This window comes from Nyctereutes procyonoides, unplaced genomic scaffold (assembly GCF_905146905.1).
Source record: "Nyctereutes procyonoides isolate TBG_1078 unplaced genomic scaffold, NYPRO_anot_genome, whole genome shotgun sequence".
NCBI classification, from domain to species: Eukaryota; Metazoa; Chordata; class Mammalia; order Carnivora; family Canidae; genus Nyctereutes; species Nyctereutes procyonoides.
Window position 1 is genome coordinate 91,138,532 of NW_026575125.1, and position 144,179 is coordinate 91,282,710.

The following is a 144,179-nucleotide window of genomic DNA, read 5'->3' on the forward strand; positions in this document are numbered from 1 at the left end:
AAAAATTACCCATTTGAAAGAGGAAAAGATAGTTTTCAATTTCCCAAGACACAGCTGGCATTGTGCATGCAAACAAGTCAAGGGAACAGAATCTACGACCTTTCTGATGAGGAACTCCGGAAAGGATGGAATCATTCTAAGGCCTAACATTAGTGGTGAGAAAATGGTCTTTCCAAGGGGCCAATTAGTGGCTTGGTAGCCTGAAGTATTTCACAGAATGTCAGAGCTCAAGGAAGCTGAGGAAAGGTAGTTAGGCCTGCCTTGAAGAATTGTGCAAAGTAGGTTAGCAGCATTGCTTCCATTTTTGTGAAAGAGAATGCCTTTCTAATTTTAGAGTCTTTTAAGAGGTGGGTAGGCTTTTGTGTGAGGGGAAGCTTTCTCAGTGCTCATTTCGAGAGGTGCCTGTGAAATCACTTTATATCCTGTTTGGAAAAGGAAGACAATGTGGTAGAAATGAAAAATGAGTTTGTGTAAAAAGTTATCTTTCCCAGAAGAGACGGCAGAAATAGTGCTCCACAGCCATACTTATTACTTTATTCCCTGAGTTACAGAGATGTGTGTTATCAGTTCTATGCAGGTATTGGGTTCCTTTAACTGTAACGTGTCTCCTAAAGTTATACAGTAGGAAGTATTTATTTAGCAGATCATTCCAGAAGGGACAAAGGCTTTCTTTTAACTCCTGGAGAGTTGGGTATTCCCCAGCTTCTCAATATAGTTTATTTGGTAAATTCCAATTTTCAGAGCATTAAAATGTAGTTTATAAAATGACCTTTAATTTTTCAACCCATTTTTTCCTCTGGTAAACCAGCGAATATTTCAAATGCAAATGTCCTCATAAAGAAAAGAAGGGTTCCCCCAAGGACCCTTCCCCTAAAGGACCTGTGGTCTCTTTATAGGAAATTATGTGTAGCTTTAAGTAACTGAGGTTGAATTTTGTCCCAAGAAGCCACTTTTGAAACTTTGTTTTAACTGAAGAATTTTCACTTATTTTTAAATTAAGAATTCTTTTTTTTAAGATTTTATTTATTTATTCATGGGAGACACACAGAGAGAGAGAGAGAGAGAGAGGCAGAGACCTAGGCAGAGGGAGAAGCAGGCTCCATGCAGGGAGCCCGATGTGGGACTCGATCCCAGGACTCTGGGATCATGCCGAGTCAAAGGCAGACGCTGAACTACTGAGACACCCAGGCGTCCCTAAAATTAAGAATTCTATCTATAAAGATGAAGGCTTAGAGAAATCTGGTATCTAAGATTGTAAAATTGCCAAGTGGTCTGGTTGTCAAGTCCAAGGAGGCTAGGATTAGATATATTGGTAATTAAAGGTGGTCTTTTGGGACGCCTGGGTGGCTCAGTGGTTGAGCATCTGCCTTAGATTTAGGGAGTGATCCCAGAGTCCTGGGATTGAGTCCTGCTTCTCGTGGGGGACCTCCTTCTCTCTCTGTCTATGCCTCTGCCTCTCTCTCTCTCTGTGTCTCTCATGAATAAATAAAACCTTTTAAAAAAATAAAGGTGGTCTTTTCAGGACCAAAGGCAGTGAGATTCTCCTGAATGGGGAGTATGCTTTAGACTTCCATTACCTCCAGAGAGAGTGCAAATATAAGGAGGAAATGGAATGAATGATCCTTTATTTTTATTTTTATTTTTAAGGATTTTTAAATGTATTTCTGAGAGAGAGAACAAACAGAGGTAGAGGCAGAAGGAGAGGGAAAAGCTCCCACTGAGTAGGGAGCCTGACGAGGCTCAATCCCGGGACCCTGAGATCATGACCTGAGCCAAAGGCAGACACTTAACCAACTAAACCACCCAGGTGCCCCTGAATGAACTATCCTAATGAGTATTTAACTTCTGTAGTCTGATTTAATCCTCAGAAACTGCTATGGAGAGTCCCTATTTTATAGAGGAAATAATAAGGTCAGATAGAAATTTGTCAATGGGCCTAAGACCGCATGGCTAAATGCAAATTTAGATTTAAGTCCAAATCTATGAGACTCTCAAACCTGTGCTCATTTTACTGTACCTCTATAGGTTCAAAGAGACCTTAGGTGAAGTCTTAGTAGATGGAGTTATTAAGAGAAACCAAGGATATCAAAGCTTTCTTTAACAGTTCATTTTTAAAAAAGATTTTATTTATTTATTCATGAGAGAACGAGAGAGAGGCAGAGACAGAAGCAGGCTCCCTGCGAGGAGCCCGATGAGGGATTCGATCCCGGATCCCAGGATCATGCCCTGAGCCAAAGGCAGACAATGAACCGCTGAGCCACCCAGGCATCCCCCCTTAACATTTCGACCAAGGACAACTAGACCCTCTTACCTTGAGGTTCAAACATGGAGTTTAAATAGATGATAAAGCTGAAGTTGCATTTATGCCAAGCTCCCCTGTAAGCCAGTTAGCCGCAGCCGACTTTATGTTAGACACACTTCCAAAGGCCCAGTCGGCTAATTTTAGAGTGATAGATTTTAAATCATCACGATCTTTGAGACATGTGTAACCTATAAGAACTCTTTGTTCATTTGTTCATCTGGGGGTTGTGATAGGCATGTAGGTAAGAGTCCTGTCCTGTACAGGTCAGTGCATTGTAGGGACGTATATAGGACAGAATTGCCATTTATTAGTATTGGCCATGCTGCTTCTAGATTCAATAATATTTGTGCCCATTGATATTTGGCTTGAGTGGAATTCTGCAATTCAATAAGTCATTTCTCTATAGATATTTTCCTTTTTGTTCATCTTTTCATGACAGTATGGATCTTGTTTGTTTTGTGTGCTGCAGTAACACTAACTCCTAGAACAGGTGCTCTGCATAGAAGAGGCCAGTAAATGTTTGTTCAGTGAACATAAACACTGCAGGCCTACAGTGATTCTTGTCAGTCTGTTTCCCTGCTCGGTTCTTTTGCTTGTTCACCACACAAGTTATTTTTTCTTCTCTACTTCACTCTCTTGAACCTCCAATTGTTGTGGTAAAACATGCCATCTCCTACATTGCAGAAAAAATAGAAGGCATCAGATGGGAATTTCCTCAACCTCTCTCTCCAACGCACGAACTTTTATTCACTTTCCTCTTTTCTTATTTCTCTACTGTTTTAATAGAAGTGTCCATTTCCTAAGACCAAGTCCTCCAATTTTTGTTTTGTATCCCCTCATTTCCTGTCATTTCAGGGACTTCTGCTATAGTCATTAAGATAATGATATACCTTCTGTAACAGATAAATCTGGAAAGCTTATTGGATTAATAAAATATATTTATGTCTCATTCAGGGCAAGTCCAGTGGGCAACATGGGGTGGGAGTGAACGTTGCTGTGTTCCTTGTCGGCTCGGACTAATGTAGGCTCTTTCCTCTTCAGCCTGTGGTATCCAGTGTTTGCCTGGGTGTAGAGATGGCCAGCCAGCAGATGAGGGAAGGGAGAGAAGATAATGCTTGAAAGCTTGTATGGGTCAGATCTGGAAATGGACCAGAACCCAGACACATGGCCACTTTTAACCATACAAGAGTCTGAGAAGTGAATTCTTTTTGCTTGCCCAACAAGAAAGGAAATGGCAAACACTGAGCTAGTCTCTCTCATCCTATTTTGTTTTATTTGCTGTGCTTTTACCTTCACCTTCTAGATTGGCTCATTCCATCAGATTTTGAAAGCATGATTAAGTTTCTTCCAATTTTTTTAAAAAAACAACAACACTTTCCTTGCATCCCCCTATGTATTCCTTTCCTAGGGCTGTTGTAACGAAGTACCACAAACCTGGTGGCTTACAACAGAAATTGATTCTCTCGCTCTTCGGGAGGATGGAACTCTGAAATCAGGATGTTGACACGGCCATGCTCCTTCTGAAACTCTATTCAAGCGAGAATTTTTTGCCTCCTCCTAGTTTCTGGTCATGGCCGTTTTTGTCCTTGGCATCTGATCTCTCCTTTCTCATGGCATTCTACCTGTGTGTGTCTTTTTTCACATGGCATTCTCTTTTTCTTATAAGGACACCTATCATTTTGGATTAAGGCCTTACCCTACTCCATGACCTATTCTTTTTTTTTTTTTTAAGATTTATTTATTTATTTATTTATTTATTTATGATAGACACCCCCCCCCCCCCACACACACACACAGAGGCAGAGACACAGGAGGAGGGAGAAGCAGGCTCCATGCTGGGAGCCCGATGTGAGACTCGATCCTGGGACTCCAGGATCAGGCCCTGGGCCAAAGGTAGGCGCTAAACCGCTGAGCCACCCAGGGATCCCCTCCATGACCTATTCTTAACTAATTATATCTGCAGTGACTCTTTCCAAGTAAGGTCACCTTTTGAGGTACTCAGGAGTAGGACTTCCCCAATATCTTTTTGGGGAACACAAGTCAACCTACAACACCATCTTTAATTGCCCTGTATAATTCCCTTCTTTTCCCTACAAGCGTAGTTATCATCTGTCACCATACAAAGTTATTACAATATTATTGTAATATGTAATTTTGTATATTATAATATATAATGAGGTTACTTCATTCTTCTTCCCTTAATTCCACACTTGGTGAATGATTTCTCGGTACTCACTGTCTATACTTTTCAGTCCTCAATACACTTAAATAAACTGTTAGTGTCAACACTTATCAAAATGTACTTTTCCTATCTCCCTTGTACAATGTCCAGTGGGTACTTTTCTCTCTCTTTTTAAAATTATATTTGGGGGATCCTTGGGTGGTTCAGCAGTTTAGCGCCTGCCTTCGGCCCAGGGCGTGATCCTGGAGTCCCAGGATCGAGTCCCTCGTCAGGCTCCCTGCATGGAGCCTGCTCCTCCCTCTGCCTATATCTCTGCCTTGCTCTCTCTGTCTCTCATGAATAAATAAATAAATAAATCTTTAAAAAAATAAAATGATATTTATTTTAGAGAGAGAGCAAGCAAGCACTCAGTGGGGGGAAGGGCAGAGAGCTCGACAGAGAGAGAGAGAGAGAGAGAGAGAATCTCAAGCAGACTCTGCTGAGCGTGGAGGCCCAATATGGAGCTTGACTTCACGACGCGTGAGAATATGACCTCTGCTGAAATCACTAGTTGGATGCTTAACCGACTGAGCCACCCAGGTGCCCCTACTTGCCCCTACTTTGTCTTGTCTTCCTAGTCACATTTCACATTGCTGGCCACTCCCTTCTCAAATCTCTTTTCCCAGGACTTTGGTGAAACATCTTGTCTATTTCTGGGAACTCTGTCCTTGTTGTTGCTTCTTCTGTCCATCTCATAAATGTAGGTGTTTTGGGGGTTCCATTGTAGACCCCCTTCTCACTCCACATAATTTCTCAATCTCATCGGTCCTGATGGCTTAAATTACTCTGTATATACAGATGATTTTGAAATCTCTGTCTTCAGCTCTTACCTCTTCCCTGAGTGCCGTACTCATCTTAAGGACCTCCCCAGTAGCTTACCTTGGACAGTGTAAGGCACCTCAAAGCTGAAATCATCTTCTTTCCACAACACCTAATCTCTCTTATTTTTAGTATTGTAGGTATTTCAATCTAATTGAATTTATTTTGATTTAAGGAATGGGGCTAGGGCTGCAGCCTTTCTCATATTTCAAATAACTAGCCACTTGATGCAAACAATTTACTGAATAATTCCTTCTTACCAACTTGGAGTGCCACTTTTATCTGAAACAATTTCTATATTTTGTTTAGATCTATTTTTCTGTTTAGTCTCTTTCAGTGATCTATGTGTCTAGTTTTTCTTATTAGCAAATAGTTTTTTTTATTAGCAAATAGTTTTAATTATTGAACTATATATTATGTTTTAACAGATGATGACCTTGCTCTTGAACTTTTGACATATCTCCCCTTTATTCATTCAGTTTCTCATTATCAGTAGAAACTTCTTTCCCTGTATGATTTTCATGAGTGCCACAAGTGCCCCCAGTTTTTCTACTTACTGTGATTCTAGTACTTTCCTGGACACTGGGGTGTGATTTCCAATGGGAATTTTGGACGAAGGAAAGAGTGGCTTCTGCCAAAGCCTCGGTTTTTTCAGCCTAATCAATTAGAAGTGCTCTGTGGCTGCTACTCTGGAGAGGATAGAAATTTGTAATTATCATATTACCAGCTCTGTAATCCAGCATATTGCATTTCTGTCTTTTACCCTTAGAAATTTCTAAGAGTATCAGCAACCCAATTTTACCCTTTGTTCCTAAGAAGGAGAGTACAGAGACTATTGTAATTTGACTGGGAGCCCTAGGGAATAGGTAGTGTGTGTAGTGTCACCACAGAGTATTCCTTTCAAATTTCCTATATAATTTACTTCCGTGGCTGATCATCTGTTGGGATTTCTTGTATATTTCCTGTCTTTTATTTATTTTAGAGAGAGAATGCACATGAGCAGAGTGGGGGGGGGGTGCCTAGGGAATCTTTTTTTTTAGTTTAAAGTTTATTTATTTATTTATTTATTTATTTATTTATTTATTTATTTATTTATGGGGGGGTGCAGAGACATAGGCAGAAGGAGAAGCAGGCTTCCTGTGGGGAGCCCAATGCAGGACTCGATCCCAGGACCCCAGGATCATGCCCTGAGTCGAAGGCAGACACTCAACTACTGAGCCACCCAGGTGTCCTGGAGAGGAGAATCTTAAGCAGGCTCTATGCAGTGTGGAGCCCGATGAGGGGCTCCATCCCAGGATGCAGGATCTCATGACCTGAGCTGAAAACAAAAATCAGATGCACAACCGACTGAGCCATCAAGGTGTCCCTTTCCTGTCGTTTTAAGAGAACTTAAACTAAAATCTTTAAAAATATTTTTAAGTATGTCTAGGGTGGAACACTTTTATTTTTCTATTAACAGAAAGCAAACTGATCTTTTTGGCCCCAGTCATTGCACCCTTCCAGTCATGCTCTTCACTATAGCCAGTGTGATTTGACTCCCTTGTCTCCATCTCCAACGTATGGCCCTTGTATACAGCTACCTATGTGACATCTTCTGGATGCTTCCAAATAAAACTCCTAATCCTTTCTCTGAAACCTACCTTCCTTCCAGAATTTCTTCTTTTGGAAAATGATCACCCACGTCCAGAAAGGCACTAATCAGTTTCAGTCATTTCCTTGACGATTGTAACAGCCTCCTAACTGGCCTTTTTGCTTCTACCTCAGTTCTTCTCCAAACTATTCTCTACCCAGCAGTTGAAAGAGCTACAGAAAACACAAATCTTATCACACCAAATTCGTGCTTACATCTCTTTAGTGGCTTCACATTGCTTTTGGAATATAAATCATTTGTAAATATAAATCATTTGAACATGCCCTGAAAAACCTGACTAGTCTGTCTACCTCTATACTTCCTCTCCTTTTTCTTCTTTCCCATGTCTTGTCCACTGACAGTCATGGAAACTTTGCCGTCTAGATATATTCTGAACATATCTATGTATCTCTGTCCCTAGTGCCAGCATTTTTCTAGCGCCTCCATTTCAAGCATTTTTTTCTTTACCTCATGTTCATTTTTTGGGTGACCAACTGGTTTCCTGATCCTGCCCTTATCTTCTTACAATGCAAATGCACACTCCTGTCACAGTAATCATTTATCTATATCATCTATATTTATATCTATCTCACAATCTTTTAAACATAGATATGTTCGTGTCACTGCTCTGTGTTTTTCATTCCATTCATCTAGAACGTAAAACAACCATCTTTTTAGTAGAGCACATAGGGAGCTCTATGATCTGGCTTTTATCCCTATAATTTTCAGCCATGCCCCAGTGTTCATTTGCCTTGTGTTGTAGCTTTAACAACAATTATAGGGCAGCCTGGATGCCTGGGATCGAGTCCCACATCGGGCTCCCTGCATGGAGCCTGCTTCTCCCTCTGCCTGTGTCTCTGCCTCTCTCTCTCTCTCTGTGCTTCTCGTTAATAAATAAATACAATCTTAAAAAAAAACAATTATAACAATAATAATAATCCCCAATAGTAATAGCAGTTATCAGTTTTTAACCATATTTAATGCACCAGCTCTTTAAATATCTCTAATTCTGAAAATACTCTATTTAGGTATAATAGAACCACCGCTCTAGGTTTAGTATTAATTGGAATGCTGATGCTGGCTTTTGGTTTGAAATAAAAATATTCTTTATAATGTTAAGTGATTATCCTTCTATTTGCAGTTTACTAAGATTTTATGAGGAACACAACTTGGAATTCAATAAATATCTTTTGATATCCGTTAAGAGGGTTATATAGAAACTTTTTCATTGCTGTATTAATGTGGGATATATTATGATTGTAGATTGCTGATATTAAAGGAATTTGAGGAATTAATCTTGCTTGTGTCATAAGATTTTAATCTTAATATACTGCTATATTTGATTGACTAGTATTTTAGTTAGCATTTTTAGATCTATTCATAACTGAGATGGGTCAATACCTTATATATGTATGAGTGTGCATGGACATGTGTATGAATGTTGTCTTTATCATTTTGGATATAAGAGTTGTGCTACCCTCATGAAATAAATTGGTAAACTTAAAATTGCTTGTTATATATCTGTGTCTCCTATTGGACTGTAAGCTCCATGAGGTAAAGAACCATGTAGAGATAATCCTAGCACAGTGCATGTACATTAAAATCAATATATAATTATTTGCTGAATGTTTGAAGAAATACTCATGTTCTAGGTGGGGGAGCTGAGGATCAGAGTGTTGAATCAACTTGCCCTGGGCCATACAGTTAGTAAATGGCAGAGCTGATCCTGGGAATATATAAGTTGAATCTAATGGCCTAGACTTGGAGAAGGAAAGAAGGTAGCATGCATGGGCTGGAAACTTGACTTTGTGGTTAGAATTTTGTTTTATTTATTTTATTATTTTTTTGTGGTTAGAATTTTTAAAATGGCAAATCAAATCATCCAGTAACTATCTTGCCTTGTTTTGGTTCAGACTTATGCCTCCAGAGTCTGTGCAACTTCTGCTTTATCATGCTGCCTCTCAAACTACTTGGAGTTCCTCATATATGCAGGGTGACTGCATAATATATTGTCCAAACTGGGACATTTTTGAAAATGAAAAATGCTGCTATTTATAATTCTGCCTGGGTAACAGAAGTAAATTGGGACTATGTTGGGTACTAGGCTGAATGGTTTTCCTACCCATACATAACATGATATGTTATGGCTCTTGTATCCATTTCTTTGCCCTTGTTCCCTGCCTGAAATATTTCCTTCTTTGTCTAGCTTACTCTTACTAATCTTTCAAGTGCTTCCTGCTTTTTGAAGCCTTCCTGCGCAGTCTCTTCCTTTCCCCTTAGACTCAATCAAGTGTTCTAACGTGTCTTTAGCACTTTGTGATTATTCCATTCTAGGATTTATCATACTCTCACTCTCTCTCTTTTTAAAAGATTTTATTTATTTATTCATGAGAGACACAGAGAGAGGTAGAGACATAGGCAGAGGGAGAAGCAGGCTCCCCATGGGGAGCCTGATGCAGGACTTGATCCCAGGACCCAGGGATCACGACCTTAGCCAAAGGCAGATGCTCAACCACTGAGCTACCCAGGCACCCTATCATACTCTCTTATAACTGTGTGTTTAGTGTTTCATCTTCCTGATAGACTATGAGCTCCCTGAGGGTAGGGACCATGTCTTTTCTTCTGGTGCCTGGCAGTGCTTGGCATGTTGTAAGCACTCAGTAAATATTTGTTGAATATGTGAATGCATAAATATATGCAAGGACTAGCAAAATAAAAATTTTTCCCCACATCAGAGAACTGTTATCTTTTGTCAAGGGAATAGAACATGGAATATGTTCATGCTTGACACTTGACATACATGAGTCAGCTCTCTCCCCTGTCAGTCGTTTAGGGAACATTAGGGCAGGAACAGATGGCTTCACTGTGCAGTGAGGTGTGCTAAATGAGAGCCAAACTATACAACTTCCCCTGGTGTGCCACACTGCTTTGAATGCCACCATCACAGCCATTCCTTTGGGATGAATACTGTCGCCAAATGGCCACTCCTAAAATCATACATAGATTATCTGAGAGAAGTCGCTCTCTAAAGATCACTTTTCCCTCTACCCACTTGGATTTTGCTGGGAATGGGATATATAGTATATGGAATGGGTAAATTCGGGTTGCAATGAGGGAGGTGTGGTGGGTAGATTTTTCCTTGTCTGTAATTATTTATCTGTCCATGTGTCTGACGTCTGTCTCCCACACTGTGCTGTGAGCTCCATGAAGGCAAAGATCTGTCTCTTTTGGTTTACTCAGTACCCACTGTAGCTCCTGATTTATAATAGGTATTCAATAGTATTTGTTGACTAAATGATTCTATGCTCATATTTACTTTGTACATATTTATGGGCCTTGTATCATTGAACATCATTTGTTTATTAACATGTTGGCAGACCTTGGTTTTCATCCTCATTAGAACCGAGGTACATTAAACCTCCAGGGTTCAACCTGCACAGCCTAGCCCAGTATCAAAACTGGCCACTGCGGGTTCTGTATCGCCAATTGGAGCTCTAATTTGTTTTGATTCCCAAGTCTGGTAATGAGAGGGCCTAGAGAGAGGGCACACAGGCCACACCTGAGAACATCTGGGTGCTTAAGGAGTCTCTGCTTTCCTGCTAACTTCTGAGTTTCAGATAACGCTGATAGGTTCTTGCCAGTTTCCCTTCTCCACCATCATGGGATTGGATTGTGCTTCTTGTATTCTGAGATTCTAGTTTAAAAAAAAAAAAAAGATGCCTCGTTATACCAGAAATACTCCTTGTGATACAATCAGATGGGTCAGTTTATGCTTAGCTGACTCATTCTTGCCTTTGTAGCTGTTTATGCCGATCTTTGCCTGGATTACCTTCTGTCTATGTATGTAACTCTTCATCTTTCTCGATTTTCTCCTTTTTCTCTTTTTTTTCTCCTCCGCCTCCTCTTTCTCTTTCCATTTTTTTCCTCCAACTCCTCTTCCGAATAATGACAAAACACCAAGGAAAATAAAAACGGTGGCTTGCACTTAATGATTACTTAAAAGAATTGTCACATAGTCCCTATACATACTAAATAGAAGTTACCTGAGTGCTCTCTCTTTTGAGAAAATTTTTTCTTTTATAATCTTATGCATATGGAGTGTGTAGAACAATAGTTTAAGACCCAAAATAGCTCTCAGATACTGGATAAATGATTTCCAACCATTAACAGGAAAGAATCATCCAGAAAAATGAAGAAAAATTTGTGCAGTGAAGGGGAACATACAAATAATACGTCACTGGTATGCATAGGGACTTGTGGCCACCCTATATAATGTGACCTGAACTGTGCTATTTTATTTAATCTTCATTATTTTTTTAAAAGATTTTATTTATTTATTTATTTATTTATTTATTTATTTATTTATTTATGACAGACACAGAGAGAGAGGCAGGGACATAGACAGAGGGAGAAGCGGGCTCCCTGTGGGGAGCCTGATGTGGGACTCAATCCCAGGACCCCGAGATCACGACCTGAGCCGAGCCGGCAGGGGCTCGACCAGGCGTCCTTAATCTTCATTATAGTGATTAATCCTCACAACTACCCAATTGGAAAGATGGCATTATCTTTTTCTAAAGCAGATGGTGACACTGAAATTCAGAAAGGTTAAATAACTAGCTCAAAGTTAAGTAGCTAAGGAATAGTGGAGTTGGGATTTGAACTCATGTCAGTATTATTCCAAAGACCAATTCACATTCTGCCTTCTAGTTCTCAAGATCCAGCTCATTAAAGTCCACTTTGAGAACTCTAGCTCTGTAAGTTGGTTAACAACCTGTACTCATAATCACAGTCTTAACTATCAAATCTAGAACTTGAATATACACTCTCAAAAGTTATCCTTTGTTTCATGTGAATAAGCTTGATTTTTACCTCTAGACTTAATTGTCTTTTGCATACAATGCTGAGCATATAATAGGTACATTGGACATACAATTCACCTTGAAGAAGAGGGTAAGTGAAGCTGTGGTTCTGAAAATAGAGATTCCAGGAACAAGGAGTCTTTGTTACTTAAAGTCCAAACAACTGGATAAGTCCTAAAACCAATCCAATTAAATGTTGGGAATTGGTTTGTTTGGGAAGAATTAGGGTGAAACACTGCAAGAAGGTAATTTGGTTGACATATTTTTCTTCATCAATTGACCAGTTGATGTTTTAGCGCCATCTTAGACACAAGACACAGTGTTTTGACTATGTTGGTTGAATCCTCCAGTTAGTAACCAATCATAAGATAGATGAGACAATATCTAGATAATTAAAGTTGGCTTTATAGAGGAGCCACATTCTACAAGTTGATCCTGTGAAGTAGATGTTGATGCAAACCCTCTCTTTGCTCTTTAACTTTGGTTATTGTTTCAGATATGCTTTGTCTTTGACTGACAATGATGTATAAGATACTAGTTTTAGGGGATATAGCCCTAAAATGTATAAAAGGCATAAGATATTTAGCTTTAGCCACTAGCCTGGGTGGCTCAGTAGGTTAAATATTTGCCTTCTGCTCAGGTCATGATCCCAGTGTCCTGGGATTGGGCCCCATGTCAGGCTCCACGAGCCTGCTTCTCCCTCTCCCCACCCCCTGCTTCTCCTCATCTTCTGCTTCTCCCCACCCCCTGCGCATGCTCTCTCTCACTTTCTGTCTCTCTCAGATAAGATTTTATTTATCTTAAAAAACAAAAAAGATGTTAGCTTTTTCTCTGACTCCCTTCCCTGTCAATTACAGTTGACTTCTTTAAGGAGCTAACTCCACAAAATATTGTAGTGAGGGAATAACTACTTGCATTTTGAAATCATTGACAAGATTTCTTTTTTTTTTTTTTTTTTTAAGATTTTACTTATTTATTCATGACACACACACACACACACACACACACAGGCAGAGACACAGGCAGAGGGAGAAGCAGGCTCCATGCTGGGAGCCCGACGTGGGACTCCCACATCTCCAGGATTAGGCCCTGGCCTGGAGGCGGCGCTAAACCGCTGAGCCACCTGGGCTGCTCTCATTGACAAGATTTCTATGTACAGTTTGCCTTAAATTTTTTTCTTCAAATTTTTTTTTTTTAATTTTTATTTATGATAGTCACACACAGAGAGAGAGAGGCAGAGACACAGGCAGAGGGAGAAGCAGGCTCCATGCACCGGGAGCCCGATGTGGGATTCGATCCCAGGTCTCCAGGATCGCGCCCTGGGCCAAAGGCAGGCGCCAAACCGCTGCGCCACCCAGGGATCCCTCTTCAAATTTTTAAGTAGGATTAAATGTATAAAATTTTCCCATATATATATATAAATATGTCTATATTTATAATCAAGTCTATTCTATGAAGGAAGCTATAGTTAATCAGTCACCCATAAGTATATTGAGTTCTGGTATTGAAAGGATCCTTTGGGATGCCTGGGTGGTTCAGCAGTTGAGCCTTTGGCTCAGGGCATGATCCCGGACCCGGGATTGAGTCCCACATTAGGTTCCCTGCAGGGAGCCTGCTTCTCTCTCTGCCTATGTCTCTGCCTCTCTCTCTCATGAATAAACAAATAAATCTTAAAAAAAAAAAAAAGAAAGGATCCTTTGGTAAAGGCTTTTTGAAATGAAATTATCGTCTGTTACTCGTTGGCATTTGTCCCTTGGAGTTTTACTTCATTGAGTTTTCAATAAAGTGGTGATTGCCTATATGCAGGTTTTTTCAACCTTGATTTTATTAATAGTTTGGACCAGATAATTCTTTGTGGTAGAGGTCTGTTTTGGATGGGAGGATTCATTGTAGGATGTTTAGCGTTGTCCCTGGGCTCTACCCCCTAGAAGCCAGTAGCATCCTCTCACCCCCTTTTTTGGTGACAAAAATGTTTCCAGAGATTGCTAAATGTCCCTGAGATAAAATAGTCCCTGGTTGAAAACTACTATACTATACAGATCTTGAATATTAGGAAATACTTATATATTAGAATAATTATAGCAGTACTTCTATAACACTTATTTGTCGCCAGTGTTTTGTATATATAACTTATTTAATCCTTATAGTTCTGTAAAGGAGATTCTATTATTATCCCATTTAACTTTTTTTTTTTTTATTAAGTACATTCCAGGCCCAGTGTGGAGCCCAATGCAGGGCTTGAACTCATGACCCTGGGATTTGAGACTTGAGTTTATATCTAGAGATGGACGGTTAACTGACTGAGTCACCCAGGTGCCCCATTTTCCCACTTTAGAGATAGGGTAATGGAAGCACAGAGTGGTTAAGTAGTTAAAGATAGTTAGTTGTAGTGCCTGAATTTGAATTCAGGGTGAGTGGCATCAGCATCTAACCTCTGAAACACTGGACTATCTTTACAATGGAGTTGCAAGATAACATAATTTTTTTCTGGAGAAACAATATTTGTGCTCTTTCCTAGTTATCCACATTGCCCATCCAGAGGGACGTTGTGTGTGGTCAGTTGTGGGCCTGCCACTGTGAGGGACTTCAGATAAAGGCTAAAGTAGCATAGTTAAAATTTTTTTGATATTTTATTTTTATAATGATTTTATTTCTAAGTAATCTCTACATCCACTGTGGGGCTTGAATTCACAACCCTGAGATCAAGAGTCTCATTCTCTACTGACTGAGCCAGCCAGGCACCCCTATAGTTAGAAAGATGAAAAAAAAAATTTAAATCAACTTTTAAAAAAAAATTTATTTGACTAATTTCTATACCTAACCTGGGACTCAAACTCATGACCCTGAGATCAAGAGTTGCATGTTCTTCCTACTGAGCCAGACACATACCCCTCTACTTGTTTTTTATAGCAAACATTTGTAGGTCTATGCTTTTGCTCACTAACTACTTTTGGTTGAGTCAATGAAAATGCTACTATTTGATATCAAGACTGAGTATGGCATATGTACAAGCAGGGCTCATCTTATGCTGACTCTAGAGTTAAACACTGCTGGTAGGATTGTATTCTGTAGTTTTATGAAAAATGATGAAATTTTAGCTGATCTTTGTGGACTCAGTTTGCTCAGAACTTTACTACCCAGCCTGAAGATGAGGGTAGTTCGAAAATTCCAATGTATTCTTGGTGGGCAGTTATACAAAATTTTCAGATGGGAACTTTGGGTAGTATGTGGATTAAGGAGCTGCTGAAAACATAACCCAGTGTCTCCTTGGGTGATTAACAGGTGACATTAAAACACTATTATTTGATCTTTTGCTTTTACTTTGGGCCTGATTATTCTTTTACTAGTAGGTGGTACCAGACCCTTGATCAGTCTTAGCCTAAAGGAGAGTACATAGCTGGAAAGCCTGTTTTAGGTAAGACAGTTCTATATTTTAATTCATTACATTTCTTTGTTCCTTCACCATTTTTTTTTAGTATATGTGCTGCTGAAGTGAGCACTGTTCCTTCAGCATTTTTTAAAAAAGATTATTTATTTGAGAGAGAGTGAGCAAGAGGGAGACCACTAGTAGGAGTGGGGAAGGGCAGAGGGAGAGGGAGAAGCAGACTCCCTGCTGAGCAAGGAGTCCAATGCTGTGGCTTGATCCCAGGACCCTGGGATCTTGACCTGAGCCAAAGGCCAACCCTTAACCGACTCATCCACCCAGGCACCGCTAGGGGAAGGTCTCACTCACCATTTATTAAGAGTCATGATAGTATATTTTTTAAACACTGCTGACTGAAATCAGATTCTACCTATGACACCTACTAGTTGTATGATCTGGGACAAATTAATATTTTCAAGCCTAGTTTCTCCTTTGTAAAATTGAGATAATGTGAATAATATTTACTTCAACACGATTGCTAGGAGTATTAAATCAAATGATGTACATAAAGTACTTCACCGACACTTAGCTAATAGTATATATGCAGTAAGTGTTAGCTATTACTAGTATCATGTACGTATCATGTCATGTGTCTGTCTACTAGGGAGAGGAAACAAGAATATAGATAGCAACAACATGAGGCTGAACGTCCTATGTCATGAAGGGAGGAAAGATAAAATCCTCTGGTAACTTCAGAAGAGTGTAAGAGTCCTGGATGAAGAAACAAGGAAGGAATCATGGAGGAAGTAACAGCCAAGCTGAGCCTTGAGGGAAGGATAGAATTAAGGCATGCAGTTGTGAGAACATTATTTCTAGAGTTGGCTATAAATACCTACTGAGACTGGACTGCAAGTGATGAGTCATCCTTTTCTTCTTCTTAATCCAAGCAATGTGCAGTAAGGAAATCCACAGTGGTAGCAGATTCTTACCCACTAGTGTTCCATCCCCTTCATTTTCTATGGAGCACATCGAAGGGCAGTCTTATTTTCTGCTGCAGCACTAGAGGCACTAAGTTCAAGGTCATGTAGTCAGCCTTAAATTAGACTCAGGTGCATGAATTCTCTTAGTAATCAAGCACCACGTACATTCTTATTAGGCATTTCTCTCACCTAATCTTGTGTGGTGCTCTGAAGGTACAGAAGTAGTATGCCCTTGAAGAAACTGGTCACAATGGGGAATATGACATAAATACACTAAATAGTATTATAAAATAATGTAGACTCTAATATTCAGGTATGGGGTGTGGACTCCTTATCTAAAATAGGTTCTGAAAAAAAAAGATTAGTGGAGCCTGGGATGATATTGGAGAAAGCTTCATGGCATAGGAATTTGAGTTTTGGATTGATGTAGGCGAGGGGAGAGGAGAGCATTTGAGATGGGGAAATTTATTTAGCAGTGCTGGTAGTTCATGAATGAATGAAGAAAATACCTTCTAATTCATGTTTTAAAATTTCAGTGATGCCTGCATCTCTTCAACTGAGTGATACTTGCAGAAAGCTGTGTTTGGATCTTTCCTGCTGTAATGCCACCACTCCAGGTGGTTTATAAACCATGCATGTATGTGGGGCACTTTCTCAGACTCCTGCTCTTGCTGATGCTTTCCACCATCCAGAAACTATGCATATGTGAGCTAAACAAATGTCATAGCATTGACAGGAATAATCCCCATTTCTAGGCATTTTGAGGAACTGAATAATTTTGGCTCATTTCAAAAAGGGGTCTTTCAAAGTCAGCACATTCTCCTGACAGTCTCCCTTCCTTCCCTTCACCGTGTGAACCCCACTGATTTCTTAGGAAGATGCACTCGTTGTCATGGTAAAAACTACGCTAATTGGGTTCCTCTAGTTGATGCTCTGTCAGGCTCACTGCCCTACTGAGGATTTGGAATAGAGCACTTAACTTTTTACTTCTCAAAGAACAAGTTCCCAGCAAGTCAACTGGCTCAGCAGAAAATGGAAGGTATTTGAAGTGTCCAATATATTATCCAAATATTTCACCCTTCATGGGGCCAGACATGCACAGTTTCACTTTCATTTGGTATCTTCTTTCCACAGAGAGTGCTGATGGAAACTCAGCTGGAGATTTTTAACTGTGTTAAGTGGATTTGGGGCATTTGTAAAGAATGAAAGCATGTGGGCAGACCATTAATTTGAGAAAGGAGACCTGAGTCCAGGGCACGGTTGGTCCGAAGCAAAAGGAAGTAGTCCTCTTTTGTGGTTGTCTCTCCCTGTTTTCCCCATGGCTACAAGGAGTAGGAAGGAAAAAGGAAGGCAAGCAAGCCTAGGACCTCCCCCACAAATTGTGATCTTAACTTCAGACCATTCCTGATAACCCTTCACTTTTGGGGTATTTTGTTTGCTTGGGAGCCCATCGAAAAATCGGAACTGTGGTTTTCATGGCTCTGAATGATTTAACATATTACTTATATAATTTACCATTTGAGATTGTCCTCAATGACCACTGGGATAGATATTTTGGCATTCCTTATATGACATCAGGTAAACAGTTGCCATCATCTACATATTGGTTTAATTTTCCTAGACTTTCTTGGTAATATCGACTCATTGAGAAATTCTGAGTCTATTCTGTAGCTCTGTGCTTCAGGTTGGTGTGTTTTTTTTTTTTTTTTTACTCATGAGACACACACACACACACACACACACACAGTCAGAAACATAGGCAGAGGGAGAAGCAGGCTCCACGCAGGGAGCCTGATGCAGGACTTGATCTCAGGTCTCCAGGATCAGGCCCTGGGCTGAAGGCAGCACTAAACCGCTGAGCCGCTGAGCCACCTGGGCTACCCATGTGCGTCAGTTTTTGAGGCTGGTTTCTGTTGACTTTGGAGGAGCAAGCACATGCCTAAGTTGTAGGAGATCCTAGGTTCCCCTAGATCTTTTTGTCTTTTTACTGTCTCTTGTAATACTTTTAGTGATGTTGTAAACTCATCTGAAGACTCTTCATTCCATCTCTTTGAATCCTCTTAACTGTCACTGGTCCTCTCTACCTCAGCGTAATGGGTGTGGGAGAAGGTTTTGGGCACTGGCCACCTGAGGGAAAAAAAGGAATGGAGGAAACACTAGGGAAAAAAAGTGCCCCTTGGGTGTTTGAGGCTAGGAAAACAACTTGTCTTTTCAACAATTTTGCCTTAGGCTGGTAGTGGGGATAATAATGATCATTATCATCATCAGCAAGTGGTGCTCAATTAAGTGCCTAATTGGGCATGATGCTGTACTTAGAGAACTTCACAGACCTATCCATTTCTGCATTGTGCCTGAGACAAACACACCGTTATAGAGACTGTGTTATTCAATGGTAATATGAGGTCAGTTGATGCTAAATGTGGGGTCTGCATCACACATGAGCTAAAGATCAGTTCATTTTTGAGGAATGAGGGGCAGTGAGATTAAAAGTATGAAGGCAAATGGAACCTGAATATTGTCTTTACTTCTTACCAGGTATGAAGAAATGTTTAGGTTCTCTTTTCCTGCTTCAGAAAGTAACATCACAGATTCTTTTTGTTCGCACTATCAGCGATCATTGTCTATTCTGGGAAATGGGGATGAAATAGGAGAGGGATGGATGGGGACTCACCCCAAAATGTTCTCTGGAAGATGGTTTTGGATGACTTTATAGAGTAGAAATATATGCTAAGATTTGAGTTCTTACTAAGTTCAGGTGCTGTGTTAAGTACCCTATATCGGTTATGTCAACCCTGCTAACACCACTACCTAGACTGAAGAACTAGAGGACCAGAGAGTGTAAAGAAGTTGCCCTAAATCACACACCTATACAGATTATCCCTCCCAACACACCCATTTTGTACTCAGTTTATGTGGTAGTTTTGTTTCTTATCATGGGCACTGTTTCTCTGCAAAAGGTGGGTACAGTGAGCTGAGGATTCTGCTTAATTAGATTCTGGTTGATTGAGGTTTGGCTCTTTTTTTTTTAAGACTTTATTTATTCATGAGAGACACAGAGAAAGGCAGAGACACAGGCAGAGGGAGAAGCAGGCTCCCTGTGGGGAGCCCAATGAGGGACTTGATCCCAGGACCCCAGGATCACAGCCTGAGCTGAAGGCAGGCGCTTAACCGCTGAGCCACCCAGGTGTCCCGAGGTTTGGCTCTGTCATACAAGTTTGCAGATGATTCAGCTCAGGCAAAGAATTAGCCCTTTACTGTCCACCAAATAATTACATCTCATGGTTTTTCTAGAGATTGAGGGGTCTAATATTTATGCACCACAGAAATCTGATATATCAAAGGAGCGGCCTGAGTTAAATAGCTCAAAGGGCCTGGAACTCTGTTGAATTCAAGCTGTTCTTATAATTCCATTATTATTAAATCCCTTCCTTCCCAACAACCCACAAGCTGCCCAGCCAGAAGGGCTTGTTTACACAGGGTTCCTTTATTTTAAAGGGAAAAAGAGCTTTGCAGCTCATAGGGTGGAGGTGAAGCCTGCCTGTGCTGTAGTTCCTACAGATGCCCTTACATGTTTCCATAGAAACAGAATTGTTGCTTGAACTAAAAATTCTTAGACTTGTTTTGAACTTAGATTTGTTTGAAACTTGTACTAACTATCAAAATTGGGAGAGAGATTCCTGGCTTTCCATTCTACTGGCAAATAGTGGAATCTATGTGCTCGGAGGGGAAAAAAGGCCCAAGGACTCTTTATTTTTTTATTTATTTTATTTTTATTTATTTATGATAGGCACACAGTGAGAGAGAGAGGCAGAGACATAGGCAGAGGGAGAAGCAGGCTCCATGCACCGGGAGCCCGATGTGGGATTCGATCCCGGGTCTCCAGGATTACGCCCTGGGCCAAAGGCAGGCGCTAAACCACTGTACCACCCAGGGATCCCCCAAGGACTCTTTAGAGTCCAATTTGCATGAACCCTTAATATCAGTGGAGAGAGAGACACCCAGTGTGTGACTCCCCTTCCAGGTCTTTTCCAACTCAATCTTTCCATTTAGCTCAGCCATCTTGCCACAGGCTATAGGGTCATGTTGGAGGCAAAAATGTAGTTAAAGGGGCTCCTGGAGGACTCAGTCGGTGAGGTGTCTGACTCTTGGTTTCGGATCAAGTCATGATCTCAGGGTCATGGGATCGAGATCCACGTTGGTTTCCCTGTGCTCAGCGCAGAGTCTACTTGTCCCTCTCTCTCTCCTCACCACCCATCTCTGCTCGGGCTGTCTCAAATAAATAAAATCTTAAAAATTTTTTTATTTTTATATATTTTTAAAGATTTTATTTATTCATGAGAGACACACACACAGAGAGAGAGAGAGAGAGAGAGAGAGAGAGAGAGAGACAGAGAGACAGAGAGACAGAGATACAGGCAGAGGGAGAAGCAGGCTCCATGCAGGGAGCCCCATGTGGGACTGAATCCCAGGACTCCAGGATCATGCCCTGGGCCAAAGGCAGGCACTAAACTGCTGAGCCACCCAGGGATCCCCTAAATAAAATCTTAAAAAAAAAAAAAAAAAAAAGAGTGTAGTTAAGAGCATGGGCTCTAGATTCAGGCTAATTTGGTTTTTTGACTTTTGGTCCCACTACATTGCACCTTATGTGAGCTTGGGCAAGTAATGGAAGCCCTCTGATCCTCAGATCTTCATCTGTAAAATGAAGGATAGGGACGCCTGGGTGGCTCAGCGGTTGAGCGTCTGCCTTCGGCCCAGGGCATGATCCTGGAGACCCAGGATTGAGTCCAGGATCGGGCTCCCTGCATGGAGCCTGCTTCTCCCTCTGCCTGTGTCTCTGCCTCTCTCTCTCTCTCTGTGTCTCACATGAATAAATAAATAAAATCTTTAAAAAAAAATGGAGGATAAAACTGATACCTGCACAGTAGAAATAATGTGAAGGCATAGTGCCTGAAACATGGTAAACATTCAATAAATGGTAGGTTTTGGATAAGTTACTTGTCCTCCCCTGAAACCTCGCCAATCTTTCTTAATCCATCATACCTTTGAAGACCTTTTCTTGAACACCTCTCATGTCGCCTGCTTTGATGTCACATTACTTGGCACTTTTAAAAAAATTGCCTGGATTTCTTTCTTTCTTTCTTTCTTTCTTTCTTTCTTTCTTTCTTTCTTTCTTTCTTTCTTTCTTTCTTTCTTTCTTTCTTCCTTCCTTCCTTCCTTCCTTCCTTCCTTCCTTCCTTCCTTCCTTCTCTTTCTTTCTTTCTTTCTTTCTTTCTTTCTTTCTTTCTTTCTTTCTTTCTTTCTTTCTTTCCTTTCTTTCTTTCTTCTTTTTTGTTTAAAAGATTTTATTTCTTTATTTGAGAGAGCAAGCAAGCCAGTGAGCAGGAGCCAGAGAGAGGGGCGGAGAGAAGCAGACTCCCAATTTGGCAGGAAGCCCTACACGGGGAGGGGTGTATGACCTGGGTTGGAGGCAGATGCTTAACTGACTGAGCCACCCAGGCGCCCCTGCTTAGCACTTTTGAGGTGGTTACCAGGTGAGTTCTAGTTTTTTTTTATGGTGTGGCTCTCAATCAGCTAGATTGTAATCACCTGAGGGCACAAGTGGGCTTTTGCCTGACACAAAGCTGGGTACCCAGGAAATACTAATTAAATACTCATGGGGGGGTGCCAGGGTGGCTCAGTCGGTTAAGCGCCTGTCTTCTGCTCAGGTTCTGATCTCAGAGTCCTGCTTTTGAGCCCTGCATTGGGTTCCCTTCTCAGTGGAGAGCTTGCTTCTCCCTCTCTTTCTGCCTGTTGCTCCCCCTGCTTATGCTCTCTCTTTCTCTCTGTTGAATAAATAAAATCTTTAAAATAAAACTAGTGGGAGTAAAGACCGGGCTTTGGGCTTCAGCAACTTATCCATAGATCGTTTGGAATTGACTTTTTATCTTCACTGGAGTCCAGGTAACCACTCTGCTTCATAGCTTTTGCTGTTCCCACTACTAATACAATCCTGGTAAAATATATCTAGTGTCCCCAATGTAATAGATTCCATCTCTAAGGACTGATGAAGATGAAAGAATGTTCTTAAACAAACCTAATGTTTCTCTGCGTGTAGCGGCCCTGTGCCGATGGCTCATTTTATTTGGGATAACACTGTATTAAGTTTGGTCAGTCTCAAGGAAAGCTACTGGGGCTTCTTACTGGATGTGAACTGGCAATGCCTCCAGCCAAGCAGAGCTGACCTAGGCTAAGATCAAGTTCACTTTAAGATTCTCTTATCAATCACCATTGGGTGGTGGTATCGCTCAGACTGAAGTTAACCTTCAGCCCGGGCTACTTTTCTCAGATATTTTGCAGTTAAAAGTCATATATCAGTTATGAGGCAGTGCTCAGGTTAAATGGTGAGTGGCTCGTAGGTAGCCTGTTGGGGCAAAAAGGGACACAGTAAGGCATAATTAAGGGAAAAATCAAATCATTATCAGGGCTTTGCAAGATACAGGGGGAAATGAAAATAGAGTTTCTTTGATAAACGAACAAAGAGCTTGATTTGCCTCACTTCTCAACTTTTCTGTTACTCTAGTCAAATAGTGGAGGTTATTCAAACTTGAATTATTTTTGACACACTGAATGAAGGAGGAATCCAAGGAGGGTCTTTGGGAGATTTTCAAGGAAGAGCAGCATCCTAGGGAGTGGGTAATTTTGTTGTTCCCCTCTTTAGCTCTCCCTGTCACTTTGGTTGGCATCTAGATGCCAACTTCGTTGAATATTTTCCATGAAGAAAGATACCTTATTGGGAAGTTCTCCCTCCAGCCTGCAGAGCCACCTGCATTTCTACCAAGGACCAAGGACCAAGGGCAGGCTCGAGACCCTGGTTTGAAGACAGAGGAGAGGAGAGGAAGAAGGGAGATGAAGAGGAGAGAGGCGGATGGGCCAGTATCTGAGCTTAAACTGAGCCAGTCTTGTTTATTGTGTTTGCTCCCACTGGTCCTGCCTCTCTTTAATCCATTCTTCACACAGCCACCACTGATTTTCCTAAGCATGAATCTGATTGTCTCATTCCTTTTCTTAAAATCCTTCAGTGTTGCCTGTTAAGCTGAACATCAAGCTCAAGCTCCCTGACATGAGGTACAAGGTGCTTCACAATCTGATTCTTACCACCATCTCTCTCACCTCTACCTACTTTCTGTGTCACACTCAATGCTACAGTAATATTGAATGGCCCTCAGATCTTTCTGCCTCTCCTCCCCTGCCACACTCTTATACACACAAGAGGCTGCCCCATGTCCTTGCCTATACACATCCTTCTGCATGGGACACAGTTTCCTCCTTTCTTTTTTTTTTTTTCTTTTTTAAAAAAGATTTTATTTATTTATTCACGAGAGAGAGAGAGAGAGAGAGAGAGAGAGAGAGAGGGGCAGAGGGAGAAGCAGGCTCCATGCAGGGAGCCGGATGTGGTACTCAATCCTGGGACTCCAGGATCACGCCCTGGGGCAAAGGCAGGCCCTAAACTGCTGAGCCACCTGGGCTGCCCCAGTTTCCTCCTTTCTTTGCTAATTCCTGTTCCTACTTCCAAGACACAGCTCAGATAATCACCTCCTCTAAGAAGCATTTGCCAAACCCTTCCTGTGGGTTTATGTTTCTGCTCTGAGTTCCATGGCTCCTGTGTATACTTCTGTCTTAGCACTTAGTCCATTATATTGAAATTACTTGGGGGTGCCTGAGTGGCTCAGTTGGTTACGTATCTGCTTTCTGCTCAGGTCATGATTCCGGGGTCCTGGGATTGAGCCCTGCATCGGGCTCTCTGTTCAACGGGGAACCTGCTTCTCCCTCTCCGTCTGCTGCTTCCCTGCTCGTGCTCTCTCTGTCAAATAAATAAATAAACCCTTTAAAAATAAAGAAATTATTTATTTACGTGTCTGTCTTCCCCACTAGACCAAGAGCTTCTTGGAAAATGGAACTAAAGGCATTCAGTATTTCAGATGGCGGTGAGCGATACAGAGAGGGCCAAGGCAGTGGTCTTATGTACCCGTCCGAGGTAGCCATGGTTCAGGCTTCCTTCCTGTTCAGCAGATGCCTGCTTTCTCACTGGCTTAAATACTTGTGAAAAACTGTCCACGCAATTATCCATTGGACTCCTGGCTATGGATATGAAATGTTGAAGTGTTGGCAATTTAAATGGGTATTTTTCATGCCTTCCCTTTAGGGAACAATGGAATTTCAGGTCGTAAGGCGGGCTGATGTAGAGATACTTGCCTTAGCCTGTGGACCACATAGTGTAGGTAGCTATCCCTTTCCCCCAGGTTTAGGGTCAACCCTCAATTCAGTGAACTCTGATCACCATAGTGATCTGTGAATACTCAATTTGTCTTTCAGAAGAACAAAATATGGGCATCTTGATTCTGGGGCTCTAGCTAGAGTGTGAGGTCCTTGAGGAGAAAGACTGTCCTCAACTTGTGTGGGCTTCCTCAGAGGGCTCTAATACGGGAGAGGCTCTGAGAGGCTTCTGGCCAATCCTGCTGATTTACTTACGTGGGTTTCCTCTTTTTGCATTATGCCTAAATCAGCATGGAGGCAACGCTTTGATAAGTTCAACCAAGATTGGTTGTCTTGTGCTTCAAATCCCAGGGTGCTATCTTTACTAAGTCTTAAATAGGAGCTAGTGCAAGAGAAGTTGAAGGGTAGATGGATGGACCATCAAACTTGGCTGCTCTCATCACATTATCATTTCTCAGAAATTTTAAATGATTCTTACCAAACAATTAAAAAAAATGAAGGAATCCTATCTTATAGTATCTGTAGGAACATGCGCTTTAAGTAGCAAGATCCAGTCTGTCCTTATTGGAGAAATGCCAGTTCTACTGATGGAAAAGACTTCTCAGACCATCTGTCAGTTATAGCAGTCTGTGTTTAACCCCTTCTGTACCAGCAGAAAAGAATTCAGGACTCTAGTAAGTCTCTCTGCATTGGGTGTCATGGGGGATAAGACATGGCACTTGACTTCAAGGAGCTCAAAAATGAAGAGAGGCAAGAGCTAGAGGATTATGTATAAAGTAGGCCGAATGTACTAAGTGCAATAAGAAGTTGCCAAATGTGGTGGAGGCACTTGTGAGAGGGTGATTACTTTTGGCTAGGGGCTGGGGATATTTCGATGGAGGCATCTGAAGGTGGGGAGAAAGGGCAGGAATCGTGGGCAATGTGCTAGGAGGACTTGCAGGTTGAATCACAATTGAGGTGTAAAAGTCCAGCATAGGTCTGTACAATGGGGATAGTCTGGTAATATAGGAATAGAGGATGTGGAAATGGAAGTAGATGGCTTGGGGATAAGATGAAGGAGTCGTTTGACTGTCAGTTAAGAGGTTGGCATTTTATTCTGTAGACAATGGGTTGTCAGTGGCAGGTTTTATAGTCATCGACACCTTGTTCAGAGCTGTGTGCAAGGATTATTTGGGCAGCTTAGGAAGTATGGGTTAAGTACTGAGCTAGTTTCTCTAACCTCACGGGATTCACGGTTTCTGCTAATCAAGATGTGTGTGCTACATTAGATTTTAGAGACTTAGGACGATATTTTTATTTTATTAGTTGTTACTAGATTGATAGCCCTGAGGTCACTGCTCAGGGTAAGACAGCTAGCCTAGGTGGCATGGGTGGGTACATTTTTCTGTTGGACATTGGACCTATTTGAACTTGATAGATTTTGAGTTAAACCTGGGACAAGTCAGTTTGATACCCTTTTTTATTTTGTGAGTGTGTATGTGTGTGTGTTGTTTTGATTTTTTTTCCCCCAGTTTTTTGACTCAGTTTTTTTGTATCCCATGCAATAGAACAGCTGGAGGTTCGGGGTGGTGGTGAGGAGGATGTGGGATCACATGAAATATCTGTATTTTTATTCTCCTGAGTTCCTTCTGGCCTGGTGCAATTACGTTATGGGGTATGTTTCTGGTTGGAGTAGCCCTAGTGTTTATCAAAGAGTGGCTTTCTTTGACCAACCTGTAATAGAATTCACCAAAGGAGGAATCTGGTTAAAAATGCAGGTGTAGGGCCCTGCCCTAGATTGCCTGAATCAGAGACCAGGTATCTACTTGTTGAATCAGCTCCCTAGGTGCTTCGGGTGAATGCTCAGGCTTGAGGACTACTCAAATAAGTAAAGATTAAAAAAGCTAAGGAATTGAGTTTTGAATTTAAAAGGGAGGTCATAAGGTGGCACAAAGGTAGATCAAGGCTATTAAAAGGAGTTTTGAAAAGTCTAGAAAACTTGGCCTTTTGGATTTTTTCTTTTAGTTTGTCAAGCTCGGAATTTTTGGGTTGAAGAAGAGTAACTTTGGTAGAAGGATCTTCCTAATTCTGGAATGGTCTTTCTTCTTTGTCCCGGTACGAATCTGATCATTCTCAAGGCTCCCCTCTCATATATGTTTCAGGACCTTTGCAGTCAGTGAAGACTTTCTTGGTTTTCAGAGTTTGCCTTCCTTTTCTGGTTGTTCCTTCCTTTTCCCTTTTAGCCGTGGGGCCTTTTGTGTGTCAGCTTGCCCTTGAATTGGTGATGACTTTGCCCTTGAATTTGGATTTGAGATTTACCTGCTTCATGCCTGTAGATGTTGTGTCCCCAACTAGTCTCTAAAGTCCCTAGGGCAGAGGCTGCAGGTTATTCTTCTTTACATACCACTCCTCTAGCATCTGACGCAATGCTTGTCATCCAGTAGGAGCATGATAAATGCTTGCAGGGTGAATGGAACGATTTCAGAGGACATGATGTAGCTTTGCTTGAGAAACACAAATGCCAAAGCTATGTTGAGGAATGAAGGGGAAAGTGAACCTAAAACACACGCTCATATTCACTAAAATAGTCAAGTCCTTAAAAATGAAGTGTGCAAAGTTCTCCGTCTTCTCGGTAGCTTTTAGAGAATTGCAGCAAGTCCAAATTCTTTATTTTCATTTATGAGAAACCCATTTCCATAACTCGCCTTCCATTTCCAACACTTTCTTTCAATTCCAACTCTGACTCAGGCTTGCTTTATTTCTGGCAGCATGTTGTCTTTAACTGGGGAGTGAAAAGAACTTGGAACAATGACTTTCAAACTTCCCTAGTCCCTGGATAATAGTCCTTCCTAAGTGCTGAGGGATGATAGCTGGTGCAAGCGCTGATTACATCATCCGTTTTACTGGCCCTGCCATGGGATCTTCTTTCCTCCTTTTGGGGTTTGATGACTGACCCTGTTTGATTTCATTTGTCAAAGTGCATCTGATCCGTCTCCCCCTTCCCCCTCTGCGTTCCTGTGAAACCACAGCTTCCTTGATTCTAGAGTGTGGGGGACTAGGGGTGGGTGGGAGTTGATGCCTGCTTGGGCTTTTTAAGTACCAGCAGCAACATTATTTCTATATTTTTTGTTCTGCCACTGAAAATGCCTCAGCCCACACATAACTAGTTCTCGTTCTCTTCTGGTTCCCCCCACCCACAGCATCCTCCCGCTCCCCCTCAGATGCCTGCCCCCCTTCTCCGTGGCTACTTTCCTTCACAGTTCCAGAATGGTTTCATTCATCACTGTCACAGTTCCTGTCGATGGTAAACTATTCCATCTTATCTGCGGCCACCAGTAAATGAGTTTGCATTTAATATTTTAAAGAGTTTTCTTTGTTTCTGACATTTCCCCGCCCACTGATACTTGCACTTAAGTGGCTTGCTGTCACCTTTTTCTCTGCCAGTTGGTTGTCAGGAACCATTCTCCCCCAGAAAATGCGAGAGGATCATCCTGTCACTCAGGAAATCTGTCTCATTTTCATCTGACATTGGTTACAAGTGCTTGCTTTCTTCCTTGGTTGAGGAAGGCAGACTTAAGAAGAGGAGAAACAACCGAAGAATTTGGCAGAGGAGGCTCACAGTTGCCAATGATCGAGCTGGACGCTGGGAAATTTTGGATTTGAGTTCCTGCCTTGGGCTGACCTGCTGTCAGTTCTGTGCGAATTACTTACTCTATCCTTGTCCTCTTCTGTCCTCTGGGAACGATGTGAATTTCTAAGCTGGGATGGGGGACAGGAACAATGGATACCATATTTTGAAAATAAAAAGAACTTCAACAATAGTGCTACCACTTGCTGAAAGCTTCTTGCTATGTGCAAGGGTGGCAGGTTGTTTGTAGGCGTGATCTCCACACCTCAAGACAACGTTGAATAATTTGATGCTCAGAGATAATCAGTTTCTTGCTCAAGACCACACAACTTATAAGCGATGGAACAAAGATTTGAACTTAGTTCTGTCTCCAGGGTTTACATTCTTAGGATTTTGTTATGTGAGCTCAGGGTGTTAGTGGGCGTGGTTGGGTGTTCTCAGGGATTTGTGTCCCCTCTTGCCTTGTTTTCCGTTAAGACTTCCACTAACATGGGGTTGATGCGTGACTAGGATTGTCTGAGTTTGAATTTTAGCTCAGCCATTAACTAACTATCTCAATTTGGGCCCGTTATTTAACCTCCTTGTGCCTCTTGTGTCTGTGAAACGGGGATAACAGCTTCTACCTCCTAGGTTTGTTGTGGGGCTTAACAAGTTAATATATGTACAGTACTTTTGCTTGACATGTTGTCAACCCTCAGTGATCATAGCTGTCACCACCATCAGCCACAGCATTATTTCCCCATAGTGATTCTCCCCAGACTTGTTCTGTGTGGCTGGTTGGCCATGCCCCAGATGTTTTCTCCCTTATTAAACAAGGAAACGAACAAAACTCTTTGTTCTCTGTCATCTTTTCAGAGTCTTACTCTGTACTTTCCAAGGTGACTGATCCTTCCAAGATGAATTAACTCATTCTGGGGTATTAGTAGTAGATATTTTTTTTTTTTTTTTTTTTTTTTTTTTAGTAGTAGATATTTTACGTTGGACATGAAGTTTCTGGTGAACACCGTTCTGGAACTCCAAGAGGTAAAATCACTTAGTGTAGGTTTTAATTTGTGGTGCTCTGAACCTGAATGGAATGAGGCGTGGGGTGGTTTGTGGTATAGTTAGGACTAGAGCATGTTTTATTCAAATAGAGCAGGGCCACTTTTATATCTTTGATGCATACATTTAACTTCCTGGTAAAAATTTGTTGGAATTATAAAAATAGCAGACACTTACATAGTAAGTACTTTGTGCCTGACATTGTTCTCAACACTAAATATTATTTCATTTAAGCCTCAAGATAACCTGTGAAGTAGACATTATCCTCATTTTACAGAAGTTAAAGCACAGACAAGTACCTTGCTCAAGACTAAATAATGAGTAAGTGGTTGAATTGGCATTTAAGCCCAGGCTGTACTCTTTGCTACCATACTGTATTGTCTCTGTTTGAAGAAAAGGTTGGCTTTTTTTTTTTTTTTTAAATAAGTTTGAGAACCAACTGATCTTTAATAATGAATGTTTAAGGCATTGATTTGTGGTGGGAAGGTTAGGTGACATCAGAAAGCTGTCACTTTGAGACTGTAGTTTTTGTTTCAGTATTGCAGTGTTTTTATACTACCCCATCATGGGGCTCCATCTCATGACCCTGAGATCATGACCTGAGCCAAAATCAAAAGTCTGATCCTCGGCTGACTGACCACCCAGGCGCCCTGCACCCTGTCATTTTCAAGCAGTATTCTGCAACCAAGTAGTAGAAGAGAGTTATAAGTCATATGATTCACAAAGCTTGAGGCACAAATCAAAATGTCTGTGTCCTTTTTAAATTAAAATACTAGCAGAAAAACTTTTAACACGAGTCTTAATTTTTCTTTTTTTTTTTTTAAGGTTTTATCTATTTATTTATGTGAGATACAGAGAGAGAGAGAGGCAGAGACATAGGCAGAGGGAGAAGGAGGCTCTTTACAGGGAACCTGATATGGGACTCGATCCTGGGACCCTGGGGTCACAACCTGAGCCAAAGGCAGTTGCTCAACCACTGAGCCATCCAGGGGCCCCAAGTCTTAATACTTCTTTTCAAAGATTTTATTTATTTATTTGTGAGAAACACACACACAGAGAGACAGAGGCAGAGACACAGGCAGAGGGAGAAGCAGGCTCCATGCAGGGAACCCGAGTGGCCTCTCGATCCTGGGACTCGGACCCGGGACTCTGGGATCACGCCCTGAGCCAAAGGCAGACGCTCAACCACTGAGCCACCCAGGTGTCCCTCAGGTCTTAATTTTTAAAGAATTCCTTATGGGACAGAATCACAATGACATATAGCGTCCTTAGACCATCCATATTATACAAAAAAAGAAAACAAAACAACAACAACAAAAAAAAAACGCCCCAAAGAATTAAGATTTCACCCACAGAGAGGAGACTTAATGGAGATGAGAAGTATCTTAAAAAATGTGAGCATCAAATGACTGTCATGGAAGTGGGACTTGGATTGCTCTCTTTTGTACTTAAGGGCTGAGCTAGAGCTAATACATAAAAATTATAGGGAAAGTAGATTTTGGCTCAGTGTAAGGGAGGTTTTTAATAAATAGCTCTTATTTAACAAAGCAAACTTGCTAGTGAGTGCTATATTACGACTTCCATATACTTGGGGAAATAAGACTTTCTGAGATGCTTATTAGAGAACACTTCTTAGGTATCTTCTCTTAGCTATTTTTTAAAAGATTTTATTTATTTATTCATGAGAGACAGACAGAGAGGGAGGCAGAGACACAGGCAGAGGGAGAAGCAGGGTCCACGCAGGGAGCCCGACGTGGAACTTGATCCCAGGACTCCAGGATCATGCCCCAGGCCGAAGTCAGCGCCAAACCGCTGAGCCACCCAAGGATCCCGCTTTTCTTAGCTATTAAATGTAATCTTTCATTTAGTTAAAATATGGTCCTAAAAGACAGTGGCTTCTTACACATGCAACATTTATGGGATTCTTCTTCTTAAGTCTCAGATCTTATTTGAGCTTTGGCTCACTACTCAGAAAACTTTTTTTGTGGTTGATGGCTCCTACTCTCCTTTTAGGTGGTCTCTCATTTGTTTTCTACCCTCTGCCTTCTGACTTGGAAAACCCAAGAGACTTGATCTTTAGACTTGTAAAAACACTAGAAATCCCACATACCTCCACCAGGAGGAGGGAGAGCATTGAATTCTCGAATTCATCTAGAGCTTCCTGGCATCCTAACATTTTTCCTGAGCAATTCCCCTAGAGTGGAGGGAGATGGGATGATAAAATGACAAAATCTTGTAAATCAAAATGGAATAGAATATGAAAAAAATTTAAGGTTTTACTTCAATTCCAGGTAACATACAGCATTATATTAGTTTTAGGTGTATAATATAGCGATTCAGCACTTCCATATGTCACTTAGTGTTCATCATAATAGATGTACTCCTTATGTCATCGGTTGTTTGATCCATCCCACCCCGCCTTCCTTCTGGTAACCATCAGTTTGTTCTCTATAGGTAAGAGTCTGTTTCTTGGTTTGTCACTCTCTCTATTTTTCCCCCCTTTGCTCATTTGTTTTGTTTCTTAAATTCCACATATGAGTGAAATTATAGGGTATTTGTCTTTCTCTGACTGACGTATTTCGCTTAGCATAATATTCTAGCTCCATCCATGTCCTTGCAAATGGCAAGATTTCATTCTTTTTGATGGCTGAGTAATAATTCCATTGTGTGTATACCAAATCTTTACCGATTCATAAGTTGATGGACATTTGGGCTGTTTCCATATTTGGCTATTTATTGTAGACAATGCTGCTATAAACATCAGGGTGATTGTTGTATCCATTTGAATGAGTATTTTCCTATTCTTTGGGTAAATACCTGGTAATGTGATTGCGGAATCATAGGCTAGCTCTATTTTTAACGTTTTGAGAAGCCTCCATACTGTTTTCCAGAGTGGCTGCACCAGTTTGCATTCCCACCAATAGTGTGTGAGGGCTCCTTTTTCTCCACATCCTCACCAATACCTGCTGTTTTTTGTGTTGTTAATTTTAGATGTTCTGACAGGTGTGAGGTGATATCTTATCATAATTTTGATTTGCATTTCCCTGATGAATGGTGTTGAGTATCTTTTCATGTGTCTCTTGGCCATCTGTATATCTTTGGAAAAATGTATATTCATGTCCAGAATCTGAATTTTTTTAAAGATTTTATTTATTTATTCATGAGGGACACAGGGAGAGAGAGGCAGAGGGAGAAGCAGGCTCCATGCAAGGAGCCCTGTGTGGTACTCGATCCCGGGACTCCAGGATCACGCCCTGGGCCGGAGGCAGGCGCTAAACCACTGAGCCACCCAGGGATTTCCCAGAATCTGAAAATTTTAAAGTCACAGGTGGACCTTGGAGTAGCCCATGATAACTTCAAGGTATTTTCCCTTTTTCATCCTTAAGATTCAGGGAAAAGTTTTTATCATTTGTCTTGGGAAGCATAGTTTTGTTAAAAAAGAACTTCAGTTTCTTTTCAGAGAGCAAACTCCTGTAAGAGCTCTTGAAATATGTTGTTCAAGAACATTCTGAGACAGAGTTGAGGTTAAGGATGCTATTTCATCTGTAATCTGTCCTGGTAATATCAAATATTCCCTCCATTTATAATTTATCAAATTTCAGTATCCCATGACAGATAGAAGCCCACTTTGATGAAATGCTGAGGAATAGATGGTATCCTGTGTGTCTTACATATAGTAAGATTTTAAACAATTTAGAAATCACTCTTGGAAGTATGCACTAGTTTATTGGTTGAAAACCCTTCAATAATTCTATTTCATTAAAAATCACACCAGGTCTTTTCCCAACCCACCCTCAGCTTTCTGTTAAATATTTTCTTCTTATCTCATATGAACGGGCTAAATATTATGTCCCTCCAGACTTATATTAGGAAAGAGGAGGAGATGTATCATTTTTTTTTAAACTAACCACACTAATGAGTCATGGATAATAAAGACAAATTAATCTTTCAAAGCAGTCTCCATTTTTATTGAGGCTTCACCCTAACTATAAACCTTTACATGGAGCTGTTAAGTATCCATCTAATCTCTTATATTTGGAATTCATCTTTTTTGTTTCCCTAGTCTGGAAGCTATGGGAACCAGGAGCAGGTTAGGGAAGAAGTAGCCTAGAGCCTGGTATCTGACTTGAAAGGTATTAATATCTTTTTTGTTAAAGATTATATTTGTTTATTTATGAGAGACACACAGAGAGAGAGGCAGAGACACAGGCAGAGGGAGAAGCAGGCTCCATGCAGTGAGCCCAATGCGGGACTCGATCCTGGGTCTCCAGGATCACGCCCTGGGCCAAAGGCAGGCTCTAAACTGCTGAGCCACCCAGGCTGCTCGATGTTAATGTCTTAATATACGACTGGCTCAGTCACTCCTCAGTGCATGAAAAATAACCGAAGAATCCAGAGACTGCTTTCAGGGAGAGATGACTTTCTTTCTTTCTTTCTTTCTTTCTTTCTTTCTTTCTTTCTTTCTTTCTTTCTTTCTTTCTTTCACTGGTTGCAAACTGAGGTTTGGATAATATGGAAGGTGCAGTTATAGTGGCTAGAAGTGGTATTCCATTTTTTCCATGAATCAGGAGAGAGAAGCCAACTTCTTCAGGACTACTTTCACTTTTTCCTGCACCTGTGATAAGGAAACCTCTATTAACCCGAATGCTGGCGTGTAGGAAGAAGCAAAGCATGGAAGGTTATGATTAGTGGGATTTTTCAGGATTACTTTTAAATTCTGTTTCTCTTTCTCTTTTGGTTGAAACTATTTCTAAAACATTTGAATAAGAATAGCTCCTATTAATTGGGGCTCAACTTGGTCAGTGCTTATCTTAAAACTACCTTGGGAGGTAAGTGGTAAATATCTATCCTGATTATGCAGAGGATAAATCTGGAATTTGGAGAGCCTAAGTACATTTTCCCATTGAATTATTGTTAACTGGTACTTGTGAAGCCATTATCAAAATCCTGTGATTCATCCTTTTGAAAATAAAGCAAATAACCCCCCAATTGAGTTGTTTTCATAAGTTTGAATTTTTGTCTATTGAACAACATAAGGTGGAGTGGATCAACACACAGAAACTGTGGGCAGTTTTTCAATTTATTGTAATGGGATTTTAACTTTATTTCAAACTACAGTTAAATGCCAAGGGGATTGTGGAGGAAAGAAGAGCTAGTTTCTGGGAGAAGCTGTCTTTCCTCAGCAATGTGAACAGAACAGCTTGTCTGTTTTCTTCTTAATGAGAAATGGCAGGTGAAGTAACTTCTGGTATGCTGGATTTCTGATGAATACCATGGGGATTCTGACCATAATTCAATTAGGTCAGCCCTGTGAAGCATTTTATGTTTAAAAATACAGTGCAGAGTGCCTGAGGACAGTGTGTTGGATGAGGGAGAGTGTTTGAGACGTGGTTTAGAGGGAAAATCTCAAGGAGAATCTTTTAGTGAAACTGTAGGCAGTCGCTGCTTCTTTGGAGTCGTGCAATTTTGTTGGCTATCTTTGGTAATTGTGTGCCAAGACCAAACCTATAATCAGCTGTCTGTATAATTGTAAAGGAATTCAGGTTTTCATTTTGTTACTCACGGCCATATTATATATGAATGCACTGATAAAAGATAAATACGTCAGATTAAATTTGCTGTGGTTTACCTAATTATGCACTGAGAACAATACGTAATTAATAAAAGGGGTCCTGGATGCAGAACCATATAATAATACTCTAATAACTTCCGAGTAATTTGTAGATATCAATTTCCATTAATTTCCACTGTGGACGTGGTAAGTAAATAAGTAAAAAAAAAGGTAAGTAAAGTATTTTCATAGATAGGCATAACATGGCAAAATGTCATGAAGGGATCTAGATGTATGTTTCACAATTGGTGTTTGCGCCTTTGGGCATATCTGGCAAAGCATCAGCATTAGCTAATGTTGTTTAACAAGGAAAAAGCAACCAGTAATTCCCTAGCTAAAGTTAACTGTTTAAGGGAAATAGAGGATCAGTATTCTTCAAAGCTGTTCCTTAAGAATGAAACAAAAATATATCCAATTTATTGAAATGTATTAGTAGTTTATGTAAGCCAAGTGTCTATCACTGAGTCTACAGATTATAATGTGAGGCAAATACGGCTACCACATGTTTTTGTAATGTTTTTTTGAAATGATCACACCATTTTTAAAAATGTATTATATATGGCTGTTTTCATGCTATAACAGCATATTCAAGTAGTTTTAATGGATATATTATAACCTATAATTTTTAATATTTATAGTCACTCTCTGACTCTTTATAGAAAACCTTCATTGATCCCTGCTGTCTAGTACTTCACAGAAGGATCTGTGTTGAGACAGCATTCATTTGCTCACCCTTGTAATTATGACTGCCTTATTTCTTAGAGTAAGAAATTATATTTGTTTACAATATGAAAGACCCTTGAAAAACCAGTTCAAACCACGTGGGTTCATTATGTGAATTTCTTTCAGTAAATACAGTGCACTACTATAAATGTATTTTCTTTTCCTTATGATTTTCTTAATAGCAGTTTCTTTTCTCTAGCTTTTACTTTATTGTAAGAAACAACATGATATATATATTTTGACCGTTTCTGTTACTGGTAAGGCTTCCAGTCAACTCTTGGCTATTAGCAGTTAAATTTTGAAGAGACAAAAATTAGACAGGAGACAACATGGATTGTTGCCACATTTTGGTTATGGTGAATAATGGTTCTATGAACATTGGTATATAAATATCTGTTTAAGTCCCTACTTTAAATAATTTTAGATAGGGGATCCCTGGGTGGCTCAGCAGTTAGGCACCTGCCTTCAGCCCAGGGGCTGATCCTGGAGTCCTGGGATCGAGTTCCGCATCGGGCTCCCTGCATGGAGCCTGCTTCTCCATCTGCCTATGTCTCTGCCTCTCTCTCTCTCTCTCTCTCTCTGTGTGTCTCTCATGAATGAATGAATAAATAAAATCTTTAAAAAATTAATTTTGGATGTATATCTAGGAGTAGAATTATTGGGTCATATGATAGTTTTATGTTTAATCATTTGAGAATCGGACAAAGTGTTTTTCACAGTGGCTGTACCAATTAACATTCCCCTCAACACTATTCTTATAGTAGGGTTGCAATTTCCATACATCATTTCCAAAACTGATTTTCCATTTTTAAAAATTAGCGCTATCTTAGGAGGGTTAATGTGGTATCGTTTGGTTTTAATTTCCATTTTCTTAAGGAGTAATGGTATATAGTATCTTTTCATGTGCTTATTAATCAGTTGTGTATTTTTATTTTTGGAGAAATGACTATTAAAATTCTTTGCCCATTTTTTAAAAAGATTTTATTTATTTGTTCACGAGACACACACACACACACACACAGAGAGAGAGAGAGAGAGAGAGAGAGAGAGAGAGAGAGAGGGGCAGAGACAAAAGCAGGCTCCATGCAGGGAGCCCGATGTGGGATTCGACCCCGGGACAACAGGATCACAGCCTGGGCTGACGGCAGGCACTAAACCACTGAGCCACCCAGGGATCCCTCTTTGCCCATTTTTGAATCAGGTTTTTAGTTTTAGGAGTTCTGTATATTCTGGACATTATTATAAAGTATTAAATTTATACATATTTTCTCCCATTTAATTGTTTGAATTTTCATTCTGTTCATAGTGTTATTTCATAGATAAAGGTTTTAATTTTGATGAAGTCCAATTTATTTTTTTTCAGTAGTTGCTTGTACTTTCTGTATTATATCCTTAAAGTTATTGCCAAACCCAATGTCAGGAATATTTTCTTCAATGTTTTCTTCTAAGAGTGATCTTTGATCCATTTTGAATTAATCTTTGTTTATGATAATAAGCTCCATTTTCATTCTTTTGCTTATGAATATCTGGCTTTCCCAGCAATACGTCTTGAATAGACCGTTCTTTCCCCAATGAATAGTCTAGCACCCCTTTTTAAAAGCAATTAACCATACACGAGAGTTTATTTCTAGCCTCCCTATTCTATTCTATTGATCTATTTGTCCTGATGCTAGTATCATAATATCTAATTATTTAGCAATGTTCAAACTTCTACCCATAAGATGGGATGCTTTTCTATTTATTTAAGTCTTCTTTAATTTCTTTCACTTTTTGTAGTTTTATGTATATAAGACTTTCAAATACTTGGTTACATTTTTCCTGAGTGTTTAATTCTTTTACATATTATTCTAAGTGGACATGCTTTCCTAATATCAATTTTGAGTTGTTTTTTTTTTTTTTTTTTTTGGTGGACATTTTACCTGAACAACACGGGCAGTTATATATAACAGTATAGCTTTTGACCCCTCCAAAAATTTTATTAATTACCTGTTGACTAGAAGTCTTGCCAATAACATAAACAGTTGATTAACATATATTTTGTGTGTTACATGTTATTCTGTATTCTTAAAGTAAGCCAGAAGAAAGAAAATGTTAAGAAAATTATAAGGAAGAAAAAATAAAATTATGGTACTAGTATTGTATTTACTGAAAAAGTACATATGTATGTGGCCATTCACATTTCAAACCCATGTTGTTCAAGCGTCAATAGTATAGAAACACAGCTGATTTTTGCATGTTGATAATGTGTCCTACAACTATGCTGAATTCCTTTCTTAGCTCCAATAGGTTTCTTATGGATTCTTTGAGGGCTTCTATATATAAAATCAGGTCAAGTATAAATACAGACATTATCTCTTTCTTTTAAAGGTGGATGCCTTTACATGAAACAGTGTTAGATCTTATCAAATGGCTTTTCTGCATTGAAATAATCATGTGTTTGTTTTCTGTTATTCCATTAATGTGATGTTTTTACAATGTTTGATTTTTTTTTTTTTTTATGTTGAACTATTCTTGCATTCCTGGGATAAATCTCACTTGGTCATAATGAATAATGGATTTGATATACTGATGTTTTGTTGGGGATGTTTGGATCTATGTATGGTATATCAATCTTTGATTCCTTGTCTTTGTGATGTGTCTATGGTATCACAATAATGTTGGCTTCATAGATGAATTCTGAAATACTCTCTTTTCTTCTGTTCAGTTTTTGAAAGAGTTGAAAAGTTTTAAGAAAGATTGGTGTTAATTCTTTTTTTAAAAAGTACTTTCCATACCTAGCATGGAGCCCAACAGGGGACTTGAGCCCATGACCCAGAGATCAAGATCTCAGCTGAAATCAAGAGTCAGATGCTTAACCAACTGAGCCACCCAGGTGCCCTTTGTATTCGTATTTAAATGTTTGGTAGATTTCACCTCTGAATCCATCAAGTCCAGGACTTTTCTTTCTGGAGGTTTTTGATTATTGATTCAATCCCTCTGTTATAGGTCTGTTGAGATTTTGTATTTCTTCTTGAGTCAGCTTAGGTAATTTGTATGTTTTATGGAATTTTCCTGTATTTTCTAGGTTATATAATTTGTTGCTGTACATTGTTCATAGTATTCTTTTATAATCCCTTTTATGTTTGTAAGATCAGTAGTTAATGTCTCTATTTTTATTTCTGGTTTTAGTTATTTGTGTTTTCTCTTTGTTTTTCTCTATAAGTCTAGCTAAAAGTTTGTCAATTTTGTTTACCTTTTCAAAGAATCATCTTTTGGTTCCATCAATTTTTTTTTCTTAATGATTTTTATGAATTTATTTGACAGAGAGAGCACAAACTGGGGGAGCAGCAGATGGAATAGGAGAAGCAGGTTCTCCACTGAGTAAGGAGTCCCATGTGGGGGTTGATCCTAGGACCCTGGGATCATGACTTGAGCTGAAGGTGGATGCCTAATTGACTGAGTCACCCAGGAGCCCCATCAATATTTTTCTATTGTTTTTTTTATTCTCTATTTTATTTTTCTGCTCTACACTTTATTTTTATTTTTTATTTTTTTAATTTTATTTATTTATTTATTTATTTATGATAGTCACACAGTGAGAGAGAGAGAGGCAGAGACACAGGCAGAGGGAGAAGCAGGCTCCATGCACCGGGAGCCCGACGTGGTATTCGATCCCGGGTCTCCAGGATCGCGCCCTGGGCCAAAGGCAAGCGCCAAACCGCTGTGCCACCCAGGGATCCCCTGCTCTACACTTTATTATTCCTTTTTCTATATTTGAGTGTAGTGTGTTCTTAACTTTCTAGTTCCTTAAGTTCTAAAGTTAGGGTATTGATTTGGGATTTACTTCTTTTTTAATGTAAACATTTACAGCTGTTAATTTTCCTATTATTGCTTTCTCTGTATCCTATGTTTTGGTGTTTTGTGTTCCTTGATATATGATTAACTGCTTTCCTCTGTTGGTTTCACCCTGTTACCCTCAGCTGACTGCAGTATTGTTTTTGATAAATGTGTATGTGGATAAATAACATATATTGCTAAATCTGATCCTATTAAATGTGGGCCCATTTGTAGAAATAGTCTTGGAGGCATTTTTGAAGTGAATTTTGACCCCAGTAGGACTCTTAGCTCTCTTCCTTATTCATTCTATTAAAATATTATGTGTGTACGATTTGAGTTGTTGCTCTTATGGAACTACCAACCTCCTCTTAATTTTGTATGGCAATAATATCCCTTGTTTTTGATAGCAGGCTTAGGCTTGAAGTTCTCTGTGTTTTAATCCAAATAGAGCTCCCCCTGGGAAGAGCTATATAGTCCTCTCTTAAGCGCCCCCTTCCCCCATCACAAGGTTGTGTCCATGTTCTGAGGCTGAAGGTGGGAGAGTAGTCCACTTCTCTTGGAGTGACCCTCCAGGTTTTTTTTTTTTAAGATTTTATTTATTTATTCATGAGAGACACAGAGAGTAGAGAGACAGAGAGGTAGAGACACAGGAAGAGGAAGAAGCAGGCTCCATGCAGGGAGCCTGACCTGGGACTTGATTCCAGGTCTCCAGGATCATGCCCTGGGCTGAAACCGCTAAGCCACCCTCACTGCCCGACCCTCCAGGTTTTAAGTCTGGCACGGGGCAAGATTGGTAGCTTCTAGTCATCCCAACTTGCTTCTCCTGGCATGGTCCTATGAGCAATCTGGTTTGAAGGTAATTGAAGTTCAATGCCCCTCTCCTGTTGAGCCTGCAGTAGAGCTACCATTCTCTGGCTGTGGGCTGAATGGAGAAAGGGAGTCCCAGACTTCCCAGGTGCCCTGGCCTAGAATCGCCTTTCTGTAGCATGGAGTTGTGGGTGAATGGAATTCTCTCTCTTTTAAAAGATTTTATTTATTTATTCATGAGAAACACATCAAGAGAGGCAGAGACACAGGCAGAGGGAGGAGAAGCAGGCTCCATCCAAGGAGCCTGATGTGGGGACTCCATCCTGGGAATCCGGGATCAGGCCCTGAGCCAAAGGCAGACACTCAACGTCTGAGCCACCCAGGCGTCCCGGTGAATGGAATTCTTACCGAGCAACTGTAGCTCTAGATTGGAAGCTCAGGGAGAGATAGTTCTGTGTTCTTTGCTGGATTCACCAGTAGAGTTTCCATTGTGTTGAGTGTGGGAGAGGGATGGGAGAGCACATCAGGGCATGAATGCTGCACTCTTGCTGTTTTAGTAGTTTTTTCTTGAGCACATGTTTGCCTTTTTACAGAATAGCCTTAGAGGATAACTTCTAATGTCATCAAATGATTGTCCTTTATAATTTTCACCAGTTATGGTTATTTCTCTAGAGAGAAGGTCATTGTAGCTCCATATGGTCCCTTTCCCATCACCTGTCCTTTTAACTATATACTCTGCTGCCTTCTGGAGGAGGCAATAGGGATTTTCTTCTTTTCTCTTAAATAAGAATTAGCAGATGGAATAACTTTTGGCATGTTCAGGATTTCTGGGGAGAAAAAAAAACATGGGAATTCTGATTCTAATAGAAATATTAAAGGAATATTCATTTTCAAAATATTTTTTTGTTCTGTATACATTTATCTAGTTTCAGTCTTAAGCTATTCTAATGCACAAACCGCTTAATTTGTTTTAACTGATTTGGTGCATGTTCATTATATTGGGATTGGGATTTGCTGGTAGACACAGAAAACCTAAAATAATATTGGCTTAAACATGACAAAATTTTTATTTTTTCTTATGTAAATTACATGATTGGATAAGCATTCTGACAGCCCTGTGATCAACCAGGAAATAGTCTCATTCTCTGTTTTGCATCTGAATTCTCGACATTTCTACATCATAGTCCAAAAGGGTTGTTCCAGCTATAGACATCATGGATACGTTGTTGCCAGCTGGAAAGAGGAAGTGGTTAGAGGACATTTCTATTTTCATCTTGTTGGACATAACTTAGTCATGAGGCCAAACCTGGAGGCAGGGCAGTATGGAAAATACTCTTTTTTTCATGATGACCATGTTACTAGTTCCAAAGTAGAGGTTCTATTTTTACCAAGGGGTAGAGAAAGAATATTGGGGAAAAACTAGTCTCTGCCATAGTCAATAATATAGTGTTTGAACTAGTGTCATTTTTCTTTTCTGACTAGACTCTTATCAGTCAAATAAGACAAAGCAATCCATTTCTCCCACTTTTAGATAGAACATAAATTTGGAACTAAGATTCTTAAAGCATTTCATGGCAAGTATAAAACAGTTAATTACTTTAATTCTTCAAAGAGTAGGGCATCCATAAATATCCTGGGGAGAGTTGCCGGATTAATCAGCAGCCAACACGTATTTCTTTAGCAACAAATAATTGCCTGGCACCATTGCAAGCACACATATGTGTTAGAGGAACAAGATTAATATGCATGAAGCAAGTGGAAAACAATAAAAAATTTTATTTTTTTGACCTTTGCCAAACACTGTCATCACTTTGTTAACCATATATATATGTATCCTGTATCTTGTCTCTGGACTATTTGGATTTTGGGGCCACACATGATTCATCAGTTTTACATCTTCGGTATTCAACATGGTGTTTTTTTCTAAGACCTTTTATTTTTATTATTATTATTTTTTATTTTAGAGAGAGGGCATTTGAGCATGGGTGGGGGAGGGGCAGAGGAATAGAATCTTCAAGCAGGCCCCCACTGAGCATGAAACCCCTTGAGTGGCTTAATCCCAAGACCCATGTGGTCTTGACCTGAGCCCAGTCAGATGCTCAGCCGACTGAGTCACCATGTGCCCGCAACATAGAGTTTAATTGTAGCTCTAAAATAAATCTAGAATTCAGGTACCTTTCTTCACCTTTGTTTCTGTCACTCACACTAAGCCACCATTTACTGTAACATTGGGCTTCTGCAGTAGCCTTCTAATTGATTTTCCCATTTTTATGCTTTTTCAAATTTATTTTTTATTTTTTGTTATGCTTTTAAAAAATAAATTATAAAAAATTTATTTTTTTCACAGTAGCTAGAGTTCTATTTTAAACACATAAATTCAGTAATGTTACTGTCCTGTTTGAAAATACTCTGGTAATTTCCAAATATACAAGAATGAAACAGTAACTCCGTACCATAATTTGGCCCCTTGGCACCTCTCCATCATCATCTTTTACTACTTTACCCTCATCTCCAGCTACGGTGACCTTTCAGTTTCAAGAACATGCCTAGTTCATTTGCACAGTAACACCTTTGTACTTGTGCTTTCCTCTGCCTGAAATGCTTGCTCTTACTGTATATGTGTGTATGTCAGGCCTGCTCTTATGTCATTTTCTCACTGAATCCATTTGTGACCACACAATCTAAATTAGCCACACCTCCAATTCAATTTCCGTCATGTCACTTTATCTTTTTTCTCACAGTATTTATCATCATTTGAAATGCTGTTTATTTATCCATTTGTCCATTACCTGTGTCCGTCTACTAAAAATAGGATCCACGAGATCAAGAGCTTTATCTTTCTTGTTCAGTGATGTATCCCTGATACCTAGAAAAGGTATTTGGTATACAGTAGGTCTTTGATGGATATTAATCGGATGGGTGTTTAATAAATTAGAATGCATTGAACATTTCTTATGATATTACCTATGTTGTCATGGCTTGGGTTACCTTGGATGCAGACTCTGATATGGCATTTAGACTACAGGTTGTTTATATAGGAATACTCTTTGGATCAAAACCTATAGAAGGGAAAGGAAGGAAGTAGGAATGGACAGAGGGAGAATTGACCTACAGTAGCCTCAGGTAATCCCACAGGGAAATCTGGAACAAATAGGTCCTTCAGAATTTTCTCAAGTTGGGTCAGAATGGCCTGGTCCTTACCTTTTGTCAATAAGTATTGGATACAGGTTTCCCCAAGAAGGATTATGACTTTGGGCAAGATGGCTCTTTGCAGTTGAGGTAATCTTTGAAGGGACTAAGCTGTCTGCACAGTTGCTTCTGCAACTAAAACATTAGCTATTTCATTGGACTACATCACAGTATTTAGCCCTTGTTGTCTTAGATCCACTTTTCCAAATATGTTTTGGATGCAGATTTTCTTTCAGGATTCTATAGCCCACTTTTCCTGGAGGGAACTTAGAAAGCGAAGGTTATTGGTAAAAATTACAGCTCCTACACTGCAGATGGTCTCAGGGCTTTTACTGATGCTCATAATTTCCCTCCTCTAAGGTCAGTTCTAGATTTCCTTGAAGCTCAGTATCTCTAGTGTTCTTGGTTGCTTACCTCAGGACCCATATCCTCTCCCCTCAGGGGTCTTTGGTGATATATAAACGTGTTCACCCCTGTGTATTCTCTCTAAACACTGTACTCCTTTTAAAATTGTGATGAAGTGTCTCAGTGGTTAGGTAAGGTCATGTTTGCCTGTTAGCAGGCAGAGTAAAATCACCCGAAAGTGTTTTCTTCACACTATGGTAGCAGGTGCAGCCTTGGAATTGAAAATCTAAATGTGTCACTGAAACAAATTAATGGTTGATGAATTTTTTATAGAAATGTTTTCAGGTGCTGAAAGAGAACTGCCCATGGCCCCTTTCCCAGCAAAATAAGGCAGGAAGAAAATATCCAAAGTCTAAATAAACTAGCACTGACAAAATCTGCAAAGCTTAATTTGAGACTTTATTTAAACTCTGACCTTAAGGAAGTCAGAATACCTCAAAAAGGCTATCACTCACATGTTTCTAGATTCTTAAAAATTTGCTGCCTGTGGCCTCTAGTAGCTTTTTGCTATTTGAAAAATTACGTCTTTTTTTCTTATAGAAATTTTCCCCATTTCTACTTGGAAATTATCGTGTTGCATCTTTCTCTGTGATGTCTAGGGAGCTCGAATAAGTTCTTTCCTTGTTTTCTGGGTGCCAGTGTCATACAATCCATAGGAATAACCAGGGGTTATCAGCAACTTTTTGCAGCTAGTAGCCAAAAGAATAGTGGGCCCATGGACAGGCTCAGGGCCACCTTAAGGCAGATTGTATCACATCCTATATCACATGTACTTTTTTTGTTTGAAATCCCATACATTTTCTACGGTTTCCAATGAGGACTTGGTTGAACTGTGTCCCCCATCCTACCCCACTCTCATCATTGGATGCCAGTGGCCTGGATTTCAAAGTTGCTGGCCCATGTCTTTCCTTCCTCCTTTCCTATACTTATTTATATCCTTTTAATGAATAAGAGTAGTAACTACAAATATTGAGTGCATATTATGTTTAATTACTTTGCAGCACCTTACTTGTATTTATTCATTTAATCCTCCCTATCACTTAAATGAAGTAGGTAGTAGTGATCTCATTTTATAGATGAGTCAACTATGACGACGACAGAGAGAGTTAACTTATCTAAGACCATTTATTCATTCACCAAATGTGCCCTGAGCCCTTGCTACCTTCCAGGAACAATTCTGAATACTGGGGATGTGATAGTGAACAAAGCAGATGATAGTTCATGTCCTAATTTCGCTTATATTCTGATGTATACATCTGGAGATAGGCAATAAACAGAAAAGTCATTTATTGTAATTTGGAGGAAAATAATTGAGAGAAGGCATATTACAGCTTGGGATGGAGCCTGTGTTTACAACATTAAATAGGGGTAGGCTAGGTCTCCTTGGTCATTATATCTGATCAATACTTGTACAAGTCATGGGAGGAGGTAGGTGGTTATGAGGGATAGTAAGAGTTTTCCAGGTAGAGTTAACAAAAAGCCCAAAGAAGCTGAGGTAGAATTTTGCTTAGTTTATTGAAGGAAAAGCAAGGAGACCACCATAGTTCGCATGGAGAGACTTAGATAGCGTTTAGTGGGAGATCAGGACAGAGGGATAGCAGTGAGCTAATAGGGCCCTTCATAGGCTATTGTAAGCATTTTAACTTTTACCTGCATGAGAAAGTCATAGGAGGGTTTTGAGCTGAGGAAGGATATGGTCTGGTGTACATTTGATTAAGACCCCTAGCTGCTGTGTTGAGAACCAACTATAGAGAGTCAGTGACAAGTGCAGATAGGTCAGTTAGAGGCTATCCTAATTCTTGTAAGAACTGATGGTGACTTAGACCAGAGTGATGATGATATAGAACTTGAAAAGTGGTTGAATTTTGGAGATATTATTAAGGTATATGAGTGGAATTTGCTATCCAAGGCAATTGGGATATGAAAGACAAATAGAAGTCAAAAGTGACCTCCGTGTTTTTGGCCTCAACAATTGGGAATTTCCAACAACTGAAATGGAGGTGAAGGTGGGATGATCAGGTTTGAGAAAGAAGAGCCGGAGTTTGATTTTGGGTGTGTTAGATCTTAGAGGCCTATTGGACAGAGAAGTGGGAGGTAATAGGGAAGTGATTGCATATATATCATATTTCCAGGAAGGTACGCTGGGTAGGATTAGAGATTTGGAATGTATAAGTGATTCAAAGCAATGAGACTGAAGGAGTTCAACAAGGGTGAGTATATATAGAAGAGGCGAAGAAAGTTCAATAGTGAATCCTGGGCATTTAGGCATCTAGAAATTGGGAGGAGGAAGGAGAGTCAAAATGGGAAACTAAGAAGGATGAATCAATGAGGAAGGAGGAAAAATCATAAGAATGTGTTGCCCTGAAATCCAGGTAAAGAAGGCATTTCAAGTTTGAGAGACAAAATGTTAAGTACTACTGATAGTCAAAGAAGGTGAGGACTGATAATTTACCATTGGATTAGCAACATCCAGATTATACCTGACCTTGACAGGGATGGTGTTGTGAATTGATGAGGGCAGCAACTTGCCTGGAGAAGATTTTAGGAATACACTGAGATAAGAAGTGATAGATTCATAGGTATGAACTTAGGCAACCATGTTCCAGAGCGCATGCTCTTAATCATTACCAGGTGTATTTTTTTTTTCAACAGGTTATGTCAGGCTCTTTCTTCCTAAAGATTTTACTATGTCCATTGTCCTCAAATAAGATGAGAGTCATTGTCTTAATGTTTTAGTAATGTCGGAAACCTCAGCCATCATTAAAAAGCTTGTGTGACCCACAGCTAACATAATGCTCAGTGGTGGAGAGCCAAATGCTTTTCCTATAAGAGCAGGAACAAGGATGCCCACTTAATTTTTATTCAGCATAGTTTTGGAAGTCCTATCCACTTTAATTAAGCATGAAAAAGAAATAAAAGGTATCTGAAGTGAAAAGAATGACAGATGACATGGTATTATATATAGAAAACTAAAGATTCCACCAAAAAACTATTAGAACTAATACATTAATACAGTTAAGTCACAGGATACAAAATTAGCATATGGAAATTGTTTGCATTTCTATATACTATAGTAATGTGCTATCAGAAAGAGAAATTAAGAAAATGATACCATTTATAAATACATCAAAAGGGATAAAATATCCAGGCATAAGTTTAACCAAGGAGGTGAAGGATTTGTACTCTGAAAATTATAAGGTACTGATTAAAAATACTGGAGACAACACAAATAAATGGGAATATATATATATATATATATATATATATATATATATATGATTATTTCCATTTTTCCATTTATTTTTATTATATATATATATAGCAAATGCCTATATATATATATATATATATATATATATATATATGATTGGATTGAAAGATTGGAAAGAATTAATTGGAAGAATTAATATTGTTAAAATGTCCTTACTATCCAGATGCAATGCATTTCTTCACTTATTGCTAGTACCAATAGCAAAAAAAAAAAAAAGTACCAATAACATTTTTCATAGAAGTAGGACAAAGTATCTTACAATTTGTGTAGCACCACCAAAGATCCCAAATAGCCAAAGCCATCTTGAGAAAGAAGAACAAAGCATGGAGTTACCATTTTTCTTGAATTCGAATAATACTACAAAGCTACATTAATCAAAAAGATATGGTGCTGGTTGGAAAAGAGACACATAGATCTGTGGAATAGAATAGAAAGCCTAAAAACAAACCCAGACATATCTGGTCAATTAATGTATGACAAAGAGGCAAGGATATATAATGAGGAAAATATGTTTTTCAGTAAATGGTGTTGGGAAGTAGATAGCTATGTGCAAAAGAAGGAAAATAGACCACTATCTTATATACAAAAATTAATTAAAAATTGATTAAAGTCTTGAAGGTAAGATCTGAGACCATAAAGTAAATTCTGCATGGATTACAATCTTGAATATAAGTCCTGAAACTATAAAACTCCTAGAACAAAACATGGGCAGTAAGCTCTTATGACATTTTTTTTAACAATAATTTCTTAGACCAGTTTCTGCAGGCAAGGGCAACAAAAGCTAATATAAGCAAATGAGATTACATCAAACTAAAAAGATTTTGCACAGTGAAGGAAATCACCAAGAAAATGAAAAGGCAACTTAGTAGATGGGAGAAGATACTTGCATGATATGAGGTTAGTATCCAAATATATTAAGAACTTACACAACTTAATATCAAATGAATAAACAACTCAATTAGAAAATTAGTAGAGGCCTATAGTTGACATTTTTTTTTTTAAAGAAGACCTACAGATGAACAAGAGATGTGAAATGATGCTCAATATCACCAATCATTAGGATAATGCAAATCAAAATCACAATGAGATATCATGCTTGCCAGAATGGCTAGTGTCAAAGACAAGAAATAACAAGTGTTGGTGAGGATATGTGGAGTAAAGGGAAGCTTTGCACACTGTTAGTGGGAGCGTAAACTGGTACAGTCACTGTGGCAAACAAAATGGAGGTTCCTCAAAAAATTCAAAATAGAACTATCATATGCTCCTGAGAATTCAGTATTGGGTATCTCAAGAAAATGAAAATACTAATTCAAAGAGATATGCACCCCTATGTTCATTGCAGGACAATTTATAATAGCCAATATATGAAAGCAATGTTAGCATCTACCTGTAGATGCATAGATAAAGAAGATATGTTGTGTATGTGTGTACACACACAGGAATATTACTGAGGCATAAAGAAGAATGAAACCTTGCCACTTGTGACAAGATGAATAAACCTAGAGAGTACTATGCTAAGTGAAGTAAGTCAGATAGAGAAACACAAATATGGTATGATTTCACTTAGTATATGGAATCTAAAATCCAAAGAAATGAACAAAACAGAAACAGACTCATAGATAAATGAAACCTAATAATAAATATACAGTTGAGTCTTGCCAAATGTCACCCTGTTTTGCTGAGTGCTTTCTCTCATATAATTTTATTCTATATGTTGTATCTTCCAAAGTAATTTATATTAGCTCTTGGTTAAGTGCCCAGACTTTTACTTCTTCATATACTAAGTGTTTAATAAATCCCTTTTGCCAGCTAGAGGACAGAACGTCTTTGAACAGAGGTTGTACTTTCCGAAACACTTTGGGTGTATGTTCTATCATGGTATTAGAGTTTTCCATAATGTGATATTCATCATTTTTTTTTTCTTTTGAATTTGAATCCTAACAAAAATTTTGTGATGTTTATATAGTTAAAGAACATATAGAAGTAGAAATTGTTTCTCAATTATATAGCTGATTTATATAATATTTTATTTCACATATTTTAATCTTTTGGATGGTTACAAACTGTGTTTCTTTAGGTTGTTGGAGTGTTTCACTGCAATGTGCACATGTTGAGTAGAGGTGGAGATGTGCTTTTGAACTTGCTGACTCTTTGCTATGGTCTCTGAACAAAATCTCAAGTACTGCATGTTTTTTAATGTATCCAAATGCCATAGCCTGTCCTTGATTCCTAGTTTATGTCAATGCATGAAGGTCATTCATATACATGTGCTCTAGCAGGTAATGGAGTGTCAATCTCAGCAGATGCCAATTAGAAATTCCTGGGCCAACTGGGCCCTAAAGGCATCCAATCTTGCATAATATAAAATTGTAATCAGTTGGATGGATCAATCCAAGTTCCAGAGCCATAAATCTAGTTAGAAATGCCTTCTTAGTACCACATGGCCACTTCTGGAAAGACTGTGGAGAAACTCCTTCTGTGATGACCGGAGAGCAATCCACAGTCCTTCTGAAGAAGATGTTAGTATGTGATCCATAGAATCCCCAGGAGATAATAATGACAGTAAAATTGATGTCTTTAAACTAGCATCTGTAAAACTATTGGTAATCAGTAGTGACTTTATGCATAATGGAAGTTAATGGAAACTATGGAAGAAAACTTACTGCTCCCCAAACCTCTCCACTGTGATTCATTGGATGCCTGCATTGTTGTCAGTTTTGAGTCATGACTTGGGTGATTGAGTAACTGCTGATTTGGGGAATTTAGTTGATTACTTATATAGTGCTGGGAAAGGCAACACTAAGCAACATTATCACCCATGGCCGCCTTTGCATGGAGGTTTTTGTTGCTGTTGTTTTTAATTAGACATGTGTTTTGACAAACAGGTATAGGATGTCTGAGGAAATGTGACACTGAATAGGGACTTGTTCTGGAACAAGAATATGTCTTAGTGTTCCTATTGCTTTGCACTGGCAGCACCTGCAGAAAATAGTAGAACTGGGTGTTGGAAAACTGTGTTTTCAAGCTCCATTTCTGTTACTTATTAGCATTATGACCTCAAGCAAATCTCTTTGTTTCTCTAGGGCCATGGTTTCCTTTTTTGAAAAATGAATGAATTTAGATAAGGAATTATCAAACTTGAAGATGTCTAAGAACTGTGCAAAGGAGTGTGTTAAAAAATGCAGATTTTTAAATTGTCCTTCATTTCTTTATCCTTTGAGTCTGTAAGTTTAGATGAGGCCTAGGAATCTTGGTATTAAGAAGTAACTCAACATAAATTCTATATAGTTTAAGGATCATTCTTTGATAAACTAAATTAGATGATTTCTGTGGTCTTTTCCAGCTTTATTTTTTTTAAAGATTTATTTATTTATGATAGACATAGAGAGAGAGAGAGAGAGAGAAAGAGAGAGGCAGAGGCAGAGACACAGGAGGAGGGAGAAGTAGACTCCATGCAGGGAGCCCGACTCAGGACTCGATCCCGGGACTCCAGGATCGCGCCCTGGGCCAAAGGCAGGCGCTAAACTGCTGAGCCACCCAGGGATCCCCCTTTTCCAGCTTTAAAGATTCTTTCTGGTGGCTCTACCTTTGTTTTGTAACAAACCATTTATATGCCTTCATTTTCCATCCCTCTCCCACTTTCTTTGATCACATTATTTCTCTCTCCTTCCATCTTTTCCCCTTGGTCCACCTCCTCATCCACAAGGCATTATTTGGCTCCAGTGGGGATGGGAATGATTCAGTGAACACAGACTCCGAAAGTGCTTCCTGCATGGGATCTCTGTTGGATTTAGTGAGAGATAGGGCAGGTAAGCCACATTCTCTGCTCTTGGGTGGAGAAATACTATATTTGTCTCCTAGACACTTGTGACACATGGGTCGCACATTTTGAGAAAGCTATAAACTCTGTGGGGTGGAGTGAGTCACAGAGGAGCAGACGACAGAGGTTGAGGGCCTTCTGTGATGTGTGTATACTAAATGCTCCTGGTTTTATATCTTCTGACTTTTGATCTGTTGGATTCCACTAGTACTTGGAAGGGCTGATCGAATGCAAGTAGTGAGAAATGCTATTCCTATCTTTTTGGTGGGCATTCAAATCAGTTGTAGACTCATTTGTTCTCAGCCTGGTTGCACATTAGAATCCCCTGGGTAGCCCATAAAAATATCACCTTGACCATGTTACAGGCTAATGAAATTCAAGTCTCTGAGAGTGGATGTTGGCATCAACTTCTTTAAAAATATACCAGGTGACTGTAACATGCAACCAAAGTTGAGAACCACTGTTATAGGAGGTTACTTGTAGAAATGAGAGAAGTAAAACTTAAATAACTAGTCTTCTAGTAGGTTGCTAAGTTGCTGACTAGTATTGTCCTGGCAAAGTAGGCCTGAGAGTTTGTTTTTGATGTTTCCTCCCTCCCTCCCTCTCTCCTGAACTGTGGGTTATAACTTTACTTCCAGAGCATGTGCCTTTAATGCTAACTTCCCTCTATACACCTAGACTCTCTTGAGTGGGTGTCCTTTTACCTATGCTCAGTTCTGTGTTCCCACCAATGGTATACAGTACTGAGTTTTAGTGTTTGCATAATACGAATTTGCTTTAATGAAATCAAGAGGGTTTTGGCCTCTTGATTTGTTGGCTTTGAGTCCACTTCATGTCCCACGAAGTCCAGCAAAAAACCTAAATTGGTGGGGTTCATATGGTTGCAGCTGGCAAGCATGGTTCTGGGAGTGGCAGTTCACAGGAATCCCAGGTGTGGGGTCATAGTGTTTTTCAATCAGTTCCAAGCCAGTGGTGAAACCCGAAGTGGACCCTCTGGAAAAAGAAGCTTTTGATTCAGCGCTCACTGACCAGAACCCCCTCAATCTGGAGCCCTTAGCTGTAGCCAGGAAAGAGCAGCTTTGGGGGACAATATCGCCCTCCCCTGAGTTGCGAGACTCAGCATCGTGTAGAGGTGCTTGTTAAGCATTGCAGAGGCTAGATTGTGGTTTCAGCATCCACTCGGGAGGGGCTATGAAGAAGCACCTTTATGGGACCAAAAATGTGGTGGCCTGTGAAAGTAAAGGACGGGTACTGGCAAAATGATGCTTAACGGCAGGAATCCGCTTCATGGTCTACCAACCCAGGCCTCAGGAGGCAGCCTCCGACTCCAGGACACGACTCCAGGGGCCATGACTGAAGGTGCTATGGTGTTGCAGGAGCTCAGAGAATCTATGAATGAAACGTAAGCGTTTTTCCGAGAATGTGTAAATATAAAGCTTTGAGCTGTTACATCCTTCAGGCGAGAGCATCTGGAAGAACAGCCAGCTTGGAAGTTTATACAATAATGTAACAGTGGAATGTTATTGCAAGTTAAGGTCATCCCCTCCTCGTTTTGAGTGTGTGTTTTAATCAAGAGCTAACATCTACCCCTCTGTTGGACCTGAGAGAAGTATCTGAGAAAAGCTTTTGCCAATGGTAATTAACTTTTGAAGGACAAATTACATGCTGTTTGTAAGTTGAGGAATAAATGCATATTAATGAACAACAATTAAAAAAACACCCAAATATATGAAATGAGAATTTTGTCTGATTTAGCTTGAGTCTTGATTCATTTTCCTCTAACCCTCATTTCTGGTTACCACTGAGGACAATGCTGTGGTCTGTATTGATTAGTATTTTTTTATACGTGGTTGTTGAGCATACCCCTTTATATCTTGTCTTTGGAAACAACAGAATCTCTGGCAGTTTCTTTGCTTGCTCCCAGCAGTGAAGTGGTCAGATTTTCCTTCTTTTCTGGTAAGGATTATGCAAACAGTTTGCAATACACAATGAGCTTTTGAATCCATTCTTTCATTTGATCCCTACAGCAAATCTGTGCTGTAGTCTTGGCCTGAGGTATTAGCACTTTTTTTTTTAAAGGACAGGAGATGGAATGGCAGAAGAAAAGACACTTGCTGCACATTTTTGTATTTAGAACTCAATCTATTTTCTGCATAGCACATGTCATTACTTCGTATCATTCATATTGTTTGCTTATTTGCTTAATTATCATCTTTCTTCACTGCCACTAGAATGCAAATTAAATATTAACGCAGGGGTCTTACCTGTCATGTTCATGTCAATATCCCCAGAGGCTAGATCAGTGCATGGCATATAGTGAATGCTTTGTTGAATCTTGAAGACTCAGTCTTCCTGTCACAAGTCCTGTTTTTAATTCTCCATGGCCACTCTTTTTTTGCCAGTGTTCAAAGAGATTGTTGGAAAAATACTCAAATGGTCATGCAGCTAGTAATTAGTGGAGCCTGTACCAGAACCCGGTTGTTTACTTCTCAGTAGATTTGTATTACTTTATTTTATATTTGGATCCTGGCAGACCCAATGCTATGCTGTGGTTTAGAAAGATCCTCAAATGTGGGTCTGCATGCTCTAAGGCCACTGATAGAACCAACCTTCTTGCAAAGTTCTGGAGTGGGAAAAGTTTGTCGTCTTTGTCTACATATTCACCTCCCTTTCAACCTGAGTTGAAGCTCATCCATTCTGTGTTCTCTGGTTACTCTGGTGCCCCCAACCTGGGGCCTCACCCTAGCCTGCACCTCAGTGTTCAAGATCTTTCCAGATCCCTTCTCTCAAATTTTCTCTGTCCTTTGACCCACTCTTAGTGCAGATGTCAATTGCTAGCTGGATGGAGTCACCTTACCTCTTTGAGTCTCAATTTTCTTAACAAAAAAGGATAATATTTCCTTCTTATGTCATTTGTGTGTTATAAACATAAAATATCAATGTGTATATTATAAAGCATTTTACAAATTATGTTTTGTTACTAGGTTTTTCTAGAAATTTACTTAATATAGCAAACAAGTTCCTTCAGAAGCCGAAGGGTTTTTGTAATGGTTTTGAGTTACCTTTTCTGGGTAACCCAGTTAAAATTTAACAAGTATATTCAATTATCTTTAACCTAAAAGTGTAATTCCTATGATGAGAATGTTAAGAATCCTGGCAGGTCCTTGAGGACAGATTTTTATGTGGGGTTGGGAGAAGGAGAGGTTTTTAGTTCTTTGCTATTCACTTCCTTTCTTTGCAATGGGGTTCACCTTACCTCTTTGTTCTTCCTTTGTAATTCCTACCTCTGCTGAGGCAAGAATATTGTTCAAGCAGTATCTTTTGATGGCCAATTTGGCTTGAAGTGATCTGAAGTGATCCTAACTATGTAGAGTTCCTGTGGTTTACTTCCGGAAAGATTCTCACTCTAACACTCCCATTTTGGAGCTCATTAGACAACCGAGCTGTACTGTGCAGGTGAAGTTGAACTTGGACAAAGTGTTCCTTTGCATGTCGGGTGTCCTGTGTTTGGTAGACCAATGCCAGTGAGGTGAAAGGTAAGGATTAAATAGTGCAAGTTAGCCCACATTTGAAAAAGCTGGGGCCAAACCGGAGGTGTCTGATTCATATGGAAACTTGCCCCTAGGGGCCCTTTTTTCAAAATCTGTCAACATGAGGCTTTTGCAGAGTTGTGAGACCCTGAGGTTGGTGTCTTTCTAGGCATTTTCTTGTCAGAGCCATCATTCTACAAAATTATAGAGCGTGGATTGAAACTAAGATTATAGGTTTAAACAGTCCTCGCCTCTCTCCAACTAGGGACAGCCTAAGCAATGCCCAGAAGCTAAATTTGGTCTCAGTCATTATGAAAATTGAAAGTAATGCTTTACAATTAAGAGTTTGAAAACAGCATTTAATTTAGCTTCCATAAAACACTGATGGGGGGTGGGAGGGTGTGATGGCTAAGGGCTCAAGGGCGGGCCTGTATTAAAAATGAGTAGAGGCTTTTAAAGCATTGTTACTAGTTTCAATGTGGTTCAAGGGTCTTGGCAATCTCAGGGTATTGAGATTGGTTTGGTTGTTTCTGGTCCTGTGAAATGGAATACTCAATGCAGCCAGAATCCCAAGAATTACTGCCTAGAAAGGCAAAATGGATGCTAGGATTCTAGATAGGTAAGGTGGACTTGAAATAAATGAACCTTAGAAATAAAGAAGTAAAAGACACTGAGTTTAAGAAATAGGGATATTTTGGAAGGACTGATTTAAAATTTAAAATAAAGGTAGAATCTCAACCTCACAAGAAATGGTAAAAATCCTAGATCTCATAATCTGTCCCGAATTTAAAAGAGCCAGGTCTAAAAGGGAACTTATTAGCAAGACTCTCTGATGTAGAGACCATTCTTCTTAGGGGGTGCTTGTCTGAGTCTGGCTATCTGAGCAAAAGTTTCACAAAATAGAGGAAGCAAAGTCAGAGTTCCTTTTTTTTTTTTTTTTAAGATTTTATTTATTTATTCACGAGAGACACAGAGAAAGAGAGAGGCAGAGACACAGGCACAGGGAGGAGCAAGCTTCACGCAGGGAGCCTGATGTGGGACTTGATCCTGATACTCCAGGATCACACCCTGGGCGGAAGGCAGATGCTCAACTGCTGAGCAACCCAGGCGTCCCAAAGTCAAAGTTCCTTAGAGAGTAAATGTGTGTGTGTGTGTGTGTGTGGGGGGGGGGTGATGGAGGAAGAAAGTTAAAGCATCTAACCCTCCTCCCCCCCCTTGAGATAACTACTTTAGGATGATCATACTTTTGTGTGGTTCATTATGTGTATATACATATGTTCCTTTCCATAGATGGCATCAGAGTCTAAATGCTTGCATTATTGTTCAGGGTACTTTTTGAGGGTCTCTGGTCTCCCCTCTTCTCTTCTCATTACACTCCCCCATATACCCAAAATTAATAGCCTGGTGTATATCATTGTGTACATTTCTCTACATTTACTTCCTCTGATTCAAACACACAGGTTTTGTTTGGTCAATATTTTATAAAATTAGTTATCATGTTATATATTTTTCTTTATCTTTTATTTATTAATTAATACCTGGTGAAGATGGTAAGATTTCCACAGTTCTCTTAATGGTAGTATAATAGCTTATGATATGAATGTATCAAACTTGATTCGGTCATTTCCATATTAATGGACATTCGTTGTATTTCCAGTTTTTTTTGCCATCACCATTTATGTTGCAGTTACTATTCTTGTATTGCTTTAAACCATAAGAAATTACTCGTTTAGTAGACCAAAACAGCCAACCAACAAAGACCAAATTATACTATCTTATAATAAATAAATCCGCGATAGTGTTCAGGTTTGAGAATGTGGAAAATAAAATCACTTTGGGGTTCAAACCTAACCTTTCCTAGGATGCAGAGAAAAAGAGCAAGGAGATACAAAGAATGAGAAAATCAATAATATAATGGGTCTTTGTATGAAGAGCCACTGTGTGGCTAATTTATGTATCTCAGGAGGCAAGAATAAGTGCATTAGAAGTAATAATATAAGAAAACATTTCTGCATTGGAGAAATAGCTGAGACTGCAGGCTGGAATGGATCACCAGGTACCAGTCAAACTAAAATGTGACTGACCTCTAAATAGTCCTGGTAGGGGCGTCTGGGTGGCTCAGTCAGTTAAGTGTCAGACTCTTGGTCTTGCTCAGGTCTAGATCTCAGGGTCCTAGGATCCAGTCCCACCTCAGGCTATGTACTCAGGGGAGGTGTCTGCTTGTTCTTCTCCCTCTGTTCCTTTCCTACTCACTAGCACTCTCTCTCTCTCTCTCTCTCAAAGATAAGTAAAATTAAAAAAAAATATTGATGAATGTTCTGAATTGTAAGAAAAAAAATTCAAACACCCAGTCAAAAAAGAGAAACAAAAAACCAGAAATAAACAAGTTCCCTCAAAATTTAAAAAAATTATAAAATTTGGGCATTTTGGTATAATATTAAATGCAATGAGGCAATAGAGCATCATTTACAATTCGATAGAAAAATATTTTGTCCAAGGCGTTCTCTACCCAGACAATATAACAAAAAGATACCTTAAGAAATATGATAGCTCAAAAAACATACCCCATGTAGAATTTGTGGGAAAGGAGAGGGGGCAACTGAGATAACCAAAGCAACTGGAAAATAATGAAAAAATAAAGGTCTTTTAAAAAATTTTTATTTATTTATTTATTTATGATAGTCACAGAGAGAGAGAGGCAGAGACATAGGCAGAGGGAGAAGCAGGCTCCATGCACCGGGAGCCCGACGTGGGATTCGATCCCGGGTCTCCAGGATCGCGCCCTGGGCCAAAGGCAGGCGCCAAACCGCTGCGCCACCCAGGGATCCCAAAAATAAAAGTCTTAAGAATGTGGACTTCAGTATAAATTGATGCATGCATGTATACATGAGTTCACTTAAACATATAATTATTTAAATGATGTTATAGATGAGTTTATAAAAAACAGATAATAATGATCTTTAAAAGAATAGATAAAAAATAGATAATTTTGTTTCAAACATTGAAAATAAAAAATTTCATCTACAATATTATACTATGCCCCCATTACCTGGGAGATCGGGATAGGGTAGGAAAGTGCAGGAGGAATTACTAGATACTGTTTCCAGGAGATCCATAGATTATTGATTTTTTTGAGGGAGGAAGGGGCAGAGGGAGAGAGAGAACGCTATCAGGTACTACACCCAGTACAGTGGGGGCTCCACCTCACAACCTTGAGATCATGACCTGAACTGAAATCAAGAATCAGACACTTAACTGACTGACCACCCAGGCACCCCATAGATTGATGTATTTTATTTTATTTTAATTAATAGATTAATTAATTAATTTTTAAAGATTTTATTTATTCATGAGAGACAGACAGAGAGAGAGAGAGACCGAGACAGAAACATAGGCAGAGGGAGAAGCAGGCTCCATGCAGTGGGACTTGATCCCAGGACTCTGGGATCACGCCCTGAGCCAAAGGCAGACGCTCAACTGCTGAGTCACCCAGGGGCCCTAGATTCATGTATTTTAAATTTAAGGGTAACCACATGGAGAATTAAAAGCAGAAAGTATACTTTCCAAATTACTAAAGTAGGAAAAAATCAAAGATAAGCCATATTAAAAAAAAAAAAAAGGAAATAGGAAGAAAGCATAATTCAAATACAAGAAAAAAGTAAGACCAAGCAATGCCAATGAATGTTTGAGTTGAACATTTCTATTACAAGACAAATTCCCAGAGTGAATTAGGAAAAAAAAATACATCTGTAGTTTCCGAAAGACACGTGTAAAAGTAATTCTAAAAGGTGAAAGGGGGCAGCCCTGTTGGCTTAGCGGTTTAGCGCTGCCTTCAGTCCGGTGTATGATCTTAGAGACCCGAGATCGAGTCCCATGTTGGGCTCCCTGCGTGGAGCCTGCTTCTCCCTCTGCCATGTCTCTGCATCTCTCTCTGTGTCTCTCATGAATAAATAAATAAAATCTTTTTTAAAAAAAGGTGAAAGAGGGATGACATATCAGGAAATGAAAGCACAAAGAAAGCATATTATTAATCAACAAAGTAGAATCTAATGAGAACTCCTTCATAAGATAAGGCCATTCATGTATTACTAATTTAGCCTTGGTCTAATAGTGTAGTTACTAGCTACATATGGCTGTTTGAATATAAATTTAATCTAATGAAAATAAAGTTTAATTTAAAAACTCTATTGCTCAGTAATAATAGCTACATTTCAAGCGCTTAGTAGCCACATCTGCTCAAGTGTTTAATAGCCAGCATATTGGACATCGCTGGCCTAGAACATGTCCACCATTTCTCTTTGCTTTGACAGTCCTGGTAAGGAATTAAAAAAAGAAAGTATAATAAAAGTATAATATTTGTAAACCTTTATGCACAAAATAAGATCCATTTGAAAATGATAATTGAATACTGTCAGATAGAAGGAGAAACTGACAGTATGCCCATGGGAAAGGGGGAGTTTAACATCTTGTAAAAATACGCAATGTATGAAGCAATATAGAGGGTCTGATTATTTTTCTTATTAAAGATAATTAATTCATATAAAATTCTTTATTTGAAAGAACTATATCTTATTTTGTAGTCCCCATGGAACATTAAAGAAATAGAATCATATTGGCCACGATGTAAACCTCAGTTCTATAAAGCATTTGTGGTATGCCATTCTGTAATATGTGCAATTAATAATAGACCTAGCAAATGGAAACCTTACTTATTTCCACATACTTAGGAAATACAAACCTCTAACAATTCTTGGTCTGACGAGGAAATCAAAAGCCACAGTTCACAATACTTGAAAAAATAACCATCATAAGAATATATTGTGCCTTTATCTAAGTTGTATAGCTGAGCTTTAATCAGAGGAAACTTCATAGCTTTACAAAGTTTGTTTCAGTAAATCTTCAGCTTCCAGTTACAACAACATGAATATAAGCAAAACATGACGAAACAGAAGACTAAGAACAGATTTGAACTAGGAAATGAGCTAGGAAACAGAGAACCAGTGAATTCTACTAATCCCTAAATACATTTTATTTAAAAAGACAAAAAAAAAAAAAGGTGAGTGTGGGGGGGGGAGAAAATCCTAGCCTAATAAAAGTAAGAAAGGAGAAAAATCCATAAAGTAAAAAATGAGAAAGGGAATATAACCATAAATATTGAGGAGAGGGATCCCTGGGTGGCTCAGCAGTTTGGCGCCTGCCTTTGGCCCAGGGCGCGATCCTGGAGACCCAGGATGGATCCCACATCGGGCTCCCGGTGCATGGAGCCTGCTTCTCCCTCTGCCTATGTCTCTGCCTCTCTCTCTCTCTCTGTGTGTAACTATCATAAATAAATAAAAATTAAAAAAAATATTGAGGAGATTTTCAGAGTTATATAGAAGTCATGTATAAGTCCATGCTTTTAGTCTGAAGTCTTCATGGACATAAATTACTCAAAACACGAATTACTAAAATTGTTAAAGAAGTAGAAAGCTTTACAGAGGAGAAAGAGGTAGTACTCATGGGTATACCTTCACAGAATGTGTTCTAACTTTTCATTTTTATCTTGAACATTAATTTTTAAACATGAACTTCATATTTATTTTTATTGTGTGTAAAAACATAAAATAAAATTTCAATCTTAACAGTTTCTAAATGTACAGTTCAGTACTAAGTACATTTACATTTCTGTGCAAACAATTGCCAGAACTTTTTCAATATTCAAACTCTATATCCACGAGACAGTAGCTTCCCCTTCTACACCTCCCCAATGCCCTCCTAAATACCATTTTTCCTGTTTTTATGAATTAGACTACTTCAGATACTTATTTAAGTGAAATCATGCAATATTTGTCTTTTAGTAATGGGCTTATTTCACTTTGTATAATATTCTCCAGGTTAATCCAAGTTGTATCATGTGGTATGATTTCTTTACTTTTTAAGGCTGAATAATATTCCATTGTATGTAGTACATACCACATTTTGTTTTTCTGTTTACCCATGAATGGACACTTGGGTGGTTTTTAATTTTTTTCACACACTTTATTTACAAAAATAATATTTTATAATGTGCACTGTTCTACAATTTCCTTTTTGATATATGCAGGAGAATAAGTTGATCAGGAGAGTATATATTATCGATAATTAAAGATTTGCAGAATATATATGTATTTTTGCCAGTTTTGACATTTTAGAACGCTGGAAATCAAGAAGAACATGGTTCAACTAAGTAGACAGACCTGGGATCCTAGTAATGTAGATAAGGATTTTCCCATATTGTGATGTAGGTAAAATTTGTACAGGTTCTAATTAGAATCGTGTTGGGAAGTAGAATCTTTTCATCTATTTTATAGATTTTATAGATAGATTTTATAGATTTTATATTATTATATTTTCATCTATCTTAATAAAGACCTACTTCATTAGGGAGCATTGTGAAATGGAAAGAACAGTGAACTGAATTCAAACCACATCTCAGCCACTTGGCTTATATGTATAGTGGGAAGATCTCTTACTTCCCCAAGCCTTAAATTTTTCATATTAAAAAAAAGTGAGGCAGAACCTACTCAATTCATTTTTTCAACTTGGTAAGGTAGAGCCTATGGCCGTATGTTAAAGTGTATTTTATAGGGACACCTTGGTCACTCAGTCAGTTAAATGTTGGACTCTTGGTTTCTGCTCAGGTCATGATCTCAGTCAGGGTGGTGGATCCAGCTCCAAGTCAAGGCTCTGTGCACAGTATGGGGTCTGCTTGGGATTCTCTCTCTCCCTCCCTCTCTCTCAAATAAATACATATATGTATGTATTTGATAAATAGTAAATTTCTCTTAAAATGTAAGTTATCCAATAGATTTTTTTCCCCAAAGAGAATTTTTTTTTGCCTTTTACTCAACAAAATATTTATTGAGCTGTAATTTATAAAGAATAAACTGCACATATTTAATTTCTCCAGTGTGATGAGTTTTGACCTGTTCATGTACCTGTGAATTCTGGATGTGTAATGTTCCTAAAACCCCACAGAGTTTCCTTCTGCCTCTTTGCAATTTATCTCTTCCTTTACCCTTGTCTCCCGGTAACCATTTGTTACCTTTTTATCATTGCTGGTTAGTTTGCTGTTTTTGAGTCTTAAGTGAATCTAATCTTAAGATAGGTTCTCAGAAAACTGAGAACAAAAATCAGGCTTCCTTTACTCAGCATAATGATCTTGAGATTCATTCATGTTGCACATATCAGTACTTACTTCATTGTATTGCTGAGTATTATTTAATTAAATGGCTGTGGAACATTTTATTTTTCCCTTTACCTGTTTTTCTACCTTTGGGATATTTTTAGTTTTTTGTCTTGTTTTGTTTTTATTACGTACTAAATTAAAACACTGCATAACCTAGAAAGGGTAGATGAACATAACCAAGTTATTTTTCATTAATCAGGAAAGTGCTTCCTTAATCGATATTCTTCAAACCCTTTGACTCATATTAACTCCAGAGATGTGCCTATTCCTTTCCATCAAATTACGCTGATATGAATATTGGGCAACCCTTTTTACTTGTCCCCTTTACTGAACCTGTGGATATGCGTCCTGGCTATGCCAGGGATGACCAAGCAGACAGCCATGATGTCGATCCCGGGAAGAATCTCGAACCACATTACACTGCATTTACCAGGGCCAAACCCTTCCTTCCTGGCTCCCTAAAGGTTGAGATGTTTATGGTTTTGAAGTATTCTGGCTAAAGGTGTTATGATCATTCATGCACAAGTCTTTGGGTGTAAGTTTTAACTCTTCTTGGGTAAATACCTAGGAGTGGAGTAGATGTGTTATATGGTAGACATTTAATATTTTACAAAACTTCTACACTGTATTCCAAAGCAGTTGTACTAATATATATATATATATATATATATATATATATATATATATAATATATATAAGTTTTAGTCTTTCCGCATCTTCTTCATCTCAATGTTGCCATTCTTTCTTTTTCTCATTCAAGATTTTATTTATTTTTTAGAGAGAGAAGGAGAGAGAGCAAAGAAGCATGAGCCAGAGAGCCAGAGGGAGAAGCAGAGTCCCCAGTGAGCATGGAGCCCAACATGAGGCTCGATCCCAAAATCCTGGGATCATGACCTGAGCTGGAGGCAGATACTTAACTGACTGAGCCACTCAGGTGCTCCAGCTTGGTTTTTAAAATAGACTTAATTTATTTACTTACTTATTTATTTAAAAATAGATATCACATAAACTCAATACAAAAGGCAAAAGGCAATGTTTATATACAATACAAAATAAATTCCCTCCTCCTGTCTCTTGGTTTCCACATTGATCTATACTTCCAAAAATCGTTAGAGAAAGCATTGCAGATGAATGTGAGCCATCACAAGGGAGAGTTGCCATGGCATCATCTTGGATCTTGTACAGTAGAGAAGTATGGAAACCTAAGTAGAAATATGCAGAACGTCCACTGCAGGATGCCCAAGGGTTGTGGGAAGAGTTCCAATTAACAATCTAAACTTCTGGCTTTAGAGGCATGGGATCTGCACCTGTTGGTGCAGAAGAAAAACAGAAGAGATTGGCCTTTGAAACAACTTAGGAAACCCTATCCGCTTTAGCTATTGCCTGTCCCCAGACCCAGACCCCGAAAACGCTGAGTCCAGTAAGAATTATTCTATCCCTTTATTCCCCAACTTCTTTGGCCTGGAGCATCTAAAATAAGGGAGTTGGGGAGCATGATCAGGGTGAGAAAAGACTAGCAAATGGAATTCCTACATTATAAGTTAGGATTTTTCATTATTACAGGAAAAGCAGCATGGAGCTTGCTCAAAAAATAAAAAATCATATGATCCAGCCATTTCACTTCTTGCTATTTATTTTAAGAAAACGGAAGTACTATTATGAAGATCTGTCTGCACCCCTGTGTTTCATAGTTAATTTAAAATAGCCAAGGCATGGAAACAACCAAAATATCCATCAGTGGATGAATGGATAATGAAAATGTGGTATATTTACACAATGGAATATTATTCAACCATAAAAGTAAGGAAATCCTCCCATTTGTGACAACATGGATGGACCTTGAAGGCTTTTTTCCTTTCTTTTCTTTAAAAAAAGCTTTATACTAAGTCTGACAAAGACAAATATTGTATTATCTCACTTATATGTGGAATCTAAAATGAACAAACTCAGAAATCGAGAACAAATTAATGGTTGTCAGAGGCGGGGTTAGGGGTTGGGGAATTGGGAATTCGTCAAAAGGTATAATCTTCCAGTAATACAATATAGAAGTCCTGGGAATGTGATGTACCTCATGGTGACTATGATTAACAATACAGTGCTAAGAGACTAGACCGTAAAAATTCTCAAAATAAGAAAATATTTTTTAACTGTAGGAAATGATGGATGTTAAGTTACCTATGACAATTATTTTGCAGTATTTACATATATGAAATCATGTTGCACACTTGAAACTTATGCAATGTTATATGTCAGTTATATCTCAATAAAACTGGAAAAATAAAACTAGTTTTTTTCTTTATGGTTGTATGTAAATTATCTAACCGTAATAGAATTGTTGAAAAGCCTCAGTAGTTTTTTTTTTTTAATTTTTTAAAAAAATTTATTTATGATAGTCACAGAGAGAGAGAGAGGCAGAGACATAGGCAGAGGGAGAAGCAGGCTCCATGCACCGGAGCCCGATGTGGGATTCGATCCCGGGTCTCCAGGATCGCGCCCTGGGCCAAAGGCAGGCGCCAAACCGCCGCGCCACCCAGGGATCCCAGCCTCAGTAGTTTTTAAAATGATTCTGAAGACTACATATTCTGGTAGGGCCAAATGTAATACTAGTGATGCTAATGAGAAAATTTGTAATTATTACCTTAGAGTCTATTTCTGTTCTTTTTGTAATCAATGATTACTGAAGATTCAGTCTCATTTGTTCTTTTTGTTGTTTTGGACCTATAATTGTCACATTTCCAGACATAGTGTGGACCCGAAACCAGGTAGCAAGTGTACTTTATGTATCTTTATGTTTACTTTAAACATGTTGAAAGCCCAGTTTGTCATGACCCGTTGCCTTGGGATATAGAATATAATATTCCTAATCAGTAAGTATGTGAACACTCGTATAGTTTACTTCTCAGAATTTGACCAAAGATCATTGCCATGGCTACGGAGATCAGGAAGAACTACATAAAATTGACCCCTGCATTAACTCCTCATAGATCTTGTATAAGGCTTTAGTGTGTGTGTGTGTGTATAGAGGGACGGAGGGAGAGAGAAATATTATTCACTTTTTTTAAAAAAATTATTTATTCATGAGAGACACACAGAGAGAGGCAGAGACACAGGCAAGAGGAGGAGCAGGCTCCTCGCAGGGAACCCGATGCAGGACTCGATCCCAGTTATTTGTCTCAGTTTTTGCATTGGATCTCCTTTGTCTACTTCTTTTATATCCATAGTGTCATTCTGAATGCCGTTAAACGCTGTTCATTTCCATTTTAAATACCTTTTTAAAGTCCCCTGTAGCATATAGTTCTTCCTGGGTTTTCATCAGTATTGATTCTTGTATTATTTAGAGAATATTGTTTTATTTTTTTTTTCAGTTTCTTTTTATTTACCGAGTAAGCAGTTCTATTCTTACTTACATTAAGTTCATATATTAAAACCATTCTATAAAATAATTTAGTTCTTCAATTTCTTCTTGAAGGAATATTTCTTCCTAACCTCTACTCATTTTTAAAGTTTTAGTCTGGATGTCATTTCCTCCTGGAAACTCTCATCTTTACCCCTCCTCTATCCCCCAATGTGGCTCTCACAGCCCTCAGTGCTTTCCTGATTATACCACTTACCCTAAAGTTTTGAACATTCTTTTTTTTTTTAAGATTTTATTTATTTGAGAGAGAGGGAGAGAAGAGAGCACGAGTGAGGAGGAGAGGGAGAAGCAGGCTCTCCAGCAGCAGGGAGCCGACATGGGCCTTGATCCTAGGACTCTGAGATTCTGACCTGAGCTGAAGACTGACACTTAACCGATTGAGTCACCCAGGAACCCCAGTTTTGAACATTCTTATTTGTTTTCTCTGGCAAATAGACTCTACACTTTTGGGAATTTAGGGACTGTGTTTATTGTTCTTGTTCAGTGGTGCATCGCCTGCATCTGGCCTCTGCGAATCCTGCCATTTATGTCTTAAATTGTCTGGAAGGGCTTCAAGATGAAGCTCACCAGAAAGAACACAATCTTGTGAGTTGCCAATTAGGAACAGGTATTGAATCTTTAGGATGGTGCAAAACCCAGTTTTGTACTTTTTCCATTTGTCCAACTTATCAGTTCTAAGTGAAATGAGTGCTCCAGTAGTCCATTCTTCCCCTAATGACCCTCTAGCTTCCATTTTCATTGCTTTTGCTCTTCCCCAGTGTTCTGTCTCTCTCTCTCTCTCTCTCTAAGGATCAATCAATGCCTTGGACTTTGAGACTTTTTGTTTTTTAAAGAGGACTAAGGATGACTTAACTTCTCTCAACAGTTGATTACTTAGTCTTCTTTGGAAACCAGCTTAAATCTTACAGTTACTTCTGAATGGTGCTTTTGTATGACAGATATTTTTCTCATTAGTATCGCTTGCTTTTGTTATTTTGCTAAAATTACCAACAACCACTATCGATGCCGATAAGAATGAAGGTAGGGGAGATGAGAGGAATTCTGCTCTTCTAGTTCTAGAAGGTGCTCAGTAAATATTTATTGAGTGAAAGAATGAAGAGTATAACTATGATATGCTTGTTTTTTTTCCTTTTCTGTGCATACACGTAAGTGTGCACACACTTTTCAAGTATTCCTCTACGTGTACATAATGTATTTGAAACTAGATGTTTCGTACCTTTAAACTTGAAATGTTAAGAAAGGCATTTTAAGTGGGGCTTATGCTCATCCAGTTACGACCTCACCTGGTATGAACTAACTCTGAAGATGATCTTTCATCCTTGCATCAGAGCCTACAACTGCACCATCCTTTGGGCTGAGACTTCAAGGCATTTGAATGTTGACCCAGAATGTGATTCACAAATGTGCTGGGGGGAGTGGGATGCTACTGAATTCCTTTGGATGGTTCATTCCCTGCGAGACTTTCTTATTTAGTGGAGTTCCTTGAGCTAGAGAAAGAAAAACATCTAGAGGTTGAGGTTCCTGAAGGCAGGGTTGGGGGTACTTTACCAAGGGCAACACAAGGACAGCGAGTGGGTTGCCATGGCTAGAGAATTCTGAATTCAATCTGTGAAGTGATCTCCTGGCTTGTCACAGCTACCTACCGACTGCCCATTTTTCGTAGTTTTAGCATATTATAATTCTTTCTTTTTTTATGTTCTTTTCATATCATCTCCTGTTTGCCCCTTTCAGTTATGGGGTTGCTCTTTGAGTTGTTGCATTGTATTTGAGCTATTCAGTAGGAAGTAGGGAAATAACAGCAAAAACAAAAGGAAGTAAGCAGGGACTAGGGGTTCTATCTTGGGAGTGTGAAGCTGTGCTGATCAGCCCCCGGGACACAGGAATTGAAGCCAAACAAATAATAGTTCTTTGACAGACAGCAGGTCCTGTGATCCATCTCTAAACCTGTAGCTCTATACAGTTTACTTTTGGTTTCTCCTGTTTTTGTGCCCTTTAAAGGCCTGTCCAACTTGTTGAGAGCAGCTTTGTGTGGGGGTTGGTGAGGGAGATGCTTTGCTGCTTCCTTACTCTGTCCTGCCCTGCTCTGGGAGTCTGACGCTGCCGCCTCCACTGCCGTCCTGGCCGCCACCGCCGCCGCTGCTGCTGCTGCTGCTGCTCATGCAAGTGTTTCTAAATGGAGTGTCTTCTTCCTAACTTCCCTAAACCCTACTGTTTTTTAAGATTTAACTCCAATCCTACTATTTCTGTGAAGCCTTCTGTGATTTCTCTCAAGTTTCTACTTGTTTTCATCTCTGAACCTAACTGACTGGATTTGAATTCCAGGTCACCCTTCCTCGTGTGAGCAGGGTGACCTTGGACAAGTTACTTAACCCCTCTGTGACTCAGTTTCCTCACCTGTCAAGTGAGAATGATAGTTGTGTCTACTTCATCAAATTGGCTGTTGTGAGGATTATATGGGTATATGTGTTTAAGACAGTGAATTGTGCCCGGTGCAAAGCACAGTGCCTACTCAGTGATGATTAGATACTTTTCTTGATACTTCTTATGTGGCTCCAAACATACACTTTTTTTTTTTTTTTTGAATTGGGTTTTTATGGTGCATTTCTGCAGCATTTTATGTCCTTAAGTGAACTTGGGGTAGTGTAATGGTGGAGAAAGTATGGGTTTTGGACACAGACTGCCTGAGTTTGAGTCCTAGGTCTGCCACTTACTAGCTTTCTGATCTTGGAGAAGTTCCTTAACCTGTATGGGTATTGGTTTTTACTGTAGTATGAGTAGAATTATAGCAACCTATGCAGATTCTAGATGAGGATGAACTAGATAATGCTTATAGGGTACCAGATACAGAAGAAGTGCTATTGTTACATTTTTTAGTATTCTTTGTTCCTAGGCCCAAATTAAACTCTCATTACATGTTTGCTAAATGGTCTGGAAGGAAAATATTCTGCTTTGTCAGGCATCTTTTGCATTATTCAGCGACAGAGTGAGCAGAAAACAAGAACTAGATCTTTGAGCTCTTAAAGTTAACCCCAGGGTCTTTTCTGCCTATCAAGCTGTCCCTTTTTGTTATGTTAGGGCCCATGATGATGATGATGATGATGATGATGATGAACAGCTACCATTTGTTTTCTAACTATGTGCAGTGTCAGTGCTAAATTCTTCACAAAAATTATCTCCAGTTGTATTTCCTCTCCTGCTACATTCTCTCCTTGAAGGATCTCAGCCGTTACCTTAGCATCAGATACGATATATGTCCTGATGACTACCACATTCGTTATCTATATTCTAGACCTTTTCTGAACTCTAGACCCATATATGTAACTAAAAACTTGACATTGGCATCTGGATATTCTAGAAGGCAACTGAAACTAACAGTTTTCAAAACTGGACCATCTCTAGAGTTTTCCCTACCTCAACACCATTCCAGGTTTTCTTCTGTGTATTCTGTCAACATGCATGGCACCCACCAACTAACCAATGTCTTGCACTTGATTCACATCGAGAAGCCCAACAAATTCTCATAGTTCATCTTCTGAAATATATATTAAATCTATTTCTTTCTTTCTTCAATACAACCACCATAATGGAAGCTATCGTTTTTTCCTGCAGATTATAATAGCTTTCTCACTGGTGTCACCTCTTACGTATTTGACCCTTCCAATTTTTGTCTTCACTGTGCCCAGATACTTTCTTTTTACTTTTTATATTGAAGTGTGACGTACATATATATAGTGATATGTACAAAGTGCACCAGTCTTAAGTGTATAGCTGGGTGAAATTTTCCATATGTGTATATACTCCTGTAACTACTCCTCAGATCAAGATGTAGAATATTTCCAGTACCCCAGAAGGCTTCTCTGAGGACTCTCTCCGTGGCAACTGCTTTCTGTAGTTAGGTTCTTAAATGTGATTTTTTGGGGGTAAGAAAACATAAAACAACCAAATACTTAACTAGTTAATGAGAAAATATTTAGTGAGAAGTATATTAATGACTGCAACTTAATCTGAAATGCAGATGAAGATTAGGTGCATAGGATGCCTAGATGGATACAATGTCATGGAGCAAGTCTAATAAATGCAAATCATAGACTCTTATTGGTGGGATGCAGGTATTCACTGTACAGTTAGTTCCTTAAAACTTTCTGTAAGTCACAAAATTGTCATTACAAAATGTTGGAAAAAAGTGATCTTTGGAAAACACAAAATGATCTCGTATTACCTAAACGTCTTCAGTGAATTCCAGTGGTACTTGATATAAAATATAAAATCTTTAATATGTCCTAAGAAGCGTAAGATTGCTTCTCCCAGACTTTCCACTTTCTTCCTCCTCCATTCCATTCCCCTTACGATGAACAAACCACACTGATGAACAAGTCACACTTGCCGATTTTCCATTTCTCCCTGTATTGGATGTTGAATGAGTGAATGAAAATTTAAATAGGGGCAGCCCGGGTGGCTCAGCGACTGAGCACCTGCCTTCCGCCCGGGACGTGATCCTGGAGTTCCGGGATGGAGTCCCACATCAGGCTCCCTGCATGGAGCCTGCTTCTCCCTCTGCCTGTGTCTCTGCCTCTCTCTCTCTGTGTGTCTCTCATGAATAAATAAATAAAACCTTAAAAAAAAAAGTAAGTTAAAAAAATTTAAATAGGTCAGCAGTGCACAACAATGAGGCAGCCTGGGGAAGGGATACTGCTTCAGAAATACAGTCTCAGGCTGGTAGTATTGTTAGTGTTAAAGGTGGTGGGCAGCAGACCTAGTTTCTAGTTTTTTTAAAAAAATATTTTATTTATTTATTGAGAGAGAGAGAGAGAATGGGCAGAGGGGAAGTGCAAGGGGAGAGGGAGAAGCAGGCTCCCTGTCAAGCAGGGAGCCTGATGCTGGACTCAATCCCAGGACCCTGGGATCCTGACCCAAGCCTAAGGCAGATGCTCAATGGACTGAGCCACCCAGGGACCCTCTAGTTTCTAGTTTTACTAACATCCAACCACCAATTGCTGTGGCCCCGCAGTAAGCATGGAGTCAGTTTACAGTTTGGTGGGGGGACACTGTTTCCTCTTCCTTGTGATTGTAAGTTCCATAGGGGCAGAGAAAACCTTTTCTGTGATGTGTGTATAGCACCCCAGCACAGTCTCAGGCCATAGAACAGACGTTCCATAAACGTTTGTGGAATGAAACAATGATGTCATGAAATTGGTATAACAGCCTTCTGGGTACCTATCTGACTTGCATTTTAAAGACAAGGGGACTGCTGCTCCTCAGGGTTGCTAAATAGCATACTCAAGCCTGTGCACTAAGTAGTAGAAGCTCTAGGATTCGGTCCCAGGTTGGGCTGCCTTCAGAGCCCAGGCTCTGCGGTGTTTTTCTGCCTTCCCCAGTGCAATCCTTAGACTCTTTTGTGGTAGTTGCCCTGAGAGTGAAACAGGCAGGGAGGGCCTCAGTAAGCAAAGGAGACAGGAGACTTCATAAGGGAAGTGCTGGGTATTTGTCTGCTGGGGTGATTTCTTCTCATAAACCCCTTTCTAGTGGTTGCTGGAAGCTGCAATTTGGAGCCCACACCTGGAAGTGAGCAGTGCCCCTGCTGAGCCAGCACTCCTCCCTAAATTGGTGATTCATTTTGGCTAATCACCTTAGTTATACTCATTAGTTTCCTTTTCATTAAGCCAAATGTAATAACTGCCATTTTAGCTGATGTGGGTATAGGGTTGAATAAAGCACTACAATGAAAAAATTAGTAGCATAAATGAGAAAAAAACCATCTTCCCTAACCAGTCAAGCTTGGGACACTCTTATAAAGCGAGGAGAACCCTTGGCAGTATCTGGTACCTGACCCTGGCTGTTGGACCAAAGCTCTCCTTGGCCCCATCCTTAGGGAAAGTAGGTAGCTGCCTACATGCTGTGAAGTGAAGGGTGTGTTTAACAGTCCTTGATAATCTTCAGTTCTCCCATCTTAGATATGCCACAGCATTTGAAACCTGCATTAAAAACATTGCTTCAGGTTAAGACACCCAAGGCCTCTATTTTTTCTCTCTTTAAAAAAAAGAGGGCTCCTGTGTGGCTCAGTGGTTGAGCAGCTGCCTGTGTCTCTGCCTCTTTCTGTGTCTCACATTAATAAATAAATAAAATCTTAAAGAGATTTATTTATTTATTTACCTATTCATTTGAGAGAGAGAGAGAGAGCGAGTGTGAGTGGTGGTGGGGTGGGTGGGCAGAGGAAGGAGAGAAGCAGACTCCCTGCTGAGCGTGGCTCCATCTCACAACCCCAAGATCAGGACCTGAGGGGAAATCAAGAATCAACTGAGCCATCCAGGCGCCCCACCTTAGGCCCTTATTAAAGTTTAAATCTATCCTCCAAGAGGGGCCCCTTCAAGTCTCTATCAACTGTTGCCAATTTCATTTATTAGCTCTTGCTCTGTTTCCTCTGTTGTCCATCCTCTTCAGCACTTCCCAGGTGAGCTCACAGATATCCAAAGCTACAGATTGCATCATGCTTCCAAACGAGTCCTGAATGAGAAAAGAAATAATAATCACAATTACGAACATTTAATGAGTGCTTCCTGTATGTTGAATGTCATATTAGGTATTTTATATATAGTGTGTCAACTTAATTTTTCTAACAAAGACAATGAGATATTTTTGTCCTGCTGCTTCTGTGGAGCATCGAACAGAGGTACAGAGAAGTTCAGCAACTTGCCTAAGGTTACACAGTATGAACAAGCTGGAATTTTCATTCAGATGGTTTGATCTCAGAGCCCATAGTCCTAGCGGCCTTGCAGTACTCCACTTGTGAGCCATAATCTGACCATTAGTTATCTCCAGCTCTAGAGTACTCGTGAACTCTGAACCCCTTCATGGTCTTTAAGTCACAGCATGAGAGGAACAGAGGCTGAGCAAGACAAATGCTCCTTAGAATTGGCCTAATGAAAGGCAAGGGTAACAAAGCAGTTGTGTTAAAGTTTTCTAAGTAACTGTTATAGTAACAGCTGTTACTTATTGAGGGCTTATTCTGTGCCAAGCACCATTCTGTGTCCATTATTTTTTTTAAAGAGTTTATTTATTCATGAGAGACACACAGAGATAGATTGGGAGAGAGGCAGAGACTGAGGCAGAGGGAGAAGCAGGCTCCATGCAGGGAGCCCAATGTGGGACTGGATCCCAGGACTCCAGAATCACGCCTTCGGCTGAAGGTGGCGCTAAACCGCGAGCCACCCAGGATCCCCTGTGTCCATTATTTGTATTAACCAGAGACAGTAGTTTCAGAGGTCCAGTCTAGATCCCCATCTTGTCATCCACATTACCCAGCAACATCTAGGATAGGATCCCATTACGAACATTGACTCAGCTAAACAGGGTCCTGATACCCTATAAATTCTTGCCAGAACCTTCCTAGGGCATTAGATTGTATTCCCTTTTGGTCAGTTGCTGGTTTAGGGACTTGTTCTATATGGAAGAATTGGTTACAGCCTAACTGTCTTTCATATATTTGGTTACTTGGATTCCTAACTGATTTAGTCACTGACTTTATTGGGCAATAGACCAATACTGAATGTTCTTTGTTTTGAACAGAAATTCTCATGCCCTTTGGGAGACTGAGCTGCCCTTCCTAAGCTAGCCTGTGGAATTAGTTTTTCAGTTTCTATCTAGACTAGTCCCGTCATCTTTCCAATTAACAGAGGTGCCTTCTTGGCAAGGTCCCAGCATGCACTGGGCCTAAGTCTCCTTGAAGTATGACAATGGCTATTCAAGCGTAAGACAACAACTCAGACTTTTTTAACGGGGTTTTAAATTTCTTATACACTCTTTAGTGGAATTCAGAGAAAGATTCAGAAGCCCAGTGAATCATGTGAAACTTACATTTCCCTTTAGACTGTTGCATTTAAAATTTTTTTTATTGAGGTATGATTGCCAAAATTATATGTCCAAATATTGCATTTTGAAATTACCTTGGTAGAGTGCTCTCCTCCATTTTACATCCATCTACAAAATATCACTAAGCATATTTCCCTCCTCAGCTTGACTTGCAAAAAAGGATGCTTTAATATACTAATATGAAGGCACATAAAACCATTTATTTGATTGAGGTAAAATATATGATTTTACTTTATAATAAAAAAGGTGGTGCTCCTAACCCATTCTTTTAAAAAATATGTGCTGTTGGGACGCCTGGGTGGCTCAGCGGTTGAGCGACTACCTTCCGCTCAGGGCGTGATCCTGGTCCCGGGATCGAGTCCCACGTCAGGCTCCCTGCATGGAGCCTGTTTCTCCCTCTGCCTGTGTCTCTACCTCTCTCCTTCTATGTCTCTCATGAATAAATAAAATTTAAAAAAATATATGTGCTGTTCATCTTTTCACGACTTACACATATCTGGGATGTCATGCATGGAGGTAGCCATACTCTTATGCCCAGACCATTTATATTTGTTCATGGTGACAGGGCTGGGGCAAAGGAGGGGGCAGGTAATAATAAGCGAGGGAGAATAGCTTTCTAGTTCGTATGTGGATTAAATTCATAATCTTGGCATGATGCCTTAATTTACTGAGTTTACCATCAGGTTTACACACTTGCTTATGTGCAAATACATTGTTTTCACTCCTCTCCTCCATCTCGAATTTATAAGTGCATTTTGGTTCTTGTGCAAAAACTACCTCGATGCAGGTGCCAAGAACTCTGAAGAGGCCAAAAATCACCAAGTGTGCCACCTTAATATGTGAAGTCATATAGCATTTTGCGATAAAGCTGTTTAGGTATACAAAAGGAGTACCTTTTGTTTTGTGATTTGTAGGACAAAAAAATAATGCACATGGTATCCTTGGAAAATTGAGCTTTTATGAAGTTAGAAAGAAAGAAATAAGTAGGTCATTCTTATACAGGATTTGCTTAGGATGCCATTATTCAGGAATACCTAGGGATCAGGATTGTCTTTCAGCATATACATGGCCAGTTTCTTCGGATGAGCCCTAGATACTCAATGGGGTTTTCCTGCACAGTTCTATAGATGAACAAACAAACTGTATTTGACAGGCTAAGTCTGTTTCTAGATGTGTTTCTTAAAGTGTGTTCTATAAACACCACTAGCAGAACTGTGTGGGGCATTTTTTTGAGCCTGCAGGTTTCTGGGCGCTACCCCAGTCTTAAAGAGTCTGAACCTCTAGGCGTGGGCTCCAGATATCTGCATATGTAACAGGAGTTCCTGTTCTGATAACCAATGCCCAACACTTGGAATGCTTTTTCCCTTATTCTTGCCTTTGAATCTCTTGCCCATTTTCCCAGGCCCAGATCAAAGGATATCTCCTCATGGAAGCTCCCTCTATATACCCTTCTCATTCCCAGTAGAGAAGTTGGCTATGGGAGGAGGCACTTAGGGATATGAGAACAGGGATGCAAGGAATTGTCAGTAGAACTGAAATGAGATAGGCATAGACAGAATTGGAGGCTGACAGTTGAGTTTTATAGGGAGATTTGCCCCAGGTTTTGCATGTGAATGTACCCCTGCATTGGAGAGAAGCTGGATAAACCACTGAGGAAGTAACAGCGACCCTGATTGGTCAGAACATTAAATTCGACTTCCATAGCAACCCTGTTTGAGGAGGAGGTTTGGTGGCCATATCAGGACAAGGAAGTAGGAGGATAAGAGACAAAATGCCCACTTGACAGCAGCCTCAAGAGTGGGGAGGGATACAATTATTTTAAGAACTTCACAAAATACTTGCAGGAAACTTATTAAATCCATTACTTGCACATGTATATAGCATTTCTTGAATGTATGTATCCTGGGTTTCGGTTACTATTTGTCGCTGTTTTCTCACCCATCAGTTGTGAAGTACAGCTGTTGTTACATGGAGGTGTGAGAACATGTTTGATGGTAAAGAGAGGTTCTCATATTTTGTGAAAATAGCTAGAAACGATTAACCTCGCATTTGAGTCATTCAGGCTGTGGTAACAGAATACCCTAGGCTGGGTGGCTTATAAACAGAGATTTATTCTTCACCATCTAAGATTAGGGTGCCAACATGGCTCGGTTCTTGGTTGAGGCCCTGCTCTCAGGTTTGCAGATGCCTGTCTTATTGCAGTGTCCTTACCCAACGGAGGGGTGAGAGAACTCTATCCCCAGGAGCTAATCACCTCCTGCAAAGATCCTTCTAAAACCATCACATTGTCAGTTAGTCATTCAACATATCCAACTTGCGGGGGACAAGACCCCAAGACCTACTGATGAGGTAAGAATGCATACAAACAGTTTGAGAAAGTCTCCTGATAAGAAAGTCACTCATTGCGGGGTAGTTACCTGTTGCTATCCGAAGTTCTCCTGCTGTAAAAGATAAATCCCAGTAACACTAGGCTTGGCCTTGATGGGAGTAGAAGCAGTTTGTTCCTCCCCCTCCTCAGATCACTACCCTGGGACTCTGTCTTCTGTTGCTGCTTGCTTTCCCATAAGCTTCTTACCTCTGGCACCAAGCAGTGCCCGCTACCCCTATCACATGGTGGACTGTGATCTTGTTGCCAGAGAATCTGCAGATGAGCCATTTCAGCTTGGGCTTTTGTGCTCCTTTCCTACCAATTTTCTGTCATGCTAAATGAGGTTACCTGGCATCCATGACTATTAGGCCCATCTCCCAACCATTATAAGGAGGCAGGAGAGAAATGACAAAAGGTTATATATTGGTAAAAATAATGTTGGGTGTCACAGTGCTCATTGTTTTGAAATATAAGAGCTGTTACATTTTTCAAAAGCAGTTTAATGATCTTTCTCATTTTAGGAAGCAAAAGCATCTAATTAAAAGGACTTGGCAAGGAATAAACTGTCATCTACAAATAAACTGCTTTGTGACATGCAATGATCTGGTTGCCTTGAGCTCTCAAATTCCCTGGGTATGAACACAATAAAGTTTTAGTTTTGGAAAGAACAATATTTGCGAAATCTTTGATGTATGTGCTTAGCCACCACCAGAATTCCTATGTGATCATGTAATGATAGAACTCTTATTGTCCAAAGCCCTCATTTCATACTTGGGGAAACCGAGCTCAAGAGAGGCCTCGAATCACAAAATATCAATGTTTGAAGGCCTTGTAATCTAGTCAAAGAAATAGCTCAGGGTTACTTGTTAGCTACTGGATGAGACAGGACTACATTCCTGAGAGAATGTATCATCCTTGTTACTTTTAAAGTATTGCCTATGTTCTAAGCAATGTTATAAGCTTTTTTAAAAAAGAAGATTTATTTGTTTAATTTAGAGAGCATGAGCAAGGGATCCCTGGGTGGCTCAGCGGTTTGGCATCTGCCTTTGGCCCAGGGCATGATCCTGGAGACCCGGGATTGAGTCCCATATCGGGTTCCCTGCATGGAGCCTGCTTCTCCCTCTGCCTGTGTCTCTGCTCTCCACCCCCCTCCCCCCCACCGGCCACCCCCCCCCCAAACCGGCCACCCCCACCCCCCCGTGTATCTCATGAATAAATAAATAAAATCTTAACAAAAAAAGAGAACTATTTAGAGAGCAAGAGGGGAGAGGGAGAGAGAATCTCAAACTGAATCCATGGTGAGCACAGTGCCCTACACTGGGCTTCATCTTATGACCCTGAGATCATGACCTGAGCTGAAACCAAATGAGCCACCCATGTGGCTCTAATCTTTTTTTTTTTTTTTACAAATATTGTTATTTCATCTTTATAACAACTTCTGAGGCAAGAAATAATATTTGCAGCTCTATTTTACAGATAAGAAACTGAATCACAGTGAATAATCACTTTCTTTTTTTAAAAAAAAATTTATTTATTTATGATAGTTACACACAGAGAGAGAGAGAGAGAGAGGCAGAGACACAGGCAGAGGGAGAAGCAGGCTCCATGCACCGGGAGCCCGATGTGGGATTCGATCCTGGGTCTCCAGGATCGCGCCCTGGGCCAAAGGCAGGCGCCAAACCGCTGCGCCACCCAGGGATCCCGAATAATCACTTTCTCATTGTTATCCAGCTAGTAAATATTTTTTAAAATCTCAGTCTTAAGGAGGATTAAATGAAGTCATAAATGTGAATTTCTTAGCACAGCTTTCAGTTGAGTGTAAGCTGTATTAGTTATTTTTTTCTACATATTTTATGGGGAAAAAAAACAGATTCTGAAGTGACATATACCTGAGTTCCAATTCAGCCTTTCCAGTAATTGCTTATGTGATCTCTTTGAGCCTCACTGTCCTGATCTGCGAAATGAGGATGTCAGTATTTCACAGGTCTGTTGTGGATCTGAAATGAAATCCTCTGTGTTAAGTATCTCTGTTACTGTTGTAACAAGTTATCACTGAGTTAATAGCTTAAGGGGCACACATTTAATATTTTATGGTCCTAGAAGTCAGTAGTCTGAAGTGAGTCATACAGGGCTAAAATCGAAGTGTCAGCATAGCTGTTTCCCTGTGGAAGATCCAGGGAAGAATTCATTCCTTGTCTCTTTTTGCTTCCAGTAGCTATCTCCCTTCTTTGGCTTGTAGCCACATCATTGTAATCTCTGCTTCAGTAGTCACATTGCTTTCTCCTCCTCTCTGCGGTACTGTCTCCCTCTTTTCTAAGGGTTCCTTTTCTAAGGGTATGCGTGAAAGCATTTAAGGCCCAACTGGATTATTCAGGATAATCTCATTTTATGATCCATGAGTTTAATCACATCTACAGTGTCCCTTTTGTCATAAAGATAACATAGATCGGTTCCATGGATTAGCTCCTGTGTATCTTGGGAAGGCCATTATAGCTAACCAATTGCTTAGTGACTCTATTATTAAAACCCATGTCTTGGCAATACAAGGATGTTTCCTTTATATTTCACTTCTTCATTTTGAACTTCCCAAAGCCGCTGTGTGTAGAGGATTTAGACATAATAATGAAACGAAAATCGATCTGCATTTTAGCAGCATATACCAAAATTGGAAACCAATATTCTTCCCAACTGGGCAGAGCTCTCTGACAGGATCCCCCACTTTTGGTGTATCACTGCTCAGGATTGACTGCAAACTTTTGAGATCCAGAGAGAAGGAGTGATTTGGTACAGAGCTTTGTCCTCTCTTCTCTGCTTACTCCACCATCATTTATTGTTATATCCAAGTTATCTCCTGTATGTTCATATGGTGTCATCTTGCTCCTTATCCAAGCGTCCTGAAAGCTGCTGTGAGGATAACCAGCAGGTGTTTTGGATGGTATGCCTCATTACACTGAACAGATATCCCTGAGTCTTCCTAGAAAGGTCCTTATAAGTAAGAAAATGGGGCAGGAGGGATGGATTCAGAGCTTCCCTTGGCCTTTAAATGAGAAGAAAAGAAATTATTCTTTATTTCAGAAGGCAAGGCAAAGATTGCCTGGTTGGGGGCGGGGAGGGGTACATAAAGTGCTCTTTATGACAAATGGAAAATGAAAATATAATTAGAAGATGAAGGAATGTTATAAGGGAAGAAGACTGCATTCCCTCTCTGGCTGTGGTCTTTACACCTAGAGCTGAAATCCAGGGTGTAAAAAGGAGTTTTAGAACCAGAGACTATGAGAGCTGCAAGAGACCTCACTGACCCTTCAGACTAATGAAGCCAGCATTTTACATTTTTCATTTGTGGTACTTCAGGCCCAGAAAGGGGAAAAGACCTGGTCAAAGTTCCACAACAAGCTAGAGGCAGATAGACTTTTCTCATATTCTAAGAGGCAGAACACAATGTGTGCCAAGGACCCTCCCATTCCCACTCCTATATATACACACACACAGTCAAACACACATTTCCTTCTCTTTATCCTTTAATTGATTTTTAATATTATTCTTCAAGGATGAGAAAACCATATTTTGCAATTTTTTATGGCTGTTGTTGGGTATTGTCTGTACTGTGGCTCAGTCTGCTACATGTTAGGAGTTGCAGTCCTTACCCTAGGGTAATCTGAAGCTACCTCTCTCAGTAGATTGGAACAAACCTTTCTTATCTACCTGCATAAAGCACAGGACAGCCCTAATTGTGGCTCAGTACTCATTGGCGACTAGGTAGTTTGAGTCCGTTCAAGGGTCTCAGACATCGTTTTTAAAAAAGCCTTCCATTGGACCCAATTAGAATGAATGAATATATGTCAATCCATTCCTGTACTTGGAAGGACTATACAGTGTTCACACCAGCTTGCCGATAGCCCCTCAGTGCTAGCTTTGGCGATGAAGGAAGGCAGATTGCTTTCTCCCGGGGACATGTGAATTTAAGCAGCTGGCACACTGCTGGGCATTGGTCCCACAGAGCTGCCTCATCCTTGTAGGAGGTAGTCACCATCCCTGAGTGTGCCACTACACGAAGAGGAGAGTAGGTACCATTTTGCTCAACAAGGTTGGTCTGAGTGTGGGGTCTCGGAGATAGCAGTTTGAGAAGTCAGCCAGCAGCCCTAGATTCACACTCTGGCTCTGGATTATACCTTCTTTCTTGTTCTTTCTCTATCTCTGTCACCACAGCCTAGCCATGCCTGTCTTGTAACCATTGTTGCCCTAATTTTTTGCCTGATTCCTTGGCCGTTTATTGCTTTGCCTTTAGGGCTGCTATTCTGGTAGCTGAGGCCTGACCTCACAGGCTCTCAAGCTTAGAGGTCTCACCATCTTCCTGACTTGCTTCAGTGAGAGCCACAGACTGAGGTGCTGTGTAATTTTTTTTTTTTTTCAGATTGGGGTGAGGTAAAATGAATATTCCACCACTAAAGAAAACAGATCTTTTTGAATATCATTGCCCTACAGGGTGTGTAAGGGACCATATCTGATTCTGTTTGAAGGTATGTGTAAGCACCTGAAACGTTTGCAGCATATTTAATATTTTTGATGTGGTTTCTGTCAAAACACTCATTCTTTAGTGGGTGAATTTCCAGGAGTATTTGTGAATAATGAAGGTCTGTTTCCTCGATGGCCCTTAGACACATATTTTAAGCATTTGGAAATTATGCATGGCTTTTACAAGTATCCTGAGCTAGTATGGAGTGGAAGTGTTAGGTTAGGCAAAAACCAGTAGTAAGATAGGTACATTTGTGAAAGCCAAGCCATTCGATTTGCTTGCTGTTTACCTCTACTTCTGCTATATTACTCAGAAGTTATAAACTAGCATTAATAGTGGGAAATTTGATAATAGTGGTGTCAGAAATGGTCAAAGAACACAAACAAATGACAATAGGAGCATTAAAGTTTATGTGCTAATGGAGATGGAACACATGCTTTCAACATTGAAACCTCTTTGCGTTTGAAGACGAGATTAGATATAATTGTTTTGTTCTTTAAAAATGATATTCTTTAAACACCACAAGTTTTTTCAGCCTATTTGCTTTGGAGAAGTACATGGAAATTGAACACTAATTCTCAAAAATGCTTGCAGTAGATGATGGGTGGTGTAGGAGGGAAGATGGCAGAGGGGAAGAAAGATGTTGTTTAAGGCTTTATGAACAATTCAGTCTTAAAGGAAATTTGCATTGCTTAAAAGAAATTTGCATTGCATTTCTCCAACACATAGCATTTGGTGGTATATCTACTTTATAGTTCAACTATGTATTATTTTGGCCAATGAATTGATAGGAATAGCTGAAAACTGTCAAACCAAGGAAATGAAATTCCTTACGTGTGTTTGAATTTATATTGCAATTGTAAAAGTGATTCCACCTTTACAGCTTTGAAGAAGACAGAACGTTTCTCTGCTAATCTGTATTGATGATTTTCAAAATGGCAAAGCTTTGGATGTAAAGATAATAAGTGACACTGATTGGAACACCTTGGGGATTATTGTGTTAGTTTAAAAGTTTGAATAATAGGATATATTTAAAACACTGAAACTCTGTTACTATTGAGTACACTTACTGATAGGATTTATTTTATCATTTAGCAACTATTTATTAAACATGTACATGCTAGGCATGGTTTAAAGTGCTGGGAATGTAGCAATGAACAAAACAGACAGGGGGCAAAGAAAGAATCAATTACAATATAATGAGAATTAGAAATACTAAACAATGTAGTGCAATAGGACTCCTTAGTAGGGCTGTCTTACTGAGTAGCTAATGATGTATAATTTTCATATCTGTTATTTGTAATCAAGGGACTACTTCTAAAATGATTGAAATTGTTGGGTAAAAGTATAAATATGTTCCTTGAAATTTTGTCTATATTATTATTTAGCATACTAAACTTTTTTTCTAGATGATCACAAGTTTTGTATTACTGTGTACACAAGTTTTGTATTACAGCCAGGCAGCCCACTCATGTGGCCTTTTAATTCTAGGGCAGAAGAGAATGCCTCCCTCCATGTATAAATAGAATTCTAAAATATTTCTTCTAAAATCTAGTAATTTATTCCATAGGAATCGATGGAACCGGCACTGTTTGTTAAAGCAAGAGGAGTGTGTGTATGTGTGTGTGTAATAGAGGGCAAGAGAATGGAAGAAATGACTGTGGGAAAGAAGAAATCGTGTGAGCTGAGTCAGTTCTCAATATGGTTGAATATATATGCTCAGATAAATAACATAAAAATATTAAAATGATATGTTCCCTGTAAAAAATTTTTTTAAAAAATTTCTATGTGAGTGAAGGTCAGGCAGGGAATTGGTATTTCCACCTAATGACAGAAAATTTCATGAAGGAAGATACCTGGGTTTTATCTTTTCTTTGATATTTTATTAAATTGAGACTGGGAGCTTGCGTATTATAATTTGATGAGCATGAAATGTCTCCCTGCACAAAAATGTATCCTTCCCTGACCTTGTTCTAGGACCTCAAATTCCCCCCTTTTTGGAAGTTTATATTATAGCCCAATTGTGCTTAAATGAATGGAAGAACATCCGTAATCATTCTCCTTCGTTAATTTCTTGGTTTGGATTTATTTCTGAAATAAAGCATGAAGAGAAAATTTCTGAGGAAATAGACACAGAGTTGGGAGGTTCTCCTGTCAGTTTGTTGTGAAAAAAGTAAAAATGGGTCAGGAATAGTCTGGAATGACAACCTAGGAGAAGGGTCTTGGCCTGTACAGGCAGATGACTGCATGAATTTTCTGAGTACTTGATGCTGAGGAGTGCTGAACGACCAATGGAAAACTTAGAACTTTGCCTGAACAGGTGTGGGGTTTTTTTGTTCTTTTGTGTCCCCCCCCCCCCGCCCCCTCCGTATATGGTGGTTTTCCAGTGGCAGTGAAGTGGCAGCTTCATTCATCTGCTTAGACAAACTGGGAACCTGGTGGAAGGTATAGACTGGAGCCTTCTGTTTCTGTTGCTCTACTCTGTTTGCCATGGAGAGAGGAAACACCTACTGGAAGCTTAGGGCATAGCTGTACACAGGTACAGTCTCTCTTTTAAAATAATGTAATGAGGGGATTCCTGGGTGGCTCAGCGGTTTAGCACCTGCCTTCGACCCAGGACATGATGCTGGAGTCCCGGGATCAAGTCCCACGTCGGGCTCCCTGCATGGAGCCTGCTTCTCCCTCTGCCTGTGTCTCTGTCTCTCATCTTTCATGAATAAAAATAATGTAATGAGAAGCTAGAAGTCAATCTTGTATTTGAGAAAATGCTGGAGTGAAGAAGATCCCTTAAGAGGGATCCATATTACTGCAGTAAACCTTATATACAGTCATGAACTGCCAACAGTTTGTGATTCTAAGAAAGAGATTCAGGGTATCCATAGGATCATTTTTCACTTCTCTCTCATAGGGTGTCAGAAATGATCGATAACAATGGAGAGTTTAAGAATCAAAAAGTTTTTATTTCTTTAAGTCTTTTTCTAAGATTGTACCTTTTTTTTTTTTTTAATACATGCCTTGTTACTTTAAGGAAGTGATCTTTTGAAGAAAAAAAGAATGGTAGAGAATACATATACCACAGGAACTTTGAATTAGTTTTCCATGCTTAATGTGAGATTCGCTTATTCATCAAGTCAACATAAACCTGGCACCAAAGTATATCTGATGGTAATGACCCACATTGTAAGTGTAGTGCTAAATAATAAACGAATAGCTTGTGAAAGTCCAACCCGTAGACACTGAGTTTTAGAGAAATTCATGACACCTATAGGGGAATTTACTTGTTATAAAGAACAATACTTCTAAAATGTCAATGAATTATCTGTGAATGCAATTTGTATAAGATATAAATTATGTTCTATTCATATTTACATAGCCATAGGTTTCTCTGGGACTTTTTTTTTTTTTTTTTGACATCTCTGGGATTTTTGAAGATGAATTGGGAGTTGCAGATTATATCTATGCTGCTAGAAATTCACACTGGGGGGATGCCTGGGTGGCTCAGCCGTTGAGCATCTGCCTTTGGCTCAGGGTGTGATCCCGGTCCGGGGATTGAGTCCTGCATTAGGCTCCCTGTGAGGAGCCTGCTTCCTCCGTCTATGTCTTTGCCTCTCTCTCTCTGTGTCTCTTATGAATAAATAAATAAAATCTTAAAAAAATAGTCTACACTGGGTAGTACCTATATTTTAAAATTAATGTCCAGCCTTTGACTAACAATATATATACACGTGTAATGAGCACTGGGTGTTATATACAACTGATGAATCACTGAACTGTACCTCTGAAACTAATAATACAGTTTATGTTTATTAATTGCATTTATCTATTTATTTTTATTTAAACAATTGAATTTAAATAAAATAAAATTTAAAAATCCCTATCTATCTATTGATTGATCGATCTATGCACATAACAAAAGCAGATACACTGCAACTTGATTTTATATCAACAGCAACAAGATCAACATCGTCAATAGTATCTGTGATCACGGGTAGTATTCTACATACTTTAGATAGAGCATCTCACTTAATTCCTTTGATGTATGACTGACTAGCTCCATTTTTTAGGTGAGGAAACTGAGAAACATTAATAGTACCAACTCACATTTCATGGACTCTTGCTTCTTACTTAACACATACCAGACCTCCAGCTCCTTGCAAAGCCTAGAACCCCATCTTTGCTCTTCTTTATTTGTGCCTGTTATTTCTCAGTATCCAGATACAACTTGCGAACCCACACAGTTTATGTTGTGTGCTTCAGCTCGACAATTCTTCCACCTGGCACTATTTGTCCAACCCCCCCTCCCCCCGCCTCAGCATTGCTGTTACTCTGTTAGGCATTGTAGTGTTCTGCACATTTGGTGGCAGGTGGTCCTTGGTCATTGTACTCTACAGACTTGCAGCTGGGCTCCATCATGCTTCAGGGCAAATGGCAGTCTCCTGCTGGGTGTTGCCACTCTTCCCTTGGACACTCTTGCTACTTGTCTGGGTGCCCTCTCTGGTAATTCAAAGCACTGATGTTGGCACAGGCGAGCAGTTCTTTGTGGCAAAGGCACCCTTCTTTCATACTTTCTTTCATACTTTGTCCTGTATGATAAGAGGGGTTCCAGAACAATGTGCTCATCTGCCAGGGGGTTAGAGCTTTTTGCTGAAACAACATTTTGAGACTTTGACACACAATTTTCTCTCTTCTTGGAACCTCTGTATCCACGGGGCTAGGCCAAGGACAGATATGAGTGATAGTCCTGTGTCAAATGTGAAATGGCTACTCCATTCAAATCACTCGGGCTTTGTTGTACAGCAAAATGTTTTGTCCTTTCTCATACATGTGTCTCTTTCCATGGGATGAGTTTTCTCGGAGATGCCTCTTTATCCCTTAAGCCTTTTCTACCAGATTTGTTCAGGGATTTCTTAGCCACAGTAGTGGCAATAGTTGAGGTTCATGCTTTGCTCCCTTTGATGGAGAAGATGCATTTGGTTTTGTAGTACCTACTGTACCTTCCTCAAGATGTCAGTCATCAACCAAGATAAGTTCTGACTAGAATCTGATTTTTGTTATTAAAAAATATATGGTTCAAGATGGTGAATTAACCAGTAGGAGCTATCACATGCTGTGGTTTTAAAATACATTTTTACATTTCTAGCTTAAAGAATGCCTGTCAGTACCCAAAGCCTCAACCACTACTGCTTTCCCTTTTTGGATTTTTGCCTCACATTATTATTATTATTTCCTTTATGGATTCTGTCAGCATATTAATATGATAATATGGCCAAAAGAAATAGCTTTTTGTCAAAGTTAGGCAGCTTTGCAAAGCCACACTTCCATCTGGATATATTTTCTAAATGCATGGCCACAAAGAAAACTCACCCCCATTGCTGAGATCAAACCTTTTATTACCTAGTGATTGAGTGTTGGTAATGCTGGAATTTATAGAAAAGCATACATTAGAGAATTTCTAGTGGTTTCACGGAGGTTATTTCAGTAATATTCTGAGTCTTAACTTTTTTTATGGTAAGGTTTGAGAGTTTAGGGTCAGATTTGAGTGATTTAGCCTAATGCTCATGGATTGAACTTGCAACCATATTGCTAAACCAAAGCTACTGTAATCAAATAGAGGATTTTTTCCATTGCAGCCCAGTGTAGTTTCCGAAGTTGACAAATGGAATAAATTGGGAAGAAACAGAGTTTTTAAGTAATACCAAAAATACAAGTCAATTTCAAAGCTTACAAATAAAAAATACAGATATTTCAGCTGTTTAAATACAGCTGAAATGCTAAGATCATTTCTTGTGTAGAAAGGAAGATACATTTTCCTCCAATTCTATGAGCATTTATTACTCACTTTCTATGAGTTAGGCACTGTATGAGATGCTTTACACTGTCTTAAGATACTACTTACAAATGTCTATGATTTTAAAAGCTACTTTATTGAATTCTCAGTATTCATATAGATTTTATTTAAGGTTTTATTTATTTATTTGAGAGAGAGAGACAGAGATAGTTATAGAGAGCATGAACAGGGAGGAGAGGGAGAAGCAGGCTCCCTGGTGAGCAGGGAGTCCCATGTGGAGCTTAATCCCAGGACTCTGGGATAATGACCTGACCCAAGGGCAGATACTTAACCAAGACACCCTTAATTGTTTTTATTTTAAATAGCTTAGTAGTCACAAAATATATTTATTGTAGAAAATTAGAAAACTCACTGAAACAAAATTTTTCTGAAAATCAATATTAATTCTGTTGCCCAGAAATAACCATTGCATCATCCAGGTGAATATCTTTGCAAGCCTATTTCTATGAATACGCTTCCATTTTATAAGGATATAGTTCTTTTTTTTTTTAGAAAAAAAGATGTTCTTTATTCATTTAGAGAGAGTGAGAACGAGAGTGGGCGTGGCAGGAGAGGGAGAGGGAGAAGCAACTCCCTGCAGAGTAGGGAGCCTCACATGAGACTCGAATCCCAGGACCCAGAGATCATGACTTGAGCTGAAGTTAGATGCTCAACCATCTGAGCCAGCTGGGTGCCCCTATAAGGCTATAAAAACAGCTTATTCTGTTTCCAGCTTTCCTTCATTTTAAGTATACTATGCTAATTATTATTTAATTGCATCATGATTACTTAAAATCAGGATTATAAACATTAGTTATTTTCTTTTTTTAGCCTAAGTTTGCTATATGAAGTGTTCCTTTTGGATGTCTAGGAGAGACAGCTGAGAAGCTACCTTGTATCTATAGAGAGCTCAAAATTCAATGAAATCAGTACCACAGTAGAGCAAGTATACGCATATACACATGTTCAGTGATTGTTGTGAACCACCTATGTACTGTCCCCTGCAGAAATGCTCTTCATATTTCATGTCAGTAGGGTATTTTGAAAGAATGCTTCAATCTCCCGGATGGTTTTTTTATTTGAATAGGTGATTTGAAACAAAGTTGTGGCCTGAGGTTTAGCTTTTGTTACTATTATGCAGACTAGTCGATTGCCTATAGATTCTGAGTTGCAGTGTGTGAGAAGATACATCAAAAGTATCTCTCCAGAGATTTTTCTTACCTTCTAGTTCAGTGATAGATAAATTAACCATTCAAATCTCTTTCTGGATGTAGTTATTACATAGGTCCCTGTGGAAATGAGAAAGTGTTATCTGGGAAGGGAAGCACAATGAACTACCAACATCCAAAAACACCTGAATTTGAATGAGAAATAGAACGCAGCAAATAACACAGTGCCTGGTATATAAAAGCTGAATGATAACGAATATGTTAATTGAATGTTGAGCAAAAGTTCACACAGCTTGAATGGAAATGGCTTAGAAAGTAGTACAGAAGAACATCATATAGAGATAATGGCTCCTCTGCTGGTCTCAGTTTCTGGAGTGTTCATTGATGACTATCCCAAATAGAGTAGGTGAGAAAAAAGTGTGTTAAGACTTTTTTGCAAAAGTCACTTGGATTGGAGATTAAATTCTTTAATCTAACCTGAGTTGAACATCACTCCTAGGATGATTAAACAAGAACTAGATATCTTTAAGAAGAGATACCAAGTTTTCTAGATTGGGCTAAATTTATAGCCAGGGTCAACAAGACAATTCTCATAATTCTAAGGTTATGAGACAATAGTGTTTTGAGTGGGGTGACAAGCCTGTTCCGTAGTTGACTTTAATCTATGGTGGGAGCTTTAGATCAAGAGTTTTCTTATCTACTTCTGGTGTACTCTACTTAAAAGAAAATCACTCTAGCATCTCCACATAGCAGAGTATAGGATTGTGAAAAGATAAGACGTTGAGCAATGTTTGATAAAGAGAAAAGAAATTGGGCTCCTGTGGTACCATCTTGGCCAGGAGTCAGGAGATCATCCTGAGTAGTGCTCTCACTAGAAAGGAAAAAAGTTAGTGCAGCTTAAGAGGAAGGAGGTGGAAGGGAACTGAAGGATAAGACTACTTCTGTGTCACTTGACCATGACTGGCAGATATTCTTAGACTCATGAGCTATAGGAAGGGTAGGAGTTTCAGGATATGACATTAGGTTTGTTTCTACTTTGTCTTCTCACTTCTTGGATTTTATTCTATCTTTTCTCTATTCCCCTTTGTATAGACCAGAACATTTTGTAATAGCTTTGAATGATGAAAATAGGCTGTAAGTGTCAAAAAAAAAATGCCAGGAAGTCAAAACTCAGTTCACAATTTACCTTCCTGCCTCCAAATTTTCATTTTATGAGTAGATATTTTAGTTCTGAAAATTCAAATTATAGTATGGATGTCAGGGAAAACCAAATAAAGGTAAACTAGTGCGCTTTAATATGTGCTCAAATTTAATGTATTCATTTTTTATTTTAGAAACATATTTAAAAATGTGTGGTTCTTGTCTTTGGTGAGAGAGAAGTTGGAAAAAAAAAAAAACCCTATGCATTCCAGGAAGCATCCCAATTTTAATTAAAAATGCCAGGCTAATTTGTCTCCCTCCCAGAGCCACCGATATTTTGCCTTTGGGCTGTTGTGTAGACTTGTCTGCCATTTGTCTGAATATAAATAACTCTCATTTTCACACTTGTCTTTTCTTGCAATTTGTCAAAATGGTTGCTTATAGCGGTAAATTAATTTCATATCTGGAGAGCATATATATATATATATATATAGAGAGAGAGAGAGAGAGAGAGCATGCAAGTGCAAGCGAGCTTGTGCACAATTTCTCAACAAGAGATTCTTTTATCTGTTATGTGAAAACAAGAAAACATATTGTCTTGGGGGCCCACAGACCACCCTTAGATTGGGTGCTTTGCTAAAGGGCCTCACAGAACTTAGAAAAGCTGTACTTGGCACTATGTTTCATTACAGTGAAGGGATACAGATTAAAATTAGCAAAGGAAAAAAGATTTTTAGGGCAGTGTCCAGGAAAAACTGGGCACCAACTTCCAGTTGTCCTCTCCCACTGGAGTCGTACAGACAGCATTTAATTCTCCCTTCAACAGTGTGTTTTGACATTTGAAAAGTGTTGCCAAACAGGAGAGCTTCTTGGAATCCTGGTGGCCAAGATTTTATTAGGATGTAGTCATAGAAGCACTGAACTCCACACGACTGACCTTAGCTCTACTCATTGTCCAGCACCACCACCCCTACCCCCCAGATCTAACCGATACAGCTGGTCTAGGGCCCAAGATGACAAAAAGAAGTTAAATCACAATGTTAGCATATTCTATCTAGTGTGGAACAAGGCCCCACGTTTACAAATATGCCTTGTCAGTAAGGATATTCCAGTGGTTTAGAGGTAATCTTTCAGAAGCCTATCAAGGGTCAACCCAATGGCCTTTGGATTGTGGAACATTTGGATAACGTAGACCTGCTGAGTTAACTCTTTAGTGTATGGTCATGGTGCCAAATACAGAGGCTTTTCATACAATTCTTAACGCTGAATTATTTCTTTGTTAAGAGCGTCAAGGCAGTATGGTTTCTTTGTCCTCAAAATATTGAAGGGAACCAGACAGCATTGCCTTTCCTTGAAGGGGCCTCTTCTATGGTGTACGAATGCTCAGTGGAGGTGAGTGGGTGGGTGGACTAACTAGCTTTGCGGAGGCCAATACTAGAGACTGGATTTGTTTAATAAGAGTTAGTACCTTTAGACTTTTGTGTGCTCTGGTTGTCTCTAGAGGCCCCTTGTCACAGTGGTAAATATTTCCTGTAAGGAGAAATAGAACGTGGTTACCTATTCTTGCCTCTTCATAAATTTCTTTAAAAAAATTTTTATTTATTTGAGAGAGAGATAGTAAGAGAGAGCACAAGCAGGGGTGTAAGGGGCAGTGGGAGAAGGGGAAGCAGATTCCCCACTGAGCAGCAAACTCAATGTGGGGCTGGATCCCAGGACCCTATGATCATGACCTGAGCCCAAGGTAGATGCTTAACCAACTGAGCCACCCCGGGGCCCGTGCCCTACTGTATTTTTGACATAACCACTTCAAGAAGTTACTTTTAATTATAGCATAAGCAGTTTCATGTAAAAAAATACTTTAGAGTCCAATAGCTTGTATATTTTTTAAAGACTTGTTTATTTTAGAAGCAAGTGCGTGCACTAATGAGCAGTGGGGAGAGCAGAGGGAGAGAGAACCTACGTGTATAGTTTAGAACCTAAATGTGTAATAGGGCACATTTAAGGAGCATTGGGTAAGCACAGAATTGAATTTACTCGGGCCTTGGGTATTAATAATGATGCCTCAACATGTTTAATAAACAGAAAACTTCATAAGAAGAACACATCAAAATAGTGAGGTATACTAATACATTTTTGGAGCGGGTCTGAATTCGTAATTCAGCTTTTTTGTTGGTCTTGGTTCTTTGTGAAATGGAGAATTTTTTTTGTATTTCAGATCACCTGCTAAGTTGGTTGTATAACAGGACCACTTGCCTTTTTTTTTTTTTTTTTGTAATTTTTGAATTTTGTTAAAGAGGGATTGATTTAATATTCATACAATTTTTCAAATGTATTTTGCTTTTAAAATATACAGTTTAAAGGCCAGATGACTTTCACTTGAGTCAGAAACTATCTTATTCTAATTATTGTACCTCCCATTTTCTCCACATCTCCTGCTGTTTCATTCTTCTCTTTTGCTCTCTCTTGCCACCTTTTCTTCCTCATCAATCCATGTATCCATTAAATATTTATTTAATACTGTCCTATTCAGCAGTACAAGAGTAATCACTAGGGTTAACATGGTGGGTGAAGTTCATGTCTTTTCCTTAAGAATCTTAACAGCTTCACCCATATTTAGTGTTAGTCTTATTCTATTAATCATTTTGATGGCTGTGGCTGTGAAGTTTTCTCATTTTGATTTTAATTTGTATTTCTCTGATGATTAGTGGTATTGAGTTCCTTGTCCTGTGCTCATTGGCTGTTAATCTACCTCATTTTGTGAAGTGGCTTGCTCTTTGGATAGTTTTTAGTGGATCATTTATCTTTTTGAAATTGTAGGGACATGTAGGTCGCTCAGTCCGTTAAGTGTCTGCCTTTGGCTCAGGTCATGATCACAGGGTCCTGGGATCGAGCCCCGCGTTGGTCTCCCTGCTCAGCGGGGCCTCTGCTTCTTGGTGCCCCTACCCTTCTCACATTTGCATGTGTTCCCTCTCTCAGATCTGTGAATAAACTCTTAAAAAAAAGAAAAAAAGAAATTGTAGGCAGGAGTTTTATGTTTTGGATACACAAGTCTTTTTTATTTTATTTTTATTATTTTTTCTCTCTCTGTGTCTCTCATGAATACATAAATAAAATCTTTAAAAAAAGATATATTTTCATAAAGAAGTTAATTTTTTTTGAAGATTTTATTCATTTATTTATGAGAGACAGAGAGAGAGAGAGAGAGAGAGAGAGAGGCAGAGACACAGGTAGAGAAGCAGGCTCCATGCGAGGAGCCCAATGTGGGACTCGATCCCAGGACTCCAGGATCATGCCCTGGGCCGAAGGCAGGCGCCACCCAGGGATTCCGGAGAAGTTAATTTTAATAAAGAATAACTCACCCAGTTTTCTTTTCTGTTTAGTATTCCTGGGTTCCATCTATGAAAATTTGTCTACCCAAAATAATGAAGATACCTATGCTTAACTCTAAAAGCTTTAGAGCTTTAGTGTTCATGCTTAGATCTAATATCCGTCATCAATTAAATTTTGCATATATTGTGATGTAGAAATCAATGTTCATTTTTTTAAAATTTAAGTATTTCGTAAAACTTTTTTTATTTGATTATAATTAAAATGCTGTGTTATATTAGTTTCAGGTATACAATATGATTGATCCCCTTCATCTGTTTCACCCACCCCAACCCATCTTCCCTGTGGCAACCACCAGTTCTCTATAATTAAGAATTTTTCTTTCATTTTTTTGGTTTGTTTTTCCTCTTTTTTTTTGTTCATTTGTTTTGTTTAGTAGTTTTTTCTTAGAGAAGTTTTAGATTCATAGAAAAATTGAGCAGAAAGTACTGCTTATTCCCTGACTGCCCTTCCCACTAGTATAAAACTCCAAATTATGTGTACAGGGCAAGCTTCTCCCCCTACCCCCAGTATAATAGATTTTATTTTTGCAACCAGGTTTAAATTTACATCAAAATCGAGTGGAAAGTACTTCCTGCCCCGTCACAAGCACCACCCCCCACACTATCAAAAACAACCTACACCAGGGGGGCACATTTGTTATAATTAATGAACCCACACTAATAAGTCATTATCACCCAACATACATAGTTTACATTAGATTTCATTCTTGGTGTTGTATATTCTATGAATTTTGATAAATTTATAATGACACAAATTTGCTATTTTAATATATTGAGTGGTTTCACTGTGCCCAAAATCCTCTGTATAATTTGTCTAATCCTCACTGCCTCATCCCTTACCTGGGAAATACTCATCTTTCTACTGTGTTCAAAGTTTTGTCATCTTTAGAATGTCATATATAGTTGGAATCACAGTGTATATAGCCTTTTCAGATAGACTTCTTTCACTTAGTAATATGCATTTAAAGTTCCTCCATGTCTTTTCATAGCATAATAGTTAGTTTAGTTTTAGTGTTGAGTAATAGTCCATTGTCTGGATGCATCACATTTTATATATTCATTCACCTACTGAAGGGTAACTTAGTTGCTTCTACATTTCATCAGTTATGAACAAAGCTGCTATTAACATCTGTATGCAGTGTTTGGGTGGACATAAGTTTCCAGTTCTTTTGGGCAAAAACCAAGGAATGCAGTTGATGGATTATATGGTATGTTTAGTTTTCTAAGAAAGTGCAAGCTATGTTACAATGTGGGCATACCATTTTGCATTGCTACCAGCAATGAATGAGAATTAACGTTGCTCCACATCTTTGCCAACGTTTGGTGTTGTCAACGTTCTAGGTATTGGCCATTATAATAGGTGTGTATTGGAATCTCAGTGTTTTAATTTGTAATTCCCAGATGGCATATGACATTGAGCAGCTGTTCATATGCTTGTTTGCCAACTGTATATTTTCTTGGGTAGAATGTCTCTAAAGTCTTTGGCAAGCCCCCCCCCCCCCCCCCCCGGCCAGTTTTTAAATCAGATTGTTTTCTCTGAGTTTGAGGCGATTTTGGAATATTTTGGATAACAGTTCTTAATCTGATATTGTTTTTGCAAATATTTTTTCCCAGTTTATGGCTTGTCTCCTCTTTCACTCGACATGGTCTTTCACAGAGCAGAAGTTTTTACTGAAATTCAGCCTATCAATTATTTCTTTCATGGATTGTGCCTTTGGTGTTATATTTAAATAGCCAGGGCAGCCCGGGTGGCGCAGCGGTTTAGCGCCTGCCTTTGGCCCAGGGTGTGATCCTGGAGACCTGGGATCGAATCCCACGTGGGGCTCCCTGCATGGTGCCTTCTCCTCCCTCTGCCTGTGTCTCTGCCTCTCTCTCTCTCTCTGTCTCTCAAGAATAAATAAATAAAATCTAAAAAAAAATAAAAATAAAAAATAAATAAATAGCACCACCAAGGTAAAGATCATCTAGATTTCAACTATTATATTGTACAAATTTAATAGTTTTGTATTTTGCATTTATTACTGTGATGCAATTTGAGTTAATTTTTGTGAAGGGTGTGGTATCTATGTCTGGTTTCTTTTTGCAAGGAGGTGAGTTGGCTGTGGATGTCCAGTCATTGAAGTACTATTTGGTGAAGGGTTCGTACTAAAAATATAATTGTCCTGTAATTCTTACATGTTGAGAAGCCTTTCCCCCCCTCTAGTTTAATTGTTTTGGTACCTTTTTGAAAATCAATTGACCATATATGTGCGGGTCTATATCTGGGATTTTTATTCTGTCTCTTGATTTGTATATTGTTCCAATAACCATATATCTTAAAAATTGTATCTTTAAATACAGTAAGCCTTTAAATTAGAAAATATATCTTCTGCCTTTGGATTTGTAGAATTGATATTTTGATGTCTTTGAATCCATGAACATAATAGATCTCTCATCTTTTTATGTATTTTTAATTTCTGTTATCAATTTATTTTAGTTTATGGGTATAAAGACTTTACATAATTTATTAAATTTGGTCTTCAATATTATTATGCTGATGTTATTTATAAGCAATATAAACTTGCTTTTCCAATTTGCTTGTTCCTAGAATAAAATACAATTCTTGTAAATTATCAATAATTTAGTTTATAATATTTCAAGGTTTTTTGTGGGTACCTTAGAATTTTCTATGTATACAGTTGTGTCATCTATGACAAGTTTTATTTATGTTCCTTTCTAATACTTATGCTATATGTTTTTTTCTCCCATTATCACTGCACTCATTAGGCTTCTAGGGCAATGTTGAATGTGGAGGCCGAGAAAAATCAAGGCCATTCCACTTCAAGTTTAGCCTTAGCACTAGTACAGCCATCCCAGGCCCCTGTGAATAAGAGCTGAAATTTACATTACTTCAGTTACAGGAAGAAAACAGCTTACAGCTTACGTCCTAGAAAGCCCCATATTAGAATAAGAACTGAGCCCAAGCCAAGGGCAGGAAGCCCCCTATTAGAATAAGAACAGAGCTCAATGCCCTTGAAAGCCCCATATCAAAATGTAAACAGAACTTGAGAAATTCCTCCACTCTTTCTGAAAATCCCCTAGACCAGCCTATAAAAAACTAAGCTAAAACCCAGCTCGGGGTCCAAGTCCCTGCTCCGCTGTGTCGGGTACACTTGGACCCGAGCTCGAGCTTGTAAATAAACCCTCGTGTACTTGCATCGGTGTCGGCTCCTTGGTGGTTTCTCGGATTCGCAATGTTGGGCACAACATTGAACAGAAATGATGAGAGTGAAATGTTTATCTGATTTTAAGTTTAGGGACCAAATGGACCATTTCACCATTACATATGACTTTCTTTGGGAAGCCATTTATCAAATCAAGAAATTTTACCTTTGTTCCTAATTTGCCAAGATTTATTTTTTTAAAAGACTTTATTTATTCATGAGAGACACAGAGAGAGAGAGAGAGGAACAGACACAGGCAGAGGGAGAAGCAGGCCCCAGGCAGGGAGCCTGACGCGGGAATGGATCCTGGGTCCCCAGGATCATGCCCTGGACCGAAGGCGGTACTAAACCGCTGAGCCACCTGGGCTGCCTGATTTTTTTTTTTTTTTTTAATCAAAATTACTCAGTGTCTTGTAAGTCTATATTTGGATTTCTTTTTCTCTGCATTATCCAAGGAATCATAAATCATGCCAAAGCCAGTTGACTTGCTACCAGTAAAATGGGTTCTGAATCCAGATACAAAGATGACATATGGTGTGGTCTCATAAATTTTGGCTAGTTTTTCCGAAGTTTCTGTCTTAGGTACTGTTGCTTTTCTGGGGTGAAGAACCTCAATGATGATCTGTTTCTGCTGAAGTAGTCGGTCATGAACTTCCTGGTCTGGATAGTTTGTGTATTCACGATGGTGGCAGAGCTTCAAGCACCCAGGGAGAAAAAGAGCTCCCTCTTTTTAAGTTTAAGCTGTGTAAGGAGTTAAAGATTGGTGATATGTTTATGAATCCTTGAACATTTGGTAAAATCCCCCATGAAAGGTTCCTGAGCCTGGAATTTTGTTTGTGGGAACATAATTACAAATTTAACTCCTTTAATAGTTTTAAGATTAGGTAGGAATTTGTCTATTTTGTAGGTTAGGAAAATTTTTTCCTCTACCCTTCTAGGTTTTTTGGCTCATAAGTAGGAATAAGACCTATTTTCCAGGAGAAATACAAAATTAATTTTGTACATAAGGGTGCCTCATAAAGATTTCCAATGGCAATTGAGCAGTTGTACCTTATATACCTTCCTGAATTAAGCAATGGGAAAACGGAGGAAGATCATTCACAGGAGCATAAGAAGTGCATATGTTTAGTCATTAGATGTTGGTCTTCATGTAGAGATCTATCATTCAGATCAAAGTTAACTCTACTTGTAAGAGCCCTCTTTCTAGGGCAACGTCCCTATCTAAATTATTTTAGGTAATTAAGGGAGAGGGAAAAGCTTTTGAGTGTAGATGGTCCAGATTGCTGTCAGCCCCAAATAATGCACATGCTAATTTGGCATATTTTAAAGTCGTGTATTTTGCTTCCCTTCAATTTCAGCTACATTCTCTGTGTTTAATATGTTCGTGATGGTTTTTTTAAATTTCTTGAGAGAAACGACTAGATCAGATCACCTTCTTTTTAAAGCTCCAAATAGATATTTTAGACTTGTGACCAATACAGTCTTTTTCACAATTACTCATCTCTTCTATTGTATCTCAAAAGCACCCATAGGCAATACTTAAGCTTGCCTGTGTTTTCTTTCATAAGACTATTTTGAAAAGCAGGGAACAGACCTGTAGGCCATAGTTTGGTAACTCTTTACCTCCATCATTGATTTTCAGCTTGCTTTTCTTCAAAGTGATGCATTTAATATTATAAAATTTTCTCTAAACCTCTAGTTTTAATAAAGCATATTTTCATGATTACTTAGTTCAAAAGATTTTAAAGATTTCATTGTGATTTCTTTTTCACCCCATGGTTATTGGAAGTGTATAGCTTAGTTTCAAAACACATAAGAATTTTTAAGGTTGCATTTTGTTATTTTTTAGCTATCATCTATCTATCCATCTATCTGTCTATCTATCTATCATCTTTCTATCTGAGAGAGAGATGGGGGTGGGGAGGAGCAGAGGTAAAAGAACATATTACTCAAGCAGATGAACAGATGAGCACAGAGCCCAGAGACCACGACCTGAGCTGAAACCGAGAGTCGGATGCTCAACCGCCTAAGCCACCCAGGCACCCCACATTTTGTTATTTAAAATATACCATTCAATAGTGTTAACTATAGCCATAATGTATACCTTATATCTCTGTTATTTATTTATTTATAAAGATTTATTTATGAGAGAGAGAGAACTTGTGGAGGGTCGGGGCAGAGGGAGAGAGTATCTTAAGTAGACTCCATGCTAAGCACAGAGCCCAACTCAGGACCCTGAGATCCTTCCCTGAGCCAAAACCAAGAGTTGAATGCTTAACTGACTCAGCCACTCAGGCACCCCTTGTCCCCGTTATTGATCTTATAACTTGAGTTTTGGCATTTTGACCACCCTGTTTCCATTTTTCAGTCCTGTGTAATTTTCCTTATGTATTTGGTAGCTATATTATTAGGTTCATATAAATTAAAAGAGTTTTCAAATGAATTCATTAATTAATTTGAGAGAGAGCTTGAGCAGGGGTGAGGGCCAAAGGGAGAGGTCAGAAGCAGACTTCCTGCTGAGCAGGGTGCGCCATGCAGGCTTGAATCCCAGGACCCTGGGATCTCGACCTGGGCCACCTAGTTGTCCCTAGGTTCATAGGAATTTAGAATTGTGTTATCTTCATAATGGATTGGCTCTGTTATTGTAATGAAGCATCCCTCTGTGTCTTGAGTAGTGCTTCTTTCCTTAAAGTTTATTCTCTCTAATAGTAGTCCAGCTATATCAGCTTCCTTTTGTTCAGAGTGTGCATGACATACCTTCTCATCTTTTTACTTTTAGCTTTGTCTTCTTATAGTTTAGATATGTTTCCTTTAAGAAGCATGTATATTTGTAATTGTATCTTGTTCATTTATATTCACTATAATTAGTACATATGTTTTCATTTAAATCTATATTGCTAATGCCATCTGACATCTTCCATCCATTTTAAGCTGGGCTTCTTTCTTATCTTGCCTTCTTTTTGATTTACTGGTTTTTATTTTTTCACTGTGTATTCACATAGTAACTGTATACTTTTAAATTATTATTTTAGTGGATACTCTAGGTATTATAGCATTTATCTGTGGCTTCTTCCAAATGTCATACACAGTAACTCCATTTTTTATATCTGAAATCATGTGTTGTTTTGTCTATTTTAAATCTAGAAATATTTGAAAGTCCTCGAGACATTATCATTGTTGTTGTTTATTATGCTCAGTAGTGCTCTGGATTTACCCCCAAATTTATGCTTTCCAGTCTCTTACTTTCTTCCTATATTTCTCTATTTCTATCTGGAATTGTATTAGTTCTTCCTTAAGATCACCCTTTTATTATTTCTCTCATTGTAAGTCTGGATCGTGAGAAATTATTATTATTTTTCTTTTATAATTATTTTCTTTTGGTGTTTTGAGATTACCATATACTTTTCTTGTGAATTCTGTTGTCTCTGTTAAGTCCAAGTCTAATTATTAATACTTTGAGCATCATCAATCTTTATTCTTTATTTACTTCTCCAGGTAAAGTTTACCCTTTTAACCTTTTTTGTTTTTTTTTAAAAAGATTTTATTTATTCATTCATGATAGTCACAGAGAGAGAGAGAGAGAGAGAGAGAGGCAGAGACACAGGCAGAGGGAGAAGCAGGCTCCATGCAGGGAGCCCAATGTGGGATTCGATCCTGGGTCTCCAGGATCGCGCCCTGGGCCAAAGGCAGGCGCCAAACCGTTGCGCCACCCAGGGATTCCCCTTTTAACCTTTTTGAAGTGTACAGTTTAGTAGTTTTTAGTATTATGATTTCTATTAAAATGTTTTTTCGTCAGTTTTACTATGATGTGTCCATGTGTGGTTTTAATTATTTATATTTACACAAATATAAATTATATAATTATATATTTTATATAATTACATATTATAAATTTATATAAAATTGATGTATATTAACCTTTTCAAATTTATATGGCATTTTGAATAATTTAGTTGATCTCTTTCTCTACTTTTAAAATGTATTCAGTCATTATCTCCTCCAATATTGTTTCTCTATTCTTTTTCTCTCTTCCCCTCTTGAGACTTATTTTTTTCTACTCTTTTGTCTCTTTAGGGTTCTTTCAGTCTATTTTTTAATGACCTATTTTCTAGCTCACTGAATTTCTTTTCAGATATATTTTTAATTTACTGTTAAATTCATCAAATGAATTCCTAATTGTGGTTACTGTATTTTTAACTTTAGAATTTTTTTTTTTATATATATAGTTTCTGGTTTTCTCCACACATTCTTGGCATTTTTCTCTCATTTCCTTGCATATTTTCACCATGATTATTAAAACAATCCATGTCTGGTATATCCATTAATTGTATTTTCTGGTGTTTCTTTTGGTTTTCTATCATTTTTATCTAGTTATCTGGTGTATGTACTATTCTTTGATTTAGTGATGAATATTGTTCATAAAAAAGTATAGAAAACATTTGAGCTCTGATATGACAGTATCTTTCTGAAGCACCCCACCTCACACCCCCACTCTTTTTAGCTAACAGATGGCTATTGGAACTCACAGTCCTGGATCATCTTAATCCAATTTAAGTGACTACTAGGCATAGTTCCTGAGTGAGTTGGTCTATTTATAAATCATCCTTATTTCTAACATATAAACCTTTGTGGCCCCAATCGAAAGCATTTACCAGCATGCACTCCCTTGTCCACAGGAGATTCTGGAATTTAGGTGGTTTTTTTTGTTTTTTTTTTTGTTTTTTTTTTTGTTTTTTTTGGTCCCACGACCTCTTCAGATTTTCAAATTTATTACTTACTTATTCAGTTCTAGAATGAAAGATCCAGTTCACCTCTCTTCTTTTCCTTCTCCTTTTGTATCATTGCTCTATAGGTTTTTATCATCATTCTAGTTCTCCAACTTAGAGGTGACTTTTCAAATATTTATGCCAGGTTTCCCAGTTGTTTCAGGGAAAATATTATCCTTAATATCTAGTTACCTTCATACAAAGCAGAAATATGCTATTTGTTTTTTAAATGTCCTTATTTGGTCAAAAAATTTTTTTGGGAATATTTTATCAGATCCTCAGTCTTTTTGTGGAGGTTTTACTTACCCATGAAATTCATAATTTTAATAGCCACTGATTAGGTGATGCAAAATAAATATAGGCTCCTGTCCTTCTGATTAAGGAGATTTTAAAAAAATTAGTAAGCCATATTTCCTATGGTGAGTAATTAGTGATTTGTAGTATGCTGTTTTTCAATATAGTTTTTAAAGACTTTATTTATTTATTTATGAGATACACAGAGAGAGGGGCAGAGGCATAGACAGAGGTAGGAAGCAGGCACCTCACAGGGAGCCCGATGTGGGACTCGATCCTGGGACTCTGGGATCATGCCCTGAGCCAAAGGTAGTTTCTCAACCACTGAGCCACCCAGGTGCCCTTAATATTATTATTATTCTTTTAAAATTTTATTTATTTATTTATTTATTTATTTATTTATTTATTTATTTATTTATTTATTTATTATTTTTTAATGTAATCTCTACACTCAACGTGGGGCCTGAAACTTAAAAACCTTCCATCAAGAGAGCCTGCTCTACTGAACGAGATAGCCAGGCACCCCTGTAGAACGCTTTATGCTAGGCTTTGATTGGGTGGGATGGCCTCTTACCTAGTAGTTCAGAATTCACACAGAAGGTTCACCTGGAACTAGGGTTCGAAAGATGGTGATCAGCAGAGGGAGGGTGATGGGATTGCTTGTATGGAACCACATAAGCTAAGGCTTAGTCACTACTGAATCTATTTAATTCATACCATGGTGGCTAAATAGTTTATCCCTTAATCCTTCTTTCCCTTGATTTGTTGTTAATACTAATCAGGCTGTGCTGGAAGCTTGGGAATTCACTGGTGTACATTGTCAAACATGTGTTAATTTGATTGCCTTTGATTTCTGTAGCAGACCCAGGAGTGCAGCAAACATCCAGGTGATTGTATAAAGTCTGCACAGTCCCCCCACTTGGGTGTTTTATAATCAGGTCTGCCTCAGGAGTATCTCAGTTAATCTAGCTGTTTTCATCTAATACTCAGCTGGGGAATCCCGTGTAGTCACTTCTCCCTGCCTTAGTACCTGATTGAGACAACTGTGAATATCTATCTATCTATCTATCTATCTATCTATCTATCTATCTATCATCTATCTATCTATATAACCCTAAAGCATAAGCCACACTGGTGATGATTAAGAAGGTCCCACATTGTAACTGCCGATTCAGCATGATGATTTCACCTGCCTGAAGTGATTGCTCTAAAGGAGCTCAGTATTTTTTCCTGTGAATTTGCCAGAGATGAATAAGGCATTTTAGGCAACTCCTCTGGGTATGGAGCCTCTATCTTTTAGGCACTCCATGGGTCTGAATCTCTGGCAGGTGTGGGGAAAGTAGCCAAGGTAGTGTAGTCAGCATGAATGTAATTTCCTAAACCCCCTCCGTTGTATAAGATACGTATTATGTATTTCCTCTAAGTCAGTCAAACTTAATCTGCTCTGAGCATCCAGTTTATCAGGTGGCTGGAAATTCAGTCTCAATTATTATTGGTCCTTTTTGTTGTCCCCCTACCTTTCTTTTTTTTTTTTCTTTTTTTTTTTTTATTTATTTTATGATAGTCACACACAGAGAGAGAGAAAGAGGCAGAGACATAGGCAGAGGGAGAAGCAGGCTCCATGCACCGGGAGCCCGACGTGGGATTCGATCCCGGGTCTCCAGAATCGCGCCCTGGGCCAAAGGCAGGCGCCAAACCGCTGCGCCACCCAGGGATCCCTCCCCCTACCTTTCTATATTGTGTTGTGGTCCTGGGAGCCTAGCATTGAACAGGACATGCTGGGGGGACGTTGATCTTTTGTTCGTACTGACATACTCCTCCTAGATAAGCTGACCTGCTCCTCATTCACGCCTGCATGATCTCTTGAAGGTAAGTTCCTCTGTGACTTCCATGGATTTTGCCGAATCTTAGAGTACCTAGGGTGTAGCCTCTCTGTATACCACTGTGTACGCACTTTCCTTTGAGGTCTTGACACCATCACTGGGTGCTTTGAGGGACAGAGCATCCAAACATGGTTCCCTCTTTAGTCTTTTAGAATTTTTTCTTCATTCATAGAAGCAAAGGCGAAAGTGTAATGGCAAGTACTTTGAAGTTATCATGAAACTGTGCTACTAGTAAACATCTATTTCATTGGGCGAAAGGGTTGTGGGATGCGGTCAACTATGAGATTCAAAGGGACAGAAGCTGGATTTCACAATCATTTGTTGATATACTGATTACCTATTTGGTGTCAGATTCTACAAAATGAATAAAATGTATTTTGAGTTATCAGAGAGATGATGTTCTAGTGGAGGATAAAGAATGTAGTAGAAGTAGGAGTTATTATTCATGACCTCAACTTCCAAAGCAAACATCTTAACTCTTAGCTTTCAAATTGCCTTTTTCAAGTTTCACCAGTAATTATGAGTCAGTCATTCTTTGGGGATGTTTGGCCTGTAACTGAGGGGATGGATGAATGTGTCTATTTTTGTACTAGGTGCTCTTGGGCTGTGGCCTCAAAGGATGGAACTGTGTGGCTCAGGCAGTTTTCTGAAATCTGTGGCTTTACATGACTTCCTGCTGTAGATAAGGACACTGACTTGTCTTATCTGCTTGTCCCTAGGTGCCTCTTTCTGGAGAGATACTGAATTTACCTGCAGAGTTGGATTGCTTTTATCCCTGAACTATATACTGCAGACACTTGAGATTAGTGCCAGGAGAGGAGAAAGGGTAATTGTTTCTGGGGAAAAGAATTGTGTAGGCAGTAGTTGTTTAAAAAACGGGAGGCTAGAGTGGTATTTAGTCAAATATGGGTGCCAGACAGAAATGAGAAAGGCTTTTAACTTCTTTTTCAAAGAGTTCTGTACTGATGTGCTTTGTACTCTGACTGTTATTCTAGGGAAAAGTGTTTGAAATGTTAGAGCCTCTAAAAAAATTTCCTCACCTGTTTTAGTTGTGTATCACGTTTTTGTTGAGTCTTCTGGCATACTAAGGATATCAAGACTTTATTAATTCAGTAATACAGCATCGTGAATCAGAAGTTTAACGTTCTTGGCCCATACTGTTTTAATTTTCCAAGCATCTGAGCAAACTGCAACTATTACTTGCGAAATATCTGAATGCTCTTCTTGTCAAGTATATATTTATCCTAAAAATCTTGGTTCTGGAGAGAGCTTTTTATGTGCAATTTTGACTTTATATTTTGTAATCCTGTATTGATTTTTTTGCATCTCTACAGAAGCAGGATTCCTTTTCAGAGTTTTATGCCCTTTAACAAATATGAGTACATCTAAATCGAACTTCTAGAGAGAGCTCTTATAATTGCCCTAATGACTTAGGGGTATCAAAGTTACAGGCATTCTGTTTCATAAGGTAGAAAGGGCATTAATTGTGAGGAAAAAGCATGTCCAGCCACATTTTCCCAGCAGGAGAGACTGCTTTCTTAAATCTCTGTCTTCCTATTGCTTGAGATGAATGGTGACCTTTGAACAACATTGAGTTTGAACTGTGTGGGTCCACTTACATGTGGATTTTTAAACAGTATTATAAATGTGTTTTCTTTATGATTTTCTTAATAACATTTTCTTTTCTCTAGCTTATTTTTTCTAAGAATACGGTATATAATACATATACAATATATGTGTTATTCAGTTGCATATGTTATTGGTAAGACTTCTGTTCAACAAAAAGCTGTAAGTATTTATGTTTTTGAGGATTTGAAGTTCTGTATGGAATTTTGACTGCTCAGGGATTTGAGCTGCTAAGCCCCCCATTTTAAAAAGGTCCAACTGTATTTATGTGGGAAGGAAGGGCAACAGGGATAATTGGGGAATAGAATTAGTATGTCCTCTAGTTTCTCAGAATTTTCTCACTGGGTGGTCGATCTCCTTAACTTATTTGGAGACTGGACATGCTGTCCGTTTCCTCACATAACTTGTTTTTATTAAGGAATTCCAAACGTTCACAGTAGAGTCTGAATAACTTAATGGCTTAACCTGTTAAGGCATCTGCATTTGAAAAAGGTGGTGACAAAGCCCCAAAGAAAGCTTCTAACTGGAGATTTTCAGATAACAGTTCTTCAGTGGAAAGGGTATTTTATTAATCAGTAATATCTTTCTGTACTTCCTTGTTCCCCCAACCTCCGCAGCCGCAGCCAATATGCAAAAGGCATTTCCCTAATCTTTTCTTTAAATAAATCTGATCCTGTCTTTATCCATGCTGAATGGCAGTTGAACTATAGCTGAGCAAGTTCTGACTTGATCCCTGGTCTCTATGTGTATGTTTGAGGGGAGGAGGCTGGTGGCATGGAAGAGAAATGGCATTACAAAGTGGAGACTCTTCTGGTGGTTAGAGGGGAAGCAAGTCAGCCAGTTACATTTACATTCACTCTGGGCTTGAAACAGGGCTGTATGCTGTGGAAAGGTGTAAACATAAGCATAGTTTCTAGTTTATATAATATGGATCTTAGGACTGTGTTGACTAGCATAAAGGTGGATAATTTAGTAAGCTACAGTTGCAGCCAGGTCAGTGTGATCTGCTTTATCATTCTGACTTCCTAACTGTATATTCTTGGATGAATCCTTTACCCTCTCTAGCTTTGAATTCCTCAAAATGTAAAATGAAATTCATGCATACCAGGTTCCCAGAGATGCCACAAAGAACAAATGAAGTAATGGAGATAAAAGTGCTTTGCAAACACAAAAGCTATAATAAAGTACTACAGAAAGCTGATATATTTTTTTTAACATGGGATAACAATTTAGGAACATGTAACTGATGTTTATAACTCTCTTCTCCCTGTTCTTCCCTGATATTGTATCACCTTTCATTTCTTTGTTTGGTAAAGGCCACGCTTGTGTAAAATTGGTGGCATAGAATGATTAGACAGAAATAATTTAGTTCCCCTGGACAGTGACAAAGGGCCCCGCTGTTTAGGAGGGTCCTGCACTTGCCCTAATGGACTGCCTCTCATTACTTGGAATTCTTAATTTTGGAACAAAGTGTTCCATGTTGGTCTTTTGTACTCATTACATAGCTAGTCCTGCCCCAGGGTTGTTCGTTGTTCCTCTGTGGAGAGGAACCAGAAGTTCCTTTATGGCCCCACACCTCCCGTCTTGCCCACTGGGAAGAGCAGATGGAAGTTGACTGAGAGTGTGGCTGGGGAGTTTGCCAGAGCAGGTTTTATGGCCCATAATTAAGCAGCTACCTTGATGAACATTGTGGGGTGGTCAGTTTCGATTAAGGACCAAATGTTAGAGCCAACCATCTGGGTGTCCATTTTACTAACATGTGCCATGGTGGAGGCTCACCAGCAAGGGCCATCAGGCCCTGACCGTGCTCTATGAAAACAACCTTGAATTCCCTAATCTCTGCCTTCATCAGCAAATGCCAGCAGATTAAGCAGTCACCAGGTGGGCAAGACAACTGCCACACAGACCAAAGGAATCAGAGTCAGAGGATAGTTAGGAGTACCTGTGAGTGATTGTCTTTCCCTCTCATTTTCTTCTGCTCTACACTTATGTAATGGTTACAGGGAAAAAGTAGAAGTTAGTGACTGGAACTCATAAAGCAATTGCATTTTTTCCATCTCCCTCTGTGCTTATTCAAACCTATTTGATGGTTTGGTTCTTTCTTTGCCACTGAGTGAGGTCCTGGCAGGTTCGCTAGTTCTGGGATAATTAAAAATCCCCTGGTCACATTTGACTACAAGAATTGTCTCATTTCAGTAATTAAAATGTCAAGTCTTGTGTAATAGTCAATATTTTGAACTTCATTTGTAGTTACAACTTACTCCATTTCTGAGAATGGTCAGTTTCTAGTGGAGAAGGGAACATATTTTCACCTTCACTTCTCCTTCTCATTGTGCATCTCCTCCCAATTTAATAGTCATTTTTTCTGGACCCTTTAGGTCATGGTGGGTAGAAGGATGATACATAAAGAATAAGAAGACCTTGTATGAAAGGGCTTGCTGTGACAATTTTCATGTACCTATTTGGCAGATGTTTAAGCCTTAATTCTCATTTGTTTTTTGAGTTATTTCATGATCTCCATTTCTAGATTCCTTAACAGTGTTAATGTCTGTTCTCTGGATTGCTATTCAAGAAATCCCTCCAATTCCACCAACTCTAAATTCTGGTTAAAAAAACAAACGAACCTCCATTCATTACTTTTTTCTTTAAAGATTTTATTTGAGAGAGAGAGAGAGAGAGAGAGAGAGAGAGAGAGAGAGTGCATTGAGCAGGGTGAGGAGCAGAGGGAGAAGCAGGCTCCAGGAGCCTGACCTGGAGTTCCATCTCAGGATCACGAACTGAGTCAATGGCAGACCCTTAATCGACTGAGCCACCCAGGATCCCCCTCTCCATTCACTTTCTACTGAAGTCCCATTGCTCCAGGCTTTAAGGCTTTTGGGGATGGAGTATTTAAGGAAGCTCCCTTCTGGATTGTCATAAGTTGAATAACGTTTCTCGAAGATTGCAATGTCTGAATCTCTGGAACCTGTGAATATGGCACCTTATTTGATAAAAGAGAATTTGTTGATGTGATTAAGGATTTTTTGATGAGGAGATTATCCTGGGTTATCAGGAAGTTCATTGTGTAATCACAAAGTCTCTTATAGTAGGGAGGCAGGAGGTAAGAGGGGGGAGAAGGCATTGGGAAGGTGGAAGTAGAGATTCAGGAGATGTGGCCAAGGGATAGCCACTGTCTCTAGGAGCAGGTATGAAAAGGATTTTCACCTTGAGCCCTTCAAATGAACCAGTTTTTGCAAATACCTTGTTTTGCCCTGTAAAATGCATTTTAGATTTCTGACTTTGGTTTAAACCACTCAATCTATGGTAATTTGTTATAGGAGCAACAGGAAAGAACTACGTATCTAAAAGATACTAATGCATCATTTATGTGGACAGATTCTAAGACTGTAGGCCAGTGTCAGCGCACCATCTTGTCTTCACTCTCTTCTTAGAGCAGCTAACCAACTTCAGTGGTTACCCGTTAGATTTCCAAGTAGACACCACGTTCCTGTGGCCCCTAATTGGCAGCGCACACAAGGTAAGTTCTCCGAACATTCTTCCTGAGGACCCTCTCACGATGCATAACTGATTGAGCCATCCAGGCACCCCAATGATATTTCTGAAATAGTTGGTTACTTTCCATTTTCCAATCCATCTTTAGCCGTAATTCAGTGATGCCAGAGGCGGATATTGCACTGAGTGTTGTGCAAGAGAATTTGGACACTTCCTTTGAAATCCTTGCACTGGTTATTCAAAGGCCTCAGTTTGGAATGTAAGCATACTGGGAAATAATTTTTTTATTCTTGATCTTTTGAGGTGTCACATTATACAGGTTAAATGCCCCCCATTTTAGGAACTTCTTATATTGATGAAAGCCCTCTCATAAAGTCCAGATGCCATCTTGGGGGTGAGCAAAGGGATGAAGAGCACTTTAAACAAACAAAAAAAAAATATTTATTTATTTGTTTGATAGAGAGAGAAGGAGTGGTGGGGAGGGGCAGAGGGAGGAAGAGAGATAGAGAGAAGCGAAGCCGACTCCCTGCTGATCTGGGAGCCCAGTGATGGGGGTGTGGGGGCTGGAGGCCTCCAGCCCAGGACTTGGAGATCCTGACCTGAGCCAAAAGCAGCTTTTTGGACCGAACCACCCAGTTGCCCCTGGAGAGGTAGTTTTTTTTTTTTTTAAACAGTGAATTTACATAAAGATAAGTTGCGAATTGTTTAAGATAAAATAGCTAATGCATGACCAAGGTGGGATTAGAGCCATTGTGTCCTAAACCATAGTCCATCCTTTACATAAAGAGACTGTGTAACTTAAAGAGGTTAAATTATTAGATTAGACTAAAATGAACAAACAAGCTCGATAAATTTTTCTCTTCTGTTTTATGGGTGAGAGCTTATGAAAAGTATCACATATGTTATGGAGTAAATGAATAAGCTACACTTTGTGCATCTGAGTGCAGGGTGACTGGTTTCATCTTCACTATGTGTTTAATTTTTGTACCTAATGGTTGGCTAAGTCAGCAATGCTTCCTCCTTGTGAGAACTATCTTGGAATCCATTTACATTCTTGCAACTAGTTTCTGTAGCAATCACTATGATAAAGATTTACAGAGTGCTAAAAATAGGGACCTCTGGAAGTAATACCTGACCCCTAGTATAGCATAGAAGATCCATCTTTATGTCTAATATTCTTAGTATCTAGGTGCTAATAGCAGCATGAAGCCCTTCAAAGAATAAAGAAAGAAAATTAATAATTATATTCCCAAACTCTGGAGAGCCCAATTTGTAGGACTCTTGGTACTAATCTCTATATCATACTGAAGGAGAGTTGTTTATCCATATATACTGTGCCAGCTTGCTCCATATAATATCTCAAGTGAGGAACAAAAAAAAGAAAAACCCAGAAACATTTGTTGTATCTGAAAAAGCACGATGCTGATTTACTTCCAGACCCGTCATCAGCTGAGAAATGAATTTACAGGATGGCATGTTTAATGCATAGTATACAGAATCTGAGTTGTAAGTGTCTCATCTTCAAACAGAAGATAAACTTGGCTATTATATCTATTGCTCAGAGGGTAATTAATCAAATAAAGCTTACACTGAGATCACAAGTGATTTCAGGAAGCTAACATTATGATTTTAATTCTCGCGGAGTGGTTTTTATAGAGTAAGTGACTGCATGGGTTTTATTAGCAATACATGCGATATTCAAAAAGGGTCAACTAGAGTTTAGGACACATAGCCTCTAATCCCACCTTTGTCATGTGTTAGCTATTTTATCTTAACATTTTGCAACTTATCTGGGCCCATTAATTTTTCACCAGTGAAATATAGATAATAATCCCTGCCCTTCTCATCTCATTGGGTAGTTGTGAACCTCAAATGAGGACATACACACGGAGGAGCTTCATGTAATGTAAAGTGCTATTCATATGAGAAGTGTAATTGTGTTCATTTTAGAATGACTTATGTATGTGTTTGTATTGAATTCTCTTTCCCTCTCGTTTTCCCCTCTGAAGAATTCCCAGTACTGTTGTAAGGATAGTCTGTTTTGAGTGGGCCATCTTGTATGTGGCCTCCTGTTTTAGTTTCTCAAGACCTTTCCCTTTGTATTTAATGGGTCTCCATTACAGGAATGGATAGTGAGAGTCTGTTCTTCCACCTGCAAGTGTTTTAAAATTTGTCTCCCTGCTTTATATTAGAGCTACTGTATTTACTAGCGTATATACCCTTTTTCAGTACTTTCTCTTTTTTTTTTTAATTTTTATTTATTTATGATAGTCACACGGAGAGAGAGAGAGAGAGAGAGAGAGGCAGAGACACAGGCAGAGGGAGAAGCAGGCTGCATGCACCGGGAGCCTGACATGGGATTAGATCCCGGGTCTCCAGGATCGCGCCCTGGGCCAAAGGCAGGCACCAAACTGCTGCGCCACCCAGGGATCCCCCAGTACTTTCTCTTTTTCTGTTCCAAGTGTCAATGATTAAATACAAGTTTGTTTTTCTCTATTATTTTATTTTTGGCAGATGTTAATTGTGAGTTGCTATTAAATTCTAACCTAATAACAATTTAAGGGAAACGTAAACTACTTTGATTATAGTAAACCAAGCTGTGTTAGTCAGGATAGGCTAGATTATGCTGCAGGAAGAAAGAACTCTGAAATTTTAGTGGCTTCAAACATGACAAGTTTACTATCTGGCTCTCCATGCTACACATCCATTTCAAGTCTTTGGGGTTTTGCTCTGTGACGGAAATGGTCATTTAGAAGCACCGGGAACCACGAGGAGGCCAGGAAGTACAACTATGTGCCTGGAATAGGGGAAAACGAATCATTTTGACGAGGTTAACGAAATTGCTCCTACTTCTTTGAGGTCTCTGTTCTACAAGGGAGGAATCATTTATCAAGTTTGCAGTGGATAGTCTTTCTAGGGTCTGGACCATTGTTAATTCCTCTCTGATATCGAGTTTAATAGAGCTAAATTCCAAGATGAAGTCAATATAAGCATTCTTTCTGAAGTCTTCCTCTGGTGTCACTGATGCCACTTGTTATTTGATGGCAGGGTTTGGTGCTCCCCAGCCTCTTAGATTTTCTCTTCTCAATGGTATTAGTCACAAATGATATATCTTAATAGTTGTCAGAAAACAAGGATTCAAGTTTGTTCAAAAAATGTAGAATTAAACATGGTCTCTTCTATCCAAGGAAATATTTTTATTTTCTGTCCCATGCTCCTCTCTGATAAACATGAAAATGTCATGGCTTTATTGTTGTTTTAAATTTCCAAGTAAATTAGTGTGACTAAAAACACATCAAAGCAATTACCAGTTGAGAGTTTCTGTTTTTAAAACTACCCACGTAACACTTTCCCCAGAAGATTTTATGCTCCATGTGATGATTCTTCCCTGCTTCCCATCTCTGTGGCACTGTTTCACCACCCCTGGTTGAGAATGAGTTGTCTAATTATATCATTTGCACTTATATCCATTGTCCCAATCTGGATTGGGGAACTTTTCAGGCTGTGTGTATGAGTCTATAGTTATCTTGAAGGGTGAAAAGGCTTTGGGTGGTCAAATTCAGATGGGAGGAGCTTTTCTTACTGAATGATAACACAGTACATTATGATCCTTTTAAAAAATTGAAGCGTATTTATTTTGAGAGAGAGTACATGAGCAGGAAGGGCAGAGGGAGAAGGGGAGAGAATCTCAAGCAGACTTCCTGCTGAGCATGGAGCACTACGTGGGGCTCCATCCCTTGACCCTGAGACCACAACCTGAGCAGAAACCAAAATTCTGATGCTTAACTGACTGCATCACCTAGGCACCCCTATGCTAGGATTCTTATTCCCATTCTGTCTCTGGTTTCAGTTTCACTTCTATTCCTTCACAGTACTGTGAACATAGAAGATGCTAGTTCAAACTTGCTTGTTCTGTGAATAAAGGAGTTGAGTTGCCCTAAACTCTTGTTTGGACGCTCACATATTGACAGGCAGGCAGCTGTGTAAAATGTATAAATACCAGCAGAAGCTAATTTTCAAATACTAAAGCCCTTTTAACCTTTGACAAGGAATTCTACAAGATTATAATAGTCTGGATATGGAAAGAAACTTTGGGCCAGGTAGCTAAAATTCATCAATTGGCTGACCTAGAGACAGAGATTTTTAATCTGGGACTGTAGAACCCCCCCCCCCCAGTGATGCCCAGAAACAACCAATTCCTTGTCTATGGTGTGAGAAACCTATATTATTCTAATTTAGTTTTGGTGCTTTTGGCTTTTATTATCTGATTTGAAATTCCCACCACTAATTGCAGTTTGCATATTAAAGATCAGGACATTGGCTCTGCAGGAACGCTGTTCAAAATCAGAAATACTGCGGGGGTGGGGGTGCCTGGGTGGCTCAGTCGGTTCCTTAGGTTCAGGTCATGATCCCAGGTTCCTGGGACTGAGCCTGGAGTCAGTCTCCATGCTCAATGGGGAGCCTGCTTCTCTCTCTGCTGCTCCCCTGCTTATGTTTTATCTCTCTCTCTCTCTCAAATAAATAAAATCTCTAATAAAAATCAGAAACATTTCCTGAATATATCCCTTGTAACTTACCAGATTTTTTGTTACGTGTTATTTTAGATGTCACAAAATACCTGTCCCAGAAACCTTCAAAGGGAAACAAGAAGGAATGGGGGATTCATAACAATACTTAGGAAATTCATTTTGGCTCTCCTGATGCCCTTCGCCAATTTTGTGTTGGCTTCATTTTTTCCTTTATTCTGTCTTTGCCATGACCTTTCCTTTCCCTCAGTCCACCTGACTTTGCTGTTAGCAGAGTTTCCTTCTGAACTGTTCGCCTAAGGAATGGCCCTCTTTACCTACTTTACAGTTTGTGATATTTACCCAAAGATATAAAGCCTATCACTATCCCTTTTTTGTCTATACCTCCAGATTTCACTTTCTATAATTGCCCCACGTGAATTCCACGTGGCTAATTTGACATGGAACATTTGGTCTTTTGCTTTTAAGAAATTCATTCTTTCCGTTATTATTTTTTGTTATTTTTTATTTGCAACAGGGAATGCTTTTACAAATCTAATAATTGCTCCAATTGATCTCTCATAAAGAAAAAAAAGTCACATTATCCCTTTCCTTAATATGAAGTGGTTCTTGTTAGCACAGACTTTCTTGCTGTTTGTTTTTCTGCAGAGCAGTCCTTCCGTTATTGCTATGGGAAATTTCAGTGGGTTGTCTTTGGGAAATGGAAAAGGACAACAACCTCATAATCTCCTCAAAGGGCAGTGCCTTCTTGGGGACATGGCCACTTTTCCTTTATACTTCAGACACAGTCAGCATCTCTGTGCTGTATAGAATGAGACCCATGTATAATTTAAAAACCATTTCCTGCATCATAATATCAGACCTTACCAGGAAAGCACATTCAAAGCCAATACTCCCTTCAGGCCAAATGAACCCAGTCCTTTTCTTTCTGCCTCTTTTCTCCCTTTCTCAGTTCTGGAGGATCAGGATTTTAAAAATTACATTACTGTTTAATTTTTGCAATTTGTGTTTCTATTCCCTGAATGCAAGTTTCCTCAGCTGTGATGATTTGATTTCCCTGCTTACCCTTTGACATTTAATGATTTCCAGCTTGGCCTTGTGTATATAAACATGAAACTCAGGAAATAGGAGGAAAAAGGTGAGGCCCATCTTCTATTTATGAGAATTTTCTTCCTAGTGTATTTTCTAGGATTGGGACATTGCATTCATAAAAGTTGTAAGGTTGTGTTTAGAGTTCCTAAATTGCCTGGGAAGAGTCTTGTCAGGTAGAGTTGAGGACAGAAGGCACGGCTGATATTGACCATACTGAGAAATTTCTAAGAACAGTTTAGAGAGGTTTCTTGTTTCATAGACTCACATGTGATCAATATCCAAGACAGACCTTTTAAGATACATTTGATGGCAAAGATTGATAGTTTACAGTATCAGACTTTTGTTCCAATTTTTTTTAAGATTTTTTATTTACTTATTCATGAGAGACAGCGAGAGAGAGAGAGAGAGAGAGAGAGAGAGAGAGAGACAGAGACAGAGACACAGGCAGAGGGAGAAGCAGGCTCCCTATTGGGAGCCCGATGTGGGACTTGATCCTGGGAGTCCCAGGATCACGGCCTGGGCCGAAGGTGGCACCAAACCGCTAAGCCACCAGGGCTGCCCATTTTTCCAATTTTTGCTTATAAACAGTGGTTAAAAATTCCAGTTGAAGTTCACATATCCCGGGAGCCTTTCCTGATCACTCTAGATCAAATTTGTTTCCTTTCTGAACTATTAGCAGTTATCTGGCACATAGTTAACTCACTTTCCTGTGACAACTCTTGTCTCAAATTGCTAATTTACTCTGGTATTATGATTTAAATATTTGTAAATACATGTGTTAATGTATCTCTTAACCCCCTCTCCTTGGGGACAGACTGTATATACTTTATTGGGTTTCCTGAATCACTTAGTGTCATTCTTCATAGAACTCTGTTAGTTTCTTTTTGAATAAATGAATGTATTAAGTGATAATTCCATTTTAAATTGCCAGCGAACCATAAATTATTGCAGATGGATAAGCCTATCTTTTTTAAAGACCATTCCAGCGTTAACTTGGGCATTCACTTCCGTGATTAATTTGAAGCCTTTTCCTTGCACAGTAGTATAACTATTCTTAAAGGGAGATACTGCTTTTTCTCTCTCCCTATGGGTTCTGATTTCCTACACTTTACCTTATTTCATAATCTTGGTTCTTACTTGACACTGTTATTTACCCCTTTAGTCTCCCTCTTAAATATTTGTTGTTGGCAAGTTTATCTACTTGGCTTCAACTATGATCTCATTGTAGTTACTTTCCAAATCTACCTTTCCAATCCTGTCCTATGGCCTTAGTACAGTGTCATCAGAATGGTTGGGATATAATCACTTGCGTATATATTTTCTGTCATCTCAAAATTACTATCATACAAAAGAAATTCATTATTTTTTCCATTACCCAAACAACTTCCTCTTTCTTCTTTCCTTCTTTCCTTCTCCATTCTTGTTTGTGTGTAGTTCTGTCACCAAGGCTTCTAGGCCCTCCAATCTTCTTTCTCATTCCTTTTCTGTGGTATCTATCTCCAAATCCTATTGAATCTCTCCTTGGAAGGTGTTTGAGATTCCATCCCTCCTTTCGGTGAGCTCAGCAGGTCACCTGGTGTTGGACTTGATTTAGGACTAAATGATAGTTCTAGATAGTGCATCAGCTTCCTAATTACTTTCTGTAGTCATTTTGTTGTTGGTAAAGATGATGATGGTTATTAGCAGAAATTGCTAGTACTCATTGTTTAGCAGCTGGTAGGCAGTGTACTAATGCCCTTCGTGTAGATTGTCTCAGTTGATTCTCAGAACAACCTGATGAGGTGTGTATCACCATACACGTTTTAGGTATTTAAAAGTCTGTGGTGCAGAGAGGTTATATATCTTGCCCATGGCCTCATATGTACTAAGATGAAAAAAGTCGCATTTTAACTTTGAAGGCCATGCATACAGAGCAAATACCTTTTGCATAGCAGTGCCAGACTACAGTATCCTTTTCACTGTGCTCCCTCACCTTCTCAGCATGTGGCAATTTCCAGCAACTACTGGGAATGAGATCCTTTATTTGATTCTAAGGCCTTCCTTGACCTTGATCACATCTTTCCAGTCTTCTTTCTCATGACTCTTGATATCTACCCATTGCTCAATCCAGGCTGACTTGATCATTGTTTTCCACTTCCTTTCCAATACTCACCTCCTCAAGGATTTCCTCTAGCTTTGGGACATTGTTGTCTTATCTTCAAATCCTGCCTGTACTCTAAGGTCCAGTTTGTATCCCACCGCTTCAGGAAGCCTTCTCAAAATAGTCCAGCATGAAAAGAGATTTTTTTTTTTAAACTCTTCTGCCAATTAGTTTGTGTACTGTGAGACTTCCCACTCCATGATGTACTTTTTTGATACTCTGTAATATGAGATAATCCAAGGGAACATTTTTTAATAGATGTGTTGTCGACATTCAATATTATATTAGTTTCAGTTGTACAACTTAATGATTCAACATTTATATATATTAAGAAATGAACACCACGATAAGTCTAGTTACCATGTGGCACCATATATAGTTATTACAGTATTATTGACTGTGTTCCCTGCGCTGTAATTTTCATCCCTGTGATTTGTTTCATAACAGGAAGTATGGACCTCTTAACCCCCTTTATCTATTTGGCCTATTCCCCCAAGCCCCTGTCTTAAAGTAGGAGTTTGCTCTGTGTGTTTACGAGTCCATTTTTATTTTGTTTGTTCATTTGCTTTTGTTGTCAGGAACTTTTTTTTTTTTTAAGATTTTATTTATTTATTCATGAGAGACAGAGAGAGAGAGAGAGAGAGAGAGAGAGAGAGAGAGAGAGAGAAAGAGAGAAAGAGAAAGGCAGAGACACAGGCAGAGGGAGAGCAGGCTCCATGCAGGGAGCCCAACTTGGGACTCCATCCCAGGACCCCGGGGTCACACCCTGGGCCAAAGGCGGCGCTAAACCGCTGAGCCACCCGGTGCTGCCCAGGAACTTTTCATTAAAAAATTTTTTTATGAAAATCTTTTATTGAGTTATAGTTGACACAAAATATTACATTAGTTTCAGGTGTACAATATAGTGATTCAAGAAGTCTGTATGTTACATTGTCCTTACCACAAGTATGGCTACCATCTGTCACCATATAATGTTATTACCAGACCATTGATTATATTTCCTGTGCTTTGGCTTTCATCTCTGTGACTTACTCATTCTATAACTGGAAGGTTTGTTGTGCCCAAGATTGCGAATCTGGGAAACCACCGAGGAGCCGACACGGATGCAAGTACACAGGGTTTATTAACAAGCTCGAGCTTGGGTCCAAGTGTACTGGACACAGCTGAGCAGGGACTTGGACCCCGAGCTGGGTTCCAGCTTAGTTTTATGGGCTGGTCTAGGGGACCTCCAGAAGGGGTGGAGGAATTTCTCAAGTTCTGTTTACATTCTGATATGGGGCTTTCAAGGGCGTTAAGCTCTGTTCTCATTCTGATATGGGACTTTCTGCCACCGGGGTTGAGCTGTTCTCTTTCTAATATGGGGTTTTCTAGGGCGTTAAGCTGTTTTTTCCTGTAACTGAAGTAAGGTATAAAGTTCAGCTCTTATTCACAGGGGCCTGAAATGGCTGTACTTGTGCTAATGATGAATTTAAGGTGGAATGGCCTTAATTTTCTCCACAAGTTGTCTCTATAACTCCCCTTCATCCATTTTGTCTGTCACTACAAACCCCCTCTTGTCTTACAACTCTCATTCTATTCTCTATTATGTTTTATGGATCTGTTTCAGTTTTTTGGTCATTTATTCATTTCTTTTGTTTTTTTAAATTTCACATATGTTTAATCATAGGACATTTGTTTTTTTTTCTGTCTGGCTTATTTTATAGCATAATACCTTCTATATTGATATATGTTGTCACAAATGGCAATATCTCCTTTTTTATTTTTGAGTGATATTTTTTTGTATCTATATATACCACGTCTTCTTTAAACATTCAGCTATCAGTGGACACTTGGGTTGCTCCTTACCATTCTTCTGCATTGAGTATTTTATGCTCTTTGTTCAGTTTCTGTTCCCTTATCCCTACCAAACTGCTGCCACAATCTGCTGGCACAATCTGCCCAGAGTCCTTATTAGGTCTTCCCAAATAGAAATAACCTTTTATTCATCTACTTCCCATAATACCATTTATTATTACCTCCATTAGATAGGAATAGGGAACTTAATATGTAAGGGCATATGTGATTGTTCACTTTTTGGAGAAGGTTGCATCAGAGCAGTATAGCTTTTGAAATAGTATCTGCTTTGTTTGTTCCAAGTTTAGAAAGTTAAAAGGATATAGTGTGGCTGAGGGAAGTAAAGATCTCTGTGAGTGGGGAAAGGAATATATTGGGATTGGTAACTATTCCTACAAGCTATTAACACATAGTATGTAGGTCACTTCCAATTCTGCCAGAGTATAAAGTTGGATATGGCTACAGTTTCTGCAGGGTTTTCCTCTGTAACAGTGGTTCCCAGTCTATGACTTGTAGTACGAGGTATTGCCTAAGTGCACTTAGTAAGAACTATTTGGTCAATGAACAAATAGTTTTTCAGAAATTCATACCATTTTTCAGATTCATGTATGGACTTTAAATACAAATGTATTCATATACTAGCTTTTGGTCATTGTTTTTTTTTTCTTTTAATTTCCATAATCAGTGAACACTAAGTATAATTGGATTCATGGCCACATCCACAAAATATTGTTATAAAGATCCTTTGTTTATAAAGAACCTACAGGTAGAGCTCTGTCAGAAACCCTTGGAGGGCACAGACTGTCTCCCACTTTGTTGACATTTCACAGAACATGATATAGAGGGGAAGAAGTTTCCCCTTCTTCTCTTTTAGCTTCTCTTTTGGCTCAGTCGATAATCAAATTGATGTAAGACAGGTTAATACTAGGAAAACAAATACGTGTTTAGTAACATGTATACATCCTGTATATACCTGGGAGAGATCCAGAAAAGCTTAGTAATTCTCAGAAATTGGTAAAGCCATCATCTTAAATACCATTTTCCCCTATAGACAAAAGATGTTGAGGGTGGGGAGCCTGTGCAGCTGGTTTGGGAGGCTATCAGGCAAACTACAGTAAAAGAGGATATGGTTGATTATGGAGATTTAAATCCTTTCCTTCCCCATCAATGAATTTCCACAGATTGAGTCATCCCCCTTCTTCTTGGTACAGGGAGGTAGACACACTTATAAATGAAGAATTTTCTTATAAATTAAATGTCTTGTAGTAAAGGGTAACTTTAATTCAGCTTTTTCAGAGTTTCCTTTGGGTCTGCTGTTTCATAAAAATAAACAGTTTAAAATAATCAATATGCCCCGAAGGCATAACTTGGGGTGGTAAAATTTGTTCCCCTTCAGTGCTACCACAATATTAAGACTGAACTTTAAAACTCTTGAATGAATGATAAAGGGAAGAAGTTGGATGGGAACTTTTTTTTTCTTTGTCCCAGTCCTTTGTCAAATAAAAGCATCAGACTTGGTGATGTCTCAGTTCCTTTCTGACTGTAGCATCTTAGGTTGATGTGTACTTGGACATAATTCAAATGCTTTGCTAGTTCCTTGGCACTAGGGAGTGTCTTGAAGAGGCCAGCTCCTCCTCCTCCTCCTCTTCTTCTTCTTCTTCTTCTTCTTCTTCTTCTTCTTCTTCTTCTTTCTTCTTCTTCTTTCTTCTTCTTCTTCCTTCTCCTCCGCCTCCTCCTCCTCCTCCTCTTTTATTTTGAGGCCAGTTCTTCTTAGTATGGTTCTTGGTCATGTATTTGAACTTGGTTTATCCATTTCATTTTTTTTTAAAGATTATATTTATGTATTCATGAGAGATGCACAACACACACAAAAGCAGAGACACAGGCAGAGGGAGAAGCAGGCTCCATGCAGGGAGCCTGATGCGGGACTTGATCCCTGGACTCCAGGATCACACCCTGGGCCAAAGGCAGGCACTAAACTGCTGAGCCACCCAGGGATCCCGGTTTATCCATTTCCGAGAGCATTATGAATCACAGAAAATAGGGGAAAACATTCAGATGTATTCTGAGTTCTTTTGTTTTGAGTGCGAAGTTAAAGGTACATCACAGATTCTTTGGGCTGGTAGTTTGTGATTTGCGCATTATCTATCTTGAGGCATAAGGCTTTAACTCCCCTCCTGATGCACAGATTCTCAGGATTTGAAAGTATTACTATCTCTCTAACAATGGGAATCATTTACTTAGAGGGGAATAGAGGAAAATGACTTCTCACAGGTGTGGTTTCGTCTTTCTTGGACACATTAATACCAAGTCTGTGCCTAGCAAGATCGATCATATTTCATGTGGCTACTCTCCTCTGTCTAAATTTCCTGTGGAAAATACTTCTTGCTCATCTGACAACAGGAAGCAGTTCCAACTAAATTATTTCTTTCCTTTTCTTAGTTTCTAAAAACTCCTTACAATCCAGATTTTGTGTCTTGTGTTCTGTATGATCTTGGGCAAGTACTTTTAGTGTTTGGATTCTCAGTTTCCTCTTCAGTAAAAGCAGTGGTATTGTTGAGAATATTTATTGTTATAAATAGTGACATGTTAAAATGCTGAGAGAAGTACCAGGCACATAACATAGATTCAGTAAAAGCAGTCATCACTGCTATTCTCTCCTTTTTATTCCTTTCTCATTTTATTTTTCACTCACCCTGCCTCCAGCTTCTGTCTTCAGGTGAGAAATGATCTTTGCCAATTTAGAAAAAGACCTTACAGGGCAAAGGGCAATTGTAATTACCTTTGAGCCTGGGCATCCAGTTTTGTCCTGGATTCTGCTCCTGTAATTTGGGATTACCGGCTTGATTCAGGGTACTACCTCTGGGTGCTTGATAGCAATGAACAGTGTGGGAAGCAGTTAATCCCAACCCCACTGGTGTTTCTCACCAGCATCCCCCTTGGTCCAGGGGATGTGTGCTAGGAATTGGATCTTATGTGGATCGTCTCTGCAGAGTTATTTCTGACTATTCTAGATTTACAAATCATTTGGTACCCAGCTGTTAGGCTGCGTGATTCATGGTTACGGGTGCTTTGCTTCAAAGGCTTGTCAGCAGCCTCTTCCCTGTGGTTGCCTTGTGATTCAGTTTTCTGTGTGGTGCACATCTCCTCACATTCATTTGGCCTCTGCCTCCCTCACCTTCTGTCATGGAACAGATGAGTCAGTGTCTAATGGTGCCGGATCGCCATCCAGTTACTTCAAGTCTCCTTTGGTGGGTAGGAGTCAAAGAAGACGGTGCTACTGGCTCTTGAAGGGGGCTTCCTGTCCTGAGAAGGAGGCAGCGGGGGACAGCATGGCCACGTTTTCCAGAATGAATATTCAGAAAGCATTCTGGAAAGAGGAGGCCAAGGAAAAGGTCATTCTTGTTCAGTAGGTGGCAGTGTGGTCTGGCTTGAAGAAGCACTGCAAATTCCTGCGTGTATTTGCACTGCTTTATCCTGATGTCTTTGACAGCTCCAACTTGAGATTTTATTCTGAGTATTTTAGTGCCTTTTGTCAAATTCTCTTTTTTCCAGGGGGGAAAAAACCCACTTCATTTCTTTAGAAACTTCTCTTGGTAGTGGGCAGCCTGTGTTTGTGGCAAGTACTGTGATCTGAACCTTTAGGGCGCTTGGTGGCTAATTGCTCTTAGTTGGACATCTTGCCAGGTAGGCTGGACTTCTGTTACCCAGCTGTAGCAGGGAGAGTTCTTTACTCATCGGTGTGCTGGATATTTCACCGACTTTATCAGTGGGGAGCATTTCCTGAGATCCCAGAGCTGATTGGTTTCTGTATCAGGGAGGCAGGCTTCTGAGACCCTGTGTGTCACCCTGGCTCGCCCATTCGGCCTTCAGGGAATAGCTTACCTGGTCTGGACAAGCTGGGAGTGTGATGCCACGATGTACCCTGTTCAACGGAGTATAGTCAAATCCTAAACTCTTCACCTCATTGCCCACTGCAAAGCCCTTGACCTGAATGCCTTATTTCTCAACACCAGCAGAAATCTTTGAAAAGTTTGGGTTTTTAGGAAGTTGTCTACCCTCTAGCGTGAGTCTGGGCAGGAAGAAGAAAGTACATCTTAACCAATCCACAGATAGGTCATCCTGACCTCATTGTGATTGCTTGGCTGGGATTGATGATAAGCCTAAGGTAGGGCTAAGATTTGTTGGTGTCTTAGTTCCAGAATTCTAGATACATCTTAATGCTGGGCTTGAGACCTTGGAGTCTCTGTTTGACTGGCTCTGTTCCTTGTCTCTCATGCTGCTGCCCAGATGATTGTCATTGTGTGCACATGATGTCCAGGAAGCCAGGATGAGATCGTAGGTGTTGAGTACAAACCTATTTCATGTCAGATAGGAGTAGCAGATTCTAGAAGTATATACAGTTGATTGTTGTTATTCCTGGAACACTCAGTTAGGTCAGGTTAGGTTCTTGTGAGCCAATTTGTTAACCCACCAACACATGACCTTGCTTTATGTATGTTTTTGTTTAAAGATGCCTTATTTAATATATATTGATTATTCATTAATATTGAACTCATAGGCAACAGCACCATATATAACTCAGCCTGAACAAAGCTTATCTAACACATTATTTTCTCTATAAGGCACATCACCACTTCTACTTAGAAACACCAGATAGCCCGTCAGCATTCTGCTGGAGGATTATTTATTTATTTATTTATTTATTTAAAGATTTTATTTATTTATTCATAAGAGACACAGAGAGAGAGAGAGAGGCAGAGACACAGGCAGAGGGAGAAGCAGGCTCCATACAGGGAGCCCAACATGGGACTCCATCCCGGGACTCCATGATCACGCCCTGGGCTGAAAGCGGCGCTAAACCACCAAGCCACCTGGGCTGCCTGAAGATCATTTAAAATAATGAAATCACCAAGAAAAAACACAAAAATGTTAAAATAGCAGCAGTAAATAGACTATGAAAAGGTCGGTTTTTACAGTAGGAGAACTGAAACTAGAAGGCAGAGTATTTACTTGTTCCATTTAAACTGGGAACACACACATTGAGGTGACTCAAATCTTTCGCCACAATGCACATGTGCACATCTGTGAATTACCATGATAGCCTTATGAGTTTTAATTTGGGTGTTACAGATAGATTTTAGTGAGTAGGCAATTTTGGAAATGTGCGGTTTTTGAATATTGAGGATCGACCACATATGTCTCACAATAGGCCCACAGCATTATCTATAATTACTTGAATTCTTAGTCTTACCCAAATGCCTCAATTATGGTAAGACGAACTCATGAACTGGGCAGTGCTCAATTTAATCCGGACATGAGTTTTCAGTTCCAGGCAACTGACTGGGGTGAGCATACTTCCTCAAATGGCAATGATCTATTGGGTTTTCATATGTATTAATTAGCAATTTCTTAGTAGTTCTAGAGACATGTTAGTAAGGATTAAAGAGTTGGAATAGTGAAATTCAAATCACATTTGGCCACTCTAGCTATATACATATACTTTGCAAATATATACCTATCTTTTGGTATTTAAAGTCAAAGTTGTAATTTAAACTCAAAAGGTAATGATGATTGCCTGTATCTAAATGGTTGATGTGATTACTTTTAGCAAAAACAGTAAACCTTTCTGCTTTTCTACTCTTTATTTGTAAAAGGCAAATGAAAACACACCACTGTCCTATCAGCTGCTTGTCAATAAAAGAGAATAATTTGCGTAGGAGGATGTGGGTGACTTCCCAGGACAACTCCAGCTTGCTGGACTATAATAACTTTTAGAGATCTCTTTATTATTTATTGTTAATATCTACTACCCTGTACCTTCTGCCTCTATAATCAAATATCACTTCTACATTATGATGCATTGTACTTCTTAAGACAGTACTGAAGTCATTCATCTTACTCTCCATTAATTCACTCATCCACTTATTCAATAAACATTTATTGACAACCTACTATGTTTTAAGCATTGTGGTACAAATTGAGTATATATGAATGGGTAAAAGACAGTCTCTGAGTTTCTGGATCTTATGTCCACCTGAACCCTTTTTTTTTTTCAATGCAGAATATTCTTTGCTCCCCCCCCCTTTTTAAAGATTTATTTATTTATTTTAGAGATTGAGATTGAGAGAGAGCACGAGCAGGAGGGGGGTCGAAGGAGAGGGAGAGAGCCTCTCAAGCAGACTCCATGCTGAGCATGGACCCCATTACAAGGCTCATCACCATGAGATCATGACCTGAGTGGAAAGCAAGAGTCAGAGGCTTAACTACCTGTGCCAGCCAAGGTCTCCTTGTTTAGTTTACTACACTTGGAATGGCTTGAGGTTCCCTCATAGCCTTGTTCTTCTTCCCCTGGCCGTGTCATCACCTTCCATCCACGTGTGTGGGTCCTGAATCAGGAGTGATTTCATCAGTGGTTGAGATATTGAGGTTCAAATAGTAGGTTTTTTTCATGCTCTGTTGCATTGAGCCAGGTATTTAGCCTCTCTGGGCTTCTATTTCCTATTCTGTCAAATGGGAATAATAATAGCATTTGTTTGGCTGTTGGGAGGATATAGCAAGATAATGTACATAGAAAGCACTTAGCTCAGTACCTGGCATAAAAGTGCCTGATAAAGAAAAAAATTTTATTTTATTCATATTTATTAAACAGCCCAAGATGGCATTAGCATTTTTGGCAGATATATTCCACTGCTATTGCCTCCTGAAATATGAAATCAACCTAAACCCTCAAGTCATTTTCTGTCTTCCTGGGAAATTACTTCTATTTTCCAGAGCTATGCTATGATGTCAAACTTCCATCAACCTCTTTGAGACACATTTTGACCAAATCTGTCTGTTTGACTGGCTTGTATGTCATCTTCCTGAGAGATTGATGTAATTTCAGTGCCAGGATCGATGTCCTTGACTTGACTTTTCTTTATCTCTGGGTTTGCTATGAATATGGAAATGTGGTTTGTGGCCTCCCTTAACTTTAGAATCATTTCAATAGATGAACAGATTATAAATATAACGCTCAAAGCAATAGGGTGAAAGTGTTGCCCATTCTATTTGTGCCTTCCTTTATTACATTGAGTAAGTCTTTGATGCATAGGCCTTTACAAGATGGTTGTTAGACAAAATTAATCCCATTTCTTAATGGGATGTATTTAATGATGCCTTGGCTGCCTTTTGCCTGTGCCAACATTTTGTGTTAGGACTTTGCCTGGACAGCTACTTCTGATTTTATTTTTTGGATGCACACACAAACACACGTTTTAGTTCTTCCCCTTCCCTCACTGCTGTCCAGAAATGTTTGGCAATATCAGAGGGTGAGGAATCATGAGTGTGTTTGGGTAGAGGAGGAATGATTTGAGCTGTGACTTATATAGAGTATATAAATAAATAGAACTCTATGGATGGCCTTTATGTTAGTGTTTCTGTTTGAGCCTTCAATCCCAAGCATAGGAAGTAGGGAATTGGAAGGTAGAAGCTGTCTGAGTACACTTGTGTGAGATAAAGCAGCACAGAAGAGATAAATGGAGGTTAGAAAGCTGACCCAGAAGTAAAGCTCATTTAATTACTTAGAGCCTGCCAATCTGATTCCTGGGGAAGCTGTGCTTCTCCCCTGGCTGGGCCCTATGCTCCAATTGGCCCTATGCTGGCCCTCCTTTGGCCACTCTTTTCCATAGGGGGAGGACTTAGTGCTACCAGCGTGCACCCCTGGCTGGTGGGAAGCTGTGCGCAAGGGAGTATAGTCTAGGGTTGCCAGATAAAATGTTGGGCTTCTCTTTGCTGCAGCTGGCAACCCTAATATAATCAGAACGTGGATTTGTGGGCTGTAATGTTGGCATGCTTGTGAGTGAGGCCCTTCATCCTGGAGAACAGTTCTTGGAGTGGGAAGAGCAGCCAGCAGGCCATAGACCTTGGGCTGACAATCCCTATTCTCCTAGATTCTGGGGAGGAACTTTAGGGTATCTGAGTATTCAAAAGCTGAACCTGGCCTGCAGTGTTGTTATGAATTATACTTTTCAAGGTAGGAGGAAAGTACATACTGCATTTAACTGTTTTAAAATTTTGATTTATATTTCTAAAATATACGACATCTGGTATGTGGGTCTCAATCTGTGTTCTTTTCCCAGGTGCCACAAATACTGGTGGAGGGCCCTTAGTCATGGCATCAGACTACCAAGTAAGGTCCAGTCATATATGCTTTAGATCCCAAATTTTATTTGATCTATATAAGAACTCTGTGAGTTTGGCACTGTAAGTGTCTCTGTTGGACAGATAAGGAAACTGAGGTTTAGTGAATCGAAATGAGTTATCCAAGGACTAAGAACGAGTAACTGCAGAACTGATGCTGAAACTCAAACCTTAGTCTATCTGAATGCATATAAGAAGCTTTGGATCCAGGGGTACCTGGCTGCTCAGTGGTTGGGCATCTGCCTTGGGCTCAGGTTGTGACCCCGGGGTCCTGGGATCAAGCCCCACATCAGGCTCCGCAGGGGAGCCTGCTTGTCCCTCTCTGTGTGTCTCTGCCTCTCTGTGTGTGTGTCTCTCATGAATAACTAAAATATTGAAAAAGCAGCTTTGGATCCAGACTGCTTGAGTCAGAATAACGCTTCTACCCCTGCCTAGCTTTTTGTTTTTTTGTGAGTTATTCACATTTGTTTTAGTGCTCAAGTTTCTTGAGCTCTGAAATGTTGGAATGTATGTGATAGAAACAGTACCTACCTTCTAGGATTACTGGAAGGATTTAGAAAGACCTCATGTGTTCAGTGCTTAGCAAAATACGTTGGAAGTTGAAGAGCTCCACAAATAGTAGCAATTAGTAGTAATAGTAGCTCTAGTGAGAGTAACAGCAGCAGCATTAAATTGAGATATAAATATGGTGTGAATCCAATATTGTCTTAGTTATCCATTGCATGTCAAATGATCTCAAAACGTTGGGGCTGAGAACAACACACATTTCTTTTCTCACTGTTTCTGTGGGCCAAGCATCTGCTCACAGCTTAACTTGATCCTCTAATGAGGCTCTATTGAGGGGGATGATCTGCTTCTGAGATCATGGGACTTTTAGCAGGCCTCAGCTCCTTGCTGACTATTGGCCCAAGGTATCTGGACATTCTTTGCGCTTCTCCATGGGGCAGCGCATAATATGGCTAGCAAAGATCAAAATCCTAATCTTTTGTAACCTAATGATGGAGGTGACTCTCCGTCACCTTTGCTGTATTTGGCTCATTAAAAGCTAGTTTGTAGGAAGGAGGCTATAAAAAGGCAGGACTGCCAGGAAGCAGGGATCATGGGCGTGCACCTTGGAAAGGGACCTACCTCAGTTAGGTGGTATAGTGGGTACCACCTGGATGAGGTTGCCCCAGGATAAACACGATGCATCTTCTTGGCAAGGTAGTTTCACTATGTGGCCAATGCAACTTAAAGTCAAAATGCAGGTACAAGATAAAGAGAAGGCAAAATTCACACAGACTCAAATTAAATATAAACATGAAATTCCAAAGTTGTCTTAGGTTTGTCGCTATCACTTTGACTATACTGTCTCCCAAATTTCTGACGACTCGACTGGAATGATTCTTAGATCATAGAAAAAAAGATTTATCTTGAAAAGCTCGTGGTTCAGGATTATTCATTTTCTATACATTCCCCAGTGTCTGCTTCTTCTGGAACATGTTAGCAGGTCATCTGTGTCACCTTGCTTTCTATGTGATTTGATAAAACAAGTTGGGATAATATGGTGCCCAGGGCGGTGGGTCTGCAACCTTGGCTGCATATTAGAATCAGCCTGGACAGTTTTGATTGATTTTTTTTAAAAAAAGATTTTATTGGTTTATTTATGAGAGACACAGATTGATAGGCAGAGACACAAGCAGAGGGAGAAGCATGCTCCCTCTGGGGAGCCTGATGTGGGATTCGATCCCGGGACCCAGGATCACGCCCTGAGCCAAAGGCTCCTCAACTGCTGAGCCACCCAGGCGTCCCCAGCCTAGACAGTTTTGGAGACTACAGAGGCCTGAGCCTTACATCCAGAGATTCTTATTGTTTACAAATAATGTCCAGGAAAATTGATATCACATGTTAACTATCTGTTTATAAGAGTGATGGAGGGATTGATTAGCTTTCTGCACCTGGTGCCTTTCACCAATGATAATAATGGTAGTTAACATTCCTCAGACTTGTTTAATGCCCAGCAGGTGCAATACTAGATGCTTTATAGGTAGCACTTTTCTTAATCCTCACAAAAACCCTTCTACAGAGAAGGCACTTGAAGCCAGGTTCAGTAACTTGGTCAAGGGTACAAAGGTCGCTCACTGCAGAAATTTCAGGAAATACCTTATACCATGTTCCTTGTGTGACCTGTGCTTTGCAAAATACGATTCACATAATTATTTCAACATCACAAAAGCTCTTTGGAAGTACTATTATTATTACTGTTTGAAAGATGTAGGAACTAAGGCATAGACTTGTCCTATTACTTGTCCTGGATCATAGCTAAAATATAACAGACCCAGAGTTTAAACACAGGCTGTCTGGTTTCAGAATCCACCCTGCTAAACCACCTTGCACGCTGCTTCTTGTATAATAGTTACATAATCAGAGTCAAGACTTTATAGCAACTGCCTCTGAGTACTGGCAGCTAGTATTTATTGAACTATCCTGATATGATGGACATGGAGTAAGGCCATCATTTTCATTATTTCATTTAATCTTTATCATAGCTTTGCTATTTTGTTACACAATACAAGTTGGCAGTAAGACCTGGAAGCCATATTTGGCATGTTCCAAATGCTACATTCCCTCCCACCCACCACTCAAATAAACTGCCTCCAGCTATTGAGTGCCTGGCCAGTCTCTTTCACAGTTAATTTTGAGACCTTCAACAATTAAGTTAACCAGAAATTCATATAGCATGAAAGAGTTATTATTACCGAGCCCCCATTTTTTTCTGTAGGTTACATGTTCTTAGGCACTTCAGCTGTGCTTCTAGTAACATGGTTCCTTGACTCTTTCCAATCCTAGTTTCTGTGGTTAGCTTCATAAACGATTTTCATTGCAGGTTTATGCCCTTTATATATTTCAGACAAGGAAATTCTGCATACTTGTAGGATTCTCTTGCATATTGCAAGGTGTTTAGTTACCCAGTGGCTGCTGATAGCTCTCCTTGGTCACTGTGATAACCCCAAATACCCTCAACACATTTCCATATGCTCACTGGGGACAGTATTGCCTCTAGATGAAAATAATCAGATCTGAACCCTGAATCTTATGAAGAAGAACCACTCCACTTTTTGGTTCACTCTCTTAATGTACCCTACTTATTGGCTTTGTAATTACTTATACCGCATTTGTCTTGAGCAGTTAATATTGGCAGTTTTGAGGAGCCACAGTGTATTATTGACTCAGCTGAATTTGTTGTTAACAAAAAATTGTAAAACATTTTTTTTATGTTTCGTACCTGTATGTTTGGTTTTTGGAATACAGGTGTGTTACGTTATTTCTAGTCTACTGCAATGTCTTCTATTTTGATTTTTTTTTTTTTATCCCATGTATTAGGTATTCTTTAAATCCACCTACCCACCTGGAATTTTGACCTACAGGTTGTCTATATCTTCATTCAAGTTACTGACTACTACATTGTACATGATTAGGTGAAGGGCAGCAACCTTGTATATTACTGTAGACCTCCTCCCAGAGTGACACTGAGCCAATCTGTTAAAGTTGTGTATCACTTTACATATCACTAGACATTCTGCATTTCTCCATCTTGTCCATGAAGGAAACATGAAATTCCCTTTCAAGAATGCTTCATACAGGGATCCCTGGGTGGCGCAGCGGTTTAGCGCCTGCCTTTGGCCCAGGGCGCGATCCTGGAGACCCGGGATCGAATCCCACGTCGGGCTCCCGGTGCATGGAGCCTGCTTCTCCCTCTGCCTGTGTCTCCGCCTCTCTCTCTCTCACTGTGTGCCTATCATAAATAAATAAAAATTAAAAAAAATATTTAAAAAAAAAAAAGAATGCTTCATACAATCAGGAATCACTCTGGAGAAATATTTCCTCTGTTTTACCACTTCAGAGTGCTTTGCACATAATTGCCAGCTTTAAGGGTCATTGTTTCATAGACCAGTTCTATTAGTAATTAGAAATTACATGAAAATAAGAAGTTGGATCAGTGATTTAGGGTTTAGTGCTTTTAGTGATTCTAACATTCATGAGTAATACCAAGATGAACCTGATATTTCAGGTCTGTACTTGGCATCAGTCCTAGTTTGAGATTGAGTCTCTGACTTCAGGCTTCCTGAGAAGGGTTCCAGTACACATCCCACCCCACCTCTGCCTGTTGCTCTCTAAATCCAGAAATGTCTTCAATAGGAGATGACAAATTCTGTCATTCCTCAAGGAGGCAGACACTTTGAAATTGACTCACCATTGGGAAAAGAAAATGATATGGTACCCTACTGGAGGTAATAGTGACAATGCACTAATTTCTAGTTTCTTTCATGGGAGCAAATTTTGATAAAAGGCAGGGGAGAGAATGAAGAGTTTGGCTCCTTGTTTAGAGGCAAGATTTATTGTAGGGGGTGGGCAAGTAGGAAGGATGGAAGTACCAAAAGGGGTAAGAGTTTGAGACCGTAGAACTTTTCTCTACTTGGCAGGCAGGCCTTGCATCAACTCTGCCCTCTACCACATGTCTACAGAACATGAAGTTTCTGCCTATTAGAATTACTGTGAGAAGGTGTTTACAAACATATGCATTTTCATTGGTTAGAGGTGTCTGTTTATCTGATTCTGACCTGCAGTCACCTACCAGAGAGCAGTTGTTGAAGCCAGAGGGCTTCTTGTGCAGCATTGGGACAGGGAGCAGGAGGACAGTGAATACTCTGGCAGGTCGTAGAAGCCCAGAGGAGCAACTGGATTGCTAAAGGACACACATGATTTAATTAGCAATTTCAGGCTTTTGCCCAGTGCGTGACTGTCCATATGGCCAGAATCTGCACCCTTTTGTCCCGGTTGGGCATAGATCTAGGCTTGGAAGTGCCCCCTGAGGGGCAGCTCTGCCTCTCATGTTTTTCTCTAGTTTGTGTTTTTGCTGTTGGAGGCTTCTGTACAAAGCTTTATTGGCGATGTGGTTTCTGCATACTTCTCTCTAAAAGCTCGACGTTGATGAATTTGGCTGTACTTTTTGTGTTACATGCAGCATTAAATAATCTGTGTGTCTTTTTCCATTTTTCTTTTCCATTTTTAATTTTGAAACAGAAGTGGGTCCTCTGGCTGAGTGGCAGAGAGGGCTCTTCTGTTCTTACATGATTTGGCTGCCATCTCCTGAGCTCTCTTCTTGCATCAGCCCTTGGCTTCCTCAGTTGCTCGCCTGCTAGGACTAACTTAATGGATTCTAGCTAAAGGAGCCACAAAGGAGCCTCAAAGAGGTGAAGTAAAACCAGTGAGCCTGTTTCAGAACCTTGGTCCACTGATTCCAGTCTACGGCTCATTTTGTGGCACCATTGTGCTGGGAACATTATTTGAATGTTTCTGATGGTGCCACAGTAGTTTTCAATATCTTTTCTCTTGTGGCAGTGCCACCCCCAGTACATAGCAGGCAACCAAGAGAGATGACAGCAGAGATCGTAGCAAGGATGATTTGTTGACTGTGTGGCCATACTCCCCTGACACTTACTTCTTCTCTTGTGGGGCATACTTGATAAAAAGGAAGTCAAATTGAATTTCCATTCTCTACCATTTGCTCCCATTTCTTTCCCTTTTCATCTGTGTCATCACCACTGCTCTTATCCTGTACATAATTGCCTCAGGCTACCCCTGGGCTGACTGAGGTCCCCTATCCTTCTTCTATCCCCTTAAGTTCCAGTCTTCGTCTTCCTTCCATTCTAATTAAAATTCTACCAAAGAGTCAACTTATCTACTAAGTCTACCTTTGTTAATGGAGCCAATAGGAGCTCATGAGTTTGTATGTTCACCTTATGTGTTTTTAAAAATTGGATACTGGCAGAAACAGCTTAACAGAAGACAGCTGAACCACTCGGAACGATTGATAAAAATATGATCCTTACTAGGACTTACCATGGATTTGTAAATTAGAAACTTTGCAAGTTGGGACCTGAGAATCTACATGGCAATCAAGCTCTTAGGTTGTTCGAAAACATACAAAAGTTGAGAATTACATTCCTATGGTAGTGTTTTCTGCAGGTGCGTAAACATGTTAGCAGGTAGCATGGGTTATCGTTGGTCTGCTTATGGTTTTTTGCCTTTAAAATTACATTTAATGTGGCATTGTTTTCCTCACCACTCCCCCTCACCCCCTGGCCCTTTATTCATACCAGGGACTGGAATCTATATCTGAGCCTGAGTTTGTCTTCCCAAAAATCTTGGGTTTCTTCTCTTGTATGCTGAATGTATATACCGAACTGTGATTTTTTTTTGGTCTGGAAAACATTCTGATTTAATTGTCTAGCTATAGTGCATGACATACACTATGTTTGAGAAATACCTTTTGAATATACAACCATGTTTCACTTTGGAGAAGGCATTCTGTTTCACTGTAACAAGGGAACCCAATTCATTCCTCTATGATTTGAAAGCAGCTCTGACATGAAAGAAAGGGAGATTGGTAGGTAAATGGGGAAGTTTTCAAAAGAACACTATATTTTATTTTGTATCTTATAGTCTTGTTCTTCTTTCTGGGGAGATTCATACTTCATGGGTGTCCTGGAAAGTGAGATAGGAAAAAGAAGAAGCTAAGAATAGATTATTAAGCTGTTTCTCCCTTGGGCTCCCGTGTAATTTTTTCACGTGGACAGATGTTTTAAAACTTGGGTAATCTGGATTCAATGAAGAGATACATAGTAAATGAAAATAGGACTCAGATGCTACCTTAAAGCCATGGGGCTATTACTTGCTTGTTCTCGGAATTGCTCTCATAAATGATCTATTGAATTTCATGTTCACACAGTGGATAGATAGACTTTCTGATTACTGATAGACTATGTAAGGAGTCTTTTCACCATGTAAACTGCAGAGCTGCTCTGTGACCCTTCAGTGGCCTGGGCAAGGGTAATCAGTGACAGGGGATTAACACCCTTTCCCTGTTGCACAGCATTTGTAACATTGGGGCATGCTTTTTCCTTACCTATCAAAGTAGATGGTCAATTTTGATATTTTAAGAATGTATCACCCTAAATGCATGTGTTTCATAAAGCCTTTAGATCTTTCTACTGGGAAGATTTACTAGGATCCTAGATTAACTCCTATCATAATACTGATTTTGACCAAAGGAGTGAAACTGGTGATTGTCCTGCTTGATGTAGGAGAACAAGTGGTAATAAGCGCTCATTAGTAAAGCTCAGCCTGAGCAGGCTGACCCATTTTCAAACTGATTGGTTCTTGGGGCAAATTCACTCACCTACTTATTCACAGATAAACATTTAAAGCTTAAAAATGTCACATTAAAAATCAAGTCATAGTGTTTTATTCATCTTACCCATTGAGTTTAAAAAGCACAAATTCCCAATTAAGTTAATTTTTACAAACATCTGAAAGCATCATCTTTGGTAATGTAGGGGTTCAGAACTAATCACCCCAAGATTTGCATGCAGATTATTTCTAGCTGCAAACAATCAAAGGCAAAAAGGCTTAAAAAGACCTGCCTTCTATTTGCTTAAAAGAATTTTCATGGAGGACTAGCTCCCAGAAGAGCGGTATTACCATAAATAACCACATCATGATATGAATATGAATGTGGGTTAGTAGACAGGGAGCACCTTTGCAAAGCATATTAGTTAAAATTCCTCTTGATGTCCCTTCCATTGTTTTTTTGTGGCCCTACAGATAGTTGTTTATGAAACATTTACTCTATTTCATCGTCCTGTTAATTACTTTCCTTCGTTTTGAAGTCCCAGACCCCTAACCCCCTTTCCTTAGTTTAGAATGATATATACCTCGTTCTGCTTGTCTTCGAAAAATCTCTCCTGTTTATGTGGATTCACCTTAAATTGGGATTAATTTCTATTTTCTCGTATTACTTTATCTCTTGTCAACTTAATTATTAGATCAGTTAGAAGACCCTTAAGTGGTAGAGAACAATTTTTCTATCCTTTAAGTAACTTTATAGGTTTTTCGTTAGCAAATGGGGACAGGTAAGGTAAATGGATCAAAGAGGGGTTCTCCTTCTTCTTCTTCTTCTTCTTCTTCTTTTTTTTTTTTTTTTTTTAGATTTTATTTATTCATGAGAAAGAGAGGCAGAGACACAGGCAGAGAGAGAAGCATGCTCCTCCAGGGGAGCCCTATGTGTGACTCGATCCCAGAACCCTGGGATCATGACCTGAGCCGAAGTCAGCTGTTCCAACCATTGATCCACCCAGGCCTCCCAGGGTTCTCCTTCTTAAACTGTGAATCACAAAAAATCAGATAAATATAAAGGCATTGATTTTGTTTAAGCTTATCCCATTAGCACTAGCTATATCCAGGTAAGGGACCATGCCTGTCCTCTGCCTGAGATGCAGAGGCATCTCTCTGCTTGTTACAAGTAGACAACCTAATCTGAGCTTTTGGGAAGAGTAATTCTCTTTTTAATGAGACTCTAATGAGGTGATAGGTTATTTATGTAATTTTATGCTCATCACAGTCTGTACTAAAGTGCCAAGCATTTTCTTCACTATCACCATTATCATCTTAGTGAACTTGATTACTGAGAAGGCACAGGCTGCCTTTCTCTCCTGCAATCCTGACCTCCTTGCTGTGGCTGACAATCTTTGGATGAACATCAGGTTCTCCAGCAACTGTGGATTTGGGATTACAGAATGAACATCAGGTTCTCCAGCAACTGTGGATTTGGGATTACAGAGTGAGTCAGAGTTTTGAGTCACGAACATGCAGAAATTGAACATGCAGGAATCTAATAAATTAGATAGAGAAATGGAGATGAGAGACCACATGGTCCAGAGAGAGGTGAGAGGAAGACAAGAGTCACTAGCTGTCTTTTGACATTCTGGGTCATATCAGGTATATTAGTTTTTTGCAATAGGATTTTATGAGTACGTCCTACAGTCATAAAATAAATCTATTCTTTTTGTTGTTCTTCATCCTTTTTATTTTTTTAAATAGAAAGAGTTAGAGTGCAGGCGGGGCAGGGTTAAAAGGAGAGAGAGGGAATCTTAAGCAGGTGCCTAGCCTACTGGGTAGTCCAACATGGGGCTCTATCTCAGGACACTGACATCCTGACCCAAGCCAGATAAAGAGTTAGCTACTCAACCAACTGAGCCTCCCAGGCACCCCCCTCCTTTTTCTTTCTTTCTTTTCTTAAATAAATGTAATTTTAGTGGATCTCTGGCCTTGAAATTTACAGTTTGTAGTTAGGATTAAGTTGAACTTGGTACCCAAAAGTTTATAGTCTATTTCCAAAAAGCTTTCATGTTTAGTATCCTCCTTGTTCCCTATAACAACCTTGTCAGAAATAGGGTGGGAGGGATCCCTGGGTGGCGCAGCGGTTTAGCGCCTGCCTTTGGTCCAGGGCGTGATCCTGGAGACCCGGGATCGAATCCCACGTCGGGCTCCCGGTGCATGGAGCCTGCTTCTCCCTCTGCCTGTGTCTCTGCTTCTCTGTGTCTCTCATGAATAAATAAATAAAATCTTAAAAAAAAAAAAGAAAGAAAGATATAGGGTGGGAATGATAATTGCTTTGAAAGCTGGAGAAACTAAGACTGCAAGTGGGAAAGAGCCTTGCCTGAAGTTAAACAGCTAAGTAGAGAGAGAGTCCCATTAAAAACCTGAGTCTTCTGGTTCCTGTGCCTAGTGCTTGGCACTTACTAGATACCTGATGATTATCTCTAGATTTATAGGACAAATCCAGGTGGAAATTGGTGATTCCAGGCAGAAATGATTAAAAAAAAAAGAAAAAAAAAGTAGCTGGTCTTGTAATAGATCTGAATCTTCTGAAAAAGCCTAACAAAAGCAAGCCCCTGGAGTCTGGAGCCAACCTTCCCATTTGAGCTCACTCACATAAGGATTGGCAGTATATTGTTCCCTTGTGCCTCTCCAAGAGTGCAGATCAGATCTTGCCTTTGACAACACTTACCTCTTTGAACCTTCTGCCAGCGGAGACACTGGTTATGTGGCTCAAGCCATCGATTTCTACCTCAGCATTTAAAAAACAAAATCATCCTTGGGGCAAAACTTTGAGTGCTAACTCCATTAGAAAAAAATGTATCTAGACAAATTACAAAGTTCTGAAAATCATGTCTTCGAACCAGATTGCTGACATGACCTAGCTTCTCACGGAATATTTTGAGCCAGAAAGGGATGTATCCCTTTGTTAGGCAGTCGCCGCGTCTTCAAGCAAGACAAGACAGGGTCTGGTTTTTAAAGTATCATCTATGTTTTCATGTACTGTTTTCGTTTCTGTGCAATGGCTGATTGAATTCGTCTTTTGAAAACAAATAATGATGTGTGAGAGTTTCAGGGTGAGTCATGTGGAGATGGCTTTCAGTACGATTTCATGGTATATTGTTAGAACAGAAGATATATGCTATCTTTAGAGCATACAGGTCTTACTCATTATTTCAAATGGCCTCTGGAGGTATATGTTGCCCATTTAAATAAAAAAACAAACTGAAGCAGCATGGACCATAGTGCTATTATTCATTACCTTTTCTTCATGAACAGATTAAAATCGAACAGTATTGCTAAGGACAGAACCATCCCAAAATGAGGTCCAGTTAGAAAACCTGGATTATAAAGCATCAGGTGTAAAAGAGGTAGTTAGTAAAGCTTCTGAGAAATCTTGGTGTTAAAAACCAAAAAGCCATTTTTCAAAAATTGGCTTTCCTGAACTTTAGTGGTCATGGACCCTTTTCTACACAGAACACCTCTTAGCATACCGGCTCCCTTGTAGGCAACACTGGGGTAGACTATAGTTTGCCTAAGGAGGTAGGAAGAGAGACAAGATTAGAGACATAGATTGGGGGGCACCTCGGTGGTTCAGTGGTTGTGCGTCTGCCTTGGCTCAGGTCGTGATCCTGGGGTCCTGGGATTGAGTCCCACGTTGGGCTTCCCACAGGGAGCCTGCTTCTCCCTCTGCCTATGTCTCTGCCTCTCTCTGTGTGTCTCTCATGAATAAATAAATAGAATCTTTAAAAAACAAACATAGATGTGAAACATACTACAGTTTCATACTATGCTAAGAGGCCTCAAATTCATTGTGTAACTAATGGGGTAATTATTGAGCTTTTTAAAATCCTTTTAAAGCTTCCTCACTTGTCTCTCTACTTTCATTTTCACTCATTCTCCTTTTCAGTCCATCTCAAGTAGCAGTGCTAGACTACCTTTCCTAAAACTGTTTCCATCATGTGTCTGTCCTATTTGAGAACCTAGGTGGTGCTTTAATGGACCCTACATTTTGCCATCTTTTCATCTTCAAATAGATTTTTTGCTAAGCTACCTTGTATTGCTCTACCTGGGTATCTGTGAATCAATTAAAAAAATTCTATTAGAAAGTGGTTTTAAACTTTGGCTATATGTTAGAATGGCCTAGGGAGTTTCTAAAAATTTCTGTGCCCACTTAGCAGATTCTATCAGAATTTCTAGGGGTGGAGCGCTGGGATTAGCCATGTATGTTTGTTTTTTAAAGACTTTATTTTTTCATGGGAGACACACAGAAAGAGGCAGAGGCATAGGCAGAGGGAGAAGCAGGCTCCTCATGGGGAACCCTATGCGGGACTCTATCCTAGGACCCCAGCATCACGACCAGAGCCAAAGGCAGATGGATGCTCAACCACTGAGCCACCCAGGCGTCCCAGATTAGTCATGTATTAAACTTCCCAGGTGATTCCACTGTGTAGTTATATTTGAGCACCAGTGTCCTGAAATCTGGCTTGAAGCTGGACTTATGGTATATACTCACTTCAGACTTGTTGAATTCATTTTGTTCATATCAGATTGACCAATTTCCATGGAGCTTACATTAACTTATTAAGAGGAGATTCCAACACTCATGTGGCAAAAATCAAAGTTGTCAGTTTTGTGCTTGAAAAGAGGACATTATTAATAAATATTGTGGTTTGTTGAAGCAAATCACAGGGGCAACAGGAATTTCCCAGACCAAAGAACTATTGACACTTTTATGGGTAAACTGATTGCAAATACCTTTGTCAGTCAGTTTGATTGATTACAGCATACACGTATTGAAGTACACTTCAAGCAGCAAGTTTATCTGAAGCCTTGGTGTTAAATCTCTGGTGAAGTAATTTAAGACTGAACCCCCAGGGAGTGGTGAACTGCTCTTTGAAAGCAGAAAGTTCTAGTAAATATAGCATTTCTGCATACCATTGATGAAATCAGATGAACATTCAGTCTTGGTGTTTAATAATAGAGGCATTACTCAGATTTTGCAGGTTCTGTTGCATGCCACCACAACAAAGTGGATTTCCCAATAAAGTGATTGAAATGAACTTTTTGGTTTTCAAGTCCACATAAGAGTTGTTTTTACATTATGTTGTAGTGTCTTATATGTATACTAGCATTATATCTGAAAAAAAAAAAAAGCTATGTGCCTCAATTAAAAGAGGCTTAGTTGCTAAAAATTCACCATGATCTGAGTTTTCAGTTGAGTGGTAATCTTTTTGCCAGGAGAGGGTCTTGCCTTAATGTTGATGGAAGCTGCCTGATGGAGGTGTTGGTTACTGATGGTCGGGGTAGTCAGTGGCAATTTAAAAAAATTAAACAGCAACAGTTGTGACTTTTAAAATCTCTTAATGTGTAATCCGATATGAGAATTATTATAAATTGTGTCTCCCAGATAACTTGTGTTTTCTTTTTCTTTTCATGCCTGTTATTTTTAAGTATTGTTGGAGATGGTAATGTTTCCTTCTCCTCCCTTTTGATTCTTTGGCTCTTGTAGTAATCAGAGTAACAGGGCAGGTTAGGAGAAAAGTAAAATTAGTTTTCTATGTATGGGAGCATCAAAGATATGAGACCCACTGACAGGATCTTGAGACTTCTGTGAAGTCCTGAGCTTTGAGAAGAGGGTAGGTGGTTGGGCTTATGAGGGGAGGAAGACAACTTATGAGGAGATGGAAGACTTAACGTTTGGTAAACAGATGTTTGCCATTCCTTTTGGAAATGTCCTTCTGATGTTTAAAAAAAGGTTATTTTTTTCCTGACAGGTCTCCTTAAAATTTTTTAGGCCATTTGGGGGAAGCTAAAAAGCTCTTCTTGAGTCTGTTTGGCCTTGATTGTTTTTACCTTGAAATAATTCACATGCCAAAGTGGCACATTCTGGGGTTATTTGCCCTACACCCCATCAATGTTTTCTTACTGCATACTGAATATAGGCCATACTCCTTAATGTGGCTTACGAGGTCCTATACAGTCTCATTATATGCATTCATTCTTTTATTTTTTTTAAAGATTTTATTTATTTATTCATGAGAGACACAGAGAGACAGAGGCACAGACACAGGTAGGGAGAAGCAGGCTCCATGCAGGGAGCCTGATGTGGGACTCAATCCCGGGACTCCAGGAGCACATCCTGGCCAAAAGCAGGTGCTGAACTGTTGAGCCACCCAGGCGTCCCGCATTGATTCTTTTATTTTATTATTTATTTATTTATTTATTTATTTATTTATTTATTTATACATACATTCATTCTTTTAAAAGAGTCCATGGATGTTGGTCATTGCACAGTAATGGGAGTGTTTTTTTTATTATGCATCTTTTACCCCAATGATACAAAAACATTTTATCGAGTTCTTACTGAGTATCATGCTTCCTCTGGTATCATCAGACTTCTTGTTTTTTTCTCCACACACCAGGCTTTCTTCATTGCATTGTCTGAAATGTCCTTCTCCTCCCTCATTCGCAAACTCCTCATTTACTATTAAAGATAGAGTAAACGTTTCTCCCCACATAAAGCCTTCTGAAATTGCTAGCTCCGAAGGAACTTGTCACATTCAGGATGCAAACGAGAATGCATCTATTTCCCCCCACTGAACTGTTTTCCTCAGAAAGAGGACTGTTTCTTCTATGTTCAGTTTTTTGTTTGTCTCATTCCCACCTTGCGGTGGGCAGGATGGGTGGACGCAACCAGGTGTTGGGGTGGAAGTGGGATTTGAGAGACCAGTGCTGGAGAAGGGGCACAGTTAGTATCCGAGCACTGGGCACATCCACAGTTAGTAGGGAAAGCTTGTGCTCGAATGGCAGGGCCACATTGCGCAGGGCAAGTGCCGAAGGGGTCAGAGTTGGTGTCATCCAAAGTCTTTCTCCCACTGACCTGTCACAAGCAGCTCAATTGCCTATTATTAGAGGTCTTTAGTTGTGCTCAAGACATAATGCATACCAGAAATAAACTCCTCTGAAAAATCCCTGTATCCACAGGATATATATTCCCTCTTCACTCTCCTGTGGTGGTCATTTAGCACAAATGAATTAGGTTTTCCAATTACCACTTTGGAAATTGATAAGTTGGAGCCTGAATGATGTTTCGGGAAAGAAAGGGAAGGTTTTTCCGCACCCTAGTAGCAGATCTGGGTGACTCTGGGTGCAGGGGAGCTGTGGGTGCCCGGGAGAGTTGCTGACAGAGACAGTGAAGGTACACTTTACCTTTGTCCATGTCCTGTTGACAGCTGACTCTTATCCAAAGGAAGCATGGTCCGATCTCTGATTCCTTGCAAGTTGGTCATTATGTGAATAAAATGTATCTTAAAGGAAATGAAAGCCATAGAAAAGTTTGTGAATATGAATGTTTTCTATCAGCAGGAAAAAGTAGACGAGGAGGAGGAGGAGGATGAAGATTGGTTCAGTGTATTCCTAAAGTTCCTACAGTTAGGTGGGGAGGGAAGATGCACATCCTCTCCTAACCTGGCCTTCTCTTGAGTGTTTAGAGAGCCTAGTTCTTTACTTGCTTTTTTGCTTGTGCACAGCACGTTTATTGCATTTCTCTTCCTGAATTCAAATTACTGTTATCACTTCTAATAATTGCAGGCACCTGTGGGGAGAAGAGGTGCTTCTATGGCTTCGTGTAATTTTTGATGCTCCCTGTTCCAGCTCCGTGGCCATTCTTAAGTTAGACTCTTTGGATTTAAGGTCAATGAACGTGCTATCTGCTCTGAATGACCCCAAGATGTGTGTGTTGGAAGAAGATCTATATTTTTACTCAGTTGCTATAGTTGGTGTGTGTGCCTGTGCGGGTGGGGGACAGCTTGTGCAAATGTTTCTCTGTAGTTTTAAATAGTCTAGCAACAGCCAAATCTGTAAGTCCTTGCTGTACTCATTAGGAAACTCAGATGCACGTCAGATCACTTGGAAAACTGTAAACTACTTTATAAATCAAAGATGCCAACAAATACCGAAATGCATTGGATAGTCCCTGAAAATTCTTCATTAGCAGGCTTGAGCCAAGTGAGGAGACAATAGAGCAAATTTCCTATTAGCTGTACTCACTGGAGGACACCATTGGCATAATTAATCTAAGAGCAGCAGATAATTTAGACATCCTTGATACTTGAGTCAGGGATTTACACATTTACTGTTGTGGTGTCTTGAAACCAATGGAATTACCAGTTGTCTGTCACTGAGTACACGTACATAGGTATGGAGAAATGATAGTTTAGGAATTAAATACACCTTGGACTGATCTATGGAGTGGATTACTTCTCATTAGAATACTCTGTTGGTGGCCCGAGATCATTCCATGTGACATCTCAATCCACATTGTCTCATAATGTTCTCCATTTCTTTTCAGGACATGTGGTTTATTGCTCTAACTAGATTATATGAAGTAAAACCGAATCTTTTTTTTATAAAATGAAACTGTCATTTACGGAGGCAAGTCCTATGTGATGCTTATTTTCCGAGTCTGTTTCACAAACATTATCTCACTGACTTTCAGAACATTCATGTGACATGGAATTTTTATCACTGTGTTTTACAGATGAAGTGTTGAGAGGTTAAACAAACATGTGCAAGGTCACACCACGTCCAGTGATGTGCTGGGATTCAAAGCCAGGGATTTCCAGTACACGCCAGTGCTTTTCCATTTTTGGTGCCCCTTTGTCCCTTTTATCTGGCTCCATGATTTCTCTAAAGGTTTTGGAGCATATGTCCATTCCCTGTGTTTCAATTAATGGAGATGTGACCCAGAATCTCTTTATTAGTTAGCAATGTGAGAATGTAACCATATCTGTTATAAGTGGACACTAAACCCCATTTTAAGACTTGTTTAATGTAGAAACCTAATGCTTTCAATGTTTTCTGCCGTACACTCAAATTTTTGGGAAGCACATTTTGGATCTCTCACTTCATCTGTGAATTTTGAAATGTGCATGGAAACTGGTATGATTGTCAGGGGGAACAGAGAGGTAGCTATTTCCCCATGGGCATTAAGCCATCTTATCAATTTTTCACCACTCATTTTCTAAAAATGAATCTGCCATGTTTTTCTCCCCCACCCTTTTTACAAGATGGAATGGGAATTCATTTATGTTAACTTTTCAGCTATAATATCCACTTTTATTCTTTCACTGTAGTAGTACTCTCTTGGCCAGGAGAAAAAGATCTCGTTAAAAACAAAAATGATATACAATGTCTATTAATCAATTGGATGGAACTACTTTATGCTCTGAATGCAAAATGTTGAAATGTATCTCTTAAGGATCGATATTGTTTCTAAGTAACTAAAGCTAAATCAATACCATCTCCACACTTCACTTTTGGTAACAGATCATTAGATTCTAGTGTTTCAGAACGTGTAACTAAAATACAGACTGCCTAGTAGTAGTTTTAAGAGTAAAATTTTACCCCCTTGTTTTTTTTGGATGTTAATTTATTTCTGTTTTAGTGAAGCCCACTTGCAATATTATTGTTAAGGCAACTTCTCTTAAAGGACTTTTAATGTAAAATGTTGTGAAATTTCAAAGGGCTTAATTTGACCTATATATGTTCACAATCATGTAATAAGAGTGTTCAGTTGTATTGTGTTTTATTGATTGCTGCTTACTCATTTTAGTTTCAATGTACACCGGACTTAGGTAATTAATGGGTCCTCTATTGAATATTTAAGAATAAATTTTAAGCCATAGCATTATTGCATTTCAGGGTTGGAGAAAACCCTCAAGATATATGTTTTAATCTCTTATGGTAGGCTTAGATCAGTCTCCTGTACAATAGCCCTAGCAAGCTAATTCAAATTTAAGTTGGATTAAATCAAGCATAAAATGTGGAGGGAATGAGGTTGAATCATTAAGATACCTGGCAGGAAATGGATGACATCCTTTGAAGACAAATTTCAGAAGTTTAATTAAGGGGTATTTACTGAGACATGGGGATAGATATAGGTAAGATGAAGAAATGATGAAGTACGTTGAGGCTAGCAGTAATAGGGAACTCTGGGGGAAGCTAACTATGTACTTGGCCGTCACCCCATCCCTCTCAATAAAAAGACAGGTAAACTGGAGAAAAACAGACACAAAATTTATAAAATATTGTTAACCTTAAAAGTAAAACAGCTAGTTATTTTATCAGGAAAATGGGTTTATTCTGTAATAGCGGAGAGATTACATTTTGACTTGCAAGCTCTGGCAAACCTTAGGTAAGTTTGGCTTTTAACGGAGAGGAATATTACTTTATAGACAAAAGGAGGAAGCTGAGGGGAGTACTTTCAAGGAAAGTTTGTGGCAGGAAAGTGAGAGGTCAGGGTGGTGATGCTTTATGGTTGGCTATTTTCTTATTGTCTGTTCTTGTTGCTGAGGAGAAATTCTTCTTTGCTCCTTCTGGAATAGTAAAATAGGCTTCTTCCTGGTGGGCATGCAAAGTAAGTCTTGGATATAGGGTAGGGCATGAGAGCTCTCCCTTCTTGCCTCCTATCTCCATTTTATTTTTAAAATTCTTTCTTTCTTTCTTTCTTTCTTTCTTTCTTTCTTTCTTTCTTTCTTTCTTTCAGAGAGCACAAGAGAGCTCAAGCATGGGGCAGGGTCAGGGAGAGTGGAGACAGAATCTCAAGCCTTCCCTCAGTCCAGCTAAAGCCTCATTCACAGCTTCATCCCATGACCCCGAGACCATGACCTGAGCCCAAATCAAGCAAGATTCAGATGCTTAACTGCCTGGGCGACCCAGATGCACCATCCTGTCTCCAGTTTAAATGAGGTTTCTTTTCTTCAGCTTCATAGTATATACCTTCTGTGTACTTGGGAGAGATTCAGGAAACCTGAGTAACTCCCCGAAATGGGCGGGCCAAGCTGCCACCTTTATATAACATCTCCTGCTAAGGACAAAAGAAGATGTTGGCAATTTATTTATTTTTTATTTATTTATTTGTTTGTTTATTTATTTATGATAGTCACACAGTGAGAGAGAGAGAGGCAGAGACATAGGCAGAGGGAGAAGCAGGCTCCATGCACCGGGAGCCCGACGTGGGATTCGATCCCGGGTCTCCAGGATCGCGCCCTGGGCCAAAGGCAAGCGCCAAACCGCTGCGCCACCCAGGGATCCCGATGTTGGCAATTTATATGGATAAAAGGCATGTTATGGGAACTTATTAGAATAAGCCTAGTATACAAGGGTAAGATTGTTATACTCGTTCAAGTCCTTGCCTTGCCCTGGGGTAAGAGTTCCTAGAGTTTCAAAATCATCCTCCTCTTCTTGCTACATAGAAGTAGACAACCTTACAAATTGAGATTTTTTCCCCCCATAAACATCAATGTTTCTTACAAAAAGATAACTACTATTCAGTTTTTAGAGCTTTTCCCATTTCTGATGTTTCTTACAAATAATCAGCCTGAAATGATCTTTATGCTAAGAAAGATATTTTTAGGGGGAGGTATATTCTCCTCTTTAGAACCCATATCTTTCCTAGACCTGAAGGAGCAGAGTGGAGAGCAGTTTCTGTAACTTCAAAAGGTTGTCTTAGAGAGATCTACCAGTAGGAACTGTGGTCTTGACTAGAGAAACACAACTCCAGCCAGCCTGAGACTCAGGAAGGGCCAGTACTAGGGGATTCAAATACTCTTATCCTCATCAACTTACTCCTTCATTATCTTTCCAATGATTTCCACAGGCCACAACCATTGAAAACCATAGGACTCGAAAATTCAGTAGTATGTAGAGCCCAGCCTTGTAGGTTACACAGTAGATAGATTAGCAAAGGTAAGCAGAAGATATTCAGCATGGAGATGATGTCTCCTTTCTCCTGTAACTCCATCATAGCATGTCTAGAGTGCTGTAATTTGTTCTGAATCAACAGGGCTAGTGTCAGGAAAATATGTTCCATGAAAGAAAGCCAATACAGTGAGAGGAATCAAAAGTATCCCATGTAAAACTATTTATAAGAAGTAGGAATGCTACTTATAGAAAAACAAAGTTTTGGGACACCTGAGTGGCTCAGGTGGTGATCTTGGGGTCCTAGGATTGAGTCCCACATCAGGCTCCCCAAGGGGATCCTGTCTCTCCTTCTGTCTATGTCTCTGCCTCTCTGTCTGTGTCTCTCATAAATAAAGAAAAAAAGTTTTGAGAGTCAACAAAATGTTACACTTAAGAGTACAGACTTGAGTCAGCTTTAAGTTCATTAACAGCATGATGCTGAGCAAACCACTCATTGACCATAAAAGCAAAACAGCTAGTTATTTTTACCTGTAAAATGGATTTATTTTGGAATAGCAAAGAAATGGCCACTCAGGAAACGGCAGAAGCCTTGGACTCACCGAAGAACAAAGGAGAGGGAGGACCAGTCTCATAGAGGAATGTGGGGAGTGATGTGGGAGGGGCTTTGTTTGTTTGATAATAGTTCCATTGGAGGAATCTGGGCATTCCAAGTACAGTGGATTTTTCATTGGCTGAGTTATGGCAGTCTCTCAGTATCTGGGCTTTTTAAGGGTGAGGAAGAAATCTTACTTCCTCCTGTCCGGGTTGTGAAGTAGGCTCCTTCCTGTTGAGAATGTTAGGGACATCTCTTCCTGTTGGGTCTGCAAAGAGCTGCTGGAAGTGTTAGGTCGTGAGAGCTCTGCCTTTAGTCCTCCAGACTCCATTTTCAATGAAGTTTCCATGGTTCACTTTCTTAACTTCTTTTTGCTTCAATTCCCTCATTTATAAAATTGAGCATAATAATCAGCATCTACCTCATAGGCTTGCTATGGGAATTAATTTAATATTCAAAGCAATTAAAACAGTGCTTGGTACATAGTAAATGTCATATGATTT

The 144,179-nt window shown here is 39.3% G+C and overlaps 1 pseudogene; it reads right to left on the reverse strand.

Annotated features, from left to right (window-relative positions):
- Positions 1 to 61,666: 61,666 nt before the first annotated feature.
- LOC129517580 (NADH dehydrogenase [ubiquinone] 1 alpha subcomplex subunit 1-like) lies at positions 61,667 to 61,871 on the reverse strand (annotated as a pseudogene).
- Between the last annotated feature and the right edge of the window lie 82,308 nt (positions 61,872 to 144,179).